Source organism: Hyla sarda, chromosome 4 (assembly GCF_029499605.1).
Source record: "Hyla sarda isolate aHylSar1 chromosome 4, aHylSar1.hap1, whole genome shotgun sequence".
Taxonomy (NCBI): Eukaryota; Metazoa; Chordata; class Amphibia; order Anura; family Hylidae; genus Hyla; species Hyla sarda.
The window spans coordinates 351143000-351287178 of NC_079192.1; the positions used below are offsets into that span (position 1 = coordinate 351143000).

Here is a 144179-nt window from a genome sequence, read left to right on the forward strand (position 1 = left end):
GACCTCACCACGGTGGTCGCCCAGCAGTCGCAACAGATAGCGCAACAAGGCCACCAGCTGTCTCAACTGACCGTGATGCTACAGCATCTATTACCACAGCTTCAGCAACAATCTCCTCCGCCAGCTCCTGCACCTCCTCCGCAGCGAGTGGCCGCTTTCGGCCTACGATTATCTTTGCCTGATAAATTTGCCGTGGCTTTCTTTCGCAATGTTCCCTGCACTTGGAGATGATGTCGGACCAGTTTCCTACTGAAAGGTCTAAGGTGGCTTTCGTAGTCAGCCTTCTGTCTGGGAAAGCTCTGTCATGGGCCACACCGCTCTGGGACCGCAATGATCCTGTCACTGCCTCTGTACACTCTTTCTTCACGGAGATTCGAAGTGTCTTTGAGGAACCTGCCCGAGCCTCTTCTGCTGAGACTGCCCTGCTGAACCTGGTCCAGGGTAATTCTTCTGTTGGCGAGTACGCCATCCAATTCCGTACTCTTGCCTCCGAATTATCCTGGAATAATGAGGCCCTCTGCGCAACCTTTAAAAAAGGCCTATCCAGCAACATTAAAGATGTGCTGGCCGCACGAGAAATTCCTGCTAACCTGCATGAATTTATTCATCTTGCCACCCGCATTGACATGCGTTTTTCCGAAAGGCGTCAGGAGCTCCGCCAGGATATGGACTTTGTTCGCACAAGGCGGTTTCTCTCCCCGGCTCCTCTCTCCTCTGGTCCTCTGCAATCCATTCCTGTGCCTCCCGCCGTGGAGGCTATGCAAGTTGACCGGTCTCGCTTTACACCTCAAGAGAGGACACGACGCCGCATGGAGAATCTTTGCCTGTACTGTGCCGGTACCGAACACTTCTTGAAGGATTGTCCTATCCGTCCTCCCCGCCTGGAAAGACGTACACTGACTCCGCACAAAAGTGAGACAGTTCTTGATGTGAACTCTGCTTCTCCACGCCTTACTGTGCCTGTGCGGATATCTTCTTCTACCTTCTCCTTCTCTGCTATGGCCTTCTTGGATTCCGGATCTGCAGGAAATTTTATTTTGGCCTCTCTCATCAACAGGTTCAAAATCCCGGTGACCAGTCTCGCCAGACCCCTCTACATCAATTCTGTTAACAATGAAAGATTGGACTGTACCGTGCGTTACCGCACGGAACCTCTCCTAATGTGCATCGGACCCCATCACGAAAAAATTAAATTTTTGGTCCTCTCAAACTGCACTTCAGAAATTCTTCTTGGATTACCGTGGCTTCAACGCCATTCCCCAACCCTTGATTGGTCCACAGGAGAGATCAAGAACTGGGGTACTTCTTGTCACAGGGACTGTCTTAAACCGGTTCCCAGTACTCCCTGTCGTGACCCTGTGGTTCCCCCGGTATCCGGTCTTCCTAAGGCTTATATGGACTATGCTGATGTTTTTTGCAAAAAGCAAGCAGAGGCTTTACCTCCTCACAAGCCTTATGACTGTCCTATTGACCTCCTCCCGGGTACTACTCCACCCCGGGGCAGAATCTATCCTCTGTCTGCTCCAGAGACTCTAGCCATGTCGGAGTACATCCAGGAGAATTAAAAAAAGGGGTTTATCCGCAAGTCTTCCTCTCCTGCCGAAGCAGGATTTTTTTTGTGTCCAAAAAAGATGGCTCCCTACGCCCTTGCATTGATTACCGCGGACTTAATAAAATCACGGTAAAAAAACGCTACCCCTTACCTCTTATCTCGGAACTCTTTGATCGCCTACAAGGCGCCCACATCTTTACCAAACTGGACTTAAGAGGTGCTTATAATCTCATCCGCATCAGGGAGGGGGACGAATGGAAGACTGCATTTAACACCAGAGATGGACACTTTGAGTATCTGGTCATGCCCTTTGGCCTGTGCAACGCCCCTGCCGTCTTCCAAGACTTTGTTAATGAAATTTTTCGTGATCTCCTATATTCCTGTGTTGTGGTTTATCTGGACGATATTCTGATTTTTTCTGCCAACTTAGAAGAACACCACCAGCATGTCCGCATGGTTCTTCAGAGACTTCGGGACAATCAACTTTATGCCAAAATGGAGAAATGTCTCTTTGAATGTCAATCTCTTCCTTTCCTAGGATACTTGGTCTCTGGCCAGGGACTACAAATGGACCCAGATAAACTTTCTGCCGTCTTAGATTGGCCACGCCCCTCCGGACTCCGTGCTATCCAAAGTTTTTTGGGATTCGCCAATTATTACAGACAATTCATTCCACACTTCTCCACTATTGTGGCCCCTATTGTGGCTTTAACCAAGAAAAATGCCAATCCTAAGTCCTGGTCTCCCCAAGCGGAAGACGCATTTAAACATCTCAAGTCTGCCTTTTCTTCTGCTCCCGTGCTCTCCAGACCTGACCCATCTAAACCCTTTCTATTGGAGGTAGATGCCTCCTCTGTGGGAGCTGGAGCTGTCCTTCTACAAAAAAAATTCTTCCGGGCATGCTGTTACTTGTGGTTTTTTTTCTAGGACCTTCTCTCCGGCGGAGAGAAACTACTCCATTGGTGATCGAGAACTACTGGCCATTAAATTGGCGCTTGAGGAATGGAGGCACCTGCTGGAGGGATCAAAATTTCCAGTTATCATATACACTGATCACAAGAATCTCTCCTATCTCCAGTCTGCCCAACGACTGAACCCTCGCCAGGCTAGGTGGTCGTTGTTCTTTGCCCGTTTTAACTTTGGAATCCATTTTCGCCCTGCTGACAAGAACATTAGGGCCGATGCCCTCTCTCGTTCTTCTGATGCCTCTGAAGTAGAGGTCTCTCCGCAACATATCATTCCTCCGGACTGTCTGATCTCCACTTCTCCAGCTTCCATCAGGCAAACTCCTCCAGGGAAGACCTTCGTTTCTCCACGCCAGCGTCTCGGGATTCTCAAATGGGGACACTCCTCCCACCTCGCAGGCCATGCGGGCATCAAAAAATCCTTGCAACTCATCTCTCGATTTTATTGGTGGCCGACTCTGGAGACTGATGTTGTTGATTTCGTGCGGGCCTGTACTGTCTGTGTCCGGGATAAGACTCCTCGCCAGAAGCCTGCTGGTCTCCTTCATCCTCTGCCTGTTCCTGAACAGCCTTGGTCACAGATTGGTATGGACTTTATTACGGACTTGCCCTCATCCCATGGCAACACAGTTGTTTGGGTGGTCGTTGATCGATTTTCCAAGATGGCACATTTTATTCCTCTTCCTGGTCTTCCTTCAGCGCCTCAGTTGGCAAAGCAATTTTTTTGTACACATTTTTCGCCTTCACGGTTTGCCCACGCATATCGTCTCGGATAGAGGCGTCCAATTCGTGTCTAAATTCTGGAGGGCCCTCTGTAAACAGCTCAAGATCAAATTAAACTTCTCTTCTTCTTATCATCCCCAATCCAATGGGCAAGTAGAAATAATTAATCAGGTCCTGGGTGACTATTTACGGCATTTTGTTTCCTCCCGCCAGGATGACTGGGCAGATCTTCTACCATGGGCCGAATTCTCATACAACTTCAGAGTCTCCGAATCTTCTACTAAATCCCCATTTTTTGTGGTGTACGGCCGTCACCCTCTTCCTCCCCTCCCTACTCCCTTGCCCTCTGGTTTGCCCGCTGTGGATGAAGTGACTCGTGATCTTTCCACCATATGGAAAGAAACCCAAAATTCTCTTTTACAGGCTTCATCCCGGATGAAAAGATTTGCTGATAAAAAAAGAACTCCCCCCATTTTTGCTCCCGGAGACAAGGTATGGCTCTCCGCTAAATATGTCCGCTTTCATGTCCCCAGTTACAAACTGGGACCACGCTATCTTGGTCCTTTCAAAATCTTGTGCCAGATTAACCCTGTCTCTTACAAACTCCTTCTTCCTCCTTCTCTCCGTATTCCCAATGCCTTCCATGTCTCTCTCCTTAAACCACTCATCCTTAACCGCTTCTCTCCCAAAGTTGTTTCTCCCACTCCTGTTTCCGGTTCATCTGACGTCTTCTCTGTGATGGAGATTCTGGCCTCCAAGACTGTCAGAGGTAAAAGATTTTTTTGGGTGGATTGGGAAAACTGTGGCCCAGAGGAGAGATCCTGGGAACCTGAGGACAACATCCTAGACAAAAGTCTTATCCTCAGGTTCTCAGGCTCCAAGAAGAGGGGGAGACCCAAGGGGGGGTACTGTTACGCCGAGCGCTCCGGGTCCCCGCTCCTCCCCGGAGCGCTCACAGCACCCTCTCATTCGCAGTGCCCCGGTCAGACCTGCTGACCGGGTGCGCTGCAATATCACTCCCAGCCGGGATGCGATTCACGATGCGGGAGGCGCCCGCTCGCGATGCGCATCCCGGCTCCCGTACCTGACCCGTTCCCCGTCTGTCTTGTCCCGGCGCGCGCGGCCCCGCTCCTTAGGGTGCGCGCGCCGGGTCTCTGCAATTTAAAGGGCCACTGCGCCACTGATTGGCGCAGCAGGCTTAATCAGTATGTTCACCTGTGCACTCCCTACTTATACCTCACTTCCCCTGCACTCCCTCGCCGGATCTTGTTGCCATTGTGCCAGTGAAAGTGTTTCCTTGAATGTTCCTAGCCTGTGTTCCAGACCTCCTGCCGTTGCCCCTGACTACGATCCTTGCTGCCTGCCCTGACCTTCTGCTACGTCCGACCTTGCTCTTGTCTACTCCCTTGTACCGCGCTTATCTTCAGCAGTCAGAGAGGTTGAGCCGTTGCTGGTGGATACGACCTGGTTGCTACCGCCGCTGCAAGACCATCACGCTTTGCGGCGGGCTCTGGTGAATACCAGTAGCAACTTAGAACCGGTCCACCAACACGGTCCACGCCAATCCCTCTCTGGCACAGAGGATCCACCTCCAGCCAGCCGAATCGTGACAACTACTTAGATGTACGTATGTGGTATGCACGTATGAGGGCAAAAAAACAATTCGCAGAAAAACTCTGTTTTTTTGTAAAACACCAGCCGGTGAGTACTATTATTTGGACTTTCACAGTATGTAGGCCCTTGACAGATTAACAGGTACAAAATGGTACCTTACTTCAATGAAAGAATAAAAAAATACGCAACAATACGGAGAAAAACTCTGTATTTATGTAAAATACCAGCTGGTGAGTACTATTGCTTGGACTTTTACAGTATGTAGGCCCTTGACAGATTAACAGGTACAAAATGGTACACTTATTAGATATACGTATGTGGTATGCACGTATGAGGGCAAAAAAATGCACAACAATACGCCAAAAAACTCAGTATTTTTTCTAAAACACCAGCCGGTGATTACTTTTGCCAGGACTTTCCCTGTATCTAGACTTGTTACAGATACAAAATAGTAGACTGCTTTGATGTAGGTATATTGGATGCACGTATGAGGGCAGACAAATGCAGTACAGTCCGCTGAAAAACGCATTTTTGAACAGCAGCAGGACACAACAGTGCAGCACCACAAAAAAATATATTTTAAACCCTAAATTGCACTCAGTGTCACATAGTGTTAAGAATGGTGTGCACTGGTTTTTATATCGTCTACACACAATTATAAGCAGCAGATGATTACTTGTGGAAAAAAAGCACAGAATTGCGCTGAAAAAAAGGTGATAATGTGTTTCATAAAGTTCAGGCAGCTTGTTGATATGCATGAGGCAACGAAAAGCTATCTGCCCCTCTCTGATGAAATGCTCAATAACGTGAATAGGAGGTTTATGGCGTAAGATCCTTCTCAGTGAGAACAAGCAAAGCACTGCACTTCTGTCTGTCCACAATGCTGATGTGACTAGCAGTTGCCAGTGGTACGCTGTGGTATAAGCAATTCACACACGCAGTCCGTCCTCTCTCTCTGAGTGCATGGATGAAATGAGCAGCAGCAAGATGACTGCCGATTATATAGGGCTGTGACATCACAGGGGTCAATGAATGCTGGTAGGCTGCATCTCGCTTGTGATTCAGGGTACCTCCCTTCCCGCCGTACTTTCCCGCCCTCCCATAATCCCCTGCCCCATGAAGTGACATGTGGATCCGCCATTTTAGGTCTACTTTAGCCTGGAATGCTGTAAAATGGAGTTTAATGAAGTGATTCGTGCGATAGAATTGCGGCGATATTCGCATTCGTTGCAAATCGAATATTTCATGAAATTCGTAACGAATTCGGGTTCGTCAACTTTGATTCGCTCATCTCTAGTTACAAGAGTTGTGCAAATGTTTTAGCATATCGTGAATAAATTCTTAGTTTTTACATTGTGCCTATGTTCTTAGCATTTGTTGTGAATACGTGCTTAGTGTTCCAGTATATACGTTCCTAGCACTTATTTCAGGTATACGTTCATAGCATTTAGCTCATCTTCCATTTTCCTGGCATTTGTAATGCATCCGTTTTCGTTGTGTTCATGGCAGCTTTATCATGTATGCTTTCATAACATTTCATGTCATACATGTGTGAATGGCATGTGTGATGCTTACGTTCATGGCAGTCATGTATTCACTTGTAGGTTTCATGTCAAATATACGTTCCTAGTTTTCATGTCAAGTATACGTTCAGAGCATTTCATAGCAAGTATGTTATGAATAGTTCCCAGCATAATTTGTTATGGGACGCTCATAGTATTTCATGTCATGTATACGTTCACAGTATTTTAGTCAGGTATACATTCCTAGCATTGTCATGTATACATCCATAGTGTTATATCATGCACATGTTCATAGCATTTATGTCATACACAAGTTCCTAGCGTTAATACGGTGCATACATTCATAGCAGTTAGGTCATGCATTTACATCATGTACATATCCTTAGTATCTATACAATGCATACGTTCACATCTTTTATCTTGTGTACATCCAGGACATTCTTATTATGCTTATGTTTACATCATTTATCATGAATATGTTCATAGCAACTATTCCATGTATACATTCATGTAGTTTATAGCAGTCATAAGTTCATAGCAGTCATAATATGCATACCTTGGTACCTTTTACTATGGTGCTTTGTAACAATCATTCTTTGGGTACGCTCATAACTAATGCGCTACTCTACGGATTTTGCGTGCATTTCTATCATAGATTTATATCAGCCATGTGTCACATAGCATTAGTGTCATGCTTATGGTACCATAGCCAACTTATCAAGCACAAGTCAGGTAATTTTATGTCATGTTTTTATAGCTGTATGTTAGTCTGCGTATGTTACTACTGCAGACATGTCACTCTCACGTCACTACAATATTTGCACAACATATATTTTTCAATGTTAGTATTATAGTCATATATTAGCATCCTAGTTATCTGCACGTCTACACTTAGCCTCAAATGTTCAACCTTCTATTCCTGTAGGATGCCGGGTATGTACTACTCTAGTTACTGTTGCTGACATATTTTTAGAGCTATAACCTGACGACACATAGGTGGTGTGTTACCGCCATGCCTGCTACCGCTGCAGGAGGATGCACTACACCAGATATTGTTGCTGACACGTCTTCAGAGCAATGACCTCACCACACACAGGCATTGTATACCCATTATGCCTGCCACATCTGCGGGGGGATGCACTGTGTAGTTGTTATTAATAACACTTCTTTAGAGCAATAACATTGTAACACATAAGCAGCAGTATATATGCCTGCCACGTCGGAAGGGGGATGCATTGCGTAAGTTGTTACTGACACGTCTTCAGAGCAATGACATCATAACACAGGCAGTTGTAAAGAAGCATTGGGGTCACGCTAGACTTGACAGTTAGAAGCATGAGTATCTCTTTCTTTTGTAGAAAACGTTGAGTTGACTTATTATGTTACCTTTCATGTTCAAGGGGTTGCATCTTGTATCCCTATGTCTCTCAAGGAATTAGGTCAACTACAACTTGCATAGCATGGTTGGATGGGTAGTGGATAATATTCATGCACATATTCATATGCCTGTCTTGGCCAGGCATTTACGCTTACTACGGTTTCTTTTAGAGATTCTTATGTCAATTCTTCAAAACACTGACTACTATACCAAACTCAACTACAATCCATTCCCCAAACTGCAAGAAAAAATAAAAATGCCCTCACTGACAATATCATCAACAAAAATAAAAAGAAATTTCTCTACATAGAAAATCCAGCAACACCCTTATACTATCACTTACCTAAAATTCACAAAAACCAAGAAACCCCCCCCCCCCCCCCCCAGCAGACCTATCATCTCTGGAATAAACAGTCACACCTCCCAAATCTCCCACTATCTTGACCTCATCCTGCAAGACTACGTCCATGCCCTCCCCAGCTATCTCAAAAGCTCAGATGACCTAATCACACTTCTCCGCTCCATACAATGCCATGAAAACCTCAAATTCATCACCATGGATGTCACAGCCCTTTACTCTAACATAAAACATGACATAGGCCTAAACTGCATCAAACTCACTTTAAAAGCAGACCCCACAATCCCACCCAAACAAAGATTGTTCCTGCTGTATTGCCTGAAAATAATATTAAATCACAACTACTTCCCATACAACGGAGCCACCTACCATCAAACACAGGGGCCACCTACCATCAAACTCTTTCTACTCTGGAATGGACCACCACACCACATCTGATCAACGAATTCATCACCAACATCAACAATAACAATTGGGGTATCACTCTCACTTCAAGCACATCTAACAGCACAATTTACTTTTTGGATCTCAAAATCTACCACAAAAACAACAATATAGTTACAGCCACCCATTTCAAAAAAGTAGACTCCAACAGCTACCTATGATTCAACAGTGGACATTATAAAAAATGGAAAACCAATATACCCTTCAGTAAGTACAAACGCTTACGGAAAAATTGTACTTCCGACCACAATTTTCACACCCAAGCAAAAACCCTCCAAAACCGATTCCTAGCCAAAGGCTATCCGAAAAGTATTCTAAATGAGGCCTACAACAAAACAAAATCAATGACTCAAGATGACTGCCTAAATCCTCCAACAAAACCCAAGAACTCCGATACCGAAAAAATGACCAAACTAAACTTCATCACAACATACAATTCCCTTCACATCTCCATACGCTCGATTCTTCAAAAACACTGGCACATACTCCAATCTGACTAAATACTCAAACAAGCCCTCCCCAACAAACCAAGAATCACCTACAGACAACCACCAACCCTAAAAAACATATTAGCTCCAAGCAAACTCAGACATCACACAAACCATAGAACTACCCCAAACACAAAACCAAACGGAGCATTCAAATGCGGAACAAAAAGATACCTATGCTGTACCACCATTAGCCACAACCAAAAATCCTTTCTCAATAAATCGACCAAGGAAACCTTCAACATCAAATTTTCCCTGAACTGCAAATCCAGCTTTGTCATTTATCTAATCACCTGCATCTGTGGCCTGCAATACGTGGGACCACCCAACAACTACACCTCCGGCTGAATCAACACAGGAACAACATAAAACGAAAATTCCTCCTCCACAGTTTGTCAAAACATTGCCACGAAAAACATCCGGACATAACCAACCCATCACTATTTGTCCCATTGACTATATCCCAGTACACATGAATGACAGATTTACAACCTTAAAAAAGCATGAGATGTACTGGATCTACCGCTTGGGGACGCACCAACCCCAAGGCTTAAACAATGCAACTGAACTTATCTTGTAACCACCAGCACCACCTACCAACCGCTCTACCCACATAAGCCGAACCCTCGACAAGTAACCACCAGCCTACCCACCATTCAGTACCCACCACATGTCAATTAACACCCCCACCTTTACCCCCACCACCACCTAGCCCACACCTCCAACCCTAATACACGCAAAAAATTCAACACTTCCCAACAAAAAAAAATATATAAACCAACAATAAAAAATGTATAAAATTTAAAATTAAAATCACAAGAAATTATATAACTCAAAAATCTATAAAAAAAAAATAAAACATAAAAAACTTACAAAAACATAGAATAACAAAAACCTTTAAAAAACTATAAAAGCAAAAAAACTATAAAGATAAGAACCAGAAATTATTAAGATCACAAACACAAAAAATTCTTAATAAATTTTTTTTTATTTTATGTCTTTTTTCACCTCTCCATTTCCCCTTATTTCCATTCCCTTTGAGATGTTTTTTTTATGCACTAACTCACTGCCATCTCATAGCCACTCATTTCACTGTAGCTTGAATCAATTCACAAGTCCTAACATCCTACAATAACCCCACACTTCAAAGAAACCGCAAATTCAATTACCCTAACCACAAATCACTTCCCCAAAACATTAACCACTTAACCTTTTGACCCCAGCTGTCAACATCAATTAAAGTTATACCAACAAGGCTTCAATCCCCATACTCAACCTGGCCCCCATTTATTTATTTATTTATTTATATAGCGCCTACAGATTCTGCAGCGCTTACAATTATGGGGTACAAACAAAGACATAAAATTACACAATAACTATTCAAACAAGAGATGTGGGGATATGTTGGGGATATGTTGGGGATATGTTGGGGATATGTTGGGGATATGTTGGGGATATGTTGGGGATATGTTGAGGATATGTTGAGGCCAATTAGAGACTGTTGTAGGCCTGTCTGAAGATATGTGTTTTTAGGCCACGTTTGACACTATGGATGTTGTTGTTGAGTCTGAGGAATTGAGGGATAGCATTCCAGAGAACCGGTGCAGCACGAGTGAAGTCTTGGAGACGGGAGTGAGAAGTTCAAATTATAGAAGATGTTGGTGTGAGATCATTAGCATATCGGAGAGAACGTGTAGGATGGTAGACGGAGATGAGAGAGGAGATGTAGGGAGGTGCAGCATTGTGGAGAGTACTGTGTTCTGGACTGAATTGGTAACCAGTGTAGTGACTGGCACAGGGAGGAGGCGTCGGTGTAGCGGCTGGAGAGGAAGATGAGTCTGGCTGCGGCATTAAGGATGGACTGGAGAGGAAAGAGTTTGGAGCAAGGAAGGCCTATTAGTAAAGAGTTACAGTAGTCGAGGCGGGGGTGAATCAAAGCAATAATGAGAGTTTTAGCAGTTTCAGTAGTGAGAAACGGGTGGATTCTTGAAAAGTTTTTGAGATGCAGGTGACAAGAACGTGAAAGAGACTGAATATGGGGAGTGAAAGACAGATCAGAGTCAAGTATAACTCCAAGACAGCGAGCCTGCTGCCCGGGAGTTATGGTAGTACCACATACTGAGATGGAAATGTCAGGGTTAGGTACAGTATCAGTTGATGGAGAAAAGACAAGAAGTTCCGTTTTAGAAAGATTTAGTTTCAGATATAAAGAGAACATGATGTCTGAGACGGCAGAGAGACAGTCACTGGTATTCTGTTGGAGTGCAGGGGTGATGTTGGCGGAGGAGGTATAGAGTTGGGTGTCATCAGCGTAGAGGTGGTACTGGAAACCAAATCTACTGATTGTTTTTCCAATGGGGGATGTGTAGAGTGAAAAAAGTAGAGGACCCAGGACCGATCCCTGGGGAACCCCGACAGCAAGGGGAAGAGGAGAAGAAGTAGAGCCAGAAAATGAGAAGCTAAAGAAGCGGCCAGAGAGATAGGAGGAAAACGAGAGCAGGCGAGAGCAGAGTCCTTGAGACCGATGGAGCGAAGACTACTGAGGAGGAGTTAGTGATCCACAGTGTTAAAAGCCGCAGACAGGTCCAAGAGAATCAGTAAAGAGAAATTGCCATTTGATTTGGCCATCAGAAGATCGTTAGTGACTTTGGTTAGGGCCGTTTCTGTGGAGTGAAGGGAACGGAAACCAGACTGTAAGGGGTCAAGGACAGAGTTCTCGGAGAGATAGCGGGAGTAGACCAAGCGTTCCAGGAGTTTGGAGGTAAAAGGGAGATTTGAGACGGGTCGATAGTTGGCTGCACAGGACGGGTCCAGAGATGGTTTTTTCAATAGTGGGGTTATGATAGAGCGTTTGAAGGAGGAGGGAAAGACCTCAGAAGAGAGGGAGAGGTTAAAGATTTTAGTTAGGTTACAGCTGATAGCAGGAGAGAGAGACTGGATGAGGTATGAAGGCATGGGGTCACTAGAGCAGGTAGTGGGGCGGAGGAGAGGAGTCTGGAAACCTCATCCTCCGTTACAGGCTAAAAAACTGAGAGTGATGAAGAGGAGACGTCGCTGGAAATTGGATCAGAACTTTTAGGGGACTGGGAGAGGATTTCATCACGAATGTCATTTATTTTAGTTTTGAAGTATTTGGCCAGGTCTTCAGCACAGAGATCAGTAATTGGGGTCTGTACTTTAGGCCGAAGGAGAGAGTTGAATGTGTCAAAAAGGTGTTTTGGGTTGTTAGACAGAGTGGAGATGAAGGAGGTATAATATGTTTGTTTGGCGAGATGAAGAGCGGAGTAATAGGATTTATGCATGAATTTATAGTGCAGATAGTCTGAAGAAGTCTTAGTTTTCATCCACAGACGTTCAGCACACCTAGAGCATCACCTGAGAAAGCGGGTTGTTAGCGTGTGCCACGGTTGCCGCCGTCTGTGTCGGGAGGTTCGTGTTTTAGAGGGTGCCATTTGATCCAGGGTAGACTTTAGGGTGTCATGGTAATGTTTGGCTGCTAGATTAGGGCAGGAGTGAGAAGAGATTGGTGATAGTGAAGATTGTAGAATGTCTATAAATTGACTAGTGTTTATGGCATGCAGGTTTCTGTAAGTGTACAAGGTTGGAGTGTCTGGAAGAGGATAGGAGTTACTGATAGAGAAAGAGAGAAGGTTGTGGTCAGAGAGCTCAAAAGGAGAATTAGTGAATTTAGAGACAGAGCAAAGTCTAGAGAAGATCAAGTCCAGTGTATTCCCATCCTTGTGTGTGGGAGAGTCAGTAAGCTGTGAAAGGGAAAAGGAGGAGGTTAGAGACAGAAGCCGAGAGGCAAAAGAGGAGATTGGGGTATCAATGGGGATATTAAAATCACCCATGATGAGTGTAGGTGTTTCTGAGGAAAGAAAGTGAGGGAGCCAGGTGACAAAATGATCCATCCACAACCCAGCCAAGCTCAAAGCTGCTTAGCTAACACTGCGGGTCAGCAGACCTAGCCATAGACCATAATGGCCTATTGATTTCAATGGGCAAATTCCTTGAATCTTATAGATACACATAACACAGCTACAGTAAACCCTCCCATAGAGGTCACGGAGGCTGACTTCACACATCGGCCTCTAGTGACCTCACAAGCCCGCCAAAATTAGAAATTTTGTCCAACCCCACCACTGTATAAATACATTTCATAACCCCTGTGATAGCAGACTTGACAAAGAGAGGAATCCCCTCTCGAAACGCGTTGTCCAGCCTCCAAAGATCTCTGTGAAAATCTGTTTGCCTTTGCCTTTATACTACCCGCACTTCGGCAAATAAAAACGGTTTTCACACATCTACTGTCTACGTCCATTTCTTTCATCTCCCAGTGCAGCGCCGCTCCCACAAGTCAGATCTTTTGGGACAACCCCCGCCAGGGACTCCCGCAACCACCTCTGCCACATTCTTGACCACTGCCTGCAGTACCGACGACCGGTGGCTCCTGGACCGTGCTGAATCTCTCTGCAAGTGCTAAACAGAGTTGTGCCTGCCGACAGCACAACCCCACAAGGTAAGTGGCATTTCATATTTTCCTCCATCCACACAATTGTACGTTAACCTACTGCAGAGCACCGTCTCTCTGTATTTTCTCATCCCCCTGGACACGGTTAATGGCACACTTCAACCGTTATGGTAGAGTCAATCTCAATTGTACAGGTACCTATTCAACGCCTGCCTTGAGGAATTTTTTTTTCTAATCAACTGGTGCCAGAAAGTTAGATTTTTAAATTACCTCTATTAAAAATGTTTAATCCTTCCAGTACTTATCAGCTGCTGTATGCGCCAGAAGAACTTCTTTTCTTTTTGAATTTCTTTTTTGTCTGACTGCAGTGCTCTCTGTTGACACCTCTGTCCATGTCAGGAGAGGTTTGCTATGGGATTCGCTCCTACTCTGGACAGTTCCTGATACGGGCAGAGGTGTCAGCAGAGAGCACTGTACTCTGACAGAGAAGAACAACTCAACTTCCTCTGGAGCATACAGCAGCTGATAAGTTCCTGAAGGATAAAGATTTTTTTATAGTAGTAATTTACAAATGTGTTTACCTTTCTGGAACCAATTGATTAAAAAAAATATATGTTTTCCACCGGAGTACCCCTTTAAGGTCAAAATGGACTGTGTCCTTAAGGCAGGGGTCCTCAAACTATGGCCCGTGGGCCTTACCCGGCCCGCGGGGCGTTTTTGACTCAGGACATCCATGTGTTCCGAAAGATGTTTTCGGAACACAAGGATGTCTCTGTTAAGTCCCTGCGGCCCGCGTTCACTTTAAAAACGCGGGGACCGCCGGGAACAGGCGCACGAAGCGACGTCACTGATGTCCCATGAGTGCGCCCATGGCAACCGAGCGGAGAAGCAGAGAAGAAGCAAGGACGCGCGCTGGAAGTGTTTACCAGCGGTGCGTCCCTTCGGTGTTCTGACCATCGATCCTCCGGTCCTGCTATGGCCAGAGCGGTGGTCGGAACACTGAAATGGGGCAGTACACAGGCATACAGCCTCCAGCCATAATGTATCGCTGGAGGCTGTATGCCTGTGGGGGAACATACTGCCAATGTCATTTGGGGAGCTATACTGCCAACGTAATTTGGGGGACTATATTGAACCTAATGTGGGGGACTATACTGCCAGCCTAATGTGGGGGACTATATTGCACCTAATGTGGGGGAACATAATGCCTGCTTAATGTGGGGGACTATATTGCACCTAATGTGGGGGAACTATACTGCCAGCCTTATGTGGGGGACTATATTGCACCTAATGTGGGGGAACTATACTGCACCTAATGTGGGGGGAATTATACTGCCAGCCTAATGTGGGGGACTATATTGCACCTAATGTGGTGGAACTATGCTTCCAGCCTAATGTGGGGGACTATGTTGCACCTAATGTGGGGGGAACTATACTGCCAGCCTAATGTGGGGGACTATACTGCACCTAATGTGGGGGAACATACTGCCGGCCTAATGTGGGGGACTATATTGCACCTAATGTGGGGGAACTATACTGCCAGCCTAATGTGGGGGACTATATTGCACCTAATGTGGGGGAACATACTGCCAGCCTAATGTGGGGGACTATATTGCACCTAATGTGGGGTAACTATACTGCCAGCCTAATGTGGGGGACTATAGTGCACCTAATGTGGGGGGAACTATACTGCCAGCCTAATGTGGGGGGAACTATACTGCCAACCTAATGTGGGGGACTATATTGCACCTAATGTGGGGAAACATACTGCCAGCCTAATGTGGGGGACTATATTGCACCTAATGTGGGGAAACATACTGCCAGCCTAATGGGGGGGACTATATTGCACCTAATGTGGGGGAACTATACTGCACCTAATGTGGGGGGAACTATACTGCACCTAATGTGGGGGGGAACTACCCAGTTCCCATTGAAATACTGGTAAGTTTGTTGATTTAACTTTAGTTGTTCATTTTAAATATTGTATTTATTCCCGTTTTGTTTCTTCACTTAAAAATAAGATATATGATAGGAATTTGTTCATCTCCGGTCCTCCAACTGTCTGAGGGACCGTGAACTGGCCCCCTGTTTAAAAAGTTTGAGGACCCCTGCCTTAAGGGGTTAAAGGGGTACTTCAGTGGAAAACGTAATTTTTTTAAATGAAATCAACTGGAGCCAAAGAGTTAAACAGATTTGTAAAGTACTTTTATTTAAAAATCTTAATCCTTCCAGTACTTATCAGCTTCTGTATGCTACATAGTTACATAGTTAGTATGGTCGAAAAAGACATACGTCCCTCAAGTTCAACCAGGGAATTGAAGGGTAGGGTGTGGTGGGATATGGGGGGAAGGGATGGGATTTTATATTTCTGCATAAGCATTAATGTTATTTTGTTCCAGGAATGTATCTAACCCTGTTTTAAATTTATTAATCATTCCTGCTGTGACTAGTTCCTGAGGTAGACTGTTCCATAAATGCACAGTTCTTATAGTAAAGAAGGCGTGTCGCCCCTTGAGACTAAACCGTTTCTTCTCCAGACGGAGGGAGTGCCCCCTTGTCCTTTGAGGGGGCTTAACCTGGAACAGTTTTTCTCCATATGTTTTGCATGGGCCATTAATATATTTATATACGTTTATCATATCCCCCCCCTTAAACGTCTCTTCTCAAGACTAAACAATTGTAACTCCTTTAATTGCTCGTCATAGCTAAGATGTTCCATGCCCCATATTAGTTAAGTCGCGCGTCTCTGCACCTAATGTCTCTCCACAGTGTCCCTTTTATGGACTGGTGCCCAAAACTGAACAGCATATTCCAGGTGAGGCCGTACCAATGCTTTATAAAGGGGGAGTATTATGTCCCTGTCCCTCGAGTCCATGCCTCTTTTGATACATGACAATATCCTGTTGGCCTTGGAAGCAGCAGCCTGACATTGCATGCTATTCTGTAGTCTATGATCTACAAGAACAACCAGGTCCTTCTCTACCAGTGACTGCCAGTTTAACACCCCCTAAGACATACGATGCATGCAGGTTATTAGTACCCAGATGCATAACTTTACATTTATCCACATTGAACCTCATTTGCCAAGTGGATGCCTAGACACTTAAGTTACAAAATGACTTGGATAGACTAAGTGTCTGGGCATCCACTTGGCAAATGCTGCAGAGGAAGTTGTGTAGTTCTTTTCTGTCTGACAGCAGAGAGCACTGTGGTCAGACAGAAAAGAACTAAACAACTTCCTCTGTAGTATACAGCAGCTAATAAGTACTGGAAGACTTAAAGGGGTATTCCAGGAGAAAACTTTTTTTTATATATCAACTGGCTCCAGAAAGTTAAACAGATTTGTAAATTACTTCTATTAAAAAATCTTAATCCTTCCAATAATTATCAGCTGCTGAAGTTGACATGTTCTTTTCTGTCTGGCAACAGTGCTCTCTGCTGACATCTCTGCTTGTCGCAGGAACTGCACAGAGTAGAATAGGTTTGCTATGGGGATTTGCTTCTACTCTGGACAGTTCCCGAGACACGTGTCATTAGAGAGCACTTAGACAGAAAAGAACAACGCAACTTCAGCAGCTAAAAAGTACTGAAAGGATTAAGATTTTTTAATAGAAGTAATTTACAAATCTATTTCACTTTCTGGAGCCAGTTGATATATAAAAACATTTTTTTTCCTGGATAACCCCTTTTAAGATTTTTAAATACTGTATATACTTGAGTATAAGCCAACCTGAATATAAGCCGAGGCCCCTAATTTTACCCCAAAAACCCAGGAAAAGTTATTGACTCGACTAGAAGTGTAGGGTGGGAAATACATAATCTCCCCATGTAATCATCCAGGTTTCAAAGTTACAACTCCCAGCATGCCCGGACAGCCGATGGCTGTCCGGACATGCTGGGAGTTGTAGTTTTGCAACATCTGGAGGTCTGCAGGTTGAAGACCACTGATGAAAGAATTGACAGGTGGAGAGTTCACTCGAGTATAAGCCAAGGGGGGCGTTTTCAGCATAAAAAATCATGCTGAAAAACTTGGCTTATACTCGAATATATACGGTAGAAGTAATTTACAAATCTGCTTGTAGTGAGAAACAGCGTTCGGCACAGCCAACCGTGCAGCTTGATGTTCGCTCTTAGTGGAACAGGTGTGTATGTGTGTCGCTGCTTGTGGGGTGCTCAGCCAGGACAGAGTCATGAGTCAAACATTTGAGAGAGCATGAAAAATAAGCGGCACTCACCACAGACAGCTAGCGACAACTTCTTTATTTCTTAGGCGTGCAGTTAAAACATGCAGGTGCAGGGAGACAGGGACGCCGGGGAATCCGGCTGACTGGTCACAGCCGTATCGTGCTTCCGCACTTCGTCAGACCATCTCATCCACTGGGAGATCACCAGGTAAATACCTGCCGGGCTCCACCCATGGGCGGTCATTTCTGTTACATATAAGTGCAAGTGCAAAAATACAAAAACGTAGAAAACGTATAAAAACATTTAAAAACAGAAACTTAGCCGAGATTCGTACTACTTTAACAAGGACAGGATTAAAGAAATATACTTAGATCAAGTTTATCGTTCAAGCCGAGGTCTCCTTGTGCGTTCGTGCGCATTATCCATCGGGCCTCGGCTTGAACTAACAACTTGCGCCTGTCTGAACCGTCTGTACTATCAATTCTTTCAATCCCAAAGAATTTTAATGATTTTGGGTCCCCTGCATGCATATTAATTACATGATCGATCACTCTTGGTGATCCTTTCCTCTATTTAATCGAGTATAGATGTTCCCGAAATCTGTGGTGCATTGGTCTGGTAGTGCTGCTGACGTAAAATCGACCACAATTGCACACTAGGCCATACACCACAAATTTTGTCTTGCAACAAAAGAGATCCCTGTACTTAATATCCACACCTCCAATTGTAATAACTTTTTCACAAATCAAAGAAGGAAACCATTTGCATGCTCCACACCTGTAATTTCCTTTTGGGCTGCTAGATTGTAACCAATTTGGATTAGATTTACTGGAGGAAAATTTACTTTTTGTAAGGACATCCCCCAGATTTTTCGCCCGTTTAAATGTAACTAAGGGCATTTCTTCACTAAAGTTGGATAGGACAGAGTCTTTTTGAATCAAATACCAGTGTTTTGATACAGCCTTTTTAATAGCTGCACTCATTGGACTGAATCTAAATGAGAAGGAGAAGCGTTCCGGTCTCTCTCTTCTCGATCCAGGTCCATGCAACAGCATATTCCTATTTTGGCTTGATGCCCTTTTTAAAGCTGTATCCAAAACTGGTTTGGGGTATCCCCTGTCCTCCAACCTAGTGAGTAAATCTTTTGCTTGAACTTTAAAATTTTCTTCAGAACTATTAATTCTTTTTAATCTAAGTAGCTGCCCATAAGGAATGGCTGATTTTGTGTGGTCTGGGTGGTAACTAGAATAATGTAATAATGAATTACCAGCTGTTATTTTTCTGAAACCAGACGTGGATAAACCCTCATCATTTAAGGTTACCAATACGTCTAAAAATTCAAGTTGGGTAGAACTAGTTTTAAAGGTGAAACTAAGGTTCATGTCATTGACAATATTCAGAAACTGGACGAAATTCTCAAAATCATCTGTGGAACTTGACCACATAAAGATATCGTCCACAAAGCGGACGTATCCCTTTATGTGGTTTAGAAAAGGATTAATTTCGAAGCATGCCACAAACAGATTGGCGAGGGTGCAGGCCATCGGAGTGCCCGTGGCCACCCCGCCAATCTGTCTGTACCATACGTCATCAAACAAAAAAGTGTTGTTTTCTAACACAAAGAGTAAAGCATCACAAATAAAGTCGATGCACTGACTACTTTTACTGGATTTACTCAATAATTTCCTAATCCACTGTACACTCAAATTCTGGGGAATATTAGTGTATAGGGATTCAATATCAATAGAGGCTAAGATACACCCTCTTTGCCAACTCATATTATTAAGGACAGATAGAAACTCATTAGTATCTTTAACTTTAGCAGGAACGTCTTTTAAGAGAGGTCTCAACAGATAATCTACATATTTCGATAAGAGCTCGGTAATGGACCCCACCCCGGACACTATTGGGCGTCCGGGGGGGGGCCCCCCCCCAAGTCCTTATGCACTTTTGGTAGGAAGTACCAACACGGGTACCTAGGATAAGGGGGAATTAGTTTTTCAGCTGTCTTCTTTGAAAGAACCTTATTGTCTACCGCTTTTCTAGTTACCACCCAGACCACACAAAATCAGCCATTCCTTATGGGCAGCTACTTAGATTAAAAAGAATTAATAGTTCTGAAGAAAATTTTAAAGTTCAAGCAAAAGATTTACTCACTAGGTTGGAGGACAGGGGATACCCCAAACCAGTTTTGGATACAGCTTTAAAAAGGGCATCAAGCCAAAATAGGAATATGCTGTTGTATGGACCTGGATCGAGAAGAGAGAGACCGGAACGCTTCTCCTTCTCATTTAGATTCAGTCCAATGAGTGCAGCTATTAAAAAGGCTGTATCAAAACACTGGTATTTGATTCAAAAAGACTCTGTCCTACCCAACTTTAGTGAAGAAATGCCCTTAGTTACATTTAAACGGGCGAAAAATCTGGGGGATGTCCTTACAAAAAGTAAATTTTCCTCCAGTAAATCTAATCCAAATTGGTTACAATCTAGCAGCCGAAAAGGAAATTACAGGTGTGGAGCATGCAAATGGTGTCCTTCTTTGATTTGTGAAAAAGTTATTACAATTGGAGGTGTGGATATTAAGTGCAGGGATCTCTTTTGTTGCAAGACGAAATTTGAGGTGTATGGCCTGGTGTGCCACCAAGAGTGATCGATCATGTAATTAATATGCATGCAGGGAACCCAAAATGATTAAAATTCTTTGGGATTGAAAGAATTGATAGTACAGACGGTTCAGACAGGCGCAAGTTGTTAGTTCAAGCCGAGGCCTGAAGTATAATGCGCACGAACACACAAGGAGACATCGGCTTGAACGATAAACTTGATCTAAGTATATTTCTTTAATCCTGTCCTTGTTACAGTAGTACGAATCTCGGCTAAGTTTCTGATTTTAAATGTTTTTATACGTTTTCTACGTTTTTGTATTTTTGCACTTGCACTTATATGTAACAGAAATGACCGCCCATGGGTGGAGCCCGGCAGGTATTTACCTGGTGAGCTCCCAGTGGATGAGATTGTCTGACGAAGTGTGGAAGCACGATACGGCTGTGACCAGTCAGCCGGATTCCCCGGCGTCCCTGTCTCCCTGCACCTGCATGTTTTAACTGCACGCCTAAGAAATAAAGAAGTTGTCGCTAGCTGTCTGTGGTGAGTGCCGCTTATTTTTCATGCTCTCTCAAATGTTTGTAATTTACAAATCTGTTTAACTTTCTGCCACCAGTTGATTTAAAAAAAAAAAAGTTTTTCACCAGAGTATCCCTTTTAAGATATCACAACACAGCATATTGATTTGTTTGGTTAGCCTACAGAAAACTATGGCTATTCCTGTACAAAAAGCTCAAAGATGGTTATAAAATAGGTTTAGAGACTGTCATTGTTGCCAAAAATATATCAAAATTGTACCTGAAAAATAAACAAATGTTGAAAATGGTAGCATAAAAAGTAACATATTCCATGTAAATTTAGGGGAAGTATATTTCACTTTATTTATTAATGGTTTTCACAAATTTCCTGTTCTCCATTTTCAGCTACATTTCTGAAAAGTGGGTGTGGTTTTACATTTTTTTCTCACTTCGAACAATTTATGAAACTGTTCACGCTGTTGTTGCCTTCTTTTTAGACAGTGATTTTTCACTTTTAACAGAGCTTTTTCACTTTTAATTTACTTTGAGGGTATGTTCCCACTTGCATATTTTTGCTGCAGATTTTGCTTCGCCTTGACTTCAATGGGTAGCAAAATCTGCAGCAAATATGCAGTAAATCTGCAGCAAAAATACAGGGAAAAAAATAAATTAGAGTACATGAGGCTCAATATCTCAAAATGTTAAATAAATAAATAAAAACAACAAATACAAAAAGAAGGAAAATATTTATTATGAATAATATAAAGAAATCTGATGATTTCATAAGGTTATCATATAGAATTTTTATTTGGATGCTACAATAAAAAAATCAAGACAGTAGAATAATGTTTATAACATAGCAAGTCATTTTAAAGAACATGCTGCATAATGCCGAGTATTAAGAAGTTATAACGGTTAATAGCTTTAGTGAAGTTTTTTTTTTCCATTGGCATTTCTTGGTAAGTTTCCCAGAAGAAAAGACAATCAAGTGTGAGACTGGTCATGCACACCCTGAACAGTTGGTCTACCTAATTGCTATTCCATATGAAAAGTGTTACAGTGAAGAGTAGACTAAATTAATAAAAGACAGGTAATACATTTTAATTTAATATGAATTGTCACCAAATGCGCTGAAAATGTTTTCTTGTTCATTCCACTGCTCTTTAACTTCGCCTACACCCACATCTTACTATGATGCAGACAATTACAAAATGGAGGTAGAATAAAAAAAAAAAAATAGGTTCTGAAAAGTACTTAATTCTGTTGGGGACGGAGGGAGTATAGGTACTACCTTACGTCCTGGCACTTAAGGATGGAGGGCGTACCTGTACGCCCTCCATATTTCCGATCACCACCGCTCGCCGGGCGGTGATCGGTCTGGGATGACTGATTATATCTATCAGCAGGCATCCTGTGCAAATGTTTGGGGGGGTCCTGAGACCGGCAATTTGCGGCAATTCTGGGCCAATCGGGTCACTGGTGACCCAATCTCCCGGAGAATAACAGTGATCAGAGCTGTCACAGACAGCTCGACCATTCTAAAGGATAGGAGCGAGATGGCAGGGGTGCCACCTCCTCCAATCCCCTGCCATTGTTAGATCTGGACTGACTGACCAATGGCAGTTGGGGCAGGGGGTTAAAGTTAATTTCCCCCTCTCTGCCCACCGATTAAAGTCTGGGCAGAGCGGCAGGGGGACATGGCCGGCAGCTTACCGGCGGCATCTGATCAGCAGCGGCAGCATCGGAGCGGTGGCGGCAGCATGGGAGTGGCGGCGGCAGCAGGATGCATGCCTGAAAGTGCGTCGGTGGGGGAGGCTGCAGTGAAGATCGCTGGTAAATGATCTTTACTGAGGCGTTCTAAAAGTTGCAAAACTACAACTCCCAGCTTGCCCAGACAGCCTCAGGCTGTCTGGGCATGCTGGGAGTTGTAGTTTTGCAACATCTGGAGGGCTACAGTTTGGAGACCACTGTGTAGTGGTCTCCAAACTGTGGTCCTCCAGATGTTGCAAAACTACAACTTTCAGCATGCACTGACAGTCAACGCATGCTGAAATTTGTAGTTTTGCTACAAATGGAGGACTTTAGTTTGGAGACCACTTCACAGTGGTCTCCAAACTACGGCCCTTAAGATGTTGCAAAACTACAACTCCCAGCATGCCTGGACAGTCTGGGGATGCTTGGAGTTGTAGTTTTGCAACATCTGGAGGGCTACAGTTTGGAGACCACTACTTAGCGGTCTCCAAACTGTTTTTCCCCAGTTGTTGCATAACTACAACTCCTATCATGCCATTCGGCTGTCAGTGCATGCTGGGAGTTGTAGTTTTGCAACAGCTGGAGGCACACGGGTTGGAATCCCTGAGCTAGAGTCTGTTTCCTAACTCAGTGGTTCCCCACCAATGTACCTACAGCTGTTGCAAATCTACAACTCCCAGCATGTATGGTCTGTCATTGCATTCTGGGAGTTGTAGTTTTGCAACAGCTGGAGGCACACTGGTTGGAATCACTGAGTTAGGAAACAGACTCTAGCTCAGTGTTTCCCAACCAGTGTGCCTCCAGCCGTTGCAAAACTACAACTCCCAGCATGCACTGACAGCGGAATGGCATGCTAGGAGTTGTAGTTATGCAACAACTGGGGGAAAACAGTTTGGAGAGCACATAGTTAGAGCTAAGGCAGCACTGGTTTTCACAGCCAAAAAAGGTATTTATTTTTTATTTGAACAACTGTCACACCAAATGTGATTTGCACTAGTGTGACAATGAGCAAAAAAGGTTGCCAGCGGAGTTCCCCTTTTAAGCAGAGGTCCCCAACCAGGGTGCCTCCAGCAGTTGCAGGACACACGGACTGAACTTATAGTCCTTTTAATACTGTAGTTGCTTGAAGAAAATGTAAGTTTTACACTGGAGTACCCCTTTTAACCAGCGGTTCCCTCCGAACCAGGGTGCCTCCAGCTGTTGCAAGACACACGGGCTGATATTTGAGCCCTAAAAAGTGCTTTTTTGGGTGCTGTCCTTAAAGCAGATGTTAGACTAGTGCTTTAGGAGTAAAGTGGACCCTGAATACACCACCTATCAGCAACCTAGCTATCGCTTTCCCTATTACAGCAGGAGCAGCTTCTCTGTCCCTCCATTTTCTAAGCCTGCAGCATGCCGAATGAAGGTAAAATGGCATCCGTGCAGGAGGTAGGAGAGTCTGGAAGGGAGGAACTGCTGCTGATTGGCTGTAATGTGTCTACTGACTCTGACTCACAGGGTCAAAGTTTACCGCAATGTTAAAGTATAGGGGGCGAATCGAACTTTGCATATGTTCGCCCAGCGATGCGAACGCAAACATGCTAAGTTTGCCGGGAGCTGTTCACCGGCGAACAATTTGCGACATCTCTATTTCCAAATAGTGTGCCTTGTGTGTTCTGGCTTCCTAAATGCAACACATTTCAGCAAAATTCGCTCTCCAAAATGCCATTGTCGCTCCTTCTCTTCTGAGCCCGCTAGTGCATGCACAGAGCACTTTACATCCACATATGAAATATTTCCTTCCTCGAGAGAAATGGGGTTACAAATTTGAATCCCACTTTAACAAAAGTTCTTCAATCACCTGTGGGGTATAAAGACTCAATTTACCCCTTGTTACGTTCCTTGAGGGGTGTAGTTTCCAAAATAGTGTGCCATGTGTTTTTTTTTTTTTTACTGTTCTGGCATCATATGGGCTTCCTAAATGCGACATGCCCCCCAAAAACCATTTCAGCAAAATTCGCTCTCCAAAATGCCATTGTTGCTCCTTCCCTTCTGAGCCCTCTAGTGCACCCGCAGATCACTTTACATCCACATATGAGGTATTTCCTTACTCGAGAGAAAATGAATTACAAGTTTTGGGGGGCCTTTTTACCTTTTACCCCTTGTAAAAATGCATTTTGCTGCTATTCCTGTGAAACGCCTATTGGGTTAACAAACTTTTTGAATGTCACTATGAATACTTTGAGGGGGTGCAATTTTTATAATTGGGTCCATTATAGAGGCTTTCCAACATAAAGACCCTCATATTCACTTCAAAACTTAACTAGTCCCTGAAAAACTCAGATTTTGAAATTTTTGTGAAAAATTAGAAATTTGCTGCTATACTTTGAAGCCCTCTGATGTCAACTTTATGATGCCAACATAAAGTTAACATATTGTATATGTGTATTAATATGTTATTTATTTGACATGTCCCCTTTCCTTACAAGCAGAGTGCTTCAAAGTTAGAAAAAAGCAAAATTCTAATTTTGGAATTTTTCACCAATAAATGATGCAAGTATCAACGAAAATTTTAATTTGCCATTAACATAAGGTTAATAATATGTCACGAAAAAACTATCTCTGAATCAAATTTATAAGTAAAAGCATCCCATAGTTATTAATGCTTAAAGTGATAGAGGTCAGATTTGAAAAAAATGCTCCCGTCTTTAGGGTCATAATGGTCTCCATCCCCAAGGGGTTAAATGGGTACTGTCAGATTCAAAAACTTTTACAGCTTGACAAAATAACCTTTCTGATATACTTCATTAGAAAATGTTATTTCCTTTTTATAAAAATCAGGTTAATAAAACTAATGAAAAAACAAAACAAAAAAACACTAGGTTTTCCTACACTATTTAGAACATAAACCTGTCCGGCTGCAGCATCATCTTTCTTCAGTTTGAAGCACATAAGTAAGGGTGGGACGAACACTTCTCTGTGCCAACTCCTGTTTAGGGATGGACTGACAACGTATGGGGCCCCCGGGGCCCCCAAGCAGCTCAGCATAATCAACCAATGAGAAGACTGATGCTTGCTGATATCTGGCATTAACCCTTTAGACATGTAATAAAAGTTGAATAAGCCCCCTCCCTAATTAAAGTTTAAATCTCTCCCCTCCCATGTATTTTATTATTGTGCTGCCCACTTAGCCCAGCTTCTATACTGCAATGCATCTGCCTCACCTTCACGATGGGTCTCTATAGAGAATGGTCTATTGACTCCCTATAATCTCTTGTCACTTTTGTGGCTCTCCATCCCTGTGTCTTGCTATATTCCCTCCTCTGCAGTTATTTCTTCCTATGGTGCTCTGTCCGTTTCAAGCACTCCCGGACTGGCATGCTTGCTGTACCCAATTGAGTAAAGGCAGTTGGCAGGTCTCCTTGGTTGAGACTGCCCTCAAAATTCTTCATAGGACTTACCTTGTACCCACCAGACTTCATGCCATCTATCCAGATGTGTCGCCTCTCTGTTTCCAAGGTTGTACTGAGATGGGCACCATGCAATACAATTGGTGGACTTGTCCCCACATACTATCTTTTTGGCGCAATATCATGGCTCTTGTCTCCTCGATCATGGGAAAAGATTGCACTCCTAGCCCGATGCTTTGTCTCTTGGGTCTCAAGCCTTATGGAGTGAATCAGCCTATGTTTCACCTAATCCAATTCATCCTCCTAGCTGCTAGAATTCATGTAGCTTTCAAATGGCAATCCTCTACTTTATCGGTACCTATGGTTATCACCAGGATTAACAATATTAGGCTAGCTTTCCACACAGGTTTTTTTCTGGCATTTTTTGGAAAACTACCAATGCAGTTTTTGAGCCAAATCTAGGAGTTTATTCAAAAGGAATTGGAAATATATAGGAAGGACATATAATTCTTCCTACTGGATCCACTTTTGACTTTGGCTCAAAAACTCCTGTGGCAATTTTCAAAAAAACGCCCTTGCAGATCCCCATTTATAGAAAAATAAAAGTAATAGGGGTCAGAAGAGGACAATTTTAACTTATTATTTATTTAACGTACAAAAAGTTATTTTTAAAAAGTAGTAAAATAAAACCTACATAAATTGGGTATTGGGTATAAAGTGCACTTCACAGAAACAGAAGCCCTCAAAATTTGGAAAATGCTATTTTTTTTTCAAATTTTGCCCCACAAATAATTCTTTTTTTAGTTTCACCATAGATTTTGTGGTAAAATGAGTGATGTCATGATGCCTGCATGTCTAAAATTAAAGGAGGAAAAAACAAAAGTGCAAAAATAAAAAAAACTGATTAACCCCTTCCCTACCTTCTAAAAATCATAACACTTAAAATTTTCCACCCTAAAATCCATATGAGGGCTTGTTCTTTGTGCCAACAATTTTACTTTGTAATACCATTAATAATTTCATTACAAAATTTATGGCGAAACCGCAAAAAAATTATTTGTGGAAAATAATTTTGAAAAAAAAAAAAAAAAACAATGGTCCTTAACTCCTTAAGGACCACAGGTTTTTCCATTTTTGCACTTTCATTTTTTCCTCATCACCTTCTAAAAATCATAACGCTTTCAATTTTGCACCTACAGACTCTTATAAGGGCTTATTTTTTGTGCCACTAATTGTACTTTGTAATGACATCAATCATTTCACTACAAAATTTACGGCGACCCAGAAAAAAAAAATATTTGTGTGGCAAAATTGGAAAAAAAATGCCATTTGGTAGCTTTTGGGGGCTTCCGTTTCTATGCAGTGCAATTTTCAGTAAAAATGGCGCCATATATTTATTCTGTAGGTCCATACGGTTACAATGATACCTAATTTAGATTTTCTTTACATTACTATTTTAAAAAAATTACAACTACATGCACCAAAATTTGTATGTTTAGAATTGTCCTCTTCTGACCCCTATTACTTTTTTATTTTTTGGTTTACGGGGTAGTATGAGGCCTCATTTTTTGCACCACAATCTGAAGATTTTATTGGTACCATGATTGTTTTGATCTGGCTTTTTGATCACTTTTTATAAAAAAATTTTTAGGGTATACAAAGTGACCAAAATATGCAATTTTGGACTTTGGAACTTTTTTATGTGTACGCCATTGACCAAGCAGTTTAATTAACCTTATATTTTTATAGTTTACGCATACCGCCATACCACATATGTTTATTTTTATTATGTTTATATATTTTATTATATGGAATTTGGGAAAATGGGGGTGATTTGAACTTTTAATAAGGAAGGGGTTATTGTGTGTGTTTTAAAACTTTTTTTTTTTTTTTTTTTTTTTACACTTTTAGTCCCCTTAGGAGACTTTTAGGAGGAATCATTAGATTCCTCATACAGATCAATGTGGTTCCATAGAACCACATTGTTCTGTGTGCTCTTCGCTCGATTGGAACAGCCTGGTCCTTCCAGACTTTATCATTGTCAGAGCCGCAGCCAGCACAGGACGCAAGGTAAGCCCTCCGGCTACCTCCACAGTGGATCGCCCCCCCCTACCGATTGCGCTGCGGGGGGGGGGGGGCGATCCTTCCCACTGTACCACTAGGGAGCAGTTACAGGTACCTCTAGACGCCGCTGTCAGCTATGACAGCAGCGATCAAAAGGGTTGATAGCCTCATGTCAGCTATTAACGCTGGCCCTCAGCTACAATATTCAGCTGGTGGCAGGCCGGTATGGCGAGGGCTTGAGTCGAGAGCCCGCGCCATACCTGCTGAACGGCACATGGACGTGTATACACATCCTTGGTCGTTAAGGTGTTAAGGACCAGGCCCCTTTTGGCCTTAAGGACCAGGCCAACTTTATTTTTGCATTTTCATTTTTTCCTTGCCTTCTAAAAATCCTAACTCTTTTATATTTCATCCACAGACCCATTTGAGGGCTTGTTTTTTTGTGTTGCCAATTTTACTTTCTAATGACATCACTTATTTAACCATAAAATGTACAGCGCAACCAAAAAAATATTATTTATGTGGGAAAATTGAAAAGAAAACTGCAGTTTAGCAAATTTTGGAAGGTTTTGTTTTCACGCTGTACACTATGGTAAAAATGACATGTTTTCTTTATTCTGTGGGTCAATCCAATTAAAATGATACCCATGATGATTTCTAGAATTGTACCGCTTTAAAAAAAATATTTTTATCAAAAAAACTATTTTAACAAAATTAGTATGTTTGAAATTGCCCTATTTTGACCACCATAACTTTCAAATTTTTCCATATACGGGGAGGTATGAGGGCTCATTTTATGTGCCGTGATCTGTAGTTTTTTTTATTTTTAAAGTAAAGTTTTATTCAAGATTTCAAGATAAACAAGTATGCATACAACACATTTTACAACAAACATAATACGTATTTGGAAAAGAACAATGGGGAGAGTGACCCCTTAACAATTGAACATGCAGGAACAAGCTTTGATGTCGTAACAGGGCTCACAGTAGTATGTCCAGCATCACAAACATCTACAGGCAGGTTGAGGTCACCAACCTGGGCAGTTAACACCGTAAACACCGGGATGTGGTTGGAAGAGGGTGTCACCCTCCACACTTAAAGAGGTGCAGCAAAGGGACACTGAAAGTATTGGTTATACCTGAAGCTAAGGGTAAAGGAAGAAAGAAAGGAGGAAGAAAGAGCACACTAAAAAAGGGAAATGCAGGAGACATGAGGAAGGCAGAGCAAGGGGGATACCGGGGAGGGCAGGGAAGAGGGAGAGTTAAGTAAGGAAAAAAGGGCAGGGAGAGGGGGAGAAATAGAGGAGAGATAGGGAGAAGAAACAGGTTGAGGATACAGAAGAGATAAGTGGTAGGTGCACGTACCTTTCAGACTGGTCCACTACCATCGGCCCCCATTATGTATCACAATGGCAAGTTATGGTTCCTAAACTCAGGGGAAGTCATATAAGAGAGCCAAGGAGACCAGATCACTTGATACTTAAAGGGGATCTCTGGCGCTAAGACATCTTATCCCCTATCCAAAGGATAGGGGATAAGATGCCTGATCACGGGGGTCCCGCCGCTGGGGACCCCCGTGATCTTCCACGCCGCACCCCGTTAGAATCAGCCCCCGGAGCGTGCTCGCTCCGGGTCTGATTACAGGCGATCACGGGGACAGAGCATAGTGACCTCACGGCTCTGCCCCCGTGTGACGTCACGCTCTGCACTCAATGCAAGCCTATGGGAGGGGGCGAGACAAAAATATGTAAATCAAAAAGGCAGATTGCCAATATGAAATGCGAACAATGAAAAAAAAATAAACAGTATATAATTTACATCATTTTCTACCTACTTTTAACAATATTTTTTCTTTACTTAAAAAGAAATGTCTAAGGCTCAAGATCAAGGGTAAGGTCAAGACATTGCCCAGCCACATTATAATTTCAAATACTTTCTATCTGAGATGAGATCTCATTCATGCAGTTTCGAATTAAAGTTGAAAGATGTCCTTCCAATTTGTCCATCCGTTCATGAACAATTTTCTCCACTTTCTGTTCAATCTCTGTTACAAGATGAGAGTCTCTGCATGTCCTGAATATTGCTTCCAACCTCGGGCTCGACTGGATGCAGGGTGAGTGCAAGCAAATCATCCTCAACTGTGGCTTTTACTGTGTAAACATATTTAAATTGTCAAAGTTATGTCATGTTGTCAAAGTAAATTGTCATGTTCCACTAAAAATATCCGAATGTGTCAAAATTGATTTAAAAAGCCAGACTTTGTTTAACCCTTTTCAAAATCTCTAGGTAAAAGTACGTTTCTTGGCCTTATTACTTTACGCCACATGACATACACATTACGGTCACGCTGATGTTCGCCATTAAACACTATGATGGGGGGCGTGGCCTAGACACTGAGCCGAACGGACGCATGCTGAACTAGCTCCGCTCTGAACCGTGTTGTTTAGCATCCTGTCTTCATCCTGGACCTCAGAACTTTGCCTCAGAGACTTCGGAACCGCAGTGGATCGGTGGGGTCCATCATGCCAGCTAATAAGAGCGGTGTGGCGGCAGCCGCGAAGTTGCAGGGTTTCGCGCGCGGCCATGACCAAGATGGCGCCGGGCCCTCTTCCTCCGCTCCTGCTGAGCCGGTACCTGACTCCCGCCCGGAGACTCCCTCTACACTGGCCGCTGTCCCAGGGGAGGTGACCCTAAGTGAGGTGTCTGCGCAACTCCTGGCTGCCATTACCATGTGCAAAACTTCCCTGACGAGTATGCTGGAAGAAGTGAAGATTGACATTGGCCAAATCAGGCAGGACCTGCACAACCTCCGGGACAGGGTGAGACAGGCTGAAGATCGTATCTCCTCAGTCGAGGACTCAGTGGCGCCCTTACCTGCTGCGATATCAGACCTGAAGCGCACTGCGTCGCAATGGAAAGAGAAGGCAGACGACCTGGAGAACCGGTTGCGGAGGAACAACCTCCGGATTGTTGGCCTACCGGAACACTCTGAAGGTCAGGACCCCGGCTCCTTCGTTGAAAAGTGGCTGCGGGAGCTGTTGCCTGACGCCCCGTTCACTTCGCGGTGGAGAGAGCACACCGGGTCCCGACTTGCCCCCTCCCGCCAGGGGCCCCGCCGAGGCCGCTTCTAGCTAGGATGCTGAACTGTAATGACCGGGACATCGCCTTACGACTGCTCCGTCGTCTGCCAGAGCTTACCTTCAATGGAGCTCTGGTGTCGATATTCCCTGACTTCTCCCAGGACCTGCAGAAGAAGCGTGCCACCTTCCAAGTGGTGAAGCGGAAGCTGAGAGACATGGCGATCCCATATTCTATGGTGTACCCAGCCCGACTGAGGGTCGTGGACGGTGAGAGGGCCATCTTCTTCATTACCCCACAGGAGGCTGACGAGTGGGCCTCAAGGAGGCGCAATGTGAGGCGCTGAGGTCTTGTGCGCCATCTGGGCCCGGCTGGGCCCTGCCGCCTATTGCTCTGTCTGGTACTCCCGAACTGCCAGTGAACTGTGAGTACTGCTGTCTACAGTGACTTTGCTTCTGGGACCCCTGGTGTGCCCCCTGTACCCATCTCCAGGTCCCCTCATGGCCTACTCCCCCATGTGCATACACATTCAGGGATGCACCCAACTGCCACCTTCACCCGTGGACTTTCGCCCTCCGTACCTGCATACCCCACCTGGATACCCCACCCGACCTCGCTGTCCTACCCCCCCCCCCCCCCCGTTTCTTCCCCCCCCCCATGGACTGCCCCTCAGTAACTGTATGTTCTCTCTCATGCCGGACCCATGCAGACCCCTTCCTCACGCTGCTCTGTGACCAACGGATCCTGCATCCTCCCTGTACCGTTTATCCCTTTCCCCTACGCTGGACTTCCCCATAGGGGACCTGGTACTCCACTGGTGAATGTTGCCATACACCTGTGACTGAAGCAGTTCTGACGGCATGTTACTGCTCTGCTGATGGGACTTGAAGTCCGGTTGATACCTCAGGACTGCATGTTGTTCTGCACTGCTCATGCTCACTATACTGTGCGGTGTATTGCCCGGGTTATAGCCCACCCGTATTTCCTTTTGTTTATGTACCCTAGTTATTTGATGGCACTGCTGTTTGTCCCTGATGGCAGATCGTGAGGTTCTTTTCCCTGCGACCTTGATTAACACAGTTCCCCCCGTATTATACATCTCTTCTGGGCCTTAGGCTAATGTCCTTATGCATGTTGTATCTGTTTATGACCTTCTTGTTTTGTCTTTGTCTAGTGTTTTGTGTCTGTTTCGTTTTGTGTACGTCCCGGTCGGGCTGCCTGCCCTTCTCCCCTCTTTCCTTCGCTCCTTCTCTGTGGTTTCCCTGCTCTTCTACCCCCTTCTGTCATCCCCCTACCTGCCCCCTCTTCTACTTACACATCGGGTACTCGTTTTACCCCTGTTTCTCTTCTCTCACCATTCCTTTCATTTCAGCTTCACTCTCTCCACATGGCGAATGTTAGGTACCTTTCGTGGAATGTGAGGGGTCTTGGCTGTCCTCGTAAGCGATCTCTGGTGTATGCCACTATACGTAAGTACCAACCAACTGTGGTTTGTTTGCAGGAGACGCACTTGATTGCCCCTAACACTCGGTGGTTGTCTAGGCCCTGGTTGCAATGGACGCTACACTCTTGCCACACCTCACATTCCAGGGGAGTCTCTTTTATGATACACAAATCCCTGAGGTGGGAGGCGAGGCACACTCGGGTCGACTCTGAGGGCAGGTATGTGTTCATTTTCTCACTTATTGACAATTCCCCCTATGTCCTCTTGGGTATTTATGTCCCTCCTCCTGGTGCCCTGGAGGTTCTACACCAAGCTGCAGTTTTCGCTGCCTCTTTTCCAGGGGCTAGAGTTCTCTGCATGGGTGACTTCAATCATGTGTTGGACCCGGCTTTGGATAGGAGAGGGGTTGGCATTGTTCCTTCCTCTTCCCCGACTCCGCTGAGTGCCCTGGTTCAGGAATTAGGTTGGAGGGACACCTTTCGGCATTTACATCCCCATGCCCGTGTATATTCCTGTCAGGCTGCTAGTGGCAACTCCCTTTCGCGCATTGATATGGTGTTGGGTAACCCGCTTGTACTCCCTATGGTCCAGGCTGTAGCATATGTCACTAGGGGGGTCTTCGATCATTCCCTTCTCCTGCTGACCCTGCAGACCCCTGGCCCCTCTAATATCCGAAGCTGGAAATTAAATCCTTATTGGTTGTCCTTATTTGGCCCTCATGATGGTATACCTGTACAACTCTCCATGTTCTTTGTAGATCATAATGGGGTTGACGACCGCATCTAAGTGTGGGAAACCACTAAAGCATTCCTACGGGGGTGTTTACAGTCGGCCATATCTTATATTAAGAGGGAGGCGATGAGGGAGGAGTCTGAGCTGGGGGACCGTTGTGCTGACCTGGAGAGTACTTACATCACTGACCCGACCGATGACAATAAAACTGTATGGCTACAGGCGGGGCGACAGTACTTACATTGTCTGCAGGAGAAAGCGGCTCGTAAGCTTTTTTTTACCCAACAGAAGGCCTTTGAGATGGGAAATCAGTCCAGTAGATTACTGGCCCACCTTATTCACCAGAACGCCCAGTCTCCGAGGGTACTACAGGTCCGTTCGGTGGATGGGACTGTGTTGACCACTACTTCCCAGATCTCTGACAGATTTGTCTCCTTCTACTCTGATTTATACACCTCTCAGGCCACCTACTCCTCACGGGAACTGTCTGACTACCTGGACGACATCACATTCCCTCGACTGTCCGCTGTCAGTGCTTCCTCTCTGGAGTCGGAGTTGACTATAGAGGAATTGGAAGATGCCTTGGGTGCCCTGGCGAGAGGTAAGTCGCCGGGCCCTGATGGCATTCCAGTGGAGGTTTACCAGCAATACAAGGAGCAGCTGGCTCCGGTATTGCTGGCCATGTATAACTACACGTTTACCTCTGACGCGTTGCCCGAGTCCTTTTATGATGCTACTATAGTGGTCATTTTGAAGCCGGATAAGGACCCCTTAGAATGTTCCTCATACAGACCCATTTCCCTACTCAATTTAGATTATAAGTTGCTCGCTAAAATACACTCCCTTCGGCTGAATCGAGTTATTTTGGAAATCATTCATGCAGATCAATCAGGCTTTATGCCTGGGAGGTCCACATCTGATAACATCAGGAGGGTCCAGACACTCACCCAAATAGGTGCTACAGGGGGAGGGATTGAGCGCTGGCCTCTTTAGACACGGCTAAGGCATTCGATTCCGTTGAGTGGTCCTTCCTGCTGGAAACTCTCCGGAGATTTGGCTTCGGACCTAACTTTATAAAATGGATAACGTATGTCCATCAACGGTGCTCTTTCTCCTTATTTTTCCCTGGGCAGGAGCACGCGACAGGGGTGCCCTATCTCTCCCCTATTATTTGCTATTGCTATTGAACCTTTGGCCCTCCGGATCCTTCAGCATCCGGGATACGCTGGTATAAGCATTGGCTCGAGGGAGGATAGGGTAGGCCTGTATGCTGACGACATGATCTTATTCATGTCTGATCCTGCGTGCACTCTGGCTTTGGGGATCGGCCTCATTGACAACTTTGGGGTTTATTCGGGTCTTAGGATCAATTGGAGCAAGTCGGTGTATATGCCCATCAGAGATTCTCAGGTAGGGAATTGTTTACATGGCCTGCGGGTCGTAGATCAGTTCAAATATTTAGGCATCAATATCAACAGGCAGTTTGGGGAGGATCACCAGACGAACATTCTACCTCTTCTATCCTATGTCCGTACCAAATTCCGGACCTGGGCTGCCCTACCCCTTTCTGTGGCGGGCCAAATTAATCTCATCAAAATGGTGGTCCTCCCCAAGTGTCTTTATCTGTTAGAGCATGCTTCAGCCATAGTACCAGTCTCCTTTTTTAAGCAGCTGCATTCTCTCTTTCCTCCGTTTATATGGGGCTGTAATAGATCCAAGCTAAAACTGACCACATTGCAAAGACCTAGAACTAAGGGAGGTATGTCACTACCCGACCTACAGTTATATTACATGGCTGGCCAGCTCAGGTATCTTAGACACTGGGTCTCTTTGCAGCCCCTCCCCAATAGTGAGCATCACCTCGCCCATAGTCTACACCTCTCTCACTTGTGGCCCATCTTGGAGGGTAGGATTGGCCTGGGGGGCCCTTGGCTTCCTTTGCATAGACTGGCCCTGAAACTCTGGACCTATGCTAAACGTTTATTTGTTTTTACGGACAACCTGTTGGATCGACAACTGTGGCATGATCCTACGTTGCCACACTTCTCTGACCAACTGGACCCGCACTTTTGGAGGTCCTATGGTGTGATCTCCATTAGTGATGTCTATGACGGTAGTGCCTTTAGGGACTTCCAGTACTTTATTGACGTTAAGTCTGTCCCCAGGCGATCATTTTACCGATACCTCCAGCTCAGACACGCCTTTCAAGTACAATTCCTTAGGTCTAGTGCTCCATTCTCTCACTTCCCTATATACTGCCCTTTTGAATGCTAAGTTGGGGGGGGGGGGAGCCGCTGTCGGTTGAGGCGCGCTGGAGGAGCTGTGTAGCTGACATGACCGATGAGGAGTGGGATGATGCCCTCTCCTCACATCTGTATGTCTCACCTTCTATTAACAACCGACTGATTCAGCTATACATATTCCACCAGTCGTACCTCACCCCGATACGCTTAGCTAAAATGGGTAGGCGTCCAGACTCATCTTGCCACCGTTGTGGGCATCCTGACTCTGACTTTATGCACATGATGTGGTCCTGCCATTATATAGCATCATTCTGGTCCGAGGTGATACAGTTTCTTAATACCTTAACTCAACGACCAGTGCCGATGCTCCCGAGGCACTGCCTTCTGGGTCTTTTTGATGAGGAATTGTGGTCGCCAGCTGAGATCATCTTCCTCAGGGAAGTTCTTTTCCTTGCAAGCAAGGCCATAGCATTGCGTTGGATGGACTCTAGGACTCCCACAGTTGCTGGTTGGAAAGCCCTCGTGAACACCTCAGTGAACTATGAGTAACTGGTTTATAAACATTGTAAGAACCCTGCCAAATTCTATAAAATATGGGCGACCTGGTGTGCCTCCCCCCATGCCCAACACACGGTCTCCAGGTTCTTGGCAGCAAGAGACCTCCTTCTATCACAGTCTTCCCCCTCGGCTACTAGGCTGATACTCCCCCCCCCCCCCCTTCTTTGTTTCCCTCTCTCCTTTCCCTTCTTTCTTTTCCTTTCCCCCTTATTTTCTCTTGTTCCCCTCCCTTCTTTTTTCTCTTTTCTCTCCCATCTCCCTCTTCCTTTTCCCCCTTCCACCTGACCTGGACGGATTTGTGTGGTGTTTTGTGTTTGTAGTGTATCGTCTTTGTGTTTGTCTTTGTTTCCCTTTCCATAGTTCTTGCGTTCCCACCGTATGGTGGTTGGTTTAAATGTTTTCTGTGTTTTAGTTGATTCATTGCTGATGTATCTGCTCGTGTCATGCTGATGATTGATCCTCCTTTTTCCGGCATGGCGTCGGATGATACCTGTATTTCTCACCGCCAGCTTTTGATATTCTCCGTCTGTATTTGTGTTGAGCACTTACATTGCAATAAAAACAGTTTAAAAAAAAAACCACTATGATGGCGTGATCAAAACAGATCATGGCATCTGTGGGAGTGTGGTCAATCAAAGGTTTGATTGGATCTCGAACAGCTCTGTTGTGGTGATCCAATCATCACGATTAGCGCACAAAGGTACTCTCACCTAACTCTACTGCCTTCAACGTGTCTTATGCTGTGGTCTGAGATAAAGCTGACGAGCAGATTTTGTCCCAAAAAAATGCTCACTGGTATGCACTATGAATATCACAAAACAGTAGTAACAATCCATGACAAAATATTAAAGGCAACAAAAAAAATAAACTTACCAGTTGGAAGATGTGTTCTTGTTTGAACCTGTAAGTCCGTTATCTTTCTTATTCTGCATATAAGGACTGTTTTGATTAGTTTCACCTAGGTAATAATGATTAGAAAATATTAAGTATTTTCTCAAAATTAATATAATTGAAAAAAGGTGTTGAATTAATTGAAATATACATATCATATAGATATGTGCAATTTATGCTAAAGAATGAAAAATCCTGGTAGACCATGTGCACATAGCATCAAAACATATTTATTCTGAATGTTTTTTGTGTCCTACCAACAAAATGTATTAGAAATGTAATGGTTTGCTTTTGTAACTCTTCTAATGTTTATTTTTTTCTAAATGAACAAGGATATGGGGTGAATTATCAAAACCCTTTGTTGCGGAAGAGTGGTGCAGTTACCCATGGCAACCAATCAAATCACTTCGTTCATTTTTAATATGTCTGTTTTTTTTAAACTCGTTTTATTGAAGTTTGAATAAAAGCAGCTCCACAGGATGGACATTTGTACGACAAAATAATAATGCAGGCTATACAATTAGTCAATATATCAATAAGTCATACAGTACCATCCATGTAGAGTCACACAATCAGGAAAAACCCAACCTAAGAACAGTAAACATAATGTAAACTTAAAGCGCTGCCTCTTGGCGTAATGGTATACAATCGGGGCTAAGCGTCATATGAACATCAACAAGAAAAAAGGAAATGCTCAGCTCACCATCCACTCATAGTAAGTTGCAGAGACTGGGGTTAGGTAGGAGCACCTGGAGCTCGGATGAAGCCGGGCCGCTTCCCGTAATAGAGAACCACATGAAAGTGCAGGGATCCAGCTCACAAGATAGAGAAAAAATAAAACGTAGCTTTTACTGGCTCATGTTAAAATGATCAAAATCAGGTACAAACCAAAAAGCAAAAAGAGGGGGGGGGGGGACCAAGCCCCTAAAAACAGTACACCAAGACATATGAAAGGGATAATAGGTGAGGTAAAAGCTATCATCAGCTGGCTCCCCAGAGGGGAGGGCTAAAAGGGAGAGCCAAAAGCCCCAGAGGACATTAGTGATGTAAATGCAGAGGGCGAGTATCTAGTGAGGGGTGAGCTACACCAAGTTCCCCAAACCTTCTGGAATTTATCAGGGCATTTTTATGTTTAAAGACTAACTGTTCATAGGAAAGTATAGTATTGACCAGTTTCCTCCACTGTGGGAGAGAGGGAGTACGAGGGTCCATCCAGCGCAGAGCCACTGCTTTCCTGGCCAAAAACAACACCTCACGCAAAAATATCCGCATGTGGTGGTGCCAAGATTCTTCAGGGAGCAAACCAAATAGACAGATCAGGGGATCCAAGATGAACGGGATAGAGATGAGGGATGACAGGAAATCTGTAATACTGCGCCAGTACATCTATAGGAAGGGACACTGCCATAACATGTGCCAAAAATCAGCTCCAAGAGAATGACATCTAGGACCGGCATCGGAAGGCACCTGTCCCATTCTATGAAGCCGTGTCGGAGTAAGATAGCAATGATGAGTTATGTAAAGTTGGATTAGTTTATTATTGGCTGCCGGAGACACTGACATATGACATTCGCCGTTAGCGAAGGGACGCATGCCTTCCAATAAGCCTCCGCTGAGTCAGCAGCAACTGCAATCTTAGCCCTGGTGAGGTGTGTGCATAGAAATCAGGCCCTGCAGTCCTTGGGACCTAAGGATCCCAGTAAGGGGGTATGTAGAGATGGGTGGTCTCGGGGAGGGGAACTGGGCTGTCAGGGCATGTCGGAGTTGTAAATACCTATAAAATGCCTCACGGGGAACCCCAAAGTCGGTCTGGATCTGTGTAAATGATTTCAAAACATCCTGCTGAAACAAGTCACCCAGCTGTGTCACCCCATGTGCTACCCAGAAGGGGGGTCTAGGGTGTCCGCCAAATGAGGGAAGTGAGGATTACACCAAAGAGGGAGGTCATCCTTAATATCAGTAAAGGAAAGTGAGCGTTTGTGCCTGGCGTCATACCTGCAATGCCAGTCTGTGTAAGGGAAGGAGCTTACGTGTCCTAGGGCGAGTGCTCTATAAGAGGGCACGCATAGAAGTGAGCCCTAAAAATGAGGCGAGATGGAGCTCCACAGGTGACTGGGAATCAGGAGAGACCCAATGCCGGAGGTAACGTAGTTGGCCAGCCAAGTAATATATCTTAAAATTAGGTAATGCCGTCCCCCCAGGTCTTTAGGGTGCTGCAGAGTGGAGAGTTTTAGTTTAGATCTACCAGTACCCCACACAAAGGTCAGGAGAAGGGAGTCAAGGGATTTAAAAAAAACTCATAGGGACTGGATTGGAGGAGTGTTCAAGAATATATAGGAGTTTGGGAAGGACGATCATTTTAACCAAATTAATCCTACCAGGGACCGCTAAGGGCAGGGCACCCCACACCCGGAATTTGGTTTTGACATAGGATAGGAGTGGAGGGTCCAGGTCGCTGCCAGAGAGGCATATAAGCGGACTTCATCCAATTTATAGGCAAGCCAGAAAAGTCCCCAAAACAGTCAATCACAGAAATAGCACGGGGAAGCATCTTGAGAGGCCGAGACATAAATAAAATCATATCAATTGCATATAGACCGAGACGGTCTTCCCTCCCATCTATATGAAGGAGAAGGGCCAGGGATTCCACTGCCACAGCAAAAAGGAGCGGCGACAGGGGACATCCCTGACGAGTTCCCCTACCCAAGGCGAACTGGTCAGAAGAGAGGCCATTCACCATCACTCGAGCCTGGGGGAAAGAATATATAATCGAAACCCATCTGATAAAGCGAGGCCAAAGCCAAAATGAAGGAGGACCTCCCGAAGGTACACCCACTCCACAGAATAAAAGGCCTTGGCTGCATCAAGAAAGGCCAGGGCCCAGTCCTCATCCAGCGCCCCCCCAATTTGAACTGCGACCTGAACCCTCGGAATATTGGAGGTGGATTTGCCAGGCATGAAGCCCGTTGGATCTCCATGAATGATGGAGAGTATAACTTTATTTAATCTGTTAGCAAGTATTTATAATCCATGTTAACTAAGGAAATGGGTCTATACGAACTACACTCAAGGGGGTTTTTGTCTGGTTTTAGGAGGACAACTATGTTAGCATCGTACAGGGATGGCGGGAGGCAGCTGGACTCAAAAGCTGCGTCATATATGTCCCTCAAGGGTCCCTGTAAAAGGGTGGCATAACGGGAATACACTTATACAGGTATGACATCAGGGCCAGGAGCTTTCCCACTCTGCATGTCACCAATAGCCTCAGATATCTCCTCTACAGTGATAGGAAATCTAATAGAGAGACGGAGTCGGGGGACAGCATGGGGAACCGAATAGAGTCCAGATAGGTCAGGTCCTCAAAGGAGTATCGGACCTGAGAGGCATACAGGGAAGAATAGAATTGAGCAAATCTTTGAGCAATCAAAGTGCTATCAACCAATACCTGTCCAGTTTCGGATGCTATTCTAACAATCGGGGGGGGGGGCAGCCTGGTTCTGTTTAACCAGGTGTGCTAACAATTTACTATACTGGTTACCATGTTCAAAATAAAATTGCTTGGAGAAAAACAATTTGTGATTCATCTTTTCGTTAAGGTGGAGGATGTACTGTCTACCAGTGGTAAGCCAGGCATGCTTGTTAGCCTCAGTAGGGTCAGCCACATATGCAGCCTCCAAATCAGTGCACGTGCAGGCCAACTCAGTCTCTCGAATTGCCGACTCCCTCTTAATATAGGAAATGGTAGATTTCAGGCAGCCACGTAGATAGCCCTTAAGTGTCTCCCACAATAGGTCTGCAGCACACGAGGGTCGGTTAGCCACAAGGAAATTTGGAGCTGATCAGGAATTCTGTCATTGGGGCCAATGAGCTGTAACCAAAAGGGATGTACTTTCCACCTCCGAACATAAGTCTCCTGGGACAGCGATATCTCCAACAACAGAGGAGAGTGGTCAGAGATAGCATGGGCCCCAAAGGACATATTGGTTACCAGGGCATAAAAAATGAAAGTGCAACATGCCAGATCAATGCGTGAAAGGGCATTACTACCAATAGAAACACATGAATATTGTAAAAGAAGAGGAAATTTACACCTGAACACATCAAGCCAGCCTACCTCAGACAGAAGGGAGGTCAAGGGGGTGTGAGCAGATGGTGGAGACAATGGCGGTGACACATGAAAATGGTCCATCACTGGGTCTGGAGTTAAGTTGAAATCACCCAAGCATAACACCCGAGCATGAGGAAATCCCGCAGCAAAGGTGACCGCCAGATGTAGCACCTCCAGTGTGGCCGGAAGGAGGTTATAAATACCTAGGAAGACAAAAGGAGCATTATCAATAAAGGCATGCACAAATACATAACGACCCAGAGAGTCCACCCACAGTTGATCCACCTCCCACCGTAATGACCTGTTGACCAACAAGGACACCCCGTGAATAAGTGGAATGGAATGATTGCCCTGCCCATTGCACCCACAGTTTACTAAACACCCTCAAGTTATCAGGAATCATGTGGATCTCCTGGACACATATAATTTATGGGTTGTGTCTACGGATATGGGAAAAACCAGAGCCCTCTTTTTAACGGCGCCCATCCCTCTAACGTTCCAAGACATAATATGTAGCTCAGTCACGGCTTAAATAGAGTAGATAAACACATAGGGGTAGAAACAGATAGCAGGGATGCAGTATAGTCCAGACTATGTAGCAGCAAAGCGTCCCGGTGAAATATGAAAAAACGTGAGTCCCAAGGCCTGAGGCAGCGCCAAATTCGGAAACAAGAAACCAAACGTAAGCATCCATTTGCACAGTCAGATCGGGAACATGGCACCATTACGGCTGTTGGCCTTACGGGGGAGCCCGTGCTGAGTCCATATAAGTTCAGCCCATCCCCGTCCCACCCTCAAAAACAAACCAAGTGCAGCAGAAGAAACTAGGGTCGCCCAATCTCAGGAGAGAGAGTCACTAGGGGGAAAAGAAGAGAAGGTAGCAGAGAAAGAACATGAGGAGAGAAGGAAAAGAAAAGGGGGGGGGAAGGGAAGGGGAAAGGAGTGAGCGGGGGGGGGAAGAAGGAAGGAGCAGGGGGAGGGGGGGGTTTGGAGAGGGGAGAGGGGGGAAGGAGAGGGGGGCGGAAGGGGGGGAAAGGAAAAAGGGAAGGGAGAGGTACTCATCAGCAACACAGGATCAGGAGTCTAGAGCAGGCAAATAGAGCAGGAACATCAGAAGGCTTCAGCGGTGATGGGAGCCATGCTGGCGTCACACCCAGTCAGCAGCTTCTCCCGGATCAACGAAGAATAAGGTGCGGTCACCATCCACCACCCGTAGTCTGGCCAGATAAGCCATGGAGTAAGCAATTCCAAGATCTCGCATTTCTCTTTTCACTTCCATGAACGTAGCTATCCGACGTTGCAGATCCGCTGAGAAGTTAGGGAATATGGAAACTTAGGCGTTATCATAAACTAGATCAGGAGCTCTCTGCGCCATCCGCAGAATCCGTTCTCGATCATTGCAATTTAGGATGCGGGCCAGCAAAGGCCGCAGAGGGGCCCCATGAGGGGGCGGTTTAGCAGGGACGTGGTGCGCTCTCTCCACAGTAAAGGCAATAAAGAAAGGTGCATCAGAAAAGGAGTCCTTGAGCCACTGCTCCACAAAGGCCCCGGGCATGGAGCCCTCAGCTCTTTCAGGCAGCCCAATAATACGTAAATTATTCCTCCTCAGTCTATATTCCAGATCATCAGCTTTTTGCCTGCTTAACTCCAGCTGAGAAGTGAGATCAGATGAGGTGACAGGTACAGGGGCCAGGGTGTTCTCAACAGTGGATATGAGCCCCTCTGCATGTGTGACCCTCTCCCTCAGGGCCTGCATGTCCTGTCCCGCATCAATTTTAACCTCCTCCAGCTTGCCAGTGAGTGTAGTCTGGCAGGAGGTTATAGCAGCAAGGAGATGGGATGAGACCTCTCTCAGCCTGGGTTCTGGAGCCTGTTCCGCTACCTCAGAAGCTGCAGGGCTGGGCGGAGAGGAACCCATCTGGTTCCTGTGAGAAGAGTGTGTGGCCGGGGCGCCAAATTGGGGCTGACTCTTTCAGCTTCTCCGCGGTTGCGCTGCCCTTATTGCGGGTCGGATCCAGCTTGGCTGGCATCCCCAGGGTGTGAGAGCGGGTCCGGACCGAAATTTGGGCCAGGATCGGTACAGGATGATGCTTAACACGGGCGTAGGAGCGGGAGCTACAGCTCTATGCAACCGCTCATGTCCAGCGCCGACCACGCCCCCTAATATGTCTGTTTAAAAATAAAAGAAGCAAGCTGATTGGTTGCCATGGGCAAATGCACCACTTTTCCTATGCAAGTTTAATCAGGAACAACAGCGTAAACACATAACAACTGACCTTATAATCATCCAATTTGTAAAAATTAAGTAAATAAGTTTGCTTCAAAAATATAAAAAGATACATTTTTTAAAGAATAAGAAATTTTAATAAATTGATACTACGTGCACTTACCTATGGCAAACTTCTTACGAATCGCACCAAGGTTTTTTTTTTTGTCGATTTCTTAAATCGGACAGTCTCTTTTGACATTGGCGTAGTGTGTGACAAGTTCCAAACTTATTATAGAGATGCACACTCAGTTGATGCATGACACTGGATTTGTGTGATTTAATTTGACCTTTAGGTGCCTCATAATAATCATTATTATCCACAAATTTCACTATCTCTTCTAACTCCTCCGGCCGAAATGGTTTTGCACGTTTACGTCTACGTGTTGGACCTTTTAAGGAAAAAATTTTGACATTTCTCAGAAAAACCATACTTTTAAATACATATCGGTCTATCCACCGGCACCAAAATCATCTAAGACAGAATTTTTAATTTAGAATAGCTTGCAGCCCATTAAATAAATCCAACAATGTTTTTCATAGAAGAAATTAAAATTATTTAATTATTATTATTTAATTATTTAATTTAACCAACGGAAAGGGAAACTGTTACATGTCACTCCCGCATTATCCACAGGTACTGATGGATAGTGCGGGGGACGCTGATTCAAATAATCCCTACCTTTGCTGGATCCGTCCTGAAGTTCGGGCGAAACATAAAAAAGAAAAAAAATATATGAATATGTGGCTGAAAATGGAACTGTCATGGTTTTATGTAGCTAAGTGGCACTGAGGTCAGCGCCGACCGTCCATAGCGCCCCCACTTAGAAATATTCATCCCCCCTCACTCCATCATTTACTATCCTTGCCGCTCGTAACTGGTCTTCACTGCGCATGTCAGTAAGCGGTGCATGCACAGTGAAGAACATTTTGAAACGGCGGGGAGAGCAAGAGCCGGAGGGGGTGGGGATGAATATTCATAAGCAGGCGGACCTGCAGCTGGGATGCGCGGACGTCAGTGCCACTTAGCTACAGAAAACCATGCACGTGACAGTTTACACTCCATTTGCATATATTGATAAACTACAATTGTGACCAAACAGCATTACGGGTCCGGCCAAGGTACGGATTATGTGAATCAGCGCCCAATGCACTATCCATCAGTACCTATGGTTAGTGAGGAAGTGAACATGTGACAGTTTTACTTTAATGCCTTAAATAAACTAAACAAAAAAATATATATATATTTGATAGTTACAGTGGGCATTTACATTAATTGATCCTGATTTATCAAACTGTGTGAGAGAAAAAGTGGAGGGATTTTTCCACAGAAACCAATCATAGCTCAGATAATTAGCTCTTTTAAAGTGAAAGCTGAGCTGTGATTGGTTGCTGTGGGAGAATCACTTCACTTTTCCTCTCACACAGTTTGATAAATCTGGGTCTTCACCAAATAAAGAGTATCAACCACTTTTAAGAACAACGTTTGAGACTAAATCCATTCTAACCCAGGGTTAGCTTTTCTTCATTCGAGTCCTCACTGTCTGCTTCACCAGACATGCTTTGATCATTTGACTTTCGTTTGGAACCTGCATTGAAAACCAGAATGTGAAACATTATTCTTTAAAGATTATAATATGTCCCAATGTATCAAATGTCATAAACACTAACTTACATTTTTTTTCCCCAGAATGAGGGATTGACTTCAATGTTTTATCTTGATTTTGAGGCATCTCTTTGGTTATGTATGACTCTGGTGTTTCGTCCTCAATGAAAATAATATTGTCCATTCCTCCTTCAGATTTGCCTAATCAAAATAAAAATTTCTAAAAAGTCTGTTGTTTGCTAATTTAACATTAATCTAATGTCTAAAAAGGTTTACACCTAAATTTTTAAAGAGTATAATAATCTTGGGTGCTTTGACAGTATAGGATGATGTGTCCATGTACTGTCTTTCTGCCCTGTCAGGCTGAGTCCATGCTTGCCCCCATGGCTCCCCTTACAGTTCACCATGTGTTGGATAGATAACATCCTGTTGCTTAAATGTTTGGATCACATAATTGTTAGCCCCGAGGCAACAGTGAACACCCAAGTGACCTATGTGCTCCTTGCAAAGCCCCCCGATTTAACCAGGCTGCTATCTCTATCTTTGCTCTTCTGCAGAATGCTGAGGTCCAATTCAGTCGTCTCAGTGTCTGTTTCAAGAGCATTTGAGGCCTTAAGCCTAAAGTCCTCCAGCCACAAGTCATTCATCAGTAAGTCAAGTTGTCTTATTGTCAGTCAACATCTATGTCTAGTGAGGTACATCTGTAGTCACTGTGGCCTGCACTAAAAGCAATCAAACTCCAGCAAGTCTAAGCAAGCCTGCATGGGGTCAATGTTCGTTCACCTATCATTATTAACCCCTTAAGGACTGAGCCCTTCTTCACCTTAAGGACGCAGCCCTTTTTTGCAATTCTGACCACTATCACTTTATGCATTAATAATTTTGGGATGCTTTTACCGATTATTCTGATTCCGAGATAGTTTTTTCGTGACATATTCTACTTTAACACAGTGGTAAATTTTCGTCGTTACTTGCATCCTTTCTTGGTGAAAAATCCCAAAATGTCATAAAAATTTTGAAACTTTTGCATTTTTCTAACTTTGAAACTCTCTGCTTGTAAGGAAAATGGATATTCCAAATAAATTATATATTTATTCACATATACAATATGTCTTCTTTATATTTGCATCATAAAGTTGACATGTTTTTACTTTTGGAAGACATCAGAGGGCTTCAAAATTCAGCAGTAATTTTCCACAAAATTTTCAAAATCGGAATTTTTCAGGGACCAGTTCAGTTTTGAAGTGGATTTGAGGGGTCCTCATATTAGAAATACCCCAAAAATTATCCCAATATAAAAACTGCACCTTTTACGTGAAAGCTGAGCTGTGATTGGTTGCTGTGGGAGAATCACTCCACTTTTCCTCTCACACAGTTTGATAAATCTGGGTCTTCACCAAATAAAGAGTATCAACCACATTTAAGAACAATGTTTGAGACTAAATCCATTCTAACCCAGGTTTAGGTTTTCTTCATTCGAATCCTCAATGTCTGCTTCACCAGACATGCTTTAATCATTTGACTTTCGTTTGGAACCTGCATTGAAAATCAGAATGTGAAACATTATTCTTTAACCCCTTAAGCACCCAGGATGTCCTGTGACGTCCTGGTGTATTCCGGTCCCTGCCGCTCGCGGGGCAGAGATCGGAACAAGATGCCTGCTGAAATGCTTCAGCAGGCATCCAGGGCAAACGCCAAGGGGGGCCATTGGGGCCCCCCATGTCGGCGATCGTCGCAAATCGCGAGGGAAATTGCCCCTGCGATCTGCGGCGATACCGGGCTGATCGGGTCTCTGAGACCCGATCGCCTGGTAATTTTGCATGATTCCGGTTGTCACAGACAGCCAGGACCATGCTGGAGGCTAGAAGCGAGGTGGCCACCTCCTCCTATCCCCTGCGATCCGTCGGTTAGCTAACCGACCAATCGCAGGGGGGGGGGGGGGCGGTTACTTCCTCCCGCCCTGCCCGGCCCCTGGAAGTCCAGAGAGGACGGGAGGAAGTCCGGAGGACGCGGCGGGGGACAGGGGAGTGCTGGGGCCGGGCCCCGGTATTTACCTCGTCCCTGAAGACCCGGATCCCGGCGATGAAGACGGCGGCGGCGGCGACAGGTGAGTTCCTCTTCAGCCGCGGTCGGGCCCTTTACAGCAATGCACGTCGCCGTAAAGCGACATGCATTGCTGTATTGGGACCCTGTATACTACAACTCCCAGCATGCCCAGCACGCCCCTGTCGTCTGAGCATGCTGGGAGTTTCAGTTTTGCATCATCTGGAGGTCCACAGTTTTGGGACCACTGTGCCCTTCCAGATGTTGCAAAACTACACATCCTCAGCATGCCCTTACTGTCCAGGCATGCTGGGAGTTGTAGTTCTGTAACATCTGGAAGGGCACAGATTGGGAACCACTGTATTAGTGGTCTGCAAACTGTAGTCCTCCAGATGTTGCAAAACTACAACTCCAAGCATGCTGGGAGTTGTAGTTCAGCAACATCTGGCTCTAAAGATGTTGCCGAACTACTACTTCCAGCATGCCTGAGAATGTTTGGGAGTAGTGGTTTTGCAACAACTGGAGGCACACTGGTTGGGAAACATTGTCTGTTTCCTAACTCAGTGTTTCCCAACCCGTGTGCCTCCAGCTGTTGCAAAACTATAACTACCAGCATGCATTGATAGACTGTGCATGCTGGGAGTTGTAGTTTTGCAACAGCTGGAGGTCCCCCCCCCCCCCCTGTGAATGTACAGGGTACATTCACATGGGCAGGGGGCTTACAGTGAGTATCAGGCTGCAAGTTTGCGATGCAGCAAATTTTGTGCGGCAGCTCAAACTCACAGCGGGAAACTCGCTGTAATCCCCCGCCCGTGTGACTGTACCCTAAAAACACTACACTAACACAAAATAAAAAGTAAAAAACACTACATATACACATACCCCTACACAGCCCCCCTCCCCAATAAAAATGAAAAATGTCTGGTACGCCACTGTTTTCAAAATGGAGCCTCCAGATGTTGCAAAACAACAACTCCCAGTATTGCCGTTGACTGTCCAAGCGTGCTGGAAGTTTTGCAACAGCTGGAGGCACCCTGTTTGGGAATCACTGGCGCAGAATACCCCTATGTCCACCCCTATGCAAATTCCTAATTCAGGCCTCAAATGTGCATGGCACTCTCACTTTGGAGCCCTGTCGTATTTCAAGGCAACAGTTTAGGGCCACATATGGGGTATCGCCGTACTCGGGAGAAATTGCCTAACAAATTTTGGGGGGCTTTTTCTCCTTTCACCCCTTATGAAAAGGTGAAGTTGGGGTCTACACCAGCATTTCAGTGAAAAAAATAAAATTTTTACACTAACATGCTGGTGTTGCCCTATACTTTTCATTTTGACAAGAGGTAAAAGGGAAAAAAGCCCCCCAAAATTTGTAATGTAATTTCGCCCAACTACGGAGATACCCCATATGTGGGCACAAAGTGCTCTGGGGGCGCACAACAAGGCCCAGAAGGGAGAGTGCACCATGTACATTTGAGGTGATTTGCACAGGGGTGGCTGATTGTTACAGCGGTTTTGACAAACGCAAAAAAAAAAAAAAACACATGTGACCCCATTTCGGAAACTACACCCCTCACGGAATGTAATGAGGGGTGCAATGAGAATTTACACCTCACTGGTGTCTGACAGATCTTTGGAACAGTGGGCTGTGCAAATAAAAAATTTTATACACCCCACTGTTCCAAAGATCTGACAGACACCAGTGGGGGATAAATGCTCACTGTACCCCGTGTTACGTTCCTTAAGGGGTCTAGTTTCTAAAATGGTATGCCATGTGGGTATTTTTTGCTGTCCTGGCACCATAGGGGCTTCCTAAATGCGACATGCCCCCGAGCAAAATTTGCTCTCAAAAAGCCAAATATGACTCCTTCTCTTCTGAGCATTGTAGTTCGCCCGTAGTGCACTTCAGGTCAACTTATGGGGTACCTCCATACTCAGAAGAGATGGGGTTACAAATTTTGGGGGGTATTTTCTGCTATTAACCCTTGCAAAAATGTGAAATTTGGGGGGAAACACACATTTTAGTGAAATTTTTTTACATTTTTTTTTACCTATGCAAAAGTCGTGAAACACCTGTGGGGTATTAAGGCTCACTTAATTCCTTGTTACGTTCCTCAAGGGGTCTAGTTTCCAAAATGGTATGCCATGTGTTTTTTGTTTTTTTTTTTGCTGTTCTGGCACCATAGGGGCTTCCAAAATGCAACATGCCCCCCAAAAACCATTTCAGAAAAACGTACTCTCCAAAATCCCCTTGTCGCTCCTTCCCTTCTGAGCCCTCTACTGCGCCCGCCGAACACTTTACATAGACATATGAGGTATGTGGTTACTCAAGAGAAATTGGGCTACAAATATAAGTATACATTTTCTCCTTTTACCCCTTGTAAAAATTCAAAAATTGGGTCTACAAGAACATGCGAGTGTAAAAAATGAAGATTGTGAATTTTCTCCTTCACTTTGCTGCTATTCCTGTGAAACACCTAAAGGGTTAAAACGCTGACTGAATGTTATTTTGAATACTTTGGGGGTGCAGTTTTTATAATGGGGTCATTTGTGGGGAATTTCTAAGATGAAGACCCTTCAAATCCACTTCAAACCTGAACTGGTCCCTGAAAAATTGAGATTTTGGAAATTTTGTGAAAAATTGGAAAATTGCTGCTGATCTTTGAAGCCCTCTGATGTCTTCCAAAAGTAAAAACTTGTCAATATTATGATTCAAACATAAAGTGGACATATTGTATATGTGAATAAAAAAAATATTTGGAATATCCATTTTCCTTACAAGCAGAGAGCTTCAAAGTTAGAAAAATGCTAAATTTTCAAATTTTTCATCAAATTTGGGGATTTTTCACCAAGAAAGTTTTATCTTGATTTTGAGGCATCTCTTTGGTTACGTATGACTCTGGTGTTTCGTCCTCAATGACAATAATATTGTCCATTCCTCCTTCAGGTTTGCCTAATCAAAATAAAAATTTGTAAATAGTCTGTTGTTTGCTAATTTAACATTAATCTAATGTCTAAAAAGGTTTACGCCTACATTTTTTAAAGAGTATAATAATCTTGGGTGCTTTTACAGTATAGGATGATGTGTCCATGTACTGTCTTTCTGCCCTGTCAGGCTGAGTCCATGCTTGCCCCCATGGCCCCCCCTTACAGTTCACCATGTGTTGGATAGATAACATCTTGTTGCTTAAATGTTTGGATCACATTATTGTTAGCCCCGAGGCAACAGTGAACACCCAAGTGACCTATGTGCTCCTTGCAAAGCCCCCCGATTTAACCAGGCTGCTATCTCTATCTTTGCTCTTCTGCAGAATGCTGAGGTCTCATTCAGTCGTCTCAGTGTCTGTTTCAAGAGTCTTTGAGGCCTTAAGCCTAAAGTCCTTCAGCCACAAGTCATTCATCAGTAAGTCAAGTTGTCTTATTGTCAGTCAACATCTATGTCAAGTGAGGTACATCTGTAGTCACCGTGGCCTGCACTAAAGGCAGTAAAACTCCGGCAAGTCTAAGCAAGCCTGCATGGTCAATGTCCCTTCACCTATCATTAATAACCCCTTAAGGACTGAGCCCTTTTTCAACTTAAGGACGCAGACCTTTTTTGCAATTCTGACCACTATCACTTTATGCATTAATAACTTTGGGATGCTTTTACTGATTATTCTGATTCCGAGAATGTTTTTTCGTGACATATTCTACTTTAACACAGTGGTAAATTTTCGTCGTTACTTGCATCCTTTCTTGGTGAAAAATCCCCAAATTTCATAAAAATTTTGAAACTTTTGTATTTTTCTAACTTTGAAACTCTCTGCTTGTAAGGAAAATGGATATTCCAAATAAATTATATATTTATTCACATATACAATATGTCTTCTTTATATTTGCATCATAAAGTTGACATGTTTTTACTTTTGGAAGACACCAGAGGGCTTCAAAGTTCAGCAGCAATTTTGCATAAAATTTTCAAAATCGGAATTCTTCAAGGACCAGTTCAGTTTTTAAGTGGATTTGAGGGGTCCTCATATTAGAAATACCCCAAAAATGACCCCATTACAAAAGCTGCACCCCCCAAAGTATTCAAAATGACATTCAGAAAGTGTGTTAAACCTTTAGGTGTTTCATAGGAATAGCAGAATAATTAGGGAGAAAATAAAAAATCTTCATTTTTACACTCTCATGTTCTTGTAGACCCAGTTTTTGAAATTTTACAAGGCGTAAAAGGAGAGAAAAAAAAAATTTGTAACCCAATTTCTCTCGAGTAAGGAAATACCTCATAGGTGGATGTCAAGTGCTCTGTGGGTGCACTACAAGGCTCAGAAGGGAAGGAGCGACAATGGGATTTTGGAGAGTAAGTTTTTCTTTTGGGGGGCATGTTACATTTAGGAAGCCCCTATGGTGCCAGAACAGCAAAAAAAAACAACATGGCATACTATTTTGGAAACTATACCCCTCAAGGAACGTAACAGGGGGTCCAATGAGCCTTAACACGCCACAGATGTTTGATGACTTTTCCTTAAAGTCGGATGTGTAAATGAATTTTTCTTTCACTAAAATGCTGGTTTTCCCCCAAATTTTAAATTTTTGCAAGGGGTTATAGGAAAAAATGCAACCCAAAATTTGTAACCCCATCTCTTCTGAGTATGGAAATACCCCATGTGTGGATGTAAAGTGCTTTGCGGGCAAACTACAATGCTCAGAAGAGAAGTTACATTTGGCTTTTGGAAAGCAACTTTAGCTGAAATGGTTTTTGGGGGGCATATCACATTTAGGAAGCCCCTTTGGTACCAGAACAGCGAGAAAAAAAAACACATGACATACCATTTTGGAAACTACATCCCTCAAGGAACATAACAAGGGGTAAAATAAGCCTTAACACCCCACAGGTGTTTGACAAATTTCCGCTAAAGTTGGACAGGAAAATTAAAAATTTGATTTTTTTTTTCACTAAAATGCTGATGTTACCCCAATGTTTTCATTTTCACAAGGGGTAATTGGAGAAAAAGCCTCCCAAAATGTGTAACCCCATTTCTTCTGAATATGGAAATACCCCATATGTGGATGTAAAGTGCTTTGCGGGCAAACTACAATGCTCAGAAGAGAAGGAGCGACATTGGGCGTTTGGTGAGAGAATTTGGTTGGAATAGGAGTCGGGGGCAATGTGCGTTTACAATGCCCCCCGATGGTGCCTGAACAGTGGACCCCCCCACACATGTGACCCCATTTCGGAAAATACACCCCTCACAGAATTTAATAAGGGGTGCAGTGAGTATTTACACCCCACTGGCGTTTGACAGATCTTTGGAACAGTGGGCTGTGCAAATGAAAAATTTTATTTTTCATTTTCACGGACCACTGTTCCAAAAATCTGTCAGACACCTGTGGGGTGTAAATGCTCACTGTACCCCTTATTGCATTACATGAGGGGTGTAGTTTCCAAAATGGGGTCACATGTGGTGGGGGGGTCCACTGTTCTGGTACTATGGGGGCTTTGTAAACACACATGGCCTTCAATTTCGGACACATTCTCACTCCAAAATCCCAATGGCATTCCTTCTCTTCTAAGCATTGTTGTTCGCCCGCAGAGCACTTTACATCCACATATGGGGTATGTTCTTACTCACATCCAACTTTAACAAAAATTTGTCAAACACCTGTGGGGTGTTAAGGCTTACTATACCCCTTGTTACATTCTGTGAGGTGTGTAGTTTCCAAAATGGAGTCACATCTGGGTATTTATTGTTTTGCGTTTATGTCAGAACCGCTGTAAAACCAGCCACCCTGTGCAAATCACCAATTTAGACCTCAAATGTACATAGTACGCTCTCACTCCTGAGCCTTGTTGTGCGTCCGCAAAACATTTTACGCCCACATATGGGGTATTTCCGTATTCAGGAGAAATTGCGTTACAAATTTTGGGGGTCTTATTTTTTCCTTTTAACACTTGTGAAAATTAAAGTATGGGGCAACACCAGTATGTTAGTGTAAACATTTTTTTTTTTTTACACTAACATAGTTATATAGTTAGTACGGTCGAAAAAAGACATATGTCCATCAAGTTCAACCAGGGAATTGAAGGGTAGGGGTGTGGCGCGATATTTGGGAAGGGATGGGATTTTATATTTCTTCATAAGCATTCATGTTATTTTGTTCCAGGAATGTATCTAATCCTGTTTTAAAGCTGTTAATTTTTCCTGCTGTGACCAGTTCCTGAGGTAGACTGCTCCATAAGTTCACAGTTCTCATGGTAAAGAAGGCGTGTCGCCCCTTGAGACTAAACTTTTTCTTCTCCAGACGGAGGGAGTGCCCCCTCGTCCATGCTGGTGTAGACCCCAACTTTACCTTTCCATAAGGGATAAAAGGAGAAAAAGCCCCCCAAAATTTGTAACGCAATTTCTCCCGAGTACGGAGATACCCCATATATGGCCCTAAACCTTGAAATACGATAGGGCTCCGAAGTGAGAGAGCGCCATGCGCATTTGAGGCCTAAATTGGGGATATGAATCCGCCACAAAAATACCCCACGGCAGTGTTTCCCATATAGGGTGTCTTCAGCTGTTGCAAAACTCCCAGCATGCATTGACAGACCATACATGCTGGGAGTTGTAGTTATGCAACAGCTGGAGGCACATTGGTTGCGAAACACTGAGCGTTTGTTACTTAACTCAGTGGTTAGCAACCAGTGTGCCTCCAGCTGTTGCAAAACTACAACTCCCAGCATGTACAGTCTCTCAGTGCATGCTGGGAGTTGTATTTTTGCAACATCTGGAGGCACACTGGTTGCGAAACACTGAGTGAGGTAACAAACTCGCTTTCACAACCAATGTGTCTCCAGTTGTTGCAAAACTGCAACAATCAGCATGCATTGACAGTCGGAGGGCATGCTGAGAGTTGTAGTTTTGCAACAGCTGGAGGCACACTGCTACAACTCCCAGCATGCCCTTTGGTAGTCTGTGAATGCTGGGAGTTGTAGTTATGCAACAGTGAATGCACACTTTTTCATAGAAAAAATGTGCCTCCAGCTGTTGCAAAACAACAACCCCCAGCATGCCCTTTGGCTTTGCATGCTGCGAGTTGTTGCTAAGCAACATATAGGAGGTGAACAGGCCTCACCTCCTGCTGTATCCTGCCGCCACTGTATCCTGCTGCAGGGACCCATCCTGCTGCTCCTGTCGCCTCCACCGATCCTGAGGGGACCCGCGCCGGACCAGTGCAAGGTAGGAGACCCCGGCCAGCGCCGATCTCCACTCCGATCGCCATCCCGATCACCGCCCAGCAGGTCCGTGATTGGTCGGTCGTTCCAGTGCCTCACTTCTGCTGGGTATGGGTGAATGGGGCTGTCTCGGACAGCCCCATTCACCCATTTTTTCTGGGTCACCAGAGACCCGATTGACCCGGAATAGCGGAAAATCGCAGGTCTGAATTGACCGGCGATTTGCAGAGATAGCCAACATGGGGGGGTCTCAGGACCCCCCTGGGTGATATGCCGGGATGGCTGCTGATAGATATCAGCAATCATCCCGTTGGAGATGCGGTGATCCAGGAAAGCTGCGCCGTAAATGTACGGCGCTGTGCGCTAAGTGCTTCTTAGCAGCGCTGTACATTTACGGCGCATGTCCTTAAGGGGATAATTGTCTGTACTGCAAATACTATATCACCTGACTGGAGTCATTAAAGCTGGTGTTATCATTAATCAGGCGCTGGTGTCTTGTTTGCCCCTGCCTAACCCAGGAGCAGAGGTTCACCCCCCCACACACACACACACACCACACTTTCAGTTGTTAAAAATAAATATAAAAACATATTTGATTACAGCTTAATCATTTTTTTTATTAAAGAAAAAGCCTGGAGAGAACATAGAGAAGTACTATCAGAGAGGAGATAATAAAGAGGAGTATTATCAGATAGGAGAGAGCACAGAGGAGTCCTATCAGACAGTAGAGAGCACAGAGGAGTCCTATCAGACAGGAGAGAGCATAGAGGAGTCCTATCAGACAGAAGAGACCACAGAGGAGCCCTATCAAACAGGAGAGAGCACAGAGGAGTCCTATCAGACAGGATAGAGAAAAGATGATTACTATCATACAAGAGCGAGAAATACTAATAATTCTAATAATCACTAATAATCACTAATAATCACATAAGCCTTGTGCTACTTTCCTATATACATTTAAAAAAAAATTAGATCTAAAAAATAAATTTTTAAGCTATAATGAATGTATATTAAATATTAGCAAATTAAAAAAATTATTTGACATAAAATTAATTGAAAATAAAAGTTGTACCAAGTGACTTCTCTTTTTTAATTTGCCTAATCGATTTGTGTAGCTTTGGAGTCTTTTTTTTTACGTAAACATTATTTTCTTGCGATGTTATCTGTTGATGGGATGGCTGCTCAAATCTGTTGATGGGATGGCTGCTCAAATAAAATTCGTCAAAGACCTGTGTGGTGTTAAATGGGTACTCCGGCGCTAAGAGATCTTTTCCACTATCCAAAGGATACGGAATAACATGCCTGATTGCGTGGGTCCCACCGCTGGGGACCCCTATGATCTTACACCCCACAACCTCACACTGTTACAATCAGTCCCCGGAGCATGTTCGCTCCAGGTGTGATTACTGGCGACCACGGGGCGGGAGCATTGTGTTGTCACGGATCCGCCCCATGTGACATCACGCTCCGCCCCCTCAATGCAAGCCTATGAGAGGGGGCATGGCATCTGCCACACCCCCTTCCATAGGCTTGCATTTAGGGGGCAGAGTGTGACGTCACACGTGGGTGGAGCCGTGACGTCACAATGCTCCGGCCCCGTGATCGCCAGTAATCACACCCGGAGCGAACATGCTCCGGGGACTGATTGTAACGGGGTGCTGCGTGCAAGATCACGGGGGTCCCCAGTGGCGGCACCCCTGCGATCAGGCATCTTATGCCCTATCCACTACCCCTTTAAGGCTCACTATAACCCTTGTTACATTCCGTGAGGGTTGTAGTTTCCCAAATGGGTTCTCAAGTGGGTGTTTTTTTTTTTTTGTTGTATTCATGTCTGAACTGCTGTAACTATCAGCAACACGTGTGCAAATCACCGCTCTCTCACTCCTGAGCCATGTTGTGTACACGCCGAGCACTTTGCATTCACAAATGAGATTTTTCTGTACTCTGGAGAAAATGCGTTACAAATTGTTTTGGTCTTTTTCTTCTTTTACCTGTGAAAATGAAAAGTATGGGGCAACACCAGCATGTTAGAGTAATTTTTTTATTTGTCACACTAACATGCTCGTGTAGCTCGTAACTTTTCCTTTTCATAAGGGTTAAAAGTTGAGAAATCACCAAATTTGTTACATAAGTTCTCCTGAGTACGGAAATACTCAAAACTGTTGCCTTGAAATACGAAAGGGCTCTGAAGTGAGAGAGCGCCATGCGCATTTGAGGCCTAAATTGGGACATTGCAATAGGGGCAGACCCAGATACAAGGATGTGGCCTGTCTCCACCAAAACCCTATGCCAGTGTTTTCAAAACAGGGTGCCTCTAGCTCAGGGGTCCTCAAACTTTTAAAACAAATTCCTATGCATACTGAATATATCTTATTTTGAAGTGAAGAAATAAGATAGTAGTTCCCCCACATTAGGTTGGCAGTATAGTTCCCCCACATTAGGTGCAGTACAGTTCCCCCACATTAGGTGCAGTATAGTTCCCCCACATTAAGTGCATTACAGTTCCCCCACATTCGGTTGGCAGTATAGTTCCCCCACATAAGGTTATAGCTCCCCCATATTAGGTTGGCAGTATAGTTCCCCCACATTAGGTTGTAGTTTCCCCACATTAGGTTGGCAGAATAGTTCCACCACATTAGGTGCAGTATAGTTCCCCACATTAGGTTGGCAGTATAGTTCCCCCCACATTAGGTTGTAGTTCCCCCACATTAGGTTGCAGTTCCCCTACATTAGGTTGTAGTTCCCCCCACATTAGATGCAGTATAGTTCCCCCACATTAGGTGCAATATAGTCCCCCACATAAGGCTGGCAGTATGTTCCCCCACATTACGTTGGCAGTATAGTCCCCCACATTACGTTGGCAGTATAGTCCCCCCACATTAGGTGCAATATAGTCCCCCACATTAGGTGCAATATAGTCCCCCACATTGCATTGGCAGTATAGTCCCCCCACAATAGGTGCAATATAGTCCCCCACATTAGGCTGGCAGTATAGTTCCCCAACATTAGGTGCAGTATAGTCCCCCACATTACCTTGGAAGTATATTTCCCCCCCACATTAGGCTGGCAGTATGTTCCCCCACAGACATACAGCCTTCAGCCATATACAGTGTATGGTTGAAGGCTGTATGCCTGTGTACTGCCCCACTTCAGTGTTACGATCACTGCTCCTCCGGTCCGGCCATGGCAGGACGAGAGGATCAGTGGTCGGAACACCGAAGCCGACGCGCTGCTGGTAAACACTTACCAACTGCCAGCGCGCATCCTTGCTTCTTCTCTGCTGCTCCGCGCTCCGTTGCCATGGGCGGAGGCATGGGACGTCAGTGACGTCCCTGCGTGCGCTAGCTCCCGGCGGTCCCCACGTTTTTAAAGTAAACGCGGGGCCGCAGAGACTTAACAGAGGCGTCCCTGTGTTCTGAAAGCATATTTCGGAATACAGGGATGTCTGGAGGCAAAAAAAACGGGCGGGCCGGATAAATGATAAATGCGCTCCACGGGCCGCATGTGGCCCGCGGGCCGTGGTTTGGAGACCCCTGCTCTAGCTGTTGCAAAACTCCCATCCTGGCAGGTAAGTCAAGGGCTGTCCGGCAATCCTGGGAGTTGTTGTTTTGCAACAACTGGAGGCTCATTTTTGGAAACACTTCCGTATTAGACATTTTCTATTTTATTAGGGAGGACGTGTAAAAGGTGTATATGTAGTGATGAACTTTTTAATTTGTGTCCGTGTAGTGTAGAGTTTTTATGGTACATTCACACTGGCTGGGGTCACAGTGCGGTTTCCGCTGGGAATTTGTTGTGCAGCTAATTTTCCACCGCTGCTCAAACTTGTTGAAAGAAACCCACTGTAAACACGCCCGTGTGAATGTACCCTGTACATTGGGGGGGGGGGCGCCCAAAACCTTCAACTTTTTCAAAACTACAACTCCACAAATACACTGACAGACCATACATGCTGGAAGTTGTAGTTTGGCTACAGCAGTAGACACACTGGTGGGGAAACAGTGAGTTAGGAAACAGACTCTAGCTCAGTGATTCCAACCCATGTGCCTCCAGCAGTGGCAAAACTACAACTCACATCGTGTAGGGTCTGTCAGTGCGTTCTGGAATTAGTAGTTTTGTAAAAAACTGGAGCCACACGGGTTGGAATCACTGAGTTAGGAAACAGACTCTTGCTCAGTGTTTCCCAAACAGTGTGGCTACAGCTGTTGCAAAACTACAATTCCCAGCATGGCCAGACAGTCAGGGATGCTGGACGTGTAGTTCTGCAATATCTGGCCCTTCAGATGTTGCAGAACTACTACTACCAGCATGCCTGGACAGTCTGGGCATGCTAGGAGTTGTAGTTATGCAACAACTGGGGAAGAACAGTTTGGAGACTGCTAAGCAGTGGCCTCCAAACCGTAGCCCTCCATATGTTGCAATACCACAACTGCCAGCATGCCCAGACAGTCATTGCATACTTAAATTTGTAGTTTTGCAACATCTGGAGCAACAAGGTTTTGAGACCACTACACAGTGGTCTCCAAACTCTACCCTCCAGATGATGCAAAAGTACAACTCCAAGCATGCCCAGACTGTCCAGCCATGCTGGGAGTTATTGTTCTGCATCATATGAAGGGCCAAATATTGCCGAACTACACTGCCCAGCATGCCTGGCTATGTGGCCATGCTGTGAATTTAATTTTTGCAACATCTTGGGTGCCACATTTCAGAGACCAGTATAGTGGTCTCCAAAATGTAACCCTCCAGATGTTGCAAAACTACAAATCTCAGCATGCCCAGACAGTCAGAGCATGCTGAAAGTTGTAGTTTTGCAACATCTGGAGCACCACAGTTTGGAGACCACTACACAGTGGTCTCCAAACTGTGGCACTCCAGATGATGCAAAACTACAACTGCAAGCATGGCCAGACTGTCCAGTCATGCAGGGAGTGGTAGTCTTCCACAACCACAAAAAAAACCTTATCAGGGAAGGCTAATTATAACTAACAAAATCAAGTAAGAGTGTATAATTCAGTACAGGGTTTATATTCCACCCAGACCAGCAGCCTTAGCTGACCACGTATATTTCACATTATTTACATATTAATTCATATCTACCCAAGCTGCAGCCCTGGGTGTTTTAACTGTGGCAACAATGAAATTATTAAAACCAATAAACAGACACTGCCCCCTAACTAGTTTCGCTCACTAGGAGCTTCATCAGAGGTACATGCAGATGACTGATGTACCTCTGATGAAGGTCCTAGTGAGCGAAACTAGTTAGGGGGCAGTGTCTGTTTATTGGTTTTAATAATTTCATTGTTGCCACAGTTAAAACACCCAGGGCTGCAGCTTGGGTAGATATGAATAAATATGTAAATAATGTGAAATATACGTGGTCAGCTAAGGCTGCTGGTCTGGGTGGAATATAAACCCTGTACTGAATTATACACTCTTTCACCAGTATATCATACTAACTGTGGCAATATTGGAGATTTTAACCCTTTGTCCTTTTAATAGCTATCATTAAAAGTTAAATTTTATTGGGGGTTATTTGGCTTTCGTGTGCCGTTTGGCACTTGATTTTGTGAGTGGTAGTCTTGCAACATATGAAGGGCCAGATATTGCTGAACTACACTGCCCAGCATGCCCGACTATCTGGCCATGCTGTGAATTTTAATTTTGCAACATCTGGGGGGCTACATTTCAGAGAGCAGCGTATCGTGGTCTCCAAAATGTCGCCCTCCAGATGTTGCAAAACTACAAATCCCAGCATGGCCACTCAGTGAAAACATGCTGAAAGTTGTAGTTTTGCAATATCTGGAGCACCCCATTTTGGAGACCACTACACAATGGTATCCAAACTGTGGTCCTCAAGATGATTCCAAACTATGAAATAAATAATTTTCAAAATCAAGATAAAAATGTAATTAGCAAAAATAATAAATAAAAAAATTAAATAATAAAAAACAAAAAAATCAAAAACACACAAAATGTCCATGAAAGTATTCAACAGTAAATCTGCAGCATTTATTTTTCTCCAACACACTTGTGAACTTATCCATACCATGTTAAATTTTTAAAGTTCTTTTTTCTGTGGATAAATGCTAAGGTTCATAACCTTACAGCTGTGTAAACCTATAACTATTAACCTGTTGGGGACAGAGGGCGTATGGATACGCCCTCGCGTCCCGGTACTTAAGGACGGAGAGCGTACCTGTACGCCCTCCGCATTTCCGATCACCGCCGCTCGCCGGGCGGTGATTGGACCGGGATGACTGCTAGTATCTATCGCAATGCCTAGGGGGGTTCTGAGACCCCCCCCCCATGTCAGCGATCACCGCAAATCTGCCGTGATCGGGGCCAATCGGCTCACTGGTGACCCGATTGCCCGGAAAATAACAAAGATCAGAGACAGCTCCGACCATCCTAAAGGATAGGAGCGAGGTGGCAGTGTTGCCACCCCCTCCTATCCCCTGCCATTGGTCGATCAGGCTGACGACCAATGGCAGTTGGGGGCGGGGGGGTTAGAGTTAATTTCCCCCGCTCTACCCACCGATCGAAGTCGGGACAGAGCGGGGGGACACGGGCGGCGAGGTTGGGAGCATGGCCCCTCTTACCCGGCCGACGGAGGCAGCATCCTGGACCAGCGGCGGCATCGACGGCAGCAGGAGGAGTGCGGCCGGAAAGTGCGGCGTGGAGAAGGCTGCAGTGAAGATCGCGGTAAGTGATCTTCTCTGTGGCCTTCTAAAAGCTGCAAAACTACAACTCCCAGCATGCCCACACAGCCAAAAGCGGTTTCTAAACTGTGGTCCTCCAGATGTTGCAAAACTACAACTTTCAACATGCACTGACTGTCTGAGCATGATGCTGGGAGTTGTAGTTTTGCAAAATCTGAAGTGGCACAGTTTGGAGACCACTATACGGTGGTCTCCAAACTGTAGCCCTCCAGATGTTGCAAAAGTACATTTCCCAGCATGGCCAGACAGTCAGGGATGCTGGGCGTGTAGTAATATCTGGCCCTTCAGATGTTACAGAACTACAACTCCCAGCATGCCTGGACAGTCTGGGCATGCTTGGAGTTATAGTTTTGCAACAGCTGTAGGCACACTGGTTGGGAAACACTGAGCTAGAGTCTGTTTCCTAGTGTTGCAGATGTGGGAGGTGGGAATCCCGGCACGGGTTCCCTGTTACCTTCCCGTGGATGACGACTTCGGCGCTGTAGTGCTAAACCGGCGGGGTCAATCAGCATTCAGAGAGGGTGCAGAGAAGTACTGATAGCTTTTAATTAAATATTCATAAAAAGTATCGGTACTCAGTTGGACAACGCGTTTCGGAGGGGCTCCCTCCTTCGTCAGGTCAATGCGGGTTTACAGTGGGTTTCCTTCTACAAGTTTGAGCTGCGGCAAATTTTCCGCTGCAGCTCCAACTCCCAGCGGAAAACTTACTGTAAACCCCCGCCTGTTTGAATGTACCCTAAAAACACTACACTACACTAACAAATAATAAAAAGTAAAACACTACATATACATATACACCCCCTCACATGTCCCCCCCCCCCCTAAAAATGAAAAACGTCTCATACGGCAGTTTCCTAAACGGAGCCTCCAGCTGTTACAAAAGGACAACTCCCAGTATTGCCGGACAGCCATAGACTGTCCTGACAGGCTGGGAGTCTTGCAACAGCTGGAGGCACCCTGTTTGGGAAACACTGCTGTAGGGTTTTGGTGGAGACAAGCCCCATCCTTGTAACCGGGTCCACCCCTATTGCAAATTCCTTATTTAGGCCTCAAATGCGCATGGCGCTCTCTCATTTCAGAGCCCTGTAGTATTTCAAGGCAACAGTTTAGGGCCACATATGGGGTATTTCTGTACTCGGAAGAAATTGCACTACAAATTTTGGGGGGATTTTTCTCCTTTTACCCCCTTATGAAACGGTAAAGTTGGGGGCTACACCAGCCTGTTAGTGTAAAAAAAGTAAAATGTTTACACTAACATGCTGGTGTTGACCCACACTTTTCATTTTCACAAGAGGTAAAAGGAGAAAAAGACCGCCAAAATTTCTAACGCAATTTCTTCTGAGTACGGAAATACCCCATATGTGTACGTAAAATGCTCTGCAGATGAACTACAAGGTGGGCCATTTATATGGATACACCTTAATAAAATAGGAATGGTTGGTGATATTAACTTCCTGTTTGTGGCACATTAGTATATGTGAGGTGGGAAACTTTTCAAGATGGGTGGTGACCATGACGGCCATTTTAAATTCGGCCATTTTGAATCCAACTTTTCCCTGGTTGGACTTGATGGACGTATGTCTTTTTTCAACCATACTAACTATGTAACTATGTAACTTTAGTTTTTTCAATAGGGAGAGGGTCATGTGACACATCAAACTTATTGGGAATTTCACAAGAAAAACAATGATGTGCTTGGTTTTAACGTAAGTTTATTCTTTCATGAGTTATTTACAAGTTTCTGACCACTTATAAAATGTGTTCAATGTGCTGCCCATTGTGTTGGATTGTCAATGCAACCCTCTTCTCCCACTCTTCACACACTGATAGCAACACCGCAGGAGAAATGCTAGCACAGGCTTCCAGTATCCTTAGTTTCAGGTGCTGCACATCTCGTATCTTCACAGCATAGACAATTGCCTTCAGATGACCCTAAAGATAAAAGTCTAAGGGGGTCAGATCGGGAGACCTTGGGGGCCATTCAACTGGCCCAAGACGACCAATCCACTTTCCAGGAAACTGTTCATCTAGGAATGCTCGGACCTGACACCCATAATGTGGTGGTTCACCATCCGAGGTCCGAGCATTCCTAGATGAACAGTTTTCTGGAAAGTGGATTGGTCGTCGTGGGCCAGTTGAATGGCCCCCAAGGTCTCCCAATTTGACCCCCTTAGACTTTTATCTTTAGGGTCATCAAGTGGTCAGAAACTTGTAAATAACTCATGAAAGAATAAAGTTACGTTAAAACCAAGCACATCATTGTTTTTCTTGTGAAATTCCCAATAAGTCTGATGTGTCACATGACCCTCTTCCTATTGAAAAAACAAAAGTTGGATTCAAAATGGCCGACTTCAAAATGGACACCATGGTCACCACCCATCTTGAAAAGTTTCCCACCTCACATACACTAATGTGCCACAAACAGGAAGTTAATATCACCAACCATTCCCATTTTATTAAGGTGTATCCATATAAATGGCCCACCCTGTACATGGCTCAGGAGTGAGAGAGCCCCATAAACATTTGAGGCCTAGATTGGTGATTTGCACAGGGGTGGCTGATCGTTACAGCGGTTCTGACATGAACGCAAAAAAAAAAAAAAAACACCCACATGACCCCATTTTGGAAACTACACCCCTCACGGAACGTAACAAGGGGTATAGTGAGCCTTAACAACCCACAGGTCTTTGACAAATTTTCGTTAAAGTTGGACATGAAAATTTTAAATTTTCACAAGGGGTAATAGGAAAAAAGCCCCCCAAAATTTGCAACCCCATTTCTTCTGAGTATATAAATACCCTATATGTGGATGTAAAGTGCTCTGCGGGCGAACTACAATGCTCAAAAGAGAAGGGGTGCCATTGGGATTTTTGAGAGAGAATTAGGCTGGAATTGAAGGCTATGTGTGTTTACAAAGCCCCCAAGGTGCCAGAACAGTGGACCCCCTCCACATGTGACCGCATTTTGGAAACTACACCCCTCACGGAATGTAACAAGGGGTGCAGTGAGCATTTATGCCCCACAGGTGTCTGACAGATTTTTTGAACAGTCGTCGGTAAAAATGAAATTTTTCATTTGCACAGCCCACTGTTTCAAAGATCTGTCAAATGCCAGTGGGGTGTAAGTGCTCAATGCACCACTTATTAAATTCTGTGAGGGGTGTAGTTTCCAAAACAGTATGCCATGTGTTTTGTGTTCTTTTTTACTGTTCTGGCATCATGGGGGCTTCCTAAATGCGACATGCCCCCAAAAAACATTTCAGCAAAATTTGCTCTCCAAAAGCCCAATGTCGCTCCTTCCCTTCTGAGCCCTCTAGTGCACCCGCAGATCCCTTTACATCCACATATGAGGTATTTCCTTACTCGAGAGAAATGGGGTTAAAAATTTTGTGGGGCATTTTCTCCTATTACTCCTTGTGAAAATGAAAAGTTTGGGGTAACACCAGCATTTTAGTGTTAAAAATCTAATTTTTCATTTTCACGTCCCACTTTAATGAAAGTTCGTCAATCACCTGTGGGGTGTTAAGGCTCACTGTACCCCTTCTTACATTCCTTGAGGGGTGTAGTTTCCAAAATAGTAGGCCATGTGGGTCTTTTTGTGCTGCTCTAGCACCATAGAGGCTTCCTAAATGCGACATGCCCCCCCAAAAACCATTTCAGCAAAATTTGCTTTCCAAAAGCTCCTTCACTTCTGAGCATTGTAGTTCACCCGCAGAGCATTTTACGTCCTAACATGGAGTATTTCCATACTAAGAAGTGATGGGGTTACAAATTTTGGGGGCCATTTTCTCCCATTACTCTTTGTAAAATTTTTTAATTTGGTGAAAAAAAAACATCACATCCGAGGGGGTGTAGTTTACAATATAGTATGCCATGTGTTTTTTTTTTGCTGTTCTGGCATCATAGCGGCTTCCTAAATGTGACATGCCCCTCAAAAGCCATTTCAGAAAAATTCACTCTCCAAAATCCCATTGTTGCTCCTTCCCTTCTGAGCCCTCCATTGCGCCTGCCGAACACTTGCCATACACATATGAGGTATTTCCTTACTTGAGAGAAATTGGGTTACAAATTTTGAGGGGCTTTTTCTCCTATTACCCCTTGTAAAAATTCAAAAACTGGGTCTACAAGAACATGCAAGTTCACTTTGCTGCTATTCCTGTGAAACACCTAAAGGGTTAACAAACTTTCTGAATGTCATTTTGAATACTTTGAGGGGTGCAGTTTTTATACTGCAGTCATTTATGGGGTATTTCTAAAAAGAAGGCCCTTCAAATCCACTTCAAAACTGAACTGGTCACTGAAAAATTCTGATTTTGAAAATTTTGTGAAAAATTAGAAAATTGCTGCTGAACTTTGAAGCCCTCTGATGTCTTTCAAAAGTAAAAACATGTCAACTTTATGATACAAAAATAAAGTTGACATATTGTATATGAAGCAGAGAGCTTCAAAGTTAGAAAAATGCGAAATTTTAAATTTTTTCATCAAATTTTAGAATTTTTCATCAAGAAATGATGCAAGTATCGACAAAAATTTACCACTAACTAAATTTACCATTTACCACTACCACTTTTCAGAATGAAAAGTAAAAGCATCCCAGAGTTATTAATGCTTAAAGTGACAGTGGTCAGAATTGCAGAAAATGCTCCCGTCCTTAGGGTTATAATGGGCTCCGTCCCCAAGGGGTTAATAAAGAACTGTATAAAAGTGTTTACCTGATTCTCGTCTGTCAGATCGCTCAGCATTGTGCCTGCATGCTTTCCCCAACTTCTGTCCCTGGCCCGATCCTATTCGGTCACAGCGCTTCATGTTGCTCTGGTCCTTTTTGAAGTCTAAGGGCCAGGATATTCCAGGATTGTAAATCAAGGTTACTTTTATCTGCTGCTTTAAAATTTATCTCATAAATGCTTACCTTCTGGAGTCGCCATGTTCCCTTCCTGCACAGAGTTTCTTTTTTTCTTCCTTCCTCCTGCTGCGATTATTCTGGAACCTCTGGGGTCACATGCCAAAAGAAAGCCATCGTGATTGGACGTTGTTAACAACCTTTCCGATTGGTTAACTCTGCTCCTTTTCAAAAGTTCTTTGTGCTAAATTACTAGGCATCTAACTGTGAGTTGCGCCTTTTCAGAGCGAAAAGGCGCAATGGTCCAATCGGCTTACAAATAAAAATCACATGACATATGACGTGTAAAATAAAACCCAAGTGGATAAGCAACGTTGTCATGAATAACCATACTCTCATACCTCAGAGCACAGTATACATTTTACAGATTAAAAAAAAAGGTATATTATTTAAAATTAAAAATTAAACAAATGTTTTGAATATCTATAATAATATCCAAACAACAATAATTTATATGTGAAAGATTAAAAAATATATATATATATATATTATCATGAGGGGCAGAATATAAAAATGAAGGTAACAAAACTTATAATCTATAAAAAAAAAATCCTATTAGGGACCTTAGATTGACAATAATTGGCCACCTGAAGATTCCACAAATTATAAACAATAATTTTGTAATATTAATAAAATTGCACAAATGTAAAAATTTCCCCCTTAAGGATCCTTGGATTTTCACTTTTTGGATTCTCGTTTTTTCCTCCTTAACCTTTAAAAAAACATAACTCTTTCAATTTTGCACAAAAAAACATAAGATCGCTTTTTTATTTGTACCACCAAATCTACTGTGTAATGACATCAGTCATTTTACCAAAAAATATACTGCAAAATGGGCACAAAAATAAATGTGAGACTAAATTGAAAAACAATAACCCATTTTGTAACTTTTGGGTGCTTCAATTTCTACACACATTTTTCGCCAAAAATGACACATTCTCCCTATTCTGTAGGTCCATATGATTAAAATGCTACCCTACTTATATAGGTTTGATTTTGTTGTACTTCTTGAAAAAAATCATAACTACAAGCAGGAATTTTTATACATTTAAAAATGTCATCTTCTGACCCATATAACTTTTTAATTTTATCGTGTACAGGCCAGTATGAGGGCTAATTTTTAGCGCCATGATCTGAAGTTTTTATCGGTACCATTTTTGTATGTATGGGACTTTTTGAGCATTTTTTTAACAATAAAAAAATTTAAAAATAAAAATAAATAAAATCATACCTTATTTAGCATACATCTGCTAAAAAATTCTAGAAGAAAAAGATTTTGTTTAAAATATCATTTACAAATGTGTTTAACTTTCTGTCAACAGTTGTTTGTAACAAAAAGGATTTTCGACCGGAGTAACACGTTAAATATCATTTTTGCCTGAAAGATAACATAAAAAAACTAGAATTTTCCATTTGAGCATCCGGGGGATGACAATGGGGGAGATTTATCAAAACCTGTCCAGAGGAAAAGTTGCCCAGTTGCCCAGAGCAAACAATCAGCTTGTTTTTTTTCATTTTTTGGAGGCCTTGTTAAAAATAAAAGAAGCAAGCTGCTTGGTTGCTATGGGCAACTGGGCAGCTTTTCTCTGGACAGGTTTTGATAAATCTCCCACAATTTTTTTTAAGATTGAGAGCTAATTTTTGGAGAAAGTAACCAAGCTGTTAAAGGGTTACTCATGTGCAGCTGCCTTCTAAACATCCTTTTTCGAAGGCTTTATGCTGCATCGGCGGTTGTGAAGTCATGACAACGCAACTTTGGTTGGAACATCCACACCTCCATTGATGTCTATGGTAGGGTGCGTCTCCGCTGTGAATCCCCCTCACATAGACATTAATGGAAGGGCGTGGAGGTGACCACAAACGTGACGTGGTCGAGACGTCACAACCGCCGACGATGATCAAAGCCTTCTGAACAGGTTATTCATAAAGCATGGCCACAGGAGTACACATTTGAACTTAAATTCTAGAGATTAATTTTATGGTTGCAATAAATCCACATAAGGAAACAACTTAATTACATGTACTTTCTATAAAAAAAAAAAATTGCTGTCAAATGTTAATTTTAATAAGTAGATAGACACAATATGAAATCTGTAAATGTTATTATCAATAAACTAATATTAAAAAAAGACAATTTTAATTCTCAGGCTTGAAAAGTTTATTTTAAAAACATAAATTTCAACATTACCATCAATTCAGTAATCGGCAAACATGTTCACCAAAAGTGTACAACACTCAACAGTAGGGATATATATTGCTGTACATAATATGATGATAGTCAACAATACTATATATCAATTATATTTGATATATATAAAAATATCTAAAGCAGCTTGCTTATTTTAGTTTGCCTTTATGTTTTTAATAAGGAAAGATGCAAACTGCTTGGTTGCCTACGGCAACTACAAACTCTTCATAGCCAAAGGTGTTGATAAATTTCCCAACCATAAGTTAAAGGCGTAGTCCGCTGCTCATTGTTTGTTTCAAATTTTGGCAAATGATGTAGCCGGCCGCATGAGCTTGTAATATCAGAGCCACGGCCACACCTGATGGCCACACCACGTCACCAGAATGCAAGTCTATTGGAGGTGGAGTGACATCCCTCATTTCCAATTCCATAGACTTGCATTGAGGCGGCGTGGCGTAACGTAATAAGTTGTCGGAACTATGACGTCACAAGCTCACAGCGCCCGCTTCAGCATTAGGAACAGTTTGTAACAAATGCTGAGCAGAGGACTATTATGTTAATTAATAAAATAGAAATAACAGGTGTCTGACGGAACAGTGGTCCGTGAAAATGAAAACTTGTACAGCCCACTGTTCCAAAGATCTGTCAGACACCAGTGGGGGGCAAATGCTCACTGTACCCCTTGTTACGTTCCTCAAGGGGTCTAGTTTCCAAAATGGTATGCCATGTGGGTATTTTTTGCTGTCCTGGCACCATAGGGGCTTCCTAAATGCGACATGCTCCCCGAGCAAAATTTGCTCTCAAAAAGCCAAATATGACTCCTTCTCTTCTGAGCATTGTAGTTCGCCCATAGTGCACTTCAGGTCAACTTATGGGGTACCTCAATACTCAGAAGAGATGGGGTTACAAATTTTGGCGGGTATTTTCTGCTATTAACCCTTGCAAAAAGGTGAAATTAGGGGGGAAACACACATTTTAGTGGAATTTTTTTTTTTTTTTTTTTACATATGCAAAAGTCGTGAAACACCTGTGGGGTAATAAGGCTCACTTTATTCCTTATTACATTCCTCAAGGGGTCTAGTTTCCAAAATGGTATGCCATGTGAGGGTGTTTTGCTGTTCTGGCACCATAGGGGCTTCCTAAATGTGACATGCCCCCCGAGCAAAATTTGCTCTCAAAAAGCCAAATATGACTCCTTCTCTTCTGAGCATTGTAGTTCGCCCATAGTGCACTTCAGGTCAACTTATGGGGTACCTCCATACTCAGAAGAGAAGGGGTTACAAATATTGGGGGGTATTTCCTGCTATTAACCCTTGGAAAAATGTGAAATTTGGGGGGAAACACACATTTTAGTGAAAAATTTTTATTTTGTTTTTACATATGCAAAAGTCATGAAACACCTGTGGGGTATTAAGGCTCACTTTATTCCTTGTTATGTTCCTCAAGGGGTCTAGTTTCCAAAATGGTATGCCATGTGAGGGTTTTTTGCTGTTCTGGCACCATAGGGGCTTCCTAAATGCAACATGCCCCCCAAAAACCATTTCAGAAAAACGTACTCTCCAAAATCCCCTTATCGCTCTTTCCCTTCTGAGCCCTCTACTGCGCCCGCCGAACACTTTACATAGACATATGAGGTATGTGCTTACTCGAGAGAAATCAGGCTACAAATATAAGTATACATTTTCTCCTTTTACCCCTTGTAAAAATTCAAAAATTGGGTCTACAAGAACATGCGAGTGTAAAAAATGAAGATTGTGAATTTTCTCCTTCACTTTGCTGCTATTCCTGTGAAACACCTAAAGGGTTAAAATGATGACTGAATGTCATTTTGAATACTTTGGGGGGTGCAGTTTTTATAATGGGGTCTTTTGTGGGGTATTTCTAATAAGAAGACCCTTCAAATCCACTTCAAACCTGAACTGGTCCCTGAAAAATAGTGAGTTTGAAAATTTTGTGAAAAATTGGAAAATTGCTGCTGAACTTTGAAGCCCTCTGGTGTCTTCCAAAAGTAAAAACTCGTCACTTTTATGATGCAGACATAAAGTAGACATATTGTATATGTGAATAAAAAATTTTTTTATTTGTAATATCCATTTTCCTTACAAGCAGAGAGCTTCAAAGTTAGAAAAATGCAAAATTTTCAAATTTTTCATCAAATTTTAGGATTTTTCACAAGGAAAGGATGCAAGTTACCACAAAAATTTACCACCATGTTAAAGTAGAATATGTCACGAAAAAACAATCTCGGAATCAGAATGATAACTAAAAGCATTCCAGAGTTATTAATGTTTAAAGTGACAGTGGTCAGATGTGCAAAAAACGCTCTGGTCCTTAAGGCCATAATGGGCTTGGTCCTGAAGGGGTTAAGGTGATACAAAATTAAAAACATCAGAAAAAAATGTATGTTTAAAAAAAAAAAAAACACCCTTAAAGGGTACCTCTCATCAAATAAACTTTTGATATATTTTAGATTAATGAATGTTGAATAACTTTCCAATACCATGTTAATGAAAAATATGCTTCTTTCTATTGTATTTTTCCCGATCAGTCCTGTCAGCAAGCATTTCTGACTCATGCTGGAGTCCTAAACACTCAGAGCTGCCAGCCTGCTTTGTCCACAGCCAAACAGGCTGTGAACAAAGTGGGCTAGCAGCTCTGAGTGTTCTCCTTTATGAACAAAGCAGACTGGCAGCTCGTAGTGTTTAGGACTCCAGCATGAGTCTGAAATGCTTGCTGCCAGGACTGGTAGGGAGACCCATAGTGGTCATTTCTTCAAAGTGGAAAATTAAATAGAAAGAAGCATATTTTTTAATAACATGCAAATATAAAGTTATTCTGCATACATTAATCTATAATATATCAAAAGTTTTTTTGATGAGAGGTACCCTTTAAAAGTATTTATTTAATTAATTTAATTATTTATTTTACAAGACAACAATGAATGTGTCCAAGAGAAACGTTTTCTAATAGTTTCCAAGGAGCTAAAGTTAAAAGTTAATATGGATGTACTTCCTGTAGTCCATTCAAGAAATTCTGTTCTAAAGAAAACCAAAGCAGGGGATGCTAGGAGAGATGATATTGAAGGGGTATTCCAGGCCAAAACATTTTTTTATATATCAACTGGCTCCGGAAAGTTAAACAGATTTGTAAATTACTTTTATTAAAAAATCTTAATCCTTCCAATAGTTATTAGCTTCTGAAGTTGAGTTGCTGTTTTCTGTCTAACTGCTTTCTGATGACTCACGTCCCGGTAGCTGATATTCTCCCATCATGCAAAGCTCCCGGGACGTGATATCATCATTGAGCAGTTGGACAGAAAACTTCAGAAGCTAATAACTATTGGAAGGATTAAGATTTTTTAATAGAAGTAATTTACAAATCTGTTTAACTTTCCGGAGACAGTTGAGATATATATATATATATATATGTATATATATATATATATATATATATATATATATACATATATATATATTAAATTCACCCTGTGGTGTTATACAAGTTAATGTCAGTGCTATGGCGACATGCGATAATCCATGGTAATTAACAGCTTGTTAAAAAAAAATGTGACAAAAAAACATGGAAATTATTATATTTTTTTTACATTGATGCCGTTTGCCGTATGGGGATCATTATATTTTGATATTACATTTACGCATGCAGCGATACCAAATATATTTATTATTTATCTTTTTTTTTATGCTTTTGTGTATTAATATGGGTAAATGGGGGAATTAAAACTTTATTGGGGGAGGGGCTTTCCACATTTTTTTCATTTTTTTTTTTTACATTTATTTTATACTTTTATAGTCGCCATAGGAGACTATTTATAGCAATAATTAGATTGCTAATACTGTTCAGTGCAATGCATAGGGCATAGCACTGATCAGTATTATCGGCAATCTTCTGCTCTGGTCTGCTGGAAGGAAGACCAGTGCAGAAGACCCCGGGAAATGGACTGAGGCAGGTTAGGAGACCTCTGTCCGCCATCTTGGCTGATCTGATCACCGCGGCAGTGCCACGGGCGATTAGATCAGCCATTTTAGGTCCCACACTGCCGCAGATGCCGTGATCTTTATTGATCACAGCATCTGAGGGGTTAACCCGTTAACAACCATAGATGTCTATGCTCGTCCATGTGCCGTAAACTGGGTATGACACGGGCTCCCGACTCGGGCCCGCATCATACCAGCCGGCCCCCAGCAGATTCCTGTAGCTGGGGTAACGACGTTAATAGCTGACATGCGGCGATCGCCGTGGCTGGCTATTAACCTTTTAGATCGCTGCTGTCAAAGCTGACAGCAGCATCTAAAGGTGTCTTTATCCCATGCCTGGTGGTCCAGTGGGGTGGATCGCCCCCCCAAAGCGAGATCGCAGGGGGGCAATCCACTGTGGAGGTAGCCAAAGGGCTTACCTCACCTCCTGTGCCGGCTGCAGCACTCAGAATGATAAAGCCTGGCAGGACCAGGCTTTATCAATCGAGCGCAGAGCACACAGATCAATATGGTTCTAGGGGGACTAAAAGTGTAGAAAAAAAAGTTTTAAAAAAGTTTAAAAACACACATAGTAACCCCTTCCTTATTAAAAGTTTGAATCACCCCCCTTTTCTCAAATTTGATAATATATAAACAAAATAAAAATAAACATATATGGTATCCCCACATGCGTAAATGTCCGAACTATAAAAAATATATCGTTAATTAAACTGCACGGTCAATGGCGTACGCGCAAAAAAAATCCAAAGTCCAAAATAGCGTATTTTTGGTAATTTTTTGCACCATAAAAAAAGGAATAAAAAGGGATTAAAAAGTCAGATCAAAACAAAAATGGCGCAAAAAATGAGCTCTCATACCACCCCGTACGCGGAAAAATAAAAAAAGTTGTAGGGGTCATAAGAGGACAATTTTAAATGTATTAATTTTTGTGCATGTAGTTATGTTTTTTTTCCAAAAGTATGACAAAAGCAAACCTATATAAGTAGGGAATCATTTTAATTGTATGGACCTCCAGAATAAAGATCAAGTGTCATTTTTACCAAAAAATTTACTGCAAAAAAACGGAAGCCCCAAAATTTACAAAATGGTGTTTCTTCTTAAATTTTGTCGCACAATGATTTTTTTTCCCGTTTCGCCGTAGATTTTTGGGTAAAACAACTGATGTCATTACAAAGTAGAATTGGTGGCACAAAAAATTAGCCCTTATATGGATTTTTAGGTGCAAAATTGAAAGGGTTATTATTTTTAAATGGTAAGAAGGAAAAAACGAAAGTGCAAAAACAGAAAAACAATTGGTCCTTAAGGGGTTAAGGATGCACACTACTGTTCTATGACGGGCATTTAGGAGCTGAGCGCTCGTTGTATCGGAATGGTCCGGACCCATGGCTAAACAGCGGCCGGATGACTAATGCCAGACATGACTAGTCAGGGTGATGTCCGCATTAACTCTTAAAATGTAAAAAGCTGGCGGGATTTTTTTTTTTTTACATTTTTAAAATGTAAGAAAACTAATCCTGGCAGCTCAGTTGGACATGAAAGGGATATCCGCAGTGAAAGCTGAGAGGACAGCAGGAGGGCCCATATCTGCCTCCTTACTGTCCGATTGGCGCTACAATGCTCCAGGAAGCCATGGCAGTCTGGAGCAATAGAGTAGAGTGTCGTTAACACTGTGAATGCAGTTTGAAGATCACAAGTAATAGTCCCCTATGACTAAAAGAAGAATAGTTTAAAAAAAAATGTTAATAAATGTGAATTAACCCCTTCCCTAATAAAAGTTTGAATCGACAACCTTTTCCTATATAAAAAAAAAATGATGTAAACAAAAATAAACATAAACATATCTGCTATCACTGTGTGCGTAAACTATTAAATATAATATACATAGTAACATAGTTCATAAGGTTGAAAAAAGACCAGAGTCCATCAAGTTCAACCTATATCCCTAATGAGTCCTACAGAGTTTATCCAGAGGAAGGCAAAAAACCCTCATACTAGAGGTAAAAATTCCTTCCCGACTCCAAATATGGCAGTCAGAATAAATCCCTGGATCAACGTTCTGTCCCTATAAATCTAATATACATGACCAGCGATGTTCTTACCCTCCAAAAATGCATCCAGACCCCTTTTAAATGCTTTTACAGAGTTCACCATGACCACCTCCTCTGGGAGAGAATTCCACAGTCTCACTGCTCTTACAGTAAAGAACCCCCGTCTGTGCTGGTGTAGAAACCTTCTTTCTTCTACACGTAGAGGATGCCCCCTTGTTATAGATACAGTCCTGGGTATAAATAGATCATGGGAAAGATCTCTGTACTGTCCCCTGATATATTTATACATAGTTATTAGGTCTCCCCTAAGCCTTCATTTTTCTAAACTAAATAACCCTAATTCTGATAATCTTTCTGGGTACTGTAGTCCTCCCATTCCCCGTATTACTCTGGTTGCCCGTCTTTGAACCCTCTCCAGCTCCACTATATCTTGTACACTGGTGCCCAGTACTGTACACAGTATTCTATGTGTGGTCTGACTAGTGATTTGTACAGCGGTATAATTATTTCCTTGTCGTGGGCATCTATGCCCCTATTAATGCATACCATGATTTTATTTGCTTTGGCAGCAGCTGCCCGACACTGGTCACTACAGCTAAATTTACTGTTAACTAAAACTCCCAAGTCCTTTTCCATGTCAGTCGTCCCAAGTGTGCTCCAATTTAATACATAATCCCAGCCTGGATTTTTCCTCCCCATGTTCATTACCTTACATTTATCGGTGTTGAACCTCATCTGCCACTTCCCAGCCCAAGCCTCCAACCTATCCAGATCCATTTGTAACAGTGCCCTGTCCTCTATTGTGTTTACCGCTTTACCGCTATCATCTCCAAAGATTGCTACTTTACTATTCAACCCCTCTACAAGGTCATTCATTAATAAATATATTAAATAGAACAGGACCCAAGACTGACTGACCCCTGTGGTACCCCACTAGTAATATAGTTAATTAAACCGCACGGTCAATGGTATATATATAAAAAAAAATAATTGTGTATTTTTGGTAGCTTTGTATATCACAAAAAATGTATAAAAAGTGATCAAAAAATACCATCAAAATAAAAATGATACTGATGAGCTGTTACGCCGAGCGCTCCGGGTCCCCGCTCCTCCCCGGAGCGCTCGCTACACTCCTCTCACTGCAGCGCTCCGGTCGGTTCCACGGACCCGGGGCGCTGCGATACCGCCTCTGGCCGGGATGCGATTCGCGATGCGGGTAGCGCCCGCTCGCGATGCGCACCCCGGCTCCCGTACCTGACTCGCTCTCCGTCAGTTCTGTCCCGGCGCGCGCGGCCCCGCTCCCTAGGGCGCGCGCGCGCCGGGTCTTTGCGATTTAAAGGGCCACTGCGCCGCTGATTGGCGCAGTGGTTCCAATTAGTGTTTACACCTGTGCACTTCCCTATATCACCTCACTTCCCCTTCACTCCCTCGCCGGATCTTGTTGCCTTAGTGCCAGTGAAAGCGTTTCCTTGTGTGTTCCTAGCCTGTGTTCCAGACCTCCTGCCGTTGCCCCTGACTACGATCCTTGCTGCCTGCCCCGACCTTCTGCTACGTCCGACCTTGCTTCTGTCTACTCCCTTGTACCGCGCCTATCTTCAGCAGCCAGAGAGGTTGAGCCGTTGCTAGGGGATACGACCTGGTCACTACCGCCGCAGCAAGACCATCCCGCTTTGCGGCGGGCTCTGGTGAAAACCAGTAGTGACTTAGAACCGATCCTCTAGCACGGTCCACGCCAATCCCTCTCTGGCACAGAGGATCCACTACCTGCCAGCCGGCATCGTGACAGTAGATCCGGCCATGGATCCCGCTGAAGTTCCTCTGCCAGTTGTCGCTGACCTCACCACGGTGGTCGCCCAGCAGTCACAACAGATAGCGCAACAAGGCCAACAGCTGTCTCAACTGACTGTTATGCTACAACAGTTACTACCACAGCTCCAGCAATCATCTCCTCCGCCAGCTCCTGTACCTCCTCCGCAGCGAGTGGCCGCTTCTGGACTACGACTATCCTTGCCGGATAAATTTGATGGGGACTCTAAGTTTTGCCGTGGCTTCCTTTCCCAATGTTCATTACACTTGGAGATGATGTCGGACCAGTTCCCCACTGAAAGGTCTAAGGTGGCTTTCGTAGTCAGCCTGCTGTCTGGAAAAGCCCTGGCTTGGGCCACACCGCTCTGGGACCGCAATGACCCCGTCACTGCCTCTGTACACTCCTTCTTCTCGGAAATTCGAAGTGTCTTTGAGGAACCTGCCCGAGCCTCTTCTGCTGAGACTGCCCTGTTGAACCTGGTCCAGGGTAATTCTTCCGTTGGCGAGTATGCCGTACAATTCCGTACTCTTGCTTCTGAATTATCCTGGAACAATGAGGCCCTCTGCGCGACCTTTAAAAAAGGCCTATCCAGCAACATTAAAGATGTTCTGGCCGCACGAGAAATGCCTGCTAATCTTCATGAACTTATTCACCTAGCCACTCGCATTGACATGCGTTTTTCCGAAAGGCGTCAGGAGCTCCGCCAAGATATGGACTCTGTTCGCACGAGGCGTTTCTTCTCCTCGGCTCCTCTCTCCTCTGGTTCCCTGCAATCTGTTCCTGTGCCTCCCGCCGTGGAGGCTATGCAGGTCGACCGGTCTCGCCTGACATCTTAAGAGAGGACACGACGCCGCATGGAGAACCTCTGCCTGTACTGTGCTAGTACCGAACACTTCCTGAGGGATTGTCCTATCCGCCCTCCCCGCCTGGAAAGACGTACGCTGACTCCGCACAAAGGTGAGACAATCCTTGATGTCTACTCTGCTTCTCCACGTCTTACTGTGCCTGTGCGGATGTCTGCCTCTGCCTTCTCCTTCTCTTCTGTGGCCTTCTTGGACTCTGGATCTGCAGGAAATTTTATTTTGGCCTCTCTCGTCAACAGGTTCAACATCCCAGTGACCAGTCTCACCAGACCCCTTTACATCAATTGTATAAACAATGAAAGATTGGACTGTTCCATACGTTTCCGCACGGAGCCCCTTCTAATGAGCATCGGATCTCATCACGAGAGGATTGAACTTTTGGTCCTCCCCAATTGCACCTCGGAAATTCTCCTTGGACTTCCCTGGCTTCAACTTCATTCCCCAACCCTGGATTGGTCCACTGGGGAGATCAAGAGTTGGGGGCCCTCTTGTTCCAAGGACTGTCTAAAACCGGTTCCCAGTAACCCTTGCCGTGACTCTGTGCTTCCTCCAGTAACCGGTCTCCCTAAGGCCTATATGGACTTCGCGGATGTTTTCTGCAAAAAACAAGCGGAGACTCTACCTCCTCACAGGCCTTATGATTGTCCTATCGACCTCCTCCCGGGCACTACTCCACCCCGGGGCAGAATTTATCCTCTCTCTGCCCCAGAGACTCTTGCCATGTCTGAATACGTCCAGGAGAATCTAAAAAAGGGCTTTATCCGTAAATCCTCCTCTACTGCCGGAGCCGGATTTTTCTTTGTGTCCAAAAAAGATGGCTCTCTACGTCCTTGCATTGACTACCGCGGACTTAATAAAATCACGGTTAAGAACCGCTACCCCTTACCCCTCATCTCTGAACTCTTTGATCGCCTCCAAGGTGCCCACATCTTTACTAAATTGGACTTAAGAGGCGCCTATAACCTCATCCGCATCAGAGAGGGGGATGAGTGGAAAACAGCATTTAACACCAGAGATGGACACTTTGAGTATCTGGTCATGCCCTTTGGCCTGTGCAACGCCCCTGCTGTCTTCCAAGACTTTGTTAATGAAATTTTTCGTGATCTGTTATACTCCTGTGTTGTTGTATATCTTGATGATATCCTAATTTTTTCGGCCAATCTAGAAGAACACCGCCAGCATGTCCGTATGGTTCTTCAGAGACTTCGTGACAATCAACTCTATGCTAAAATTGAGAAATGTCTGTTTGAATGCCAATCTCTTCCTTTTCTAGGATACTTGGTCTCTGGCCAGGGACTACAAATGGACCCAGATAAACTCTCTGCCGTCTTAGATTGGCCACGCCCCTCCGGACTCCGTGCCATCCAACGTTTTTTGGGGTTCGCCAATTATTACAGGCAATTTATTCCACATTTTTCTACCATTGTGGCTCCTATTGTGGCTTTAACCAAAAAAAATGCCGATCCCAAGTCTTGGCCTCCTCAAGCGGAAGACGCCTTTAAACGACTCAAGTCTGCCTTCTCTTCGGCTCCCGTGCTCTCCAGACCTGACCCATCTAAACCCTTCCTATTGGAGGTTGATGCCTCCTCAGTGGGAGCTGGAGCTGTCCTTCTACAAAAAAACTCTTCCGGGCATGCTGTTACTTGTGGTTTTTTTTCTAGGACCTTCTCTCCGGCGGAGAGGAACTACTCCATCGGGGATCGAGAGCTTCTAGCCATTAAATTAGCACTTGAGGAATGGAGGCATCTGCTGGAGGGATCAAGATTTCCAGTTATTATTTACACCGATCACAAGAACCTCTCCTACCTCCAGTCTGCCCAACGGCTGAATCCTCGTCAGGCCAGGTGGTCTCTGTTCTTTGCCCGATTTAATTTTGAAATTCACTTTCGGCCTGCTGATAAGAACATTAGGGCCGATGCTCTCTCTCGTTCCTCAGATGCTTCTGAAATTGAACTCTCTCCTCAACACATCATTCCTCCTGACTGCCTGATTTCCACTTCTCCAGCCTCCATCAGGCAAACTCCTCCAGGAAAGACCTTTGTTTCTCCACGCCAACGCCTCGGAATCCTCAAATGGGGTCACTCCTCCCATCTCGCAGGTCATGCGGGCATCAAGAAATCTGTGCAACTCATCTCTCGCTTCTATTGGTGGCCGACTCTAGAGACTGATGTGGTGGACTTTGTGCGAGCCTGCACTATCTGTGCCCGGGATAAGACTCCTCGCCAGAAGCCCGCTGGTTTTCTTCTTCCTCTGCCTGTCCCCGAACAACCTTGGTCTCTGATTGGTATGGATTTTATTACTGACTTACCCCCATCCCATGGCAACACTGTTATTTGGGTGGTCGTTGATCGATTCTCCAAAATGGCACATTTCATCCCTCTTCCTGGTCTTCCTTCAGCGCCTCAGTTGGCTAAACAATTTTTTGTACACATTTTTCGTCTTCACGGGTTGCCTACGCAGATCGTCTCGGATAGAGGCGTCCAATTTGTGTCTAAATTCTGGAGGGCTCTCTGTAAACAACTCAAGATTAAATTAAATTTTTCTTCTGCATACCATCCTCAATCCAATGGACAAGTAGAAAGAATTAACCAGATCTTGGGTGACTATTTACGACATTTTGTTTCCTCCCGCCAGGATGACTGGGCAGATCTTCTACCTTGGGCCGAATTCTCGTATAATTTCAGAATCTCTGAATCTTCCTCCAAATCCCCGTTTTTCGTGGTGTACGGCCGTCACCCTCTTCCCCCCCTCCCTACCCCCTTGCCCTCTGGTCTGCCCGCTGTGGATGAAATTTCTCGTGATCTTTCCATCATATGGAGAGAGACCCAAAATTCTCTCTTACAGGCTTCTTCACGCATGAAGAGATTCGCGGATAAGAAAAGAAGAGCTCCTCCCATTTTTTCCCCTGGAGACAAGGTATGGCTCTCCGCCAAATATGTCCGCTTCCGTGTCCCTAGCTATAAGTTGGGACCACGCTATCTTGGTCCTTTCAAGATTTTGCGCCAGATTAATCCTGTCTCTTACAAACTTCTTCTTCCTCCTTCTCTTCGTATTCCTAATGCCTTTCATGTTTCTCTTCTTAAACCACTTATCATTAACCGTTTCTCTCCCAAATCTGTTCCCCCCACTCCTGTCTCCGGCTCCTCGGACATCTTCTCCGTCAAAGAAATTTTAGCATCTAAAAAGGTCAGAGGGAAAACCTTCTTTTTAGTGGATTGGGAGGGTTGTGGTCCAGAAGAGAGGTCCTGGGAACCTGAGGACAATATCCTGGACAAAAGTCTGGTCCTCAGGTTCTCAGGCTCCAAGAAGAGGGGGAGACCCAAGGGGGGGGGTACTGTTACGCCGAGCGCTCCGGGTCCCCGCTCCTCCCCGGAGCGCTCGCTACACTCCTCTCACTGCAGCGCTCCGGTCGGTTCCACGGACCCGGGGCGCTGCGATACCGCCTCTGGCCGGGATGCGATTCGCGATGCGGGTAGCGCCCGCTCGCGATGCGCACCCCGGCTCCCGTACCTGACTCGCTCTCCGTCAGTTCTGTCCCGGCGCGCGCGGCCCCGCTCCCTAGGGCGCGCGCGCGCCAGGTCTTTGCGATTTAAAGGGCCACTGCGCCGCTGATTGGCGCAGTGGTTCCAATTAGTGTTTACACCTGTGCACTTCCCTATATCACCTCACTTCCCCTTCACTCCCTCGCCGGATCTTGTTGCCTTAGTGCCAGTGAAAGCGTTTCCTTGTGTGTTCCTAGCCTGTGTTCCAGACCTCCTGCCGTTGCCCCTGACTACGATCCTTGCTGCCTGCCCCGACCTTCTGCTACGTCCGACCTTGCTTCTGTCTACTCCCTTGTACCGCGCCTATCTTCAGCAGCCAGAGAGGTTGAGCCGTTGCTAGGGGATACGACCTGGTCACTACCGCCGCAGCAAGACCATCCCGCTTTGCGGCGGGCTCTGGTGAAAACCAGTAGTGACTTAGAACCGATCCTCTAGCACGGTCCACGCCAATCCCTCTCTGGCACAGAGGATCCACTACCTGCCAGCCGGCATCGTGACATGAGCCCTCATATATTGCCATATACGGAAAAATTAAAAAGTTATAGGGGTCAGAAAAGGACAGTACTAAACTAATTTTCAAACAAAAAGTTATGCTTTTCTCATGTTGTGTGCTAAAATGCGGTGCAGTGCATCACAAATTGTGTCAGCGCCAGAATTTTTGGCGAATTACGCCAAAATAAACCTGCAAACCCCCAAAAAACTGAAAAAGGGGTGTGACTGCCAAGAAAAGGTGTGTGGTCGGACTGTAAAGGAGTGTGGTTTCACAACCCGACCTATCTATATTGTATTCTCAGAAAATCCTGTGAATAAATGGCTGGAAATTTCCACCAAGAAAAAGCTGGTCAGAAAACTTTCCTGACTTGTGAATCTGAATCCCCAAGGTAAATAGAGTGGAATCCTGCAAGTCAGAAACAACATTTCACACTAGTAAAAACTCAACACATTTTTACTGAAAAGTCCACTGCATAGAAACAAAAGCCTCAAAAGTGACAAAATTGCGTTTTTTTAAATTTTATTTTTAGTTTTTTTCAATTTCGTCAAACATTTTTTATTTTTTATTTCACTGTAGATTTTTTGGTAAAATGATTGATGTAATTACAAAGTACAATTGGTGGTGTAAAAACAAGCCCTCATATGGGTCTATAGGTGAAAAATTTAAAGTGTTATGATTATTAGACGGTGAGGAGGAAAAAACTAAATTGCTAAATTCCTGTGTCCTCAAGGGGCTATATGATAGCCTATGGAAATATGGATCCTATATTTTGAAAAGAAAAGGACTGAAAAAATTACCAAATGTAAAAAAACAAAAAAGCATTGCTTTTGCTGCATTTCACCATTTTATGAATTAAACACTGTCTTAAATACTAGAAAACGTAGCTAAAACACAATGGCCCCGATTTATCAATCTGTCTGAAACCCAAACGATATGGTTTTGCTGATAATAACCAATCACCAATCGCTTTCAGTTTACCAGAGCTTGTTAAGATATGAAAGCTGAGCTTTGATTGGTTGTTATGGGCAAAACCAGACAATTTGAGATTCAAGCAGATTGACAAATTCAGAGCAATGCTTTCCTAAAATATTATTGCCCTCATTTACTAAAAGTGAAGTGTAGTTTTCTTTGTGGGTTTTTGTATTTTTCCATGGTATTTTCTATTGTATCTTGTATTTGGCAATTTTCTATACATTTGCCTACTTTTTACACATGCTCTGAGCTGTCAAGTTTTCCAGAACTCAAACCCCCTCATTTTAGGTGAAAACATTTGTAAATTTGTGGGTTTCTATTAAAAAGGTAAATTGTTTTGGAGACACGCCCCTTTTTCTGATGGCCATGCCCCTTTGTAGAGTTTTCTGAGTAAAATTGAGAGTTAGCAGGGTTTTGTGGATTTTTTGTCAGAAATTCTGGCGCACGACACATAAAAACCCTACGAAATCTTCTTGGAAAAGCTTTAGTAAATGGGGCCCTATGTGTGAAACCTAAACCTGGCTTCACACTATGGAATTTCCAAGCGAAATTCCCTTTTCAAATTCTGCTCGAAATTCCAGTGCGGTTGGCAATGGGATTCCACTGCACAATGCACACTGAAGAGTTTTCAAGGAAGACTATGGGGATGGCAATGTCTATGTGGTCCTAGCGCCAATTGATTCAGTGTGCTGCCCGCATTCGGAATCTCCAGCCGGATTTCGTCTGGCCGGAGATTCCATATAATGAAGCTGGCCTAATAGTATCACATACATATTGGCACACAAACCCAATAAAAACTGATATAATAAAGATGTTTTGCATGTTAACTTGGATCCCTCTTAAAGGGACAACACAAATAGAGAAGCATAGCCGCACATCCACCATTTGTATTTTGATCTACTTGCTTCTCAGCATAATTTAAAAAACTAATAGGTTGTTAGTGTACATTTTGATCAAAAAGTACAAGCCCACTCGCCACGTCAAGGTCACCTAGTCAGTGGGTCCCTAGCATCAGGTGGCGACCACCGCCTCCGAGACACTATGCCCACAGGGGGAATGACCCAGTGGCCTGGCAGCCCCACTGCTGCCCGACCAAGCCCATGGCTCTGGGCTGCACCACCCCACAGACAAAGCATCACAGAAACAATGGCCGCCACAGAGAATCACACCAGTGTGAACACTTACCATGTGCTCCCTACCAGTGGCCTGGGAGAATGTTAGGAGAAAACCCATATGCAGTCTCCTGCTAATTAAAAATGCCTGGGCCGAATGGGTGGAGTGGAGTGCTGGCCATGAAAGAAGGGAGAGACTACAAATGTACAACACAAATAGAGAAACACAGCCGCACATCCACCATTTGTATTTTGATCTACTTGCATCTCAGCATAATTTAAAAACTAACAGGTTGCCCCTGTGGGCATGGTGTCTTGGAGGCGGTGGTCACTGCCCGCCACTACGCCAGTGTTAGGTTAAGGGACTAGGTGGCCTTGACGTGGCGAGTGGGACTGTACTTTTTGATCAGATCTTTGCTCTGGATGTTCATTTTTAACAGCATATAAAATGATTTGGGTATTTCCCAGGATGCAGTGTGGCAGAGAACTGCTTCAATGGGTGGAGTGACTACAACGGATTAGCAACAGCTGGAGGCACCCCGATTAGAAAGCACTGACCTTTTTCATTGAATCTAGCTTACAAACAGCCTACATTATCTTGCCTCATGAATAGCAGTAAGCTAGCCTAAGATATTGTTATTTTCATTATTCATTTCTAAATACCATAATAGTTTTAACTTTCTACTGTTTAATGTAATTAGAAAAGAAAAAAGTTTTGTCTATGTGGACCATACAGTTTAAAACGCTTAGGAAAGACATGCTTTTCATAATACAGTGCACCTCGAAGACATCTTTAGTGTTTCCATATTTGCAAAATGTTGTTCAATTCTCTTTCCAATTAACCTCTCACCTTGTTTATTGAGATTTTGTGACACGGAGCACTAATGTAGAAATAATTACCTCAGTGACTTAGTGACGGTTTTGTACCAAGAGATTAAGGTGATTTTTAAAAAGAGTTTGAGATTACAGGGCAAACTGAAGCAATTTGTATTGTTGATAAAAATATAGACAGTGGCTTGCTGGATAAAAGTGTATTATGGTCTGAAATGCTTTTGAGAATAATTTATTATAAATGCAAATGTAGTAATAACAAGACTCTTGTCTAATATAAAAGATAAATGAAAAAAAAAACTAATGATTACTGTACAGTAGAGCTAATTCATTCAGAGAAGAGATTATCCCTAACTTTGTGTTGATTCTTGTAAAAAAAACAAAAAAAAAAACATAAAATAAAAGATTTGGGGGGGGGGGGGGTTCTAAGTATTTATTAATGAGGTATTAAGCAATGAAACTTTATCTTTGTCCAGCAGGCAATGCAATACTTTTCCAGTATAATTTATGTATCAGTTGTTGTGGACCTATCAATTTTGAGCCTTATAATAGTATAGAATGTGATCATATCAAGGCGCAGTTCCTCCAAATAAATTACCCAATCGTATAGTGAAGTCGAAGATGATTTATTGAGCATAAATCAACGCGTTTTAGGTCCAGGGGTTGGACCCTTCATCAGGACAGTGCATACATTTCAGCAGACAAACACACACTGATATACAGTAGTTGCAGCAAGTACATGGTAAAGGTCATATCAATTAGCCTATTCAGGAACACCAGTTATGTTAGTCTCCTTAAAGCTCGATTGGGTTAACCCCTTAACGACGCAGGTCGTAAATGTACGTCCTGGGGAAGTGGTACTTAATGCACCAGGACGTACATTTACGTCCTATATATAACCGCAAGCATCGGAGCGATGCTCGGGTCATGCACGGCAGGTCCAGGCTGCTGATAGCAGCCAGGGACCTGCTGGTAATGGCGGACATCCGCAATCGTGCGGATGTCCGCTATTAACCCCTTAGATGCCGTGATCAATACAGATCAAGGCATCTGCAGAAGTGCAGCCGCGGCGATCCGATCATCCATAATGGCGGACAGAGGTCCCCTCACCCGGCACCGTCCGTCTCCCGGCGTCTTCTGCTCTGGTCCGTGATTGAGCAGACCAGAGCAGAAGATCACCGATAATACTGATCAGTGCTGTGTCCTATGCATAGCAATGAACAGTATTAGCAATCAAATTATTGCTATAAATAGTCCCCTATGGGGACTATTAAAGTGTAATAATAAAAGTTAAAAAAAGTAAAAAAATTTAAAAAAATTTGAAAAATCCCCTCCCCCAATAAAAATGTAAATTGTCAGTTTTTCCCCATTTTACCCACAAAAAGTGTAAACATTTTTTTTTAAATAAACATATTTGATATCGCCACGTGCGTAAATATCTGAACAATTAAAATATAATGTTAATTATCCCATACGGTGAACAGCGTGAATGTAAAAAAAAAAAAAAAAAAGCCAAAATTGCTGCTTTTTCAACATTTTATTTAAAAAAAATTTGATAAAAAATGTATGAAAAGTTTTATATATGCAAATGTGGTAACAAAAAGAATTACAGATCACTGCGCAAAAAATGAGCCCTCATAACGCCACTTATATGGAAGAATGAAAAAGTTATAGGTCAGCAAAATAGAGGGGGTTTTAAACGCACTAATTTGGTTTAAAAGTTTATGATTTTTTTTAAGTGGTATAATAATAGAAAAGTATAAAATCATGGGTATCGTTTTAATCGTATTGACCCACAGAAAAAAGAAAATTTGTCTATTTTACCGTAAAGTGTACAGCATGAAAACTAAACCTTCCCAAATTTTCAAAATTGCGGTTTTCTAATCAATTTCCCCACACAAATAGTATTTTTTTGGTTGCATTATACATTTCATGGCAAAATGAGTGATGTCATTACAAAGGACAACTGGTCGCGCAAAAAACAAGCCATCATTCTAGTCTGTGGATGAAAATATAAAAGAGTTATGATTTTTAGAACCTTTAGATCTTAAGGACTGAGGGCGTATGGATACGCCCGTAGGAATTCCGTTCCCCTCCGCTAGCCGGTTGGGGACCGGACCGGGATGCCTGCTGAAATCATTCAGCAGGCATACCGGCACATCACCGAGGGGGGTCCTGAGACCCCCCCCCCCCCATGTCGGCGATCACAGGAAATCGCTTGTCAATTCAGATATGCGATTTTCTGCTATTTCCGGGCTGATCAGGTCTCTGGTGACCCGATCGCCCGGAAAATAGGGATGATCGGAGCTGTCAGTGACAGCTCCGATCATCCTGAGGGATAGGAGCGAGGTTGCAGTCTCCTCCTATCCCCTGCCATTAGTCAGCAATGAATTCTGACCAATGGCAGTGGAAGACGGGGGGTTGCCATGGAAACCCCCACTCTGCCCACCCCTGGATGTCGGGCAGAACAGGGGAAGAAGATGGCGGCTGATACCTGAGAAGATGCCGTGAGGTGGCATCAGCGGAGATCAGCGGCGCAGGTAGGGAGGTGACAGTGGGGGGGGGGGGGGGGTTGGGGGAAGGAAGGTGGCAGTGAGGCGATTTTTACTGCTGCCCTTCTAGTGGTTGCCAAACTGCAACTTCCAGCATGCCCAGACAGCCAAAGGCTGTCTGGGCATGCTGGGAGTTGTAGTTTTGCAACATCTGGAGGGTCACAGTTTGGAGACCACTATTACAGTGGTGCCCAAATGGTAGCCCTCCAGATGTTGAAAAACTACAACTCTCAGCATGCCTAGACTGCCCAGGCATGCTGGGAGTTGTAGTTCTGTAACATCTGTCCCTTCAGAATTTGCAATTTTCATGAACATTTTGAAAATTGCTGCTATACTTTGAAGCCCTCTAATTTGATGCCAACATAAAGTAGACATATTGTATTTGTGAATCAATATAAAATTTATTTGGAATATTCATTTTCCTTACAAGCAGAGAGCTTCAAAGTTAGAAAAATGCAACATTTTCAAAATTTTCATGAAATTTTGGGATTTTTCACCAAGAAAGGATGCAAGTAGCGACGAAAATTTACCACTAAAATAAAGTAGAATATGTCACGAAAAAACAAACTCAGAATAATCAGTAAAAGCAACTTAGAGTTATTAATGCTTAAAGTGACAGTGGTCAGAATTGCAAAAAAGGGCTGGGTCTTTAAGGTGAAAAAGGGCTCAGTCCTTAAGGGGTTAAGGCCCAAATGGGCTGAGTCCTTAAGGGGTTAAAGTATATAGGCCGTTTGAGGCCACACAGTTAAAAAAAATATACATAAGGTGCAACATATACTACTGTATTAAGGCAAGTTTCATATAAAAATAAAAATTTTATAAAAATGTAAATGTAATATAATATACTATAAAAGGTTTCAGGCATCTAAAAAGACAGAATACACTGTGTGTAATGGTTTTCTATCACTCCAATGGTAGATCGCTGGGTACTCTGGCGGATGGACCTAGCTGGCTTCCGTTATGTGAAGCTGAGCGCGCTATCAGCAACCAGGACCCACGGCTAAAACCGAATATCGCCGATCGGGCTGATGTTCGGTATTAACCCTTTAGATGCTGCAATCAAAGTTGACTATGGCGTCTAAAACAGGAGAAAACACATTCTGGTTAGCTCAACGGGCTGTTCGGGACTGCTGGTGTGAAATTGCGGCATCCCGAAGAGCTGAGAGGACAGAGGGAGGGTGATTACCTTCCTCCTCGCTGTCCAATCAGTGTTCTATTTCTCCAAGCCTGCCATGCAGGCTGAAGCAGCAGAGCATTGATAACACTGATCAAAGTAATAAAAGTTTGAATCACCTGTGGTATCACCGCGTGCATAAATGTCAGAACTATCATATCATGTTAATTACACTGCACGGTTAATGGCGTACACGTAAAAAAAAAGTACAAAATTTCGCATTTTTGGTCACTTTGTATAAAAAATGTATACCGGTAAAAAGTGATCAAAAAGTCCCATTAAAACAAAAATGGTACCGATAAAAACTTCAGATCACAGCACAAAAATTAAGCCCTCATACGTCCCTGTATATGAAAAAATGTCAGAAGATGACAATTTTAAACATACTAGTTTTTTTAAGTGGTAAAATAACATAAAACCTATATAAATTAGGTATCTTGTAACCGTATGGACCTTCAGAATAAATATATGGTGTAATTTTTACTGAAAAGTGCACTGCGCAGAATCGGAAATCTCCACAAGTTACAAAATGACAGTTTTTTTTTTCCAATTTTGCCCCAAAAATATTTTTTTTCTGGTTTCCCCATACATTTTGTGGTGAAATGATTGATGTCATTGCAATGTACAATTGGTGGCTCAAAAAACAAGCCCTCATATGGGTCTATAGGTGCAAAATTTGAAGTGTTCAGATTTTTAGAAGGTGAGGTGGAAAATACCAAAGTGCAAAAATAAAAAAAAATGTGGAAAAGTGGAACTTTTGACAGTCAATACAAAGGTTTTTTTTCTTTCTTCCTCTGGATTATCACAGTAAGTTATTAGGTGGAACTTGATTGTCTTTTTTTCAACCTAATTAACTCTATATTGTCTAATAGCAGGTACCAATGGCTTCTATTAGATCATAGCCTTCATGAAAAATGATGGACACCCTGCAATTGTATCATAAGAGTGCCAAGGGCTTACAGGGAAACCCCCAGGGCCGCCATCAGGGCATGACTTGCAGGCCTGCAGTCAGGGGCTCGGACAAAAAGCTAGGCCTGCAATGCTTTTTTTTCTTCTTTTCTTTCTAATGCTCCTTAATGGGGCCCCAGCGGTAAAAGGGAGGTGTCAACCTGGGCATCTGCTTAGGGCCACATCTATAACTAGCCCTCCTGGGGAACGAATACCTGTTGTACTGGATGCTGAAGGACCTTTGATGATGTCACACGGGGGCGGAGCTTATCTGTGCAGGATAGGAGAGGATCTTTGCTGAAGGACCTTTAGTGATGCTGGGGAGGAGGCAGGGCTGAGAATGTCACATGTTTCCTTTAGCCATTACTGTTGTGCAGTGTGTGGAGATATCTGCTTCTCAGTGTAAGTAGTAATGAGATTACATGAGGAGGAGGTTTGTTACAATGTATCACCCCAGTAGTAAGGAGATTACATGAGGAGGGGGTTTGTTACAGTGTGTCACCCCAGTAGTAAGATGATTATGTGAGGAGGAGGTTTGTTACAGTGTGTCACCCCAGTAGTAAGGTGATTACATGACGAAGAGGTTTGTTACAGTGTGTCACCCCAGTAGTAAGGAGATTACATGAGGAGGAGGTTTGTTACAGTGTGTCACCCCAGTAGTAATGAGATTACATGAGGAGGAGGTTTGTTACAATGTATCACCCCAGTAGTAAGGAGATTACATGAGGTGGAGGTTTGTTACAATGTATCACCCCAGTAGTAAGGAGATTACATGAGGAGGAGGTTTGTTACAGTGTGTCACCCCAGTAGTAAGGAGATTACATGAGGAGGAGGTTTGTTACAGTGTGTCACCCCAGTAGTAAGGAGATTACATGAGGAGGAGGTTTGTTACAGTGTGTCACCCCAGAAGTAAGGAGATTACATGAGGAGGAGGTTTGTTACAGTTAGGTATGTCCCGATACCGATACTAGTATCGGTATCGGGGCCGATACCCGGCATTTTCATGGTATCAGGGACTCGTTTTATGTCCCCGATACCAAGGCCGATACTTGCTGCCCTGCGGCCGCATCCCCGTTCTGCCGTCCGCATCCCCGTCCTGCCATCCACGTCATGGCGTCCTATGGAGGAACATGTGACACACGTCACTCCACCTCCTTCCCTGCGCCCAGTGTAATGCTACGGAGGAAGCGGAGTGACGTGTATGTCACATGCTCCTCCATAGGAGGCTATGATTCTGACGGCAGAACGGGGATGCGGGTAGCGGGGTGGCAACTGCAGGCGAGCAACTATGGGGGGAGGGGGGGGCTGCTGTTTACAAGGGGCACTGTCTGCAAGGGGGGCTGCTGCTGTTTACAAGGGGGCACTGTGTACAGGGGGGCTGTTGCTGTTTACAAGGGGGCACTGTCTACAAGGGGGGGCTGCTGCTGTTTACAAGGGGGCACTGTGTACAAGGAGGGGCTGCTGTACAGGGGGGCTGCTGCTGTTTACAAGGGGGCACTGTGTACAAGGAGGGGCTGCTGCTGTTTACAAGGGGGCACTATCTACAAGGAGGGGCTGCTGCTGTTTACAAGGGGGCACTATCTACAAGGGGGGCTGCTGCTGTTTACGAGGGGGCACTGTCTACAAGGGGGGGCTGCTGCTGTTTACAAGGGGGCACTGTCTACAAGGTGGGCTGCTGCTGTTTACAAGGGGGCACTGTCTACAAGGGGGGGCTGCTGCTTACAAGGGGGCACTGTCTACAATTGGGGGCTGCTGCTGTTTACAAGGGGGGGCTGCTGCTGTTTACAAGGGGGCACTGTCTACAAGGGGGGGGGGTGCTGCTGTTTACAAGGTGGCACTATCTACAAAGGGGGGCTGCTGCTGTTTACAAGGGGGGGGCTGCTGCTGTTTACACGGGGGGGGGGGGGGCTGCGGTCTACAGGGGGGCTGCAACTATCTATACTACCTACAAGGATCTACTACCTACTATTAAAGGCAATCTTACAGTAGGTGACCTGGTTTCTACCGCTGCTCACCATGTGAACATCAGCGCAATCGCTCCGGAGACATTGGTCTCGACGCCAATGCAGATTCCCTGTTCTGTCCAATGGAGAAGAGAAATCTTGACTCATACTACAGCAGCCGCCTCCATTGTACACAACAAAGAAACCACATATCATACGATAAGCAGCGCCAGAAACCAGGTCACCCTGGTGTCAGATTCCGTTTAGAATAAAAGTACTCGTACTTGGTATCGGCGAGTACTAGAATTAAAGTATCGGTACTCGTACTCGGTCTTAAAAAAATGGTATCAGGACATCCCTAGTTACAGTGTGTCACCCCAGTAGTAAGGAGATTACATGAGGAGGAGGTTTGTTACAGTGTGTCACCCCAGTAGTAAGGAGATTACATGAGGAGGAGGTTTGTTACAGTGTGTCACCACAGTAGTAAGGTGATTATATGAGGAGGAGGTTTGTTACAGTGTGTCACCCCAGTAGTAAGGAGATTACACGAGGAGGAGGTCTGTTACAGTGTATCACCCCAGCAGTACGGTGATTAACCCCTTAAGCACCTAGGGTGTACCTGTACGCCCGTGGGAATTCCCCGCGCACCAAGTGGGGATGGGACAAGGATGCCTGCTGAAATCGTTCAGCAGGCACCCTGTGTGAACCCCTGGAGGAGTCCTGATCCCACCCCCCCCACCACCGCCACCAACATTTCAATTCAGACCGGTGATTACGGGTCAATCGGGTCGCTTGCAGGAGTGAGATGGCACCGGTGCCATTTTATGATCGGCATCCAATCATCCGTCCTACTGGGCGGCATCGGCGGTGAAGGGAGAGGGTGATCGGCGGTGGGGAGGTGTGGGGAGGTTTACCCGGGGTCCGGTGTGGTGGCGGTCCCGAGTGGCGGCATGGTCCCCAGCAGTCTTCGGCAGAGGGATCTAACAGCAGGAGGTAAGCGCTGTTTGCCTCCTGCTGTTGCCTAGCAACAACTACCAGCATACACAGCCAAAGGGAGTGCTGGGATTTGTAGTTTTGCAACTCCCAGCATGCCCTTTGGCTGTCTGGTCATGCTGGCAGTTGTAGTTATGTAGTTATGCTGTTGCATGACTACAACTCCCATCTCATGCATGGACAGGCAAAGGCATGCTGGGAGCTGTAGTAGTGTGCCTCCAGCTGTTGCAAAATTACAACGCTCAGCATGCCCTTCGGCTGTCAATGCATGCTGAGAGTTGTAGTTTTGGAACAGCTGAAGGCACACTGGTTGTGAAACAGATTTTGTTACCTAGTGTTTCGCAACCAGTGTGCCTCCAGCTGTTGCAAAACCCCAACTCCCAGCATGCATTGACAGACCGTATATGCTGGGAGTTGTAGTTTTGCAACAGCTGAGGGTGCACTGGTGGAGAAACACTGAGATAAGTAACAAACTCTCAGTGTTTTGCAACCATGGTGCCTCTAGCTGTTGCATAACTACAACCCCCAGCATGCACGGACAGCCAAAGGACATGCTGGGAGTTGTAGTCTTGCAACAGCTGGAAGTTTGCCCCGCCGCCATGTGAATGTACAGGCTACGCTGCAGCTCAAGCTCCCAGTGGAAAACTCACTGTGAACCCCCGCCTGTGTGAATGTATCCTAAAAACACTACACCAACACTGACACATAATAAAAAGTAAAAAACACTACATATACATAAACCCCTACACAGTCCCCTATTCCCCATCCCCAATAAAAATTAAAATGTCTAGTACGGCAGTGTTTCCAAAACGGCCTCCAAAACAAAAACTCCCAGTATTGCCGGACAGCCATTGACTGTCCAGACATGCTGGGAGTTTTGCAACAGCTGTAGGCACCCTGTTTGGGAATCACTGGCGTAGAATGCCCCTATGTCCACCCCTATGCAAATCCCTATTTAACCCCTTAAGGACCAAGGACGTACCGGTACGTCCTTGGTCCTGCTCCCGTGATATAGCGCGGGGTTACACAGTAACCCCGCATCATATCACGGCGGGTCTGGCGTCATAGTGAAGCCGGGACCCGCCGCTAATGGCCTGCAGCGCCGATCGCGGTGCCGCGCGCTATTAACCCTTTAGCCGCGCACTCAGAGCTGAGCCACTCGGCTAAAAGTGAAAGTAAAAACTGCCGGTTAGCTCAGTGGGCTGTTCGGGATAGCCGCAGTGAAATCGCGGCATCCCGAACAGCTTGCAGGACAGCCGGAGGGTCCCTACCTGCCTCCTCACTGTCCGATCGCCGAATGAATGCTCAGTGCCTGAGATCCAGGCATGAGCAGTCAAGCGGCAGAATCATCGATCACTGGTTTCCTATGAGAAACCAGTGATCAATGATAAAGATCCGTGTGTGCAGTGTTATAGCTCCCTATGGGACCTATAACACTGCAAAAAAAAAGGGGGAAAAAAAGTGAATAAAGATCATTTAACCCCTCCCCTATTAAAAGTTTGAATCACCCCCCTTTTCCCATAAAAAAAAATACACAGTGTAAATAAAAATAAACATATATATGATATCACCGCGTGCGGAAATGTCCGAATTATAAAAACATATCGTTAATTAAACCGCTCGGTCAATGGCGTACGCGCAAAAAAATTCCAAAGTCCAAAATAGTGCATTTTTGGTCACTTTTTATATCATTTAAAAATGAATAAAAAGCGATCAATAAGTCCTATCAATGCAAAAATGGTACCGTTAAAAACTTCAGATCACGACACAAAAAATTAGCCCTCATACCGCCCCATACACGGAAAAATAAAAAATTATAGGGGTCAGAAGATGACAAGTTTAAACGTATTAATTTTCCTGCATGTAGTTATGATTTTTTCCAGAAGTACAACAAAATCAACCCTATATAAGTAGGGTATCATTTTAATCGTATGGACCTACAGAATAAATATAAGGTGTCATTTTTACCGAAAAATTCACTACGTAGAAACGGAAGCCCCCAAAATTTACAAAACTGTGTTTTTTTTTCAATTTTGTCGCACAATGATTTTTTTTCCGTTTCACCGTACATTTTTGGGCAAAATGACTGACGTCATTACAAAGTAGAATTGGTGGCGCAAAAAATTAGCAATCATATGGATTTTTAGGTGCAAAATTGAAAGAGTTTTAATAGAATTTTTTAAAGGCAAGGAGCAAAAAATGAAAATGCAAAAACGGAAAAACACCCAGTCCTTAAGGGGTTAAGGCCTCAAATGCACAGAGCGCTATCTCACTTTGGAGCCCTGTCGTATTTCAAGGCAACACTTTAGAATCACATATGGGGTATTTCCGTACTCGGGAGAAATTGCCTAACAAATTTTGGAGGGTTTTTTCTCCTTTCACCCCTTATGAAACGGTAACATTGGGGTCTACTCCAGCATGTTATTGTAATAAAGTTATATTTTTTACAATAACATGCTGGTGTTGCCCCATACTTTTCATTTTTACAAGAGGTAAAAGGAAAAAAAAGACTCCCAGAATTTGTAACGCAATTTCTCCTGAGCATGAAAATACCCCATATGTGGACGTAAAATGCTCTGCGGGTGCACAACAAAGCTCAGGTGTGAGAGCGCCTTGTACATTTGAGGGGATTTGCACAGGGGTGGCTGATCGTTACAGCGTTTCTGACATAAACACAAAAAAAAAAACACACCCACGTGTGACCACATTTTGGAAACTACACCCCTCATGGAACGTAACAAGGGGTATAGTGAGCCTTAACACCCCACAGGTGTTTGAAGAATTTTCTTTAAAGTTGGACGTGACATTTTTTACATTTTTTTTACTAAAATGCTGGTGTTATCCAAAATTTTTCATTTTCACAAGGGGAATTAGGAAAAGAGTCCCCCAAAACTTGTGAACCCCATTTCTTCTGAGTATATAAATACCCCAAGTGTGGACGTGAAGTGCTCTGCTGGCGCACCACAGGGCTCAGAAGAGAAGGAGCGCCATTGGGCTTTTGGCGAGAGAATTTGGCTGGAATTGAAGGCCATGCACATTTACAAAGCCCCCATGGGGTGCAGTGAGCATTTACACCCCACTGGTGTCTGACAGATTTTTGGAACAGTTGTCCATGAAAATGAAAAATAAAATTTTTCATTTGCACAGCCCACTGTTCTAAAAGTCTGTCAAATGTCTGTCAAATGGGTGTAAATACTCACTGCAGCCCGTGTTACATTCCATGAGGGGTGTAGTTTCCAAAATGTGGTCACATGTGGGGGGATTTCGCTGTTCTGGCACCACGGGGGGCTTTGTAAACCCACATGGACCCCAACATGAATTCCAGCCAAATTCTCTCTCCAAAAGCCCAATGGCGCTCCTTCTCTTCTAAGCATTGTAGTGCACCTGCAGAGCACTTTACATCCACACATGGGGGATTTCCATACTCAGAAGAAATGGGGTTACAAATTTTGGGGGGGGGGGCATTTTCTCCTATTACCTCATGTAAAAATGGTAAATTTGGGGGGGAAAAATCAGCATTTTATTGAAAAAATATATTTTTCTCATTTACACATCCGATTTAACGAAAAGTCGCCAAACACCTGTGGGGTGTTAAAGCTCACTGTACCCCTTGTTACATTCCTTGAGCGGTGTAAATTCCAAAATAGCATGCCATGTGTTTTTTTTGTTGTTCTGGCACGATAGTGGCTTCCTAAATGCGACATGCCCCCCAAAAACCATTTCAGCAAAATTTGCTTTTCAAAAGCCAAATGTGTGTCCTCTTCTGAGCATTGTAGTTTGACTGCAGTGCACTTGACACCCACAGATGGGGTATTTGGTCGTCAAACACTTGTGGGGTGTTATGGCTCACTGTACCCCTTGTTATGTTCCTTGAGGGGTGTAGTTTCCAAAATAGTATGCCATGTTTTTTTTATTTTTTTTTTTATTTTTTTTGCTGTTCTGGCACCATAGGGGCTTCCTAAATGTGACATGCCCCCCAAAAACCATTTCAGAAAAACTCACTCTCCAAAATCCTGTTGTCACTCCTTCGTTTCTGAGCCCTCTACTGTACCCACCAAGCACTTGACATACACATATGAGGTATTTCCTTACTCGAGAGAAATTGGGTTACAAATTCTGGGGGGCTTTTTCTCCTATTACCCCTATTCCTGTGAAACACCTTAATGGTTAACACACTTTTGAATACTTTGAAGGGTGCAGTTTTTTTATAATGGGGTCATTTGTGGGGTATTTCTAATATGAAGGCCCTTCAAATCCACTTCAAAACTGAACTGGTTCCTGAAAAATTCTGATTTCTAAAATTTTGTGAAAAATTGGAAAATTGCTGCTGAACTTTGAAGCCCTCTGATGTCTTTCAAAAGTAAAAACTTGTCAACTTTATGATGCCAACATAAAGTAGACATATTGTATATGTGAATCAACATATATAATTTATTTGGGATATCCATTTTGCTTTTAAGCAGAGAGCTTCAATGTAAAAAAAATATGCAACATTTTCAAATTTTTCATCAAATTTTGGAAGTTTTCACCAAGAAATGATGCAAGTATCGATGAAAAATTTACCACTAACATAAAGTAGAATATGTCACAAAAAAACTTTCTCGGCATCAGAATGAAAAGTAAAATCATCCCAGAGTTATTAATGCTTAAAGTGACAGTGGTCAGATGTGCAAAAAATGCTCGGGTCCTTAAGGTGAAAATGGTCTGGGTTCTTAAGGGGTTAAATGGGGAGGGGACCTGCCTATCGCCGGGCGCTTACCTATTTGCTTAGGGATTTAAATACTTAATGGGGAACCTTGATAAGGGAATTAAAGGGGTAGTCCAGGAAAAATTTTTTATATATATATATCAACTGGCTCCAGAAAGTTAAACAGATTTGTAAATTACTGCTATTAAAAAATCTTAATCCTTTCAGTACTTATGAGCTTCTGAAGTTAAGGTTGTTCTTTTCTGTCTAAATCCTCTCTGATGACACCTGTCTCGGGAAACGCCCAGTTTAGAAGAGATTTGCTATGGGGATTTGCTTCTAAACTGGGCATTTCCCGAGACAGGTGTCATCAGAGAGGATTTAAACAGAAAAGAACAATCTTAACTTCAGAAGCTCATAAATACTGAAAGGATTAAGATTTTTTAATAGAAGTAATTTACAAATCTGTTTAACTTTCTGGAGCCAGTTGATATATATATAAAAAAAAAGTTTTTTACTGGAATACCCCTTTAACGACGCAGGACGTATATTTACGTCCTGCGCCGGCTCCCGCGATATGAAGCGGGATCGCGCCGCGATCCTGCATCATATCGCGTCGGTCCCGGCGCTCATCAATGGCCGGGACCCGCGTCTATGTGCGGCGATGTGAGGTATTAAACCTTTAGAAGCGTCGGTCAAAGCTGACCGCCGCTTCTAAAGTGAAACTGAAAGTGACCCGGCTGCTCAGTCGGGCTGTTCGGGACCGCCGCGGATTTCACCGCGGCGTCCCGAACAGCTGATCGGATACCGGGAGGGCCCTTACCTGCCTCCTCGGTGTCCGATCGACGAATGACTGCTCCGTGCCTGAGATCCAGGCAGGAGCAGTCAAGCGCCGATAATGCTGATCACAGGCGTGTTAATACACGCCAGTGATCAGCATAGGAGATCAGTGTGTGCAGTGTTATAGGTCCCTATGGGACCTAGAACACTGCAAAAAAAAAGTTTAAAAAAAGTGTTAATAAAGGTCATTTAACCCCTTCCCTAATAAAAGTTTGAATCACCCCCCTTTTCCCATAAAAAAAATAAAACAGTGTAAAAAATAAATAAATAAACATATGTGGTATCGCCGCGTGCGTAAATGTCCGAACTATAAAAATATATCATTAATTAAACCGCACGGTCAATGGCGTACGCGCAAAAAAATTCCAAAGTCCAAAAAAGCGTATTTTGGTCACTTTTTATACCAATAAAAAAATGAATAAAAAGTGATCAAAAAGTCCGATCAAAACAAAAATCATACCGATAAAAATCACCGCGCAAAAATCACGGCGCAAAAAATGAGTCCTCATACCGCCCTGTACGTGGAAAAATAAAAAAGTTATAGGGGTCAGAAGATGATATTTTTAAACGTATACATTTTCCTGCATGTAGTTATGATTTTTTCCAGAAGTGCGACAAAATCAAACCTATATAATTAGGGTATTATTTTAACCGTATGGACCTACAGAATAATGATAAGGTGTAATTTTTACCGAAATATGCACTGCGTAGAAACGGAAGCCCCCAAAAGTTACAAAATGGCGTTTTTTTTTCAATTTTGTCGCACAATGATTTTTTTTTCCGTTTCGCCGTGCATTTTTGGGTAAAATGACTAATGTAACTGCAAAGTAGAATTGGCAACGCAAAAAATAAGCCATAATATGGATTTTTAGGTGGAAAATTGAAAGGGTTATGATTTTTAAAAGGTAAGGAGGAAAAAACGAAAGTGCAAAAACGGAAAAACCCTGAGTCCTTAAGGGGTTGACCCCTTAACGACGCAGGACGTATATTTACATCCTGCGCCGGCTCCCGCGATATGAAGCGGGATCGCGCAGCGATCCCGCATCATTTCGCATCGGTCCCGGCGCTCATCAACGGCCGGGACCCGCGGCTAATACCACACATCGCCGATCGCGGCGATGTGCGGTATTAACCCTTTAGAAGCGGCGGTCAGCTTTGAAGTGAAAGTGAAAGTGACCCGGCTGCTCAGTCGGGCTGTTCGGGACCGCCGCGGTGAAATCGCTGCGTCCCGAACAGCTGACAGGACACTGGGAGGGCACTTACCTGCCTCCTCGGTGTCCAATCGGCGAATGACTGCTCCGTGCCTGAGATCCAGGCAGGAGCAGTCAAGCGCCGATAACACTGATCACAGGCGTGTTAATACACGCCTGTGATCTGTGTAAAAGATCAGTGTGTGCAGTGTTATAGGTCCCTATGGGACCTATAACACTGCAAAAAAAATGTAAAATAAAGTGTTAATAAAGGTCATTTAACCCCTTCCCTAATAAAAGTTTGAATCACCCCCCTTTTCCCATAAAAAAATAAAACAGTGTAAAAAAATAAATAAATAAACATATGTGGTTTCACCGCGTGCGTAAATGTCCGAACTATAAAAATATATCATTAATTAAACCGCACGGTCAATGGCGTACGCGTGAAAAAATTCCAAAGTCCAAAAAAGCGTATTTTGGTCACTTTTTATACCATTAAAAAATTAATAAAAAGTGATCAAAAAGTCTGATCAAAACAAAAATCATACCGATAAAAACTTCAGATCACGGCGCAAAAAAGGAATCCTCCAACCGCCCTGTTCGTGGAAAAATAAATAAGTTATAGGGGTCAGAAGATGAAATTATTAAACGTATAAATTTTCTTGCATGTAGTTATGATTTTTTCCAGAAGTGCGACAAAATCAAACCTGTATAAGTAGGGTATCATTTTAACCATATGGACCTACAGAATAATGATAAGGTGTCATTTTTACCGAAATATGCACTGCGTAGAAACGGAAGCCCCCAAAAGTTACAAAATGGCGTTTTTTCTTAGATTTTGTTGCACAATGATGTTTTTTTTCCCGTTTTGCCATGCATTTTTGGGTAAAATGACTAATGTCACTGCAAAGTAGAATTGGCGACGCAAAAAATAAGCCATAATATGGATTTTTAGGTGGAAAATTGAAAGGGTTATGATTTTTGAAAGGTAAGGAGGAAAAAACGAAAGTGCAAAAATGGAAAAACCCTGAGTCCTTAAGGGGTTAACCTCTTAAGGACATAGGACGTTCTCTAACGTCCCCGCTACCTGGGCTTTAATGCCCAAGGACGTTAGAGAACGTCCTGTTGTATTTCCGGTCTCTGCCGCGCGCCGGGCAGAGATCGGAACCGGATGCCTGCTGAAATCCTTCAGCAGGCATCCAGGGCAAACGCCGAAGGGGGCCATGTAGGCCCCCCATGTTGGCAATCGCCACAAATCGCAAGGGAAATCGCCCTTGCAATCTGCGGCGATACCGGGCTGATCGGGTCTCTGGGACCCGACCGTCCGGTAATTTTGCATGATCCCGGCTGTCACAGACAGCCAGGACCATGCTAACGTATAGGAGCGAGGTGGCAATCCTGCCACCTCCTCCGATCCCCTGCGATCCGGCGGTTAGTTAACCCGACCAATCGCAGGGGGGGGGGGGGGGGCGATTACTTCCTCCTGCCCTGCCCGGCCCCTGGAAGTCCGGAAAGGACGGGAGGAAGACCGGAGGACGCTGCGGGGGACGGGGGAGTGCTGGGGCCCGGCCCCGGTACTTACCTCGTCCCTGAAGACCCGGATCCCGGCGATGAAGACTGCGTCGGCGACAGGTGAGTTCCTCTTCAGCCGCGGTCGGGCCCTTTACAGCAATGCACGTCGCCGTAAAGCGACATGCATTGCTGTAATGGGACCCTGTATACTACAACTCCCAGCATGCCCAGACAGCCCTTGGTGTCTGGGCATGCTGGGAGTTGCAGTTTTGCAACATCTGGAGGTCCACAGTTTGGAGACCACTGTGCACTTCCAGATGTTGCAAAACTACACATCCTCAGCATGCCCTTACTGTCCAGGCATGCTGGGAGTTGTAGTTATGTAACATCTAGCCCTTCAGATGTTGCAGAACTACAACTTCCAGCATGCCTGGACAGTTTTGGCATACTGGGAGTTGTAGTTTTGCAACATCTGGAAGGGCACAGATTGGGAACCACTGTATTAGTGGTCTGCAAACTGTAGTCCTCCAGATGTTGCAAAACTACAACTCCAAGCATGCTGGGAGTTGTAGTTCAGCAACATCTGGCTCTAAAGATGTTGCCGAACTACTACTTCCAGCATGCCTGAGAATGTTTAGGAGTTGTGGTTTTGCAACAACTGGAGGCACACTGGTTGGGAAACAGTGTCTGTTTGCTAACTCAGTGTTTCCCAACCCGTGTGCCTCCAGCTGTTGCAAAACTATAACTACCAACATGCACTGATAAACTGTGCATGCTGGGAGTTGTAGCTTTTTCTCCTTTAACCCCTTATGAAAAGGTGAAGTTGGGGTCTACAACAGCATGTTAGTGTAAAAAAAATTATTTTTTACACTAACACGCTGGTGTTGCCCTATACTGTTCATTTTGACAAGAGGTAAAAGGGGGAAAAGCCCCCCAAAATTTGTAATGCAACTTCTCCCGACTATGGAAATACCCCATATGTGGACGCAAAGTGCTCTGGGGGCGCACAACAAGGCCCAGAAGGGAGAGTGCACCATGTACATTGGAGGTGATTTGCACAGGGGTGGCTGATTGTTACAGCGGTTTTGACAAACGCAAAAAAAAAACACATGTGACCCCATTTTGGAAACTACACCCCTCACGGAATGTAATGAGGGGTGCAGTGATAATTTACACCCCACTGGTGTCTGACAGATCTTTGGAACAGTGGGCTGTGCAAATTAAAAATTTTGTACAGCCCACTGTTCCAAAGATCTGACAGACACCAATGGGGGGTAAATGCTCACTGTACACCTTGTTACGTTCCTCAAGGGGTCTAGTTTCCAAGATGGTATGCCATGTTGGGGTTATTTTGCTTTCCTGGCACCATAGGGGCTTCCTATACAAAAGATGGGAGATGCACAGTGTTCAAACCCTTACAAGGGTTAGTGGGTGCCCGACCTCAAGCTTGACCAAGGCAAACGTACCAATAGAAGAAATGGAAGACGGTACTCCGGTATTGGTGTCCAAATTCAAGAAAGGTGGTTTATTGATCCCAATACATACAAAATGGTGCAACGTTTTGACCTAACAATAAGGTCTTTATCAAGCAATAGGGGCTTCCTAAATGCAACATGCCCCCCGAGCAAAATTTGCTCTCCAAAAGCCAAATATGACTCCTTCTCTTCTGAGCATTGTAGTTCGCCCGTAGTGCACTTCAGGTCCACTTATGGGGGAAACACACATTTTAGTGAAAAAGAAATAATATTTTTTTACATATGCAAAAGTTGTGAAACACCTGTGGGGTATTAAGGTTCACTTTACCCCTTGTTACGTTTCCCAAGGGGTCTAGTTTCCAAAATGGTATGCCATGTGGGGATTTTTTTGCTGTTCTGGTACCATAGGGGCTTCCTAAATGCAACATGCCCCCCAAAAACCATTTCAGAAAAACGTACTCTCCAAAATCCCCTTGTCGCTCCTTCGCTTCTGAGCCCTCTACTGCGCCCGCTGAACACTTTACATAGACATATGAGGTATGTGCTTACTCGAGAGAAATTGGGCTACAAATATAAGTATACATTTTCTCCTTCTACCCCTTGTAAAAATGTAAAAATTGGGTCTACAAGAACATGCAAGTGTAAAAAATGAAGATTGTGAATTTTCTCCTTCACTTTGCTGCTATTCCTGTGAAACACCTAAAGGGTTAAAATGTTGACTGAATGTCATTTTGAATACTTTGGGGGGTGCAGTTTTTATAATGGGGTCATTTGAGGGGTATTTCTAAGATGAAGACCCTTCAAATCCACTTCAAACCTGAACTGGTCCCTGAAAAATAGTGAGTTTGAAAATTTTGTGAAAAATTGGAAAATTGCTGCTGAACTTTGAAGTCCTCTGGTGTCTTCCAAAAGTAAAATCACGTAAATTTTATGATGCAATCATAGAGTAGACATATTGTATTTGTGAATAAATTTTTTTTTTATTTGGAATATCCATTTTTCTTACAAGCAGAGAGCTTCAAAGTTAGAAAAATGCAAAATTTTCTATTTTTCCTCAAATTTTGGAATTTTTCACTAAGAAACTATGCAAGTATCGACAACATTTTACCGATAACATAAAGTAGAATATGTCACGAAAAAACTATCTCGGAATCAGAATGATAGGTAAAAGCATCCCAGAGTTATTAATGTTTAAAGTGACAGTGGTCAGATGTTCAAAAAACGCTCCGGTCCTAAGGTGTAAAATGGCCTGGTCCTTAAGGGGTTAACTAGTGAGCCCTACCTACCTATCCACTGTGGGTGAATGAGTAGGATTAGCTTCAAAGGACAAAAACAGCTCACGCGGCGCTGACCGACCAGGACACAGTAAGAAAGGCAGCTTCTTCAGGCATGACAAGGTAGACACAACTGCACACTTATAAAGGTAAGAGTTAACCCCTTATACTATTTTATATTTAGTATATGATTTACTTTCTCAGTGTATGCTGCATGTTAGCACTTCATTTATGACAATTTGCTATATGTATTGGAGTAGTCATATGAGGGGTTAACTTTTGGTTTTCCCATTTTTTGTCTGTCTATTAAGGGGTTAACTCTTACCTTTATAAGTGTGTAGTTGTGTCTACCTTGTCATGACTGAAGAAACTGCGCATGCGCAGCGAAACTCGTTGCATCCTGGTTATTAAAGTCCTTTCTTATCCTCCTTACTATGTCCTAGTCGGTCAGCGCCGTGTGAGACGTTTTTTTTTCCTGTGAAGCTAATCCTACTCATTCTTCTGCTATTATTCACCATAGGGCCGAAGACGACCTGTTTAACTAGTGAGCCCTACCTGCCTATCCACTGGGGGTGAATAAGTAGGATTAGCTTCACAGGAAAGAAATGGCTCACACTGACCGATCAGGACACGGTAAGAAAGGACTTTCATGACCAGGATGCAATGCGTTTAGCTGCGCATGCGCAGCTTCTTCAGGCATGACAAGGTAGACACAACTACACACTTATGAAAGTTTGATGTATGACGCTACACAACCACCCAGGGTGAGCAGTCATTTATTAAATTTCCCACACCAGGTCCTGTCAGTGTTATCCTATGGAGATCTTTTCCTTTCATTTATCCATTGGGGGGGACATCCCTAACAGGGACCCTAGTTACCTACTGGGGAGCCCTACCTACTGGGGGGGATATACCTAACATGGGCCATATCTACCTACTGGGGAGTCCTACCTGCCTACCTATAGGGGGGAAATACTTACCAGGGGCTCTATCTACCTACTGGGGAGCCCTTCCTACCTACTGTGGGGACATACCTACCAGGGGCCCTGTCTACCTACTGGGGAGCCCTACTGGTCTACCTACTGTTGGGACATACCTACCAGGGGCCATATTGACTTACTGGGGAGGCCTACCTCTGCATATCTACTGGGGGGACGGGATGGGACGGGACATATCTATTAGAGGCTGTCACGATGCCGGCTGGCAGTAGGTGGATCCTCTGTGCCAGAGAGGGATTGGCGTGGACCGTGCTAGTGGACCGGTTCTAAGTCACTACTGGTATTCACCAGAGCCCGCCGCAAAGCGGGATGGTCTTGCTGCGGCGGTAGTGACCAGGTCGTATCCACTAGCAACGGCTCAACCTCTCTGACTGCTGAAGATAGGCGCGGTACAAGGGAGTAGACAGAAGCAAGGTCGGACGTAGCAGAAGGTCGGGGCAGGCAGCAAGGATCGTAGTCATAGGCAACGGCAGGAGGTCTGGAACACAGGCTAGGAACACACAAGGAAACGCTTTCACTGGCACAATGGCAACAAGATCCGGCGAGGGAGTGCAGGGGAAGTGAGGTATACATAGGGAGTGCACAGGTGAACACACTAATTAGAACCACTTGCGCCAATCAGCGGCGCAGTGGCCCTTTAAATCGCAGAGACCCGGCGCGCGCGCGCCCTAGGGAGCGGGGCCGCGCGCGCCGGGACAGGACCGACGGAGAGCGAGTCAGGTACGGGAGCCGGGGTGCGCATCGCGAGCGGGCGCCACCCGCATCGCGAATCGCATCCCGGCTGGAGGCGGAATCGCAGCGCACCGGGTCAGTGGATCTGACCGGAGCGCTGCAGTAGCGAGAGTGTAGCGAGCGCTCCGGGGAGGAGCGGGGACCCGGAGCGCTCGGCGTAACAGTACCCCCCCCCTTGGGTCTCCCCCTCTTCTTAGAGCCTGAGAACCTGAGGAGCAGACTTTTGTCTAGGATATTGTCCTCAGGTTCCCAGGATCTCTCTTCAGGACCACAGCCCTCCCAATCGACCAAAAAAAAGGTTTTCCCTCTGACCTTCTTGGAGGCCAGTATCTCCTTTACTGAGAAGATGTCCGAGGAGCCGGAAACAGGAGTGGGAGAAACAAGTTTGGGAGAGAAACGGTTGATGATGAGTGGTTTAAGAAGAGAAACGTGAAAGGCATTAGGAATACGAAGAGAAGGAGGAAGAAGAAGTTTGTAAGAGACAGGATTAATCTGGCACAAAATTTTGAAAGGACCAAGATAGCGTGGTCCCAATTTGTAGCTAGGAACACGGAAGCGGACATATTTAGCGGAGAGCCATACCTTGTCTCCTGGAGAAAAAATGGGGGGAGCTCTTCTTTTCTTATCAGCAAACTTCTTCATGCGTGATGAAGCCTGTAAGAGAGAATTTTGGGTCTCTTTCCATATGGTGGAAAGATCACGAGTTATTTCATCCACAGCGGGCAAACCAGAGGGCAAGGGAGTAGGGAGGGGGGGAAGAGGGTGACGGCCGTACACCACGAAAAATGGGGATTTGGAAGAAGATTCAGAAACTCTGAAGTTATACGAGAATTCGGCCCATGGTAGAAGATCTGCCCAGTCATCCTGGCGGGAGGAAACAAAATGCCGTAAATAATCACCCAGGACCTGGTTAATTCTTTCTACTTGCCCATTGGATTGAGGATGATAGGCAGAAGAAAAGTTTAATTTAATCTTGAGTTGTTTACAGAGAGCCCTCCAGAATTTTGACACGAATTGGACGCCTCTATCCGAGACGATCTGCGTGGGCAACCCGTGAAGACGAAAAATGTGTACAAAAAATTGTTTTGCCAACTGAGGCGCAGAAGGAAGACCAGGAAGAGGGATGAAATGTGCCATCTTGGAGAATCGATCAACGACCACCCAAACAACAGTGTTGCCACGGGATGGGGGTAAGTCTGTAATAAAGTCCATACCAATCAGAGACCAAGGCTGTTCGGGGACAGGCAGAGGATGAAGAAGACCAGCGGGCTTCTGGCGAGGAGTCTTATCCCGGGCACAGACAGTGCAGGCCCGCACAAAATCAACAACATCCGTCTCCAGAGTCGGCCACCAATAGAAACGAGAGATGAGTTGCACGGATTTCTTGATGCCCGCATGGCCTGCGAGATGGGAGGAGTGACCCCATTTGAGGATTCCGAGGCGTTTGCGTGGAGTGACGAAGGTCTTCCCTGGAGGAGTTTGCCTGATGGAGGCTGGAGAAGTGGAGATCAGGCAGTCAGGAGGAATGATGTGTTGCGGAGAGAGCTCTACTTCCGAGGCATCCGAGGAACGAGAGAGAGCATCGGCCCTAATGTTCTTATCGGCAGGCCGAAAGTGAATTTCAAAATTAAATCGGGCAAAGAACAGAGACCACCTGGCCTGGCGAGGATTCAGCCGTTGGGCAGACTGGAGATAGGAGAGATTCTTGTGATCGGTGTAAATAATAACTGGAATTCTTGATCCCTCCAGCAGATGCCTCCATTCCTCAAGTGCTAATTTAATGGCTAGTAGCTCTTGATCCCCGATGGAGTAGTTCCTCTCCGCCGGAGAGAAGGTCCTAGAAAAAAAACCACAAGTAACAGCATGCCCGGAAGAATTTTTTTGTAGAAGGACCGCTCCCGCTCCTACTGAGGAGGCATCTACCTCCAATAGGAAGGGTTTAGATGGGTCAGGTCTGGAGAGCACGGGAGCAGAAGAAAAGGCAGACTTGAGCTGTTTAAAGGCGTCTTCCGCTTGAGGAGGCCATGACTTAGGATTGGCATTCTTTTTGGTTAAAGCCACGATAGGAGCCACAATGGTGGAAAAATGTGGAATAAATTGTCTGTAATAATTGGCGAACCCCAAAAAACGTTGGATAGCACGGAGTCCGGAGGGGCGTGGCCAATCTAAGACGGCAGAGAGTTTGTCTGGATCCATTTGTAGTCCCTGGCCAGAGACCAAGTATCCTAGGAAAGGAAGAGATTGACATTCAAATAGACATTTCTCCATCTTGGCATAAAGTTGATTGTCACGAAGTCTCTGAAGAACCATGCGGACATGCTGGCGGTGTTCTTCTAGGTTGGCAGAAAAAATCAGGATATCGTCCAGATACACAACAACACAGGAATATAAGAGATCACGAAAAATTTCATTAACAAAGTCTTGGAAGACGGCAGGGGCGTTGCACAGGCCAAAGGGCATGACCAGATACTCAAAGTGTCCATCTCTAGTGTTAAATGCCGTTTTCCATTCATCCCCCTCTCTGATGCGGATGAGATTATAAGCACCTCTTAAGTCCAGTTTGGTAAAGATGTGGGCACCTTGGAGGCGATCAAAGAGTTCAGAGATAAGAGGTAGAGGGTAGCGGTTCTTTACCGTGATTTTATTAAGACCGCGGTAGTCAATGCAAGGACGTAGGGAGCCATCTTTTTTGGACACAAAGAAAAATCCGGCTCCGGCAGGAGAGGAGGATTTGCGGATAAAGCCCTTTTTAGATTTTCCTGGATGTACTCAGACATAGCAAGAGTCTCTGGGGCGGAGAGAGGATAAATTCTGCCCCGGGGTGGAGTAGTGCCCGGGAGGAGGTCAATAGGACAGTCATAAGGCCTGTGAGGAGGTAGAGTCTCAGCTTGTTTTTTGCAAAATACATCCGCAAAGTCCATATAGGCCTTAGGGAGACCGGTTACAGGGGAAACCACAGGGTCACGGCAAGGAGTACTGGGAACCGGTTTAAGGCAGTCCTTGAAACAAGAGGTACCCCAACTCTTGATCTCCCCAGTGGACCAATCCAGGGTTGGGGAATGGTGTTGAAGCCAGGGTAGTCCAAGGAGAATTTCGGAAGTACAATTGGGGAGGACCAAAAACTAAATTTTTTCGTGATGAGGTCCGATGCACATTAGGAGGGGCTCCGTGCGGAAACGTATGGTACAGTCCAATCTTTCATTGTTAACACAATTGATGTAGAGGGGTCTGGCGAGACTGGTCACCGGGATGTTGAACCTGTTGATGAGGGAGGCCAAAATAAAATTTCCTGCAGATCCGGAATCCAAGAAGGCCATAGTAGAGAAGGAGAAGGTAGAGGCAGATATCCGCACAGGCACAGTAAGACGTGGAGAAGCAGAGTTGACATCAAGGACTGTCTCACCTTTGTGCGGAGTCAGCGTACGTCTTTCCAGGCGGGGAGGACGGATAGGACAATCCTTCAGGAAGTGTTCGGTACCGGCACAGTACAGGCAGAGATTCTCCATGCGGCGTCGTGTCCTCTCTTGAGGTGTCAGGCGAGACCGGTCGACCTGCATAGCCTCCACGGCGGGAGGCACAGGAACGGATTGCAGGGGACCAGAGGAGAGAGGAGCCGGGGAGAAAAAACGCCTCGTGCGAACAAAATCCATATCCTGGCGGAGCTCCTGACGCCTTTCGGAAAAACGCATGTCAATGCGAGTGGCTAGATGAATGAGTTCATGTAGGTTAGCAGGGATTTCTCGTGCGGCCAGAACATCTTTAATGTTGCTGGATAGGCCTTTTTTAAAGGTCGTGCAGAGGGCCTCATTATTCCAGGATAGTTCTGAAGCAAGAGTACGGAATTGTACGGCGTACTCGCCAACGGAAGAATTACCCTGGACCAGGTTCAACAGGGCAGTCTCAGCAGAAGAGGCTCGGGCAGGTTCCTCAAAGACACTTCGAATTTCCGAGAAGAAGGAGTGTACAGAGGCAGTGACGGGGTCATTGCGGTCCCAGAGCGGTGTGGCCCATGACAGAGCTTTTCCAGACAGAAGGCTGACTACGAAAGCCACCTTAGACCTTTCAGTAGGAAACTGGTCCGACATCATCTCCAAGTGCAGGGAACATTGAGAAAGAAAGCCACGGCAAAATTTAGAGTCCCCATCAAATTTATCCGGCAAGGATAGTCGTAGGCCTGAAGCGGCCACTCGCTGCGGAGGAGGTGCAGGAGCTGGCGGAGGAGATGATTGCTGAAGCTGTGGTAGTAGCTGCTGTAGCATCACGGTCAGTTGAGACAGCTGGTGGCCTTGTTGCGCTATCTGTTGTGACTGCTGGGCGACCACCGTGGTGAGGTCGGCGACAACTGGCAGAGGAACTTCAGCGGGATCCATGGCCGGATCTACTGTCACGATGCCGGCTGGCAGGAGGTGGATCCTCTGTGCCAGAGAGGGATTGGCGTGGACCGTGCTAGTGGACCGGTTCTAAGTCACTACTGGTATTCACCAGAGCCCGCCGCAAAGCGGGATGGTCTTGCTGCGGCGGTAGTGACCAGGTCGTATCCACTAGCAACGGCTCAACCTCTCTGACTGCTGAAGATAGGCGCGGTACAAGGGAGTAGACAGAAGCAAGGTCGGACGTAGCAGAAGGTCGGGGCAGGCAGCAAGGATCGTAGTCAGGGGCAACGGCAGGAGGTCTGGAACACAGGCTAGGAACACACAAGGAAACGCTTTCACTGGCACAATGGCAACAAGATCCGGCGAGGGAGTGCAGGGGAAGTGAGGTATACATAGGGAGTGCACAGGTGAACACACTAATTAGAACCACTTGCGCCAATCAGCGGCGCAGTGGCCCTTTAAATCGCAGAGACCCGGCGCGCGCGCGCCCTAGGGAGCGGGGCCGCGCGCGCCGGGACAGGACCGACGGAGAGCGAGTCAGGTACGGGAGCCGGGGTGCGCATCGCGAGCGGGCGCCACCCGCATCGCGAATCGCATCCCGGCTGGAGGCGGAATCGCAGCGCACCGGGTCAGTGGATCTGACCGGAGCGCTGCAGTAGCGAGAGTGTAGCGAGCGCTCCGGGGAGGAGCGGGGACCCGGAGCGCTCGGCGTAACAGAGGCCATATCTAACTGCTGGGGAGCCCTACCTGCATATCTACTGGGGGGGGGGGCATTCCTAACTGATAAGGGGACATACCTACCCGATGAGGAAGATGTACCTACATGATGGGGGGGACTACCTACTTAATGGAAGGACTTACTTTTTAGGGGCCCTATCCACCTAATTGGGGGGGGGGGGACATACTAACCTACTTAATGAGGAAGACCTACTTAAAGGGGTTATCAAGGCATAATAAATGTTATATACAGCTTAGGGTGCCATACTCCCCTTCAGTCCCCCACAGCTGCTTCACCTGGCTTATCACCGCTACTAATATTTCATCCCAACAGGAACTGCCTGCACAGCCAATCACTTGAATCAGCGGTGTCCTGCCTCAGTCAGCGATTGGCTGAACGTGCACTTGTATTGTCCCCACAATATCACCAGGAAACTAGTGGTGATGAGTGAGGACCAGGAGTGTCAGTGCCACAGCTCCCAGGTATATGCAGAGCACCCCCTCTCCCTCCCTTTCCCATAGGTATATGCAGAGCACCCCCCTCCCTCCCTTTCCCATAGGTTTATGCAGAGCACCCTTCCCTGTAGGTATAGGCAGGGTTAAAAAAAAAAAAAAGGGATGCTCACCTCATATCCCACGCACGATCTCCTCAGCTGCAGGGCCCGCGTCTTCTCCCCTCCACAGTACAGGCGCCGATGAGTGACGTCACTGGCGCCTGTACTGCGTGCTGCGTGGGGGCGGAGGTCACGTCTCCTCTGTGTAGCTGCAGAAGCGGTTCACACAGAGGGGACGCCTTCTGTATGTGCGTGTATCGCGCATACAGGAGAATGTAGCGCTGTCTGCTGGGGATCTGGGACGAGTGTCCCAGATCCTCAGTAGTTGCGGCGGCGGTTAAGTCCGCCCCTTGCACCCCCCTTGAGAGTGGCACAAGGGGCGGGCCGGCGGGCCGCCCCCCCCCCCCCCCCTTGGTACTCTACTGTTTACATGACCTGGACTGATTTTATGCCTGCAGGTGAACACCAAAGATTTCCATTCAATACCTGCCTGAAGAGAGCTTAAAAATTGTGAGCAATTGGCATACAAGGAATAAAGGCATGTTATCTGACTTTTCAATGTACAATTATTAACCCCTTAAGGACCAAGCCCATTTTCACCTTAAAGGGGTACTCCTGTGGAAAACTTTTTTTTTTTTTTTAATCAACTGGTGCCAGAAAGTTAAACAGATTTGTAAATTACTTTTATTAAAAAATCTTAATCCTTCCAGTACATTTTAGGAGCTGTGTACTAAAGAGAAATCCAAAAAATAAATGCATTTCCTCTGATGTCATGACCACAGTGCTCTCTGCTGTCTATTTTAGGAACTGTCCAGAACAGCATATGTTTACTATGGGGATTTTCTCCTGCTCTGGACAGTTCCTAAAATGGACAGCAGAGGTCAGTAGACAGCACTGTGGTCATGACATCAGAGGAAATGCATTTCTATTTTGGAATTCTTTTTAGTATACAGCCCCTAAAAAGTACTGGAAGGATTAAGATTTTTTAGAAGTGATTTAAAAATATGTTTATCTTTCTGGCAACAGTTGATTTAAATAAAAAAAAAGATTTCCACGGGAGTACCCCTTTAAGGACCAGAGCGTTTTTTGCACATCTGACCACTGTCATTTTAAGCATTAATAACTCCGGGATGCTTTTACTTTTCATTCTGATTCCGAGATAGTTTTTTCATGACATATTCTGCTTTATGTTAGTGGTAAATTTTTGTTGTTACTTGCATCATTTCTTGGTAAAAAAAATTCTAAAATTTGATGAAAAAATTGAAAACTTTGCATATTTCTAACTTTGAAACTCTCAGCTTGTAAGGAAAATAGACATTACAAATAAATTATATATTGATTCACATTTACAATATGTCTACTTTATGTTGGCATCATAAAGTTGACATGTTTTTACTTTTGGAAGAAATCAGATGGCTTCAAAGTTCAGCAGCAATTTTCCAATTTTTCACAAAATTTTCAACTTCAGAATTTTTCAGGGACCAGTTCAGTTTTGAAGTGAATTTGAAGGGCCTTCATATTAGAAATAGCCCACAAATGACACCATTATAAAAACTGCACCCCTCAAAGTATTCAAAATGACATTCAGTAAGTTTGTTTACCCTTTAGGTGTTTCACAGGAATAGCAGCATGAAGGAGAAAATTAAAAATCTTAATTTTTTACACTCGCATGTTCTTGTAGACCTAATTTTTGAATTTTTACAAGGGGTAATAGGAGAAAAAGCCCCCAAAATATGTAACCCAATTTCTCTCGAGTAAGGAAATACCTCATGTGTATGTCAAGTGTTCGGCAGGCGCAGTAGAGGACTCAGAAGGGAAGGAGCAACAATGGGATTTTGGAGAGTGAATTTTGCTGAAATGGTTTTTGGGGGGCATATTGCATTTTGGAAGCCCCTATGGTGCCAGAACAGCAGAAAAACCTCTCAGGGCACGTAACAAGGGGTCCAGTGAGCCTTAACACCCCACAGGTGTTTGACGACTTTTCGTTAAAGTCTGATGTGTAAATGAAAAAAAATTTTCACTAAAGTGCATTTTTTATTTTATTTTTTACAAAATTTACAATTTTTACAAAGGGTAATGGGAGAAAATGCCCACCAAAATTTGTAACCCCATCTCTTCTGAGTATGGAAATACCCCATGTTAGGATGTAAAATGCTCTGTGGGCGAACTACAATGCTCAAAGGAGAAGGAGTCACATTTGGCTTTTGGAAAGCAAAGTTTGCTGAAATGGCTTTTGGGGGGGGGGGGGGGGGGCATGTCGCATTTAGGAAGCCCCTATGGTGCCAGAACAGCAAAACTATTTTGGAAACTACACCCCTCAAGGAACGTAACATGGGGTACAGTGAGCCTTAAAACCTCACAGGTGTCTCGTGACCTTCTTTTGCTGGCCTTCGTGGTATCTCCGTCTCTCTTTATCTTACCTTTCTGTCTTACAGCTTTGACGCTTCTCTTTCCCCCCGAAATCTCTCTCTTTGGCATTCCTTCGGCCTCCCATCCCTTGTGGTTTGTCTAGCCTACTGCCCCTCTGTGTGGGTCCAGTGTGATTTGTTTTCCCACTTGTGCTCTTCAGTCCATTTTTATTACTTCCCCACTGGCCCGTCTGCCCCCCCCCCCCCTTCCCCTAACCACTGCCTTCCTCTGTACCACATTTCTTTTCCCTTCAGTCCCTATGCCTTCTACTTGTGTCTCCCCTGGCTCTTTCCCCTTATTCCCCAGTTTGATATTTTCTGTTTTTCTTTCATATGCTTTTTTGTTTGAGCATTGTATTGGTTATTAAGACCTGTTCGGTCGCTTTGTTCTCACCATTCTCTGCATCAGTAATGCTTCTTGTACATATTTGTATTGTTTCTCTAATAAAAACGTTTTGAATTTGAAAAACCTCACAGGTGTTTGACAATTTTTTTTGTTAAAGTTGGATGTATAAATGAAAAAAAAAATGTTTTCATTAAAATGCAGTTTTTTCCCTAAATTTTATATTTTTGCAAGGGGTAATAGGAGAAAATGACCCCCAAAATTTGTAACCCCATTTCTTCTGAGTATGGAAATACCCCATGTGTGGACGTCAAGTGCTCTGCTGGTGCACTGCAATGCTCAGAAGAGGACCGCCATTGAGCTTTTAGAGAGATAATTTGTTTGGAATGGAAGTCAGGGCCATGTGCGTTTACAAAGCCAACCCCCCCCCCCCCCCATAGTGCCAGAACAATGGACCCCCCCCCACATGTGACCCCACTGAATGTAATAAAGGGTGCAGTGAGTATTTACACCCCACTGGCATTTGGCAGATCTTTGGAACAGTGGGCTGTGCAAATGAAAAATCACATTTTTCATTTTCACGGACCACTGTTCCAAAAATCTGTCAGACACCTGTGGAGCGTAAATGCTTACTGCACCCCTTATTACATTATGTGAGGGGCATAGTTTCCAAAATGGGGTCACATGTGGGGGGGGGTCCATTGTTCTGGCACTATGGGAGCTTTGTAAACACACAAGGCCTCCAATTCTGGACAAATTTTCTTTCCAAAAGCCCAATGGCGCTCCTTCTCTTCTGAGCATTGTAGTTCGCCAGCAGAGCACTTTACATCCACATATGGGGTATGTTCTTACTCAGAAGTAATGGGGTTACAAATTTTGGGGGTCTTTTTTCGTATTTTCCCTTGTGAAAATGAATAATTTAGGGTAACACCAGCGTTTTAGTGAAACAATTTTTTTTTTCATTTTCCCATCCAAATTTAATGAAAATTCTTCAAACACCTGTGGGGTGTAAATGCTCACTATACCCCTTGTTACGTTCGGTGAGGCGTGTAGTTTCCAAAATGGGGTCACATGTATGTATTTAGTTTTTTTGCGTTTATGTCAGAACCGGTGTAAAATCAGCCACCCCTGTGCAAATCACCAATTTAGGCCTCAAATGTACATAGTGCGCTCTCACTTCTAAGCCTTGTTGTGCGTCCGCAGAGCATTTTTTACGCCCACATATGGGATATTTCCATACTCCAAAATTTCCATAACAAATTTTGGGGGTCTTTTTTTCCTTTTACCGCTAGTGAAAATAAAAAGTATGGGGCAACACCAGCATATTAATGTAAACATTTTTATTTTTTACACTAACAGGCTGGTGTAGCCCCCAACGTTTCCTTTTCATAAGGGGTAAAAGCAGAAAAAGCCCCCCAAAATTTGTAGTGCAATTTCTCCTGAGTACTGAAATACAACATATGTGGCCCTAAACTGTTTCCTTGAAATACGAGAGAGCACCATGCGCATTTGAGGACTAAATTAGGGATTGCATAGGGGTGGACATAGGGGTATTCTACGCCAGTGATTCCCAAACAGGGTGCCTCCAGCTGTTGCTAAACTCCCAGCATGCCTGTACTGTCAGTGGCTGTCCGGAACTGCAGGGAGTTGTTGTTTTTCAACACCTGGAGGCTCCATTTTGGAAACACTGCCGTTTTTCATTTTTATTGGGGGGGACAGTGTAAGGGGTGTATTTGTAGTGTTTTACCCTTTATTATGTGTTTGTATAGTGTAGTGTTTTTAGGGTGCATTCACACAGGCAGAGGTTTACAGTGAGTTTCCTGCTAGGAGTTTGTGCTGTGGCGAAAGATTTGCTGCAGTTCAAACTTGAAGCAAGAAACTCACTGTAAACCCTCCCGTGTGAATGTACCCTGTACATACACATGGGGGGGGGGTGGGGGCAAACCTCCAGCTGTTTCAAAACTACAACTCCCAGCATGTACTGACAGACTGTGCATACTGTGAGTTGTATTTTTGCAACAGCTGGAAGCACACTGGTTGGAAAATACTGAGTTTAGGTAACAGAACCTAACTGAAGGTTTTCCAACCAGTGGGCCTCCAGCTGTTGCAAAAGTCGAACTCCCAGCATGCACTGTCTGTCAGTGCATGCTGGGAGTTGTAGTTTTGAAACAGCTGGAGGGCTACAGTTTAGAGACCACTGAACAGTGATCTCCAAACTGTAGCACTCCAGCTGTTTCAAAATACAACTCCCAGCATGTACTGACAGATCGTGCATGCTGGGAGTTGTACTTTTGCAACAGCTGGAGGCACACTGGTTGGAAAACCTTCAGTTTTCCACCGGTGTACCCCTTTAACAACTTAAGGACCAAGAGCGTACAGGTACGACTTTGCTCCCTGGTACTTAGGGACCAAGGGCGTACCTGAATGCCCGTGGGAATTTCGGTCCCCGCCACGCCGGGCGGGGACCGGACCGGGGTGACTGCTGATATCTATCAGCAGGCACCCTGCGCAAATGCCCATCAGACTTCCCCATGTTGGCGATCGCCGCAAATCGCTAGTGAATTTATGCGGGTCTATGGTGACCCGGTGACCCTGAATATAAGGGGGGTCGTGGTTGTCTAAGATACCCACGATCCCCCTGAAGAGATAGGAGTGAGGTGGCAGGGGTGCCACCCCTACTATCCCTGCTATTGGTCGCCAGAAGCGTCAACCAATAGCAGATCGGGGCGGGGGGGTTAACTTTCGGTTTCCCCGTTCTGCCAACCCACAATAGGCGGGGCAGGACAGGGAAACCGAAGAGGTCCGACGGCAGAAGATCCACTTACCCATCAAGAGGCAGTGGGCGATGGTGATCGGCAGGCGGCAAAGTTGTGCAAACTGTAGCTCTCCAGCTGTTGCATAACTACATCTCCCAGCATGCCCTTCGGCGATCAGTACGTGATTGGAGTTGTAGTTTCGCAATAGCTGGAGGCACACTGGTTGGAAAATGTTGAGTTAGGTAACAGAACCTAACTGAAGGTTTTCCACCCAGTGTGCCTCCAGCTGTTGCAGAAGTACAACTCCCAGCATGCACAGTCTGTCAGTACATTCTGGGAGTTGTAGTTTTGAAACAGCTGGAGGTTTGCCCCCCCCCCAATGTGAATTTACAAGGTACATTTACACGGGCGAGTTTACAGTGAGTTTCTTGCTTCAAGTTTGAGCTGCGGCAAATATTTTGTCGCAACGCAAACTCCTAGCAGGAAACTCACCGTAACCCGCCAGTGCGAATGTCCCCTAAAACACTACACTAACACATAATAAAGGGTAAAACACTACATATACACCCCCTTACACTGTCCCACCCGCAATAAAAATTAAAAACTTATTGTACGGCAGTGTTTCCAAAACGGAGCCTCCAGCTGTTGCAAAACAACAACTCCCAGCATTTCCAGACAGCCACTGACTGTCCAGGCATGCTGGGAGTTTAGCAACAGCTGGAGGCACCCTGTTTGGGAATCACTGGCATAGAATACCCCTATGTCCACCCCTATGCAATCCCTAATTTAGTCCTCTCACTTCACTTCATTGCTCTTTCTCACTTCAGAGCCCTGTCGTATTTCAAAGAAACAGTTTAGGGCCACATATGGGGTATTTCCGTACTCGGGAGAAATTGCAGTACAAATTTTGGGGGGCTTTTTCTCCTTTTACCCCTTATGAAAAGGAAAAGTTGGGGTCTACACCATCTTGTCAGTGTAAAAAAATAAAAAGTTTTATGCTAACATGCTGGTGTTGCCCCATACTTTTTATTTTCACAAGCGGTAAAAGGAAAAAAAGACCCCCAAAATTTGTAATGTAATTTCTCCTGAGTACAGAAATACCCCATATGTGGGCGTAAAATGCTCTGCGGGCGCACAACAAAGCTCAGGAATGAGAGCGCACTATGTACATTTGAGGCCTAAATTGGTAATTTGCACAGGGGTGGCTGATTTTACAGCGGTTCTGACATAAACATGTGGCCCCATTTTGGAAACTACACCCCTCACGAAACGTGACAAGGCGTATAGTGAGCCTTAACACCCCACAGATGTTTGACAAATTTTCGTTAAAGCTGGATGGGAAAATGAGAAAATGCATTTTTTCTTTTTCAAACCCCACAAAATTTGTAGCCCCATTTCTTCTAAGTATATAGATACCCCATATGTGGATGTAAAGTGCTCTGCTGGTGAACTACAATGCTCAGAAGAGAAGGAGCACCATTGGGCTTTTGGAGAAATAATTTGTCCGAAATTGAAGGCCATGTGTGTTTACAAAGCCCCCCGTGGTGCCAGAACAATTGACCCTCCCACATATGACCCCATTTTGGAAACTACACCCCTCATGTAATGTATTAAGGGGTAAAGTGAGCATTTACGTCCCACAGGTTTCTGACAGATTTTTGGAACAATGGTCCGTGAAAATGAAAAATGTAATTTTTCATTTGCACAGCCCACTGTGCCAAAGATCTGTCAAACGCCAGTGGGGTGTAAATGCTCATTGCACCCCTTATTAAATTCTGTGAGGGGTCTAGTTTCCAAAATGGGGTCACATGTGGAGGGGTCCACCGTTCTGGCACCATGGGGGGCATTGGAAACGCACATGGCCCCCGACTTGCATTCCAAATAAATTCTCTCTCCCATAAGCTCAATGGCGCTTCTTCTCTTCTGAGCATTGTATTGTGCCAGTAGAGCACTTGACGTCCACACATGGGGTATTTCCATACTCAGAAGAAATGGGGTTACAAATTTTGGGGGTCATTTTCTCCTATTACCCCTTTTAAAAATTAATTTTTGTGAAAATTTTTTTTTTTCATTTACACATCCAACAAAAACAAAAAGTCGTGAAATACCTGTCAGGTGTTAAGGCTCACTGTACCCCTTGTTACGTTCCTTGAGGGGTGTAGTTTCCAAAATAGTATGCCATGTTGTTTTTTTTTGCTGTTGTGGCACCAAAGGGGCTTTCTAAATGTGACATGCCCCCCAAAAACCATTCCAGCAAAATTTGCTTTCCAAAAGCCAAATGTGACTCCTTCTCTTCTGAGCATTGTAGTGCTCCCGCAAAGCATTTTGTGTCCTAACATGGGGTATTTCCATATTCAGAAGAGATGGGGTTACAAATTTTGAGGGGCATTTTCTCCCATTACCCTTTATAAAAATGGTAAATTTGGGGGGAAAAACTGCACTTTAGTGAAAAAAATTATTTTTTTCATTTACACATCCGACTTTAACGAAAAGTCGTCAAACACCTGTGACACATATGAGGTATTTCCTTTAGGGATCGACTGATATCGTTTTTTAGGGCCGATACTGATAATCGGTGGAGGTTAGGGCCGATAGCCGATAACTTATACCGATATTCCGGTATAAGTTATCGGTTATTTATCCCCCCGCGACACAGCTGCAGATCATTGATTTAAAGCGGGCGCTTTAAATCAATGCACTGCAGTGGCTTTTGCGGTGCCATAGGCCGCCACCGCCACCCGCTTCTCTCCTCCTCCCTGTCCGGGGGTCCTGAGACCTATCACCGCCGCACCGCGACCGCCCCCCCCCCCCCCGACGCACCGCAACCGTCTCCCCGACCCACCGCACCGCGACCACCCCCCCGACTCGCCGCAAAAAATTTAGCATTTTTCTAACTTTGAAGCTCTCTGCTTGTAAGGAAAATGGATATTCAAAATAAATTTTTTTTGAGTTCACATATACAATATGTCTACTTTATGTTTGCATCATAAAATGTATGAGTTTTTACTTTTGGAAGACACCAGAGGGCTTCAAAGTTCAGCAGCAATTTTGAAATTTTTCACAAAATTTTCAAACTCGCTATTTTTCATGGACCAGTTCAGTTTTGAAGTGGATTTGAAGGGTCTTCGTATTAGAAATACCCCATAAAAGACCCCATTATAAAAACTACACCCCCTAAAGTATTCAAAATGACATTCAGTAAGTGTATTAACCCTTTAGGTGTTTCACAGGAATAGCAGCAAAGTGAAGGAGAAAATTCAAAATCTTCATTTTTTACACTCGCATGTTCTTAATAGATCCAATTTTTGAATTTTTGCAAGGGGTAAAAAGGAGAAAATTTTTACTTGTATTTGAAACCCAATTTTTCTCGAGTAAGCACATACCTCATATGTCTATTGTTAATTGTTCGGCGGGCGCAGTAGAGGGCTCAGAAGGGAAGGAGCGACAAATGGTTTTTGGGGGGCATGTCACCTTTAGGAAGCCCCTATGGTGTCAGGACAGCAAAAAAACACACATGGCATACCATTTTGGAAACTAGACCCCTCAGGGAACGTAACAAGGGGTAAAGTGAACCTTAATACCCCACAGGTGTTTCACGACTTTTGCATATGTAAAAAAAATTAAAAAAATTTTACCTAAAATGCTTGGTTTCCCAAAAATTTTACATTTTTAAAAAGGGTAATAGCAGAAAATACCCCCCAAAATTTGAAGCCCAATTTCTTCCGATTCAGAAAACACCCCATATGGGGGTGGAAAGTGCTCTGCTGGTGCACTACAGGTCTCAGATGTGAAGGAGTCACATTTGGCTTTTTGAAGGAAATTTTGCTCTGGGGGCATGCCTCATTTAGGAAGCCCCTATGGTGCCAGAAAAGCAAAAAAAACACATGGCATACCATTTTGGAAATTAGACCCCTCGGGGAACGTAACAAGGGGTAATGTGAACCTTAATACCCTACAGGTGTTTCACGACTTTTGCATATGTGAAAATTATTTTTTTTTTTTACCTAAAATGCTTGGTTTCCCAAAAATTTAACATTTTTAAAAAGGGTAATAGCAGAAAATACCCCCCAAAATTTGAAGCCCAATTTCTCCCGATTCAGAAAACACCCCATATTGGGGTGAGAAGTGCTCTGCTGGCGCACTACAGGTATCAGAAGAGGAGGAGTCACATTTGGCTTTTTGAAAGCAAATTTTGCTCTGGGGGCATGCCGCATTTAGGAAGCCCCTATGGTGCCAGGACAGAAAAAAAAAAAAAACATGGCATACCATTTTGGAAACTAGACCCCTCGGGGAACGTAACAAGGGGTTAAGTGAACCTTTATACCCTACAGGTGTTTCATGACTTTTGTATATGTAAAAAAAAAAAAAAATTTTAACCTAAAATGCTTGTTTTCCCAAAAATTTTACATTTTAAAAAAGGGTAATAGCAGAAAATACCCCCCAAAATGTGAAGCCCAATTTCTCCCGAGTACGGCGATACCCCATATGTGGCCCTAAACTGTTGCCTTGAAATACGACAGGGCTCCAAAGTGAGAGCGCCATGCACATTTGAGGCCTAAATTAGGGACTTGCATAGGGGTGGACATAGGGGTATTCTACGCCAGTGATTCCCAAACAGGGGGCCTCCAGCTGTTGTAAAACTCCCAGCATGCCTAGACAGTCAGTGGCTATCTGGCAATACTGGGAGTAGTTGTTTTGCAACAGCTGGAGGCTCCGTTCTGGAAACAGTGGCGTACCAGACATTTTTCATTTTTATTGGGGAGGGGAGGGGGGCTGTGTATGGGTATGTGTATATGTAGTGTTTTTTACTTTTTATTTTATTTTTTGTTAGTGTAGTGTAGTGTTTTTAGGGTACAGTCGCACGGGCGGGGGTTCACAGTAGTTTCTCGCTGGCAGCTTGAGCTGTAGCAGAAAATTTGCCGCAGCTCAAACTTGCAGCCAGATACTTACTGTAATCCTCCGCCCATGTGAGTGTACCCTGTACGTTCACATTGGGGGGGGGGGGAACATCCAGCTGTTGCAAAACTACAACTCCCAGCATGTACGATCTATCAGTGCATGCTGGGAGTTGTAGTTTTGCAACCGCTGGAGGCTCCGTTTTGGAAACAGTGGCGTACCAGATGTTTTTTCATTTTTATTGGGGAGGGGGGCTGTGTAGGGGTATGTGTATATGTAGTGTTTTTTACTTTTTATTTTATTTTGTGTTAGTGTAGTGTAGTGTTTTTAGGGTACAGTCGCACGGGCGGGGGGTTCACAGTAGTTTCTCGCTGGCAGTTTGAGCAGCGGCAGAAAATTTGCCGCAGCTCAAACTTGCAGCCGTATACTTACTGTAATCCTCCGCCCATGTGAGTGTACCCTGTACGTTCACATTGGGGGGGGGGAGAAACATCCAGCTGCTGCAAAACTACAACTCCCAGCATGTACGGTCTATAAGTGCATGCTGGGAGTTGTAGTTTTGCAACAGCTGGAGACACAGGTTGTGAAACACTGAGTTTGGTAACAAACTCAGTGTTTTGCAACCAGTGTGCCTTCAGCTTTTGCAAAAGCTACAACCCCCAGCAGAAGGGCATGCTGGGTCTTGTAGTTATGCAACAGCCGGAGGCATACTACATTGGCTGGGGATGCTGGGGATTGTAGTTATGCAACAGCTGGAGACACACTGGTTTGCTACTTAACTCAGTGTGCCTTCAGCTGTTGCAAAACTACAACTCTCAGCAGTCACCGACAGCCAACGGGCAAGCTGGGAGTTGTAGTTATACAACAGCTGAAGGTACACTTTTCCATAGAAAGAATGTGCCTCCAGCTGTTGCAAAACTACAAGTCCCAGCATGCCCATAAGGGCATGCTGGGAGTTGTGGTGGTCTGCCTCCTGCTGTTGCATAACTACAGCTCCCAGCATGCCCTTTTTACATGCTGGGAGCTGTTGCTAAGCAACAGCAGGAGGCTGTCACTCACCTCCTGCTGCTGCTCCACGATGCCGCCGCACAGGTCAGTCCCTCGCCGCCGCCGTCGCTCCTGGGGCCCCGATCCCAACAGGGAAGCCGGGGATCGGGGTCCCCAGCACCCGGGGTGCACGTCCCGCACCCGCTCACGTCCAAGAGGGGCGGAGCGGGTTGCGGGAGTGACACCCGCAGCAGGCGCCCTGATCGGTCGGCCGGGAAACCGGCCGACGAATCAGGGCGATCGTGAGGTGGCACCAGTGCCACCTCACCCCTGCTGGCCTGCTCACCCCTGACGGCCCCGATCAGCCAGTAATTCCGGGTCATCGGGTCACTGGAGACCCGATTGACCCGGAATCCGCCGCAGATCGCTGGACTGAATTGTCCAGCGATCTGCGGCAATCGCCGACATGGGGGGACATAATGACCCCCCTGGGCGATATGCCGGGATGCCTGCTGAACGATTTCGGTAGGCATCCGGCCCCGGCTCCCCTCCGGCTAGCGGCGGGGGCCGGAAATGCTCAGGGCGTATCCATACGCCCTCGGTCCTTAAGGACTTGGAAACGGGGGCGTATGGATACGCCCTATGTCCTTAAGGGGTTAATCATTGTGCAGGGTGGGCCATTTATATGGATACACCTTAGTAAAATGGGAATGGTTGGTGATATTAACTTCCTGTTTGTGGCACATTAGTATATGTGAGGGGGGGGAAATTTTCAAGATGGGTGGTGACCATGGTGGCCATTTTGAAGTCGGCCATTTTGAATTCAACTTTGTTTTTTTTCAATAGGAAGAGGGTAATGTGACACATCAAACGTGTTGGGAATTTCACAAGAAAAACAATGATGTGCTTGGTTTTAATGTAACTTTATTCTTTCATGAGTTATTTGAGGAAAACAGTATTACTGGGAAATTATATGTACAAAATAGGAAGTTTCAGCTTAGTTTTAGCCTTAGTGGCCCGAATGGAAATTGCAAGCTTTCAAGATTATTATAACAATTGCAAAATGGATAAATATATTAAAAAAAAAAATTTAAATAACAAAAATTTGTTAAACCGTTCATGACGGCATTTTATTTTATTTATTATAATTTTTTATTTTGTTTTGGCTCCTGTTTTAGGCTTCTCACATTCTAAGACCCATAACTTCTTTATTTTACCACTGAAAAAGTTGTATTAGGGCTTGTTGTACTTTATGTTCACTTTATTTATTATGCACTTTATTTTATCATATAATGTATTACGGAGGCCAAAAGAATATAAGTAAGGCAGAATTGAAAAAAAATATGGAATTGCGCAATTTCGTGGGGCAATAATTTTTTCAGATTTCACAATGGCATTAACAGCTCTGTTTCTATCTTTGCAGATGACACCAAGCTTTGTAGCACAGTACAGTCTATAGAGGATGTGCATAAGTTACAAGATGGCTTGGATAGACTAAGTGTCTGGGCATCCACTTGGCAAATGAGGTTTAATGTGGATAAATGTAAAGTTATGCATCTGAGCACTAATAACACGCATGCGTCATATGTCTTAGGGGGGATAAAACTGGAAGAGTCACTGGTAGAGAAGGATCTGGGTGTACATGTAGATCACAGACTTCCGAATAGCATGCAATGTCAGGCTGCTGCTTCCAAGGCCGGCAGGATATTGTCATGTATAAAAAGAGGCATGGACTCAAGGGACAGGGACATAATATTCCCCCTTCATAAAGCATTGGTACAGCCTCACTTGGAATATGCTGTTCAGTTTTGGTCGCCTGTCCATAAAAGGGACATTGCGGAGCTGGAAAGGGTGCAGAGACGTGCGACTAAACTAATATGGGGCATGGAACATTTTAGCTACGAGGAATGATTAAAGGAGTTACAATTGTTTAGTCTTGAGAAGAGACGTTTAAGGGGGGATATGATAAATGTATATAAATGGCCCATACAAAAAATATGGAGAAAAACTGTTCCAGGTTAAACCCCCCCCCCCCCCCAAAGGACGAGGGGGCACTCCCTCCGTCTGGAGAAGAAAAGGTTAAGTCTAAAGGGGTGACACGCCTTCTTTACCATGAGAACTGTGAATTTATGGAACAGTCTACCTCAGGAACTGGTCACAGCAGGAGCAATTAATAGCTTTAAAACAGGGTTAGATACATTCATGGAACAAAATAACATTAATGCTTATGCAGAATTATAAAACAACATCCCTTCCCCTCATCCCCTTACACCCTTCCCTTCAATACCCTGGTTGAACTTGATGGACGTATGTCTTTTTTCAACCATGCTAACTATGTAACTATGTGACAATACGGTAAATCTTACATGCTATCTTTATTCTATGTGTCATTACAATTTCAATGATTTTTGTTTCGTTTTAACCCCTTAAGGACACATGACGTACTGGAACGTCATGTGTCCACTCCCGATCTATAATGCGGGGCCTCTAACAACGGCCGGGACCCGTGGCTAATAGAGCGCAGCATTGATCGCTGTGCCGCGCGCTATTAACCCTTTAGACACGGCGATCAAAGTTGAACGCCGCGTCTAAAGTGAAACTGAAAGCATGCCGGTTAGCTCAGTGGGCTGTTCGGGATAGCCACGGCGAAATCACGGCATCCCGAACAGCTTGCAGGACAGCGGGAGGGCCCCTACCTGCCTCCTCGCTGTCCGATCGCCGAATGACTGCTCAGTGCCTGAGATCCAGGCATGAGCAGTCAAGCGGCAGAATCATCGATCACTGGTTTCTTATGAGAAACCAGTGATCATTGATAAAGATCAGTGTGTGCAGTGTTATAGGTCCCTATGGGAGCTACAACACTGCAAAAAAAAAGTGAATAAATATCATTTAACCCCTTCCCTATTAAAAGTTTGAATCACCCCCCTTTTCCCATAAAAAAAACACAGTGTAAATAAAAATAAACATATATGGTATCGCCGCGTGCGGAAATGTCAGAATTATAAAAATATATCGTTAAGTAAACCGCACGGTCAATGGCGTGCACGCAAAAAAATTCAAAAGTCCAATAGTGCATTTTGGTCACTTTTTATATCATGAAAAAATGAATAAAAAGCGATCAATAAGTCCTATCAATGCAAAAATGGTACCATTAAAAACTTGAGCCCTCATAAAATGAGCCCTCATACCGCCCCATACACGGAAAAATAAAAAAGTTATAGGGGTCAGAAATTACAATTTTAAACGTATTAATTTTCCTGCATGAAGTTATGATTTTTTTCCAGAAGTACGACAAAATCAAACCTATATAAGTCGGGTATTATTTTAACCATATGGACCTACAGAATAAATATCAGGTGTAATTTTTACCGAAAAATGTACTACGTAGAAACGGAAGCCCCCAAAAGTTACAAAACAGCGTTTTTTTTTTCAATTTTGTCTCACAATGATTTTTTTTCCCGTTTCACCGTATATTTTTGGGCACAATGACAGACGTCATTACAAAGTAGAATTGGTGCCGCAAAAAATAAGCCATAATATGTTTTTTTAGGGGCAAAATTGAAAGAGTTATGATTTTTTAAAGGCAAGGAGCAAAAAACGAAAATAGAGAACCCCCCCCCGGTCCTTAACCCCTTCATGACCCAGGGTTTTTCCATTTTTGCACATTCTTTTTTTCCCCCTTACCTTTAAAAAACCATAACTCTTTCAATTTTGCACCTAAAAATCCATATGATGGCTTATTTTATGTGCCACCAATTCTACTTTGTAATGACATCAGTCATTTTACCCAAAAATCTACAGAGAAACGGAAAAAAAATTAATTGTGTGACAAAATTGAAGAAAAAACTAAATTTTGTAACTTTTGGGGGCTTCCGTTTCTGCACAGTAAATTTTTCGGTAAAAATGACACTTTCTCTTTATTCTGTAGGTCCATACGGTTAAAATTATACCCTACTTATATAGGTTTGATTTTATTGTACTTCTGGAAAAAATCATAACTACATGCAGGAAAATGTATATGTTTAAAATTGTCATCTTCTGACCCCTATAACTTTTTTATTTTTCTGCGTACAGGCCGGTATGAGGGCTAATTTTTTGCGTCGTGATCTGAAGATTTTAGCGGTACCATTTTTGTAATGATCGGACTTTTTGATCGCTTTTTATTCATTTTTTTTAACTATACTGCCAACCTAATGTGGGGGACTATACTGCACCTAATGTGGGGGAACTGTACTGCACCTAATGTGGGGGAACTGTACTGCACCTAATGTGGGGAACTATACTGCACACCTAATGTGGGGGAACTATACTGCACACCTAATGTGGGGGAACTGTACTGCACACCTAATGTGCGGGGACTAGTACTGTCAACCTAATGTGCGGGGACTTGTACTGCCAACCTAATGTGCGGGGACTTATACTGTACCTAATCTGGGGGAACTACAACCTAATGTGGGGGAACTATGCTGCACCTAATGTGGGGGAATTGTCGGGGGGGGGGCATCATAATGAAGTGCAGGCAGCCTTAATTTGGCCCTGCCCCTAACATTAGCTAAACTACAACTCCCAGCTTGTTCTTACTGACAGTAGCGGGACACAAGCTGACAGTGGGTGGATTTTTTCTTCCAGCTGTGAGCCCTGCGCTCACAGCTGTCAATCAAGTGTGTCCATGATGTAGGTCATGACTCATGGACACAACAGGACTAGTATATGTCCAAGCAGGCAGGGGGGGGGGGGGGGCAGTTGTTTGACTGGCTTTTTCAGTATGAAATACTGAAAACTTTTCTAATGAAAGCAATTGCAAAACATATTGGTTTTGGATGCATTACAACATATCAAAAGTTTTTGTATTTGACAGTGACCATTTAACGTTAAAATGGGCTTTGTCCTTAAGGGGTTAATGGAGTGTGTTTTTTGATTAGTAGTTGATATTATTTTGTCTGTTTTTTTTTTTTTTTTTGAAAGTGCGTGACTTTGCAATTGTTAAAATTGCATCTATAGAAACCGGTCATAACGGAAATGGTGGATTGCTTGATATTATGGGATAGCATTTTTGTTTGTTTTCCACCACTGCATAACATACAGATGCTACATTGATGATAGATTCAGAGTAAGATTCTAGATGAGAGATTCATAGTGAAAGGGTATCCCAAGTCCCTCATCAGCAACAGCAAAAAGAAAGCCAGCAGTCTGGATCAAAGAAGCTGCCTACAACCCAAACAGACAAATAACCCCGATATGACAGCAAAAGAGAAACCATACTCTTATAATTCCATAACCACATTTTCCACTGACCAGAAGACCATCAAACAAATCCTACAATCTCACTGGAACATCCTCCTTATGGGTGTTATCGAACGTGAAGGATAGATGGATACCAACTTCATAGCGTGTGATTTTTCAGGTTTCTCTGTGGTCCCTATAGAACATGTCCCTTCACCCAGCAACAGGAGATACAAGCAATTTCCCATGGGTTTCAATGAGTACATCAAATACACCGTGTAACCAGAAGATCTATGTAACCTCAACTAACCTCTTTCATACCCCACCAAACAACCTTTTCAGTACCATTTTCAGTTAAGCCATATGTAAATCGTAATACCTGCAATACATAGCGCTGTAATAGGCAGCGATACGATTGGTCCAAATGACATACTGGTACAAAGCTGATTGGCCGTCGTCCACTCTATAGAAAATACAGAGCACAAACCTATCTACACAGCAATACTGTAGGCAGCTCTCTGATTGGCCAACAAGACATCATCGAAGTAAGCTGATTGGCTGACCTCCATTCAAGCTGTAACATCAAAAATAATTTCCTGCTGGCGTTTTCTAATATTCTCAGCGGTACAGTAGGCAATGTTTTGATTGGTCCACACGACATTCTAGAAATGACCTGATCGGTCACTTTGTCGGACCAATAACGAGTAAAGACTTTTACGTCAAAAACTCCAATACAGGGGCGTGGCTTGGCCGCTGCACTGAATGGCCATGTGAAGGAAGAGCTCCTGCTCTAACTACTGGATAACGTGTGATAAAGCCTGCCAGCGACACTGAGCTTCCTCAAAAAAGCTCAGTGACTGATTATGGAGACCTCGGCAGGAAGTGAAAGCACAAACCGGATGGACCTCAGCAACTCACATACTTTTTTCTCTCCGGTGACTCGAACAGCCGATCCTCCCAAGATGGCGCCTTAGATCGGGGACCACAGACTCCCTCAGGCCGCAGCAGAACCAGACGTCCAGAGAGAGTGATACCAGTTGACTTGCACGTCAGCCCTTACCAGTCGCTGCCTTCCACTCGGGTGCACCAGATGCTGTGCTTCGACGACCCGACTCCGGAGGACTCCCGGGGCCTACGCCCGCAGGAGAGGGCCTGCCCTGCACAGAAAAGCCTTGATGTCGCAGCTGGAGGTGAGCTCCTGCAGGGCGATGGCTCGGCTTAGAACTCCCGACAGGAATCCCCCCAGGTCAGTCCTCTAAAGCAACGACCTCGTCTGGCTGCCCCAGGCGAAGACGTGGTGGCTTCCGCAGGCGTAGACGAGACTCTCCCGACTGACTTGTTTTCTGCCTATAAGACCACAGACACGGTGGTCTCCGACACTCTGTTGAAGGACATGTTGTTGGTGCTCCGGAGCTCTGTACAGGCAGACTTTTCCAAACTGCTCCAGCACTTACAAGAATCAGCACTTATTTTAGAACAAAGAGTGGTGCGGACTGAAGCTAAATTGGTTTCCTTTAAAAGGGCTCACAATGACCTTCAGGAGGCCCATAATGCCTTGGATGACAAAGTGGACACCTTGCATACTAAAATGGTTGACTATGAGGATAGTAATAGGTGTCATGATGAGCGCTCCGGTCTCTGCCTCTGGACCGGAGCACTCGCCTCCTGCTGCAGCCATGCGTGCCCCGGTTCTTCACCCTGACCGGGGGCGCAGTGTCCCTGTGGTCTCCGGCGGGGATGCGGGTCGCGTCGCGGCTCGTCCCCGCACGCGATCCGCATCCCAGTCTCACTTACCTCTCCCCGCTCCTGTGTACACCGGCCACATGTCCCGGCGCACACGTCCCTGCTCTCTGGGGTGCGTGAGCTATGTTAAGTTTAAAGGGCCAGCGCACCAATGATTGGTGCCTGGTCCAAATGGTTAATTAAGAGCCAAATATAAAAGTACCCTGCCCTTGCCGGATCTTTGTTCCCTTGTGCCTCTGAGAAAGCATTCCCTGTTGCCTAATATTGCCTTGCCTGTTGCTGTACCCGTTGCAACCGTCTACCCGCCTCTGAACCCTTTCCGCCAGCCCTGACCTCTGCTACATCCGACTATGCTTTTGCCTGCTCCCTGTGTACTACGCCATATCAGCGGCCAGAGAGGTCGAGTTGTTACTGGGGGACACGACCTAGCAGTTACCGCCACAGCAAGTCCATCCCGCTTTGCGGCGGGCTCTGGTGAAGACCAGTAACTGCTTAGAACCGATCCCTCAGTACGACCCGCGCAATCGCCTCTCTGGTCTAGAGGATCCACTACCTGTCCTGCCGGTTCGTGACAATAGGCATAACAATGTGAAGTTCAGGTGCATCCCTGAAGATGTCCCTGGTCCGCAGCTGATCCGTTATGTTCAACACCTCACTAAACAATTGCTCCCTGACTTAGAGAGCTATGAATATAGCATTGATCGGGCTCACAGGGTCCCCAAGCCACGTACTCTGCCTGAGGAAGTGCCTCATGACGTTCTGGCACAATTTACCTTCTTCCGCACCAAGGACTAACTGCTCCAGTATTCCCGCAGACACCCCACGCTACCTGATCCGTATGAAGCTGTCAGAATGTATGCAGACTTATCTGCGGCCACCCTACAAGTGAGACGGACATTTGGGCCACTCACAGAGACTTTCCGAGATTTGGGGGTCCCGTACCGTTGGGGACTCCCAGCCAAAATCCTTATCAACCGCCAAGGCAAGATGCATGCACTCCTGAATGCTGCTCATGGCCTATCCATCCTGCAAGAATGGGGCATGATCCCTTCGGCTGAAGGTGCTTTAGGTCCCCATAACCACTCCCCGAGTCAAAATGATCCGGACTGACCCAGCCCCTGGTTTGTGTGCTACAAGATATTGACTGTTGTCCCACATGTTGGAGTTACTGCTGCTGCATAGTTAACTGTTCCAGTTCTCCCACCCCCATACGATCGGTGATACAGTTTGCTCTCCTCACCGACTAATCTAGTGTTACCACTCTTGGTTACTCTTATTCTAATCCTGTTCTTCTAGTTCTCAGCTCTACTCCACACTCACCTCCTGCTCTCTGTCTTCCCTTTTGTCTGTTTTTTTCTGTATTGACCTGTCATACCTGATTGCTTCAACGACTCTAGCTTCTGCTCACCCTACTGTCCTCTTCTGGGACTGCCTTCTTTCTATTAGTCATTTTAGTTTGTGACATCCCTGTCTAGGGCTCCCGGGGCCCAGTCAGGTTTTTAATCAGCCTATTACAGTTCTGTTTTAGGAGCCGCCAGATAGCTGATTGTGTGAAATCCTTGTCTGTGTCTCTAAGAGTCAAATCAAGTTTTTAATCTTTACTGCCCTCAGTAAGTACTTAAATCTATTGACATTGTGACACCCTCGACTGTGCCACCAGGTGGTAAGTCGAGTTTTTAATTAACCCCTCACCCCTACCTCCGTAATAGCTGCAATGGGTGTAGACGTTCTTTCCTTAAATGTTAATGGCCTCAACAGCCCACAAAAACGGCATTTCCTCTGGCGAGAGGTGGTGAGATGTCAAGCCTCAGTGGTTTGCCTTCAAGAGACCCACGTGTCATTGCATAATCCGCCTTCTCTCTGTCACCGGAAATTCCCAACGATCATACATTCCTCTTTCCATAAAAAGAAGAGGGGAGTCCTGATCGCGTTTAGAGATGATTTAGCGGTCCAAATTTCTTAACAATTTATTGATCCCCAGAGCCGTTATATTATCTTAGTTGTCACGATTGATAATGCTCCATTTACCCTGGTAAATCTGTATGCTCCTAATATTGGGCAGAGTCGCTTTCTAAGGAGGATATTTAAACTACTACACACGGTTCGCACAGGTGAACTTATTGTCTGTGGGGACTTTAACTCAGTCCCGGACCAAGATTTTGATCTCTCGGGATCGGCCAGATATAGATTTTGCGCCCTTGGGGGCCTCTTGTCCCAATATGATCTCTTTGATGCATGGAGAATTTACCACGCCTCGGAACGCAACATTACATTTTTTTCTGCAAGGTATCATACATATTCCAGGGTTTACCTCATCTTGGTTTCTAGAGGACTGTTAGATAGAGTTAGGCACACGGGGATTGGTGAATTGACTTGGTCGGACCATGCCCCCACTTCCCTAGCTATCTCTGACTCTCATTCTAAACACAGCGACTTTGTATGGGGGCGAACACGCATATTCTGGCGCATGCCGACCATAGCCTGGCTATAGAAAATCATATCAAGAATACTTTGCTCTAAACTTGACCCCAAAAGTATCGACCACGTCCCTGTGGCTGGCCCACAAGGCGGTGGTTAGAGGGGAATTTATGACTGGGGTACTTTCTCAAAAAGCAACGCCAAAGGAATATTCAAGAGGCCATTGACATAGTAGCTGTGTTGGAATCTCTGCACAAAACTGACACAACATCAGATATTTCTGCCCAACATTTGCAGGCCCGTAGACTTCTGAGGCAACTTTTACTCTACCAATATGAGTCCGCTCTGCAGAGGTCTAAATTGCGTTTCTATACACAAGACAACAAACCTATGGCCCTGTTCGCTAAACGGCTCAAACCCCCTAGAACAAAATGTAGGATAGGCAAATTATGACATCTGACTACACGGGAGACTCTGCTTGCGCCCACGGATATAGCCAATGCATTCCAAACATATTATTGTGGTCTCTACAACCTCCAGGGTGACTCCCATACGACCCAGTCGACTCGGACAGCTGTCGATTCTTTTCTCCACTCTTTACGCCTTCCCCGACTCTCAGTTGCTGCCCTTGCTTCCCTTAACTCGCCCATATCCGTACCTGAAATAGAAAAGGCCATTAAATCACTCCCCTCACATAAAGCCCCGGGCCCCGATGGCTTGCCGAATGAATATTATAAAAGATATAAGTCAGTCCTTGTGACGAGACCAATCTCGCCACATTGCACTGGAGAAGCCTGGTTGCCTGCCTGCTGCCTTTGGACTATGGCCCTGGGAGATTGGGCCCTTTAAAAACAGTGTTCAGCCATACCAGAGTGTATGTCACTCATTCTGGCCCTTTAAATACAGTGGGGTCATTCGGTACTTGCCCTGTGTGAGCGGTGATACCCCAGATAGCTATTCCATGGCGCCCCTTCATATAATGAATCTGTAGAGAAAAGAAAAGAAAGGACCGACGGACGGCGCCTCGTGTATTTACCCTCAATAGATCGGGTGGTGGGTGGGGGGGGAACCCCACGGGGCTTATAGATGGCCGCTCACCTTGAGATCTATGCAAAAAAGCATATCACCCACGATATAATCTGGGTACTGTAGTACGAGTCGCTGCTATGCCGATGGGTTGCAGGAGGAAACAAGTCGTCCTGGGAGTCAATATTAGAAGTAGAGCAGGAAAAAACCCTCAGGTATGGCGCTGCAGACTCTTGTAGACAGATGAGGCGGATGCCAAAGGTAATAGTAAAGTCCTCAGCAGGACATTTTATTAAAAAAAACAATAAAATGGACAAGATTACGCGTTTCGGGAGGATCCCTCCCTTCCTCAGATCAGGATAAGGACAGTACAACAATAGCAGGTTTATATAGCCCAAAAATGGGCGCCAAAAACACATGGGAGGAGTAACAATCCAAACTTGAAAATCAAAGTACAGGAACAGAAACAGCACTTACATATAATATACAGTATGAATATACATTAGGAAGCAAAACAATTACAAATTGTGGTAATATAAGGTCAGGTTATGTGTTGGACCAAGACTAGCAACTGCTGGAGAATCGCAGTGGGCCGGAAGCTGTCAGCCGCAGCATGTGAACAGTGTAAACAAGGCACTTCCTGTGTGAGAAGCACGTCAATAGCAGTGAGCTCTGAAGTCGGGCTGGTTGCCCTGGACGCGTTGCTATGCTAGGAGGTCACATGGTCAGCTCTCTACCAATCAGCTCTGAATGTGGTTTCTCCTTACTTGTGAAGGCTGTGAGGATCGTACTGGCAGAGGACACTGACAGGCTCCTATTCAGTGTAAGCTGTGCGATTATTATCTATATGCAAATAGTGCTGTCAGGGGATACTAGCTGCCTGGTCAGTGTGGGCTGTGAGCACTGTGTATATAAGGATCGTGCTGTCAGGGGATATTGACAGTCTCTTAGACACTTCAGGCTATGTGAATCCTGTGAGGATCGCACTGTTAGGGGATAAGCAGGCATGAGAGGGAGACAAGATGTTTATAGAGAACTATACAGGGATATTAGTCTGTTAATCAGTGCAGAGAAGAAGTAAGCACTGCCTGTATAGTGATCACATTGTAAGGGGGAGACTCACATTGTCATAGGTAAAGATGAAGGTGATATGTAAAAGAGGACATGCTGGTGTGGTATTATGATGTGTAACAGCATGGTATAGTATAACCAGGTATTAACTGATAACAAGATTACTATTTTAGTCATGATCGGACCACGTTAGGTATGTGGTATTGATAGGAACTTGTGTAGTGATAACATATGGAGTGATATGCTGTGTCTTAAGGGCCATAATAGGTATATAACCCTATATCAACCATTGGTGTATAATGGATCAGAACACCCTATGTAAACAGTACACTCTTTGTAACCTAGTAAAAATATAAATATGTGCATAGCATTAAGAAATATAAATATGTGCATGGCGTTAAGAAATATGAATATGTGCATGGCGTAAAAAATATATGTATATAAATGGGTCTAGGTACTATAAAAACATGTAGTAATGAAAACACATGTACAAATACATATGCACACATGCACATATATACACATATGCATATATACACATATACACATACACATACACCCATCTACACACATGCGTAAACATATACAAAACCATATAGGGAATAATGGTTTCAACTGCATATGCATGGGGAAGTTGTAAAACAGAAGAATAAAGTAAGAGCAGGAGTGAATTATCTGATGACAAGGTGATGGCCTTATTTATAGGGAGCATTCTATCATCTCATTAAGACCTGTGGGCACCAATGTTTGGAGTTTGTATATCCAGTAATTTTCTCGTTTACGTAAGGTATTAAACCTATGTGGAATGTCCCTGGATATACTTTCTATTGGGGTAATTGAAATAACATTGAAGTTTTGACCATGCTGTTCAGTTATATGCCGGGAGACACTATGGAGGAGAAAACCATTGGTGGCGTTGTTCCTATGTTTTGTGATTCTTTCCCGTAGACACCTAATGGTTCTCCCCACATATTGTAGACCACATTGGCAATCCAGAAGATACACCACGTATTGGGAGGAGCAGTTCAGCAAGGTTTTAATCTGGAATGTTTCTCCCGTGATTTTAGAGGTGAAAGTTTTGGCACGGTGGTGGAGATTTGCACAACATTTACAGCGATTATGCCCGCATCTATAAGCGCCTGTGGTGGTGAGGAAATTCACAGGTTGGTGATTGTGAGTTTTTAATCTGCTGGGAGCTATAATATTACGGAGTGTTTTACCTCTCCTGAATGTAACACCTGGTTTTTGGGGGAGAGTGTCTCGTAGAAAGGGGTCATTCATTACAATTGGCCAGTGTTTGTGTAAAATGTCTTTTCATTACTACATGTTTTTATAGTACCTAGACCCATTTATATACATATATTTTTTACGCCATGCACATATTCATATTTCTTAACGCCATGCACATATTTATATTTCTTAATGCTATGCACATATTTATATTTTTACTAGGTTACAAAGAGTGTACTGTTTACATAGGGTGTTCTGATCCATTATACACCAATGGTTGATATAGGGTTATATACCTATTATGGCCCTTAAGACACAGCATATCACTCCATATGTTATCACTACACAAGTTCCTATCAATACCACATACCTAACGTGGTCCGATCATGACTAAAATAGTAATCTTGTTATCAGTTAATACCTGGTTATACTATACCATGCTGTTACACATCATAATACCACACCAGCATGTCCTCTTTTACATATCACCTTCATCTTTACCTATGACAATGTGAGTCTCCCCCTTACAATGTGATCACTATACAGGCAGTGCTTACTTCTTCTCTGCACTGATTAACAGACTAATATCCCTGTATAGTTCTCTATAAACATCTTGTCTCCCTCTCATGCCTGCTTATCCCCTAACAGTGCGATCCTCACAGGATTCACATAGCCTGAAGTGTCTAAGAGACTGTCAATATCCCCTGACAGCACGATCCTTATATACACAGTGCTCACAGCCCACACTGACCAGGCAGCTAGTATCCCCTGACAGCACTATTTGCATATAGATAATAATCGCACAGCTTACACTGAATAGGAGCCTGTCAGTGTCCTCTGCCAGTACGATCCTCACAGCCTTCACAAATAAGGAGAAACCACATTCAGAGCTGATTGGTAGAGAGCTGACCATGTGACCTCCTAGCATAGCAACGCGTCCAGGGCAACCAGCCCGACTTCAGAGCTCACTGCTATTGACGTGCTTCTCACACAGGAAGTGCCTTGTTTACACTGTTCACATGCTGCGGCTGACAGCTTCCGGCCCACTGCGATTCTCCAGCAGTTGCTAGTCTTGGTCCAACACATAACCTGACCTTATATTACCACAATTTGTAATTGTTTTGCTTCCTAATGTATATTCATACTGTATATTATATGTAAGTGCTGTTTCTGTTCCTGTACTTTGATTTTCAAGTTTGGATTGTTACTCCTCCCATGTGTTTTTGGCGCCCATTTTTGGGCTATATAAACCTGCTATTGTTGTACTGTCCTTATCCTGATCTGAGGAAGGGAGGGATCCTCCCGAAACGCGTAATCTTGTCCATTTTATTGTTTTTTTAATAAAATGTCCTGCTGAGGACTTTACTATTACCTTTGGCATCCGCCTCATCTGTCTACAAGAGTCTGCAGCGCCATACCTGAGGGTTTTTTCCTGCTCTACTTCTAATATTCATATAATGAAAGACTTTGGGAAAGACTTTAGATCCATGGCAATTGAACTATATGTGTGTGGTACTGAGCACCATTTGATAATGTGCGCTCAGACCTAAGCTATCTGGGGATATGTTGCATGTATATGTTTTATGTAGTAATTGTGGCATTGTGTAGTTTTATGTCTTTTTGCAACCATGTGCTCAATGGAGTCTGCCTCTATCCCTGTGAGATAATTGGATTTCTTCGTCCTGGGAGATAATTGGATTTCTTCTTCCTGGAAGATAATTTGATTTCTTCCCAGTTGTCTGGGGGATAGAGAGGAGGGAGGTATGGGTAAAGTGTGAAGGGCTTATGTTGAAGCCACTGCGATTGGCTACTGTCCACTATGTCCTACAGTCTTCCATCAGGTCCCCTAGGGGAGTGTCCACCTGGTGGAGACCTGCATAGATACCGGGCAGGTAGCCCCATTAAAGTCAGACCACTGCTTGACCCTCAACACAGAGCCTTGTCTTGTTCTTGGGGGAATTCCCTGTATGCTGTTAGAGACTGATTGCCAGGAGTGTAAGCCGCTTGGGAGCTTTTCCTGTTCGTCTGTTAGCAGCTATTCGTGAGGTTCCAGTTTGGAGTGCTATTTTGTATCCAGTTCGGGAGTTTGGTGTTCTGCAGTAGCTGTGCCTGTCTCTCAGAAAGGGGCATATCGCTTAAACAGATTGTAACCCCTTGTGTGCAGAAACGGTCCATTACAGTCCTACTACCACATCTCCACACTGTTTTTACTGATGCCATGGCCTCTGGCTTCTTCCCCCAGGAAATGCTCACGGCATTACTTACAACACTTCCCAAGCCGGGTAAGCCCACTTACGAAACTGTGAACTATAGACCCATCTCTCTGTTAAATGGAGACGTGAAACTTTATGAGAAGATCCTATTAACCTGACTCCTCCCCATCCTCCCATATCCTATAGCTCCTGATCAAGTGAGCTTTATGCCTGGGCGCCAAGCACTAGATAATATTAGACGTGTCTTTTCCCTTCTCCAACATTGTGAATGTTTCTGTACTCCTGCAGCCTTTCTGACTCTGGATGCCGAGAAGGCGTTTGACAGGGTGAACTTGCAATACGCGTTCTCGGCCCTACGGGCTTTTGGGTTCTCGGGCCCTATATTAGAGGCTATTAGTGCTCTGTTCTCCAATCCGGCTGTTATGGTGTTTACTGAGGGGTCTAAAAGCACTAAAAATGTAGCCGACAATAATAAAAATGTAGTGTGTGCGTGTTTTTCACTTAAAAAAAAAATGTTTAGGTAGTACTTCTACTGCCAGCATGGAACACACTGTTCCATGATGGGAGTAGTAGTTACCTGTACTAATTGACAGATCGCCAGGGTCCCTTGCGATCCTGTTGTATAATGTATAGATGCGGCGGCCCCTCTTCTATGGTCCCCTGCACTGACGTGTATATATACACCTATTCATATTTCCCACAGAGCTGTGATTGGCCAGATGGTTCCAGCCAATCACAGCTCTCTGTGAGAAATAGGAATACGTGTATATATACAGCCGTGCAGGGTACCATAGGACAGCGGCCGCCGCATCCATACATTATACAGAAGGATCACAGCGAGTGTCAGGAGTGATACACGCAGTGATCTTTCCTTAACTACAAGTACTACTACTCCCAACATGGAGTACACTCTGCTCCATGCTGGGAGCTGTAGTACCTGCATTAATAGACAGATCGCAGCGGGTGTCAGAAGTTACACTCACTGAGATATGTCTATTAATGCAGGTACTACAGCTCCCAGCATGGAGCAGAGTGTGCAGAGTGTGCTCCATGTTGGGAGTAGTAGTACCTGCAGTAAGGGACAGATCACAGTGGATGTCACTCCTCCTGACACCCGCCGCGATCCTTCTGATGTGAATGTTGGGATCAGCTGTTCTCAAGGCTACAGAGCCGGGAGAGCAGCGGACGCTGAGCCGTAGGTATACATCGTATATCTACTGCCCAGCAAGAACTTACAGTGAGCCTGCAATGTGTATACAGTATACACATTGCTGGCTCACTTAACCCCTTGCTGAGCTGTGCGCTATGCGCAAGCCCAGCAAGGAAAGAGTTAACTTACACTCTTGTTACCTTACTTCCCTCGAGCAGGTTCATGTAGCTCCGCCCTAGTGATGATGTCATTAGGGGGCGGAGCTACAGACGGGATTCAGGCTAGTCTGAAGCTCTGTTCACATTGTCCGTTTTGGATAATGGGAACAGACCCTTCTGCCAGTGTCTACCCAGACAGGGAGACTCCAGCTGTTGCTAAACTACAACTCCCAGCATGCCCAGACAGCCAAAGGCAGTCTGGGCATGCTGGGAGTTGTAGTTTTGCACCAATTGGTGGCTCCCTGTTTGGGTAGACATTGCATCATGGGTTCTCTCCCCAGCGGACAGCGCCAAAAATATCATAACCAATTTTTTGTGTTTTTTTTCTTCCCGTTTCAGATCCGTGTATGCAGAGGATTACGGCGGATTCATTTTTTTTAAATTGTAATAAAATGGTTAACAAGGACCATCAATAAGATCGGCTTCCACTACTAAGCCTGAAAATTCAATTAAAAAAAACACAACACAACACAACACAATTATTTTATTTTAAAAAACACTCTCCCACAGCCCTCGTTAACCATTTTATTAAAAGAAAAAAAATTAATCCGCCATAATCCATCGAATCCGCCGTAATCCTCTGCATAGACGGATCTGAAACGAGAAGAAAAAAAACACCAAAAATTGGTTATGACATTTTTGGCGCTGTCTGCTGGGGAGAGCACCCATGATGCAATGTCTACCCAAACAGGGAGCCACCAATTGGGGCAAAACTACAACTCCCAGCATGCCCAGACAACCTTTGGCTGTCTGGGCATGCTGAGAGTTGTAGTTTTAGCAACAACTGGAGTCTCCCTGTCTGGGTAGACACTGGCAGAAGGGTCTGTTCCCAATGTGAACAGAGCTTCAGACTAGCCTGAATCCCATCTGTAGCTCCACCCCCTATTGACATCATCACTAGGGGACAGAGCTACACGGACCTGCTCGAGGGAAGTGAGCGGACTTAGTGTTCTGTATACACTATATACAGCTATCTATAGATAGCTTTATATAGTGTATACCGCCCAAAGGATTAACCTACACTGACCAGCAGTGTAAGTTAACTCTTTCCTTGCTGGGCTTGCGCATAGCGCACAGCTCAGCAAGGGGTTAAGTGAGCGAGCAATGTGTATACTGTATACACATTGCAGGCTCACTGTAAGTTCTTGCTGGGCAGTAGACATACGATGTATACCTACGGCTCAGCGTCAGCTGCTCTCCCGGCTCTGTAGCCTTGAGAACAGCTGATTCCGACATTCACATCAGGAGGATCGCAGCGGGTGTCAGGAGGAGTGACATCCGCTGTGATCTGTCCCTTACTGCAGGTACTACTACTCCCAACATGGAGCACACTCTGCACACTCTGCTCCATGCTGGGAGCTGTAGTACCTGCATTAATAGACATATCGCAGCAAGTGTAACTTCTGACACCCGCTGCGATCTGTCTATTGCGGGTACTACAGCTCCCAGCATGGAGCAGAGTGTACTCCATGTTGGGAGTAGTAGTACTTGTAGTTAAGGAAAGATCACTGCGGGTATCACTCCTGACACCCGCTCTCCTATGGTCCCCTGCACGGCTGTATATATACACGTATTCCTATTTCTCACAGAGAGCTGTGATTGGCCAGATGGTTCCAGCCAATCACAGCTCTCTGCGGGAAATATGAATATGTGTATATATACGTCAGTGCAGGGGACCATAGAAGAGCGGCCGCCGCATCTATATATTATACAAGAGGATCGCAAGGGACCCCGGCGATCTGTCAATTAGTACAGGTAACTACTACTCCCATCGTGGAGCAGTGTGTTCCATGCTGGGAGTAGTAGTACTACCTAAAAAATGTTTAAAAAAAAAAAGTGAAAAACACGCACACACTACATTTTTATTATTGTCGGCTACATTTTTAGTGCTTTACCCGCTCACATAAATTGATCCTTGTTTAAAAATGAATAAACATTTCATAATAAAAAAGATACATTTCGTTAGATACAATTTTTTCCATCACTACTGTATCTTTTTTATTATTATTATTTTTTTTTTATGGTACCCTACCAAATTTTAATAAAAAAGGATCTCCATCATTTTTTAGGATCGCTAAAGTCCAAAAAAGAATAAAAAGATTTACTCGAATGTACCCGAATACCAAATGTATCCGAAAGAAAATAAAAACCTGAATACAGAATGTATCCGAAAATCTAACCGAACACCTGAATACCGAATGTATGCAAAAAATATTACCGAACCGAAAATGTTATCCAAAATGAAAAAACGAAACGAAAATTTTTCTTGTGCACAAGTCTAATGTCTCTGATAGCATATGGGCACAATTCTTGAAACAACTGTCGCAGAAGAGAACGGTACCCCTGCAGGAACTTCCCTGTAGACTTTCTTACCCACTACATCCCAGACTTAAGTTTGCGTCCCTGGATGCGAAAGGGGATACTGACCTTGTGTGACCTAGTTGATGATAGAGGCTCCATTCACTTTCGATATCTGAGAGAGAAGTATGACCTTCCACATACCGACTTCCGCAAAGGGCTCCAAATTAGGAGTCTGCTGACACAGGAGTTTGTTAGCAATATTCTTCTTCCTCCCCGACTGCATGTAAAAAGGGCATTTCACAGTTCTATGATATGATGGGCGACCGTTTGGAGTTTGCAAAATTTCCATTTATGGTGAGATGTAAAACAAAGAAAAACAGGCGCTCCCTTGTGGAGAATCAACGGGATCACAGGTGTGTGGGTGGTGAGGGAAAAGGTTAAAGCTCACCCTGCCAGGTTGTGTGCACTCCCACACAACCAGGATATGCGTTTGATAAGAGGATCCCGGTCTGCAGCCTTCCTAAAAACAGTAAGGAGATGTATGACAAACTTCGAGGAGGATAGGAATTCCGGCGCTGACCAAGGAGGAGACAATAGAGCCAGGTGTGTAACGAACAGATTTAATCCAATGCAACGCGTTTCACAGCGCTTGCGCGGTTTCATCAGGCATCAAATTTATGGTGAGATGGGAGACGGATCTGGGCAACTCATTCTCTGATGATCAATGGCAACAAGCTTTGAGACACTCTCGTACACTATTACGTTCTACCAACCATAGAGAGGAGGTTCTTGAATCTATCTACAGATGGTATTTTACACCCTCCAGACTCCATCTTATGAACCCAACTACCTTGGATTTCTGCTGGAGGAATTGTGGACGGCGGGGTACCCTTTTGCACACATTGTGGAGCTGCCCCAAGCTCATCCCCCATTGGAATGGGGTTCAGTTGATCTTACGAAAACTCATAGGCAACGATTTCACACTCCACCTTAGCTTGGCTGTGTTACTATTGAATCTAGACCGATTATCCAAAGAAGTGCGCTCCCCAGTAGCTCATGTTCTAATGTCGACTAAACTTCTGATCGCCAGAAGGTGGCGCTCCCCGGATGTTCCTAGTTTACTAGAATTAATTAATATGGTAAATTTAACATGTGGTTATGAGAGATTGTATGCGTTGGTTCATTCCCATTGTACGACCTTTCATAAACGATGGGATAGATGGCTCGCTAGCCCTCACTATCCTCCTGTGGACCCCACTTCATTGTACTTTATGCTGAGGGATTAGGCTATTGCTTCTGTGGGCCTCATGTGGGTTGTGATAATTGAGTATGGCAGCCCCTCTCAAGTGGGCTCTCCCATTTTCTTCTTTCCCTGTCTCCCTTCTTTCCTTCTGTTCCCCAACCCTCATTCCCCCCTGAACCCTTGGTCTCCACCAAGGGACTCTAGGAGAGTTCAGGTTCTCTCCTACTTGCATTCATATTATGGTTAAATATGCTGTTGGTGGTGATGTATATGTTACCTCTATATGTGCATTGCATCTGTTCAGATGTTGTACTTTTTGTTTTTGTTGTGCAATAAAATTATTTGAATTAAAAAAGAACTCAAATACAAACCAAATCCTGCGATGTCTTTCTACTGGTCGCTACTTTACCACATGTCCTATACATTATCATCTAATTCTCCTCGCTTTTTGGGATATTATTAGCGGTAAAGCGATTTGTTTGAAACTAACCCTAGTAACCCACAATTGATCACTCACACACCACATGACCGGCACCAAGAACATCACAACAAATGACGTCACTACATTATGAATTTTTCAGTGGGTAAATCCCGATAAAAGTTTGTTTTCTGTATTATAAAACGTTGAATTAAGCCCACATATTAAATCACATCACATCCCCATAACCATTAATAGTGTATTGCGAATACACTCATGCAAAAACAACGCAACAATCTATTTTGTACTTTAATTTTAACAATTGTCCAAGTGTGTTTTTTAACTTGTACGACCCTGGTCCACAGTGCTGCCCACCCTGACCCCCGACGACTGCCAATTTTGGCACCCCAAATGTGTGTTATTTAAACTCGCACTGTGATGTTTGTACACTTGATGCAATTGAGAAAGAGGGAACACACCCTTGAAACCTGTCTTGCACTTCCCTGTAAAAGTCTTGTGCTAAATAAAATGCATTGTTACTTTTAATTCGGACTCGACTTTGCTACCAAGGCAGCGCCACCGCAGAATTCTTTCTTTACCTGAACTCAACATTCTTATTTATGCATATCTGATAGCTAATGTGGTTTTTCTTTTTTCCTGGCTAAATTAAGTTAAAAAAAGACATGAATAAATAAATACATAAAGAGCAACATACATAGAGACAGTATAGTATTTAGGTCCACACCTGCTTAGTGGTGAATTTCTATTTCTATGTTACAAGTGAACATCAGAAATGAGCATCTTTTTCTGGCATCCTGAGAATTCTGTAGTCTCCATAAATGTAACCTCTTTTTCCTCTCTGACCTTAAGTCTTGGCTGTCATTACCTGTTATGGTCCTTTTCCTTCTAAAGATTCACTTCAGTAGCTTTATTGCTGATTGCACAATAATGTAAGTGTTTTTATATTCATCCTGAGTCCCCTTCAAAATTGCCCTTCTAAGTTGAAATCTTCCTAGAAAAAGCCTCTATTTTTTAACCTTTGATTTTAATGCAGTATGTACAGTATAAACACTAAGTAGACCTTGCATTTAGGGTTATCTCCAGGATATGTAACATGAGGCGGCTCACTTTTTTCTAAAGCAGAAAAGTCAGACACCCATGTGAAGTGTCATTCTTTCAATCTATAAATGTCATGCTTATCTTTCTTTTTCATATAAGATACTGAAACACAGTTATGAGAAGCTATTCATTTACCATATCTAGTCAGAGTGTAAAGAATTCACAGACTCAAGAACTGAGAAGCAGAATCACTGTTCTTATCAAGCAAGAGAGATGGTTTGTTCACTCAGAAGAGAAGATCTGATATTGTAAATATGAAACTGATTGTTATATTGTAACTAAAAAAAATTGCCACTGACAACGTTAAGTAAAAAAAAAGAATACTCTCTTACAAAAAAAAAATTAATAAATCATTAACCCCTTAACCCCTTAAGGACCGGAGGTTTTTCCGTTTTTGCATTTTCGTTTTTTGCTCCTTGCCTTTAAAAAATCATAACTCTTTCAAATTTACACCTAAAAATCCATATGATGGCTTATTTTTTGCGCCACCAATTCTACTTTGTAATGACGTCAGTCATTTTGCCCAAAAATCTATGGTGAAGCGGGAAAAAAAATCATTGTGCGACAAAATTGAAAAAAAAAACGCTGTTTTGTAACTTTTGGGGGCTTCCGTTTCTACGTAGTACATTTTTCGGTAAAAATGACACCTGATATGTATTCTGTAGGTCCATACGATTAAAATGATACCCTACTTATATAGGTTTGATTTTGTCGGACTTCTGGAAAAAATCATAACTACATGCAGGAAAATTAATACGTTTAAAATTGTCATCTTCTGACCCCTATAACTTTTTTATTTTTCCGTGTATGGGGCGGTATGAGGGCTCATTTTTTGCGCCGTGATCTGAAGTTTTTAACGGTACCATTTTTGCATTGATAGGACTTATTGATCAATGATATAAAAAGTGACCAAAAATGCACTATTTTGGACTTTGGAATTTTTTTGCGCGCACGCCATTGACCGAGCGGTTTAATTAATGATATATTTTTATAATTAGGACATTTCCGCACGCGGTGATACCACATATGTTTATTTTAATTTTTATTTACACTGTGTTTTTTTTTTTATTGGAAAAGGGGGGTGATTCAAACTTTTAATAGGGGAGGAGTTAAATGATCTTTATTCACTTTTTTTTTTCACTTTTTTTGTGCAGTGTTATAGGTCCCATAGGGACCTATAACACTGCACACACTGATCTTCTATGTTGATCACTGGTTTCTCATAAGAAACCAGTGATCAACGATTCTGCCGGATGACTGCTCATGCCTGGATCTCAGGCACTGAGCAGTCATTCGGCGATCGGACAGCGAGGAGGCAGGAAGGGGCCCTCCCGCTGTCCTGTCAGCTGTTCGGGATGCCGCGATTAGCCGCGGCTATCCCGAACAGCCCGACTGAGCTAGCCGGGAACTTTCACTTTCACTTTTAGCCGCGCGGCTCAGCTTTGAGCGCGCGGCTAAAGGGTTAATAGCGCGCGGCACCGCGATCGGCGCTGCGCGCTATTAGAGGCGGGTCCCGGCTTCACTATGACGCCGGGCCCGCCATGATATGACGCGGGGTTACTGTGTAACCCCGCGTTATATCAGAAGAGCAGGACCAAGGACGTACCGGTACGTCCTTGGTCCTTAAGGGGTTAAGGGCCCAGCCAATTTTTAGTGTAGGACCCGGCCATTTTTTTGCACATCTAACCACTCTCACTTTAAGCATTAATAACTCTGGGATGCTTTTAATTTTCATTCTGATTCTGAGATTGTTTTTTTCGCGACATATTCTACTATATGTTAGTG

At 44.4% G+C, this 144179-nt stretch overlaps 1 protein-coding gene across 5 annotated transcripts; it reads right to left on the minus strand.

Moving 5' to 3' along the window:
* Positions 1–28839: 28839 nt before the first annotated feature.
* Positions 28840–91300, minus strand: LOC130267201 (uncharacterized). Of its 5 annotated transcripts, XR_008843091.1 has the most exons (9): positions 91201–91300; positions 88559–88660; positions 65828–65907; positions 65631–65747; positions 45023–45154; positions 44856–44936; positions 43472–43739; positions 36956–37040; positions 28840–30177 (listed from the first exon to the last, which is right to left on the minus strand). XR_008843091.1 is itself a non-coding variant. In XM_056516598.1 (7 exons), the coding sequence occupies exons 1-6, from the start codon at positions 91236–91238 to the stop codon at positions 43486–43488; spliced, it is 702 nt and encodes a 233-aa protein (XP_056372573.1). In that variant the 5' UTR covers positions 91239–91241; the 3' UTR covers positions 28840–30177; positions 43472–43485. The 5 variants fall into 5 exon arrangements, 2 of the variants coding, with proteins under 2 accessions (XP_056372573.1, XP_056372574.1); XR_008843090.1 differs by lacking the exon at positions 88559–88660 and having other exon boundaries at positions 91201–91241; XR_008843092.1 differs by lacking the exons at positions 45023–45154; positions 88559–88660 and having other exon boundaries at positions 91201–91241.
* Positions 91301–144179: the final 52879 nt, after the last annotated feature.

Bases quoted from the DNA above. Each gene is read 5' to 3' on its own strand.
- LOC130267201 (XM_056516598.1), bottom strand. From the start codon at position 91,238: ATGCCGCCACTCGGGACCGCCACCACACCGGACCCCGG. The intron at 65,748-65,827 runs GTAAGCATTTAT...CCTGGCCCTTAG, and splicing joins GAACATGGCGACTCCAGAAG to ACTTCAAAAAGGACCAGAGC. The intron at 44,937-45,022 runs GTAAGTTAGTGT...TTTTCAATGCAG, and splicing joins TCATTCTGGGGAAAAAAAAT to GTTCCAAACGAAAGTCAAAT.